The sequence below is a fragment of the Castanea sativa genome, chromosome 9, assembly GCF_040712315.1.
Source record: "Castanea sativa cultivar Marrone di Chiusa Pesio chromosome 9, ASM4071231v1".
Lineage (NCBI taxonomy): Eukaryota > Viridiplantae > Streptophyta > Magnoliopsida > Fagales > Fagaceae > Castanea > Castanea sativa.
In genome coordinates this window covers 1138314-1282492 of record NC_134021.1, presented here as the reverse complement: position 1 = coordinate 1282492, position 144179 = coordinate 1138314, and the positions used below count along the sequence as shown (strand labels likewise).

At 34.7% G+C, this 144179-nt stretch overlaps 8 protein-coding genes, 1 non-coding gene and 1 pseudogene across 14 annotated transcripts; 3 read left to right on the top strand and 7 right to left on the bottom strand.

Annotated features, from left to right (window-relative positions):
• Positions 1 to 46092: 46092 nt before the first annotated feature.
• Positions 46093 to 48322, bottom strand: LOC142609634 (molybdopterin synthase sulfur carrier subunit). Of its 2 annotated transcripts, none has more exons than XM_075781267.1 (2): positions 48104 to 48322; positions 46093 to 46710 (listed from the first exon to the last, which is right to left on the bottom strand). In XM_075781267.1, the coding sequence occupies exon 2, from the start codon at positions 46647 to 46649 to the stop codon at positions 46332 to 46334; it is 318 nt and encodes a 105-aa protein (XP_075637382.1). In that variant the 5' UTR covers positions 46650 to 46710; positions 48104 to 48322; the 3' UTR covers positions 46093 to 46331. The 2 variants fall into 2 exon arrangements, with proteins under 2 accessions (XP_075637382.1, XP_075637383.1); XM_075781268.1 differs by having other exon boundaries at positions 46093 to 46699.
• Positions 48323 to 51361: 3039 nt separating this feature from the next.
• LOC142609816 (kinetochore-associated protein KNL-2 homolog) lies at positions 51362 to 59102 on the bottom strand. Of its 4 annotated transcripts, none has more exons than XM_075781536.1 (12): positions 58814 to 59102; positions 58600 to 58685; positions 58138 to 58282; positions 57600 to 57711; positions 57345 to 57419; positions 56864 to 57172; positions 56252 to 56691; positions 54200 to 54282; positions 53672 to 53730; positions 53345 to 53377; positions 52239 to 52335; positions 51362 to 51575 (listed from the first exon to the last, which is right to left on the bottom strand). In XM_075781536.1, the coding sequence occupies exons 1-9, from the start codon at positions 58877 to 58879 to the stop codon at positions 53676 to 53678; spliced, it is 1371 nt and encodes a 456-aa protein (XP_075637651.1). In that variant the 5' UTR covers positions 58880 to 59102; the 3' UTR covers positions 51362 to 51575; positions 52239 to 52335; positions 53345 to 53377; positions 53672 to 53675. The 4 variants fall into 4 exon arrangements, with proteins under 4 accessions (XP_075637651.1, XP_075637648.1, XP_075637649.1 ...); XM_075781533.1 differs by having other exon boundaries at positions 53672 to 53726; XM_075781534.1 differs by having other exon boundaries at positions 51480 to 51578; positions 53672 to 53726.
• Positions 59103 to 60955: 1853 nt separating this feature from the next.
• On the top strand, positions 60956 to 63729 carry LOC142609611 (organelle RRM domain-containing protein 2, mitochondrial-like). Its single transcript, XM_075781238.1, has 4 exons — positions 60956 to 61212; positions 61882 to 61950; positions 62605 to 62711; positions 63357 to 63729. Exons 1-4 carry the CDS (start codon positions 61077 to 61079, stop codon positions 63450 to 63452), a joined length of 408 nt encoding a protein of 135 aa, XP_075637353.1. The 5' UTR covers positions 60956 to 61076; the 3' UTR covers positions 63453 to 63729.
• A 3634-nt stretch (positions 63730 to 67363) lies between these two features.
• Positions 67364 to 69844, bottom strand: LOC142609544 (uncharacterized). 2 transcript variants are annotated; one of them, XM_075781150.1, is made up of 6 exons: positions 69613 to 69743; positions 69234 to 69428; positions 68695 to 68860; positions 68364 to 68575; positions 68064 to 68240; positions 67364 to 67671 (listed from the first exon to the last, which is right to left on the bottom strand). In XM_075781150.1, the coding sequence occupies exons 2-6, from the start codon at positions 69399 to 69401 to the stop codon at positions 67585 to 67587; spliced, it is 810 nt and encodes a 269-aa protein (XP_075637265.1). In that variant the 5' UTR covers positions 69402 to 69428; positions 69613 to 69743; the 3' UTR covers positions 67364 to 67584. The 2 variants fall into 2 exon arrangements, with proteins under 2 accessions (XP_075637265.1, XP_075637264.1); XM_075781149.1 differs by having other exon boundaries at positions 69234 to 69844.
• Positions 69845 to 78320: 8476 nt separating this feature from the next.
• Positions 78321 to 86173, bottom strand: LOC142610451 (uncharacterized; annotated as a pseudogene).
• Positions 86174 to 90325: 4152 nt separating this feature from the next.
• Positions 90326 to 90397, top strand: TRNAH-GUG (transfer RNA histidin (anticodon GUG)). The gene has a single exon. It is a non-coding gene; the product is annotated as a tRNA-His (tRNA).
• Positions 90398 to 90560: 163 nt separating this feature from the next.
• Positions 90561 to 91375, top strand: LOC142610163 (dolichyl-diphosphooligosaccharide--protein glycosyltransferase subunit 4A). The gene is made up of 2 exons (XM_075781896.1): positions 90561 to 90667; positions 91042 to 91375. The coding sequence occupies exon 2, from the start codon at positions 91042 to 91044 to the stop codon at positions 91153 to 91155; it is 114 nt and encodes a 37-aa protein (XP_075638011.1). The 5' UTR covers positions 90561 to 90667; the 3' UTR covers positions 91156 to 91375.
• Positions 91376 to 91837: 462 nt separating this feature from the next.
• Positions 91838 to 97402, bottom strand: LOC142610450 (uncharacterized). Its single transcript, XM_075782261.1, has 3 exons — positions 96779 to 97402; positions 93729 to 93896; positions 91838 to 93565 (listed from the first exon to the last, which is right to left on the bottom strand). Exons 1-3 carry the CDS (start codon positions 97322 to 97324, stop codon positions 91838 to 91840), a joined length of 2442 nt encoding a protein of 813 aa, XP_075638376.1. The 5' UTR covers positions 97325 to 97402.
• Positions 97403 to 99609: 2207 nt separating this feature from the next.
• On the bottom strand, positions 99610 to 105300 carry LOC142610448 (uncharacterized). The gene is made up of 3 exons (XM_075782258.1): positions 104755 to 105300; positions 101562 to 101729; positions 99610 to 101373 (listed from the first exon to the last, which is right to left on the bottom strand). The coding sequence occupies exons 1-3, from the start codon at positions 105298 to 105300 to the stop codon at positions 99610 to 99612; spliced, it is 2478 nt and encodes an 825-aa protein (XP_075638373.1).
• Positions 105301 to 127739: 22439 nt separating this feature from the next.
• On the bottom strand, positions 127740 to 133055 carry LOC142611143 (uncharacterized). Its single transcript, XM_075783185.1, has 5 exons — positions 132856 to 133055; positions 131672 to 131879; positions 130887 to 131226; positions 129105 to 129983; positions 127740 to 128107 (listed from the first exon to the last, which is right to left on the bottom strand). Exons 1-5 carry the CDS (start codon positions 132945 to 132947, stop codon positions 127983 to 127985), a joined length of 1644 nt encoding a protein of 547 aa, XP_075639300.1. The 5' UTR covers positions 132948 to 133055; the 3' UTR covers positions 127740 to 127982.
• Positions 133056 to 144179: the final 11124 nt, after the last annotated feature.

Here is a 144179-nt window from a genome sequence, read left to right as displayed (position 1 = left end):
AATATCCAACAGAGTAAATTGTCTATATTAAAAGTTTAATCTTCCACATGGCCACACTATCTCTATCTCTTTCTCAATACTAAAGTCAAAATTAAAAATTAGATTAAAATTTTATTTAACCATGCATCGACTTATCCAAGATAAAGAAAAAATCATTCAAAAATATAACAGTAAATTTTCATTTCTTTTTGTTAAATTTCATACTTGAACAATATCTACATGAATTTAACTTTGGTTTAGTTATTATTAACTCGTCATTTGGTTTAGTTAGTATTAACTCATCATTAAATTAACCTTCAACTGGTTAGTATAGTATTAAATGAATATATTTAGGGTCTGTTTGGGATCCTCTTATTTTGTTGAAACTGAAAACTTTTTGTTGAAAGTACTCTGGATAAAGGTAAAAGCTAGCTGAAATAATATAGTGGAACCTATGAATAGTATCAAAAAGTATAGTGAGGCCCATGAATAATAGTAAAAATAAATAAAATATAAAAATAAGCTGACCTTTTAATTTAGAGTCAAACGCACACTTAATTGATATTTAAATATAAGCGAAAACCACATTCTCGTCCCTACATTTTCACGTGATTCTCACTTTGGTCCCTATATTTTATTTTCACTGTTTTTAGTCCCTATTTAGAAAAACATCATCTATTTTAGTCCTTTCCGTTAGTGCCCTAATGATAAAGTCCTACGTGGCAGATGGAACTATTAAAATAATAATAAAATCTGCATCTAAATTTAAAAAAAATTAATTTATTAATTTTGACTAAATTAAAAACAAAAATAAAAACAAAAAATCACATTAATTGAAATCTAAGTGTGTCTTGAACAAGAACACAAACCCAGATCTAAGAACACAAAATTAAAATCCAAAAATCATAAACCTAGAAAATAAGAACAAATTTCCAGCAAGAACAAAAATACGAACACAAACACAACAACGATTTGTTACAACAGCAAAGGAGGAAGAGTATTCTCTAGCTTTGGATCCGAATCTGGGTCTGGCTCTTCCGGGTCGAGTCTCGCCGTAGATATAGGTGCAAAGAACAAAGACAACAATGATTTGTTACAACAACAACAACAACAATAGCATCATACTTCGAAATTGCTCACGTTGCCTACTATCTTAACGCTCGGTCGTGTCGCCGTTGTGCCACTTCTTATAAGTAGTTTGTGCATTTTTCTTTTTTTGTTGTGGAAAAGTGTTTGCTTTTGAAATTGGAGCTGGTTTGAGAAATGGGGTTGTGTTGTGCTGGGCTTAAATGATTCTATCGGAGTTAGATTGAAAAAAAGTTCGGAACTTTTGCTATTTTTGGATTTGATCTATGTGGGAAAATTTGGTGTTTTGAGATAGTAACAAGTATGGATTGCATTTTGATTTATGATAATGTTTGAGTACAATTATGTATCTTATAGAGCTGAGTTTTGGATTGTATGTTCTTCGTTTTGTGAACTTTTATATGGTGGTGTAAGCGCACAATTGTCCCTGGACCCAAAAATTAGTGTTGGGCTCAGGCCCAATGAGCCTTATACAATATAATTTGTAGAGAATGAGTTTGAAATCTAGGTTCGAGATGTTGGAAGTTCGATTAGCAGGTTAGAGTGCTTCAATCTATGCAATTGATAAACAAATATGACGAAAGGACCTCCTCGGACATAAGCCGAGGACGATTTGTATATATATTCTCTTTCGATGCCCAAGTTTACAATTCTTAGTCCTTTTTTAGTACAAGAGCCGATCCCCTTTTCTTTCCTCTCTCGTCTCCTTATATACTTCTTGCTCTTCACTGTTCATCCACGTGTCATACAAATCTTTCCCTTAGATACTTTTTTCATCCACCACCTTCTTGAAGTCTTTAAATAATAGCAGGAAGGTTGAATTCTATTGTTCAGAGGTCATTTCCCCATTAATGTGGCTAGGGAGGTAGATGCAGGGTCTTTAATGTGGAAGTAGCAGCATTTTCCTTAGATATTTCTCTCACATCCTTTCGTCTAGAGGGTGCTTGGATCGCCCTCTTACCCATTAGTTATTTCCAGAATTCTGCCTTTAACCCGTTTAGCAAGCCCCAGGATTATCGCCAGGCATGCCCGAGGATGCACTCCTCCTTGGAAAGCTCCTCGGACCTTTACAGTGCAGACAGACTTGTGGGCCTGGAGGCCATGATCAAAAACAAACTGGTACCAGCCAATCAGGTCCAAAGCCCAAATGTTTATTCAGGAGCTTTCACCCCCCACAGGTGGGATTTTTTTGCACTTGAATTTGGTTCATCTTTGGTTAGGTTGTGGGTTGAATTAATTTAGATCATTTAATCCAGTAGACCTTTGAATTTTGGATTTTTGTTTGTGTGATTCATGTGTTTGAGGTAAGTTGGCTAGTTGATTTGCTTGATTGAAATTAGTTTTGCGTTTATGTTGATCAGAGCCACGAGATGGTCCTTTGTGTTTGTGTTTTTGTTCTTGCTGGAAATCTATTCTTATTTTTTCTGGGTTTGTGATTTTTGGATTTTAATTTTGTATTCTTAGATCTGGGTTTGTGTTCTTATTGTTCTTGTTCAAGACACACTTAGATCTCAATTAATGTGATTTTTTGTTTTTATTTCTATTTTTAATTTTTTTATTTAGTTAAAATTAATATATTAATTTTTTAAATTTAGATGCTAACGTAGCATTTTTTAAATGCCAAAATATAATAATAATTATTATTATTTTAATAGTTCCATTTGCCACGTAAGACTTTGCTATTAGGGCACTTACGGAAAGGACTAAAATGGATGGCATTTTTCTAAATAGGGACTAAAAGTGGTTAAAATAAAATATATGACCAAAGTGAAAATTGCGCAAAAATGTAGAGACAAAAATGTGATTTTCATCTTAAATATAAAATTCCTCAATTAAATTTAGGCGTAAATCCATTTTTAGTCCCTACATTGTGGCTTTTTTCCATTTTAGTCCCTACCTTTTAATTTTACCACTTTTAGTTCCTAAATCAATTAAAGCGGTCCATTTTGGTCCTTTCCGTTAGCCCACTAACGAAAATTGCTTAGGTGGCAAACTGAGTGCATTGCTGGCACATTAAATGCTAACATGGCCAATTAAAAAATAATAATAATAATAATTAATTAGCATTTAAAAATTGTCATGTCAGCTTCTAAATATAAAAAAAATTATTAATCAATTTTAACAAAATTAAAAAAGAAAAAAGAAAATTAAAAACAATAAAATACATCAATTTAGATCTAATTCACTTTGAACATGAACACACAAGAACACAATCACATATTTAAATATCAACACAAGAACATAAAGCACAAATCCAAAACCAAACACAAAAAACACAAACTCAAATTTAAACATTAACACAAGACAAACACAAAGTACACAATAACAGCAGATCTAAAAAATTTCCTTTCACAAACTCATATTATTCCTTTTCAAATTTATCAAAAATTCAAAAGAAATACAGCAGACTCAACCCAGATAAAGAGAGAGTGAGATGAGAAAGTGAGGAGGGAGAGAGGTTTCGGATCTACCTAGAAACCCACATGATGGCGCTGGCGTCTTGCCACCTCACCACGCTCCTTTACCTCACCCTCACACTCACGCCTACCCTCACTATCAGCACCAGCAAATGATTCTCGGTGATAGCAGTGGCAACAACACGACCATGAAGTTGAAGTCGAAGTTGAGTTTGAGTTTGTGTTTGAGTTTCAAATTTGAGAAAAATCAGAACTCAAAAAAAGAAATACGATGTCGTTTGCACCAGGGAAACCCGAAAACCCTAGCTCAAAAAAACAACCACTAAGTTGGTTAGACATGTGGCTCAAAAACACTAAGCCTCTCAAGCATGTTATCTTCACCATGCAACTCTAATCTCTCTCTTCTCCTATCACTCCCACCACTAACAACAACAACAACAAAAACACAAAATCTCCCAAAATCCCCATTTCTAATTTCCCTAAATTCCCAAACCCTAATTTCAATTACCCAAAATCCGAGTCCAACCCGACCCGAAAACTCTCTTACCAAACCCTGCTCCAAATTCTCTCCAAACTCCCAGATTCCAATCACAACTCGATCTCCCTTGTTTGCAAGCGCTGGCTTAACCTCCAAGGCCGTTTAGTTCGGACTCTAAAGCTCTTGTCTTGGCACTTTCTCGAATTGGGTCGGTTGATTTTTTAGTTCCCAAATCTGACCTATGTGGGTTTGGTATTTGGGTGTTTCTTCTCTCCTCTAAATTCTGGGATTTTGTTAACGAATAGGGTGTTTTCGATGCATTTGGGATCTGGGTTTTCGATGAAATGGAATGAGCTTTGTGAGGATAGTTTGTTTCTTGTGGATGATAGATTGTTTGTGACCTTGTGTTAATGTTTAAATTTGAGTGTCTTTTTTGTGTTTGGTTATGGGTTTGTGCTTTATGTTCTTGTGTTGATGTTTAAATCTGTGATTCAAAATGAATTAGATCTAAATTGATGTATTTTATTGTTTTTAATTTTGTTTTTTGTTTTTTAATTTTGTTAAAATTGATTAATAAATTTTTTTATATTTAGAAGCTGACATGGCATTTTTTTAATGCTAATTAAAATTTATTATTATTTTTTAATTGGCCACGTCAACATTTAATGTGCCAGCAATGCACTCAGTTTTCCACCTAAGCAATTTTCGTTAGTGGGCTAATAGAAAGGACCAAAATGGAATGCAATAATTAATTTAGGAATAAAAGTGATAAAATTAAAATATAAAGACTAAAATAAAATAAAATCAAAATCAAAATCAAAATATAAAGACTAAAAGTACATTTACACCTTAAATTTATCGTTATCTACCTCCCGCTATATGGAGTTATGCAACCCTCCATCATAGATGATAAAAAAAGAGCCCGTAACTCTCCACCACACAATTTTTTATCTTTTTTTTTTTTTTGGTTTTTTTTTGATAAATCTCCACCACACAATCCTATTTCCACATAGAGTAGATAAAATTATGTTGTGTCAAAGCCAAATCCAACCAGATTTCCCAACACTGGAATCAAACTTTTCGCTTTGTCGATCTATATTGACATGACCCTGGAAAAGAAAAAGAAGGTGTTCATAGTAAATAGCACCTTTAATAACAGTTTATTTGCCTAATATTTATTAAAAATATATAGTTTTTAATTATATCTTTTAATTATCTACAAAGATAAAGACTCGTTTAGTATATGTGTTTAAACACAAGTTTTTAATTTTTAAACAATATTACATGTATTTTTATATACTTTTTCACCCAAACATATTTTCAAAAAGTACAAACAACGTTATTAACAGACGCTAAGGGTATGTTTGGTTGGGGTAAAAACAAGGAATATGAAAAATAGTAAGAGGAAAATAAGGTGAAAAATGGTATTTTTCACTGTTTGGTTCAGGAAAGAAAACAAAAGAGACAAAAAATAGGGAGGAAAATAATTCCTCCAGGTCCACATTTTTTTATCCTCCCAATTTGGGAGGAAAATGGGAAGGACAAGACGTTGAATGATGTGATTTACACAAATACCCTCATTTTATTGCACTTATCTACCTCCTCTCACTTTTATAAGGACATAATAGTTAATTTATATAAAGTACATTTTTCATCCTCTATTTTTTCTCTCCAACCAAATAAAAAAATTTTCCACCTCCCACTTTTCCATCCGTCCAACCAAACAGACCCTAAGATTCACTACCATACTTCAAAAATCATCGTTGCACGAAATTATCTACCATGAAATTCCACATCCATCAAGATCCGCCGACACACCAATCAAACTTTCTGCTTTGTCTATCAATCTCATGACCCTTGAATTTTTAAATTTCTTACTTTATTTTTTCCTTAGGTAAAATATTATTCATTTACCCAAGAGGAATCAAGGAGTCTGTTTGTCATTTTTTTTTTTCTTTATCCTATTTGGTTATGTATAATTGTTTAAAGTTTTATTTTGGTCTGAGGTCCAATTATACGGTGAAAACAGTCAAATATCACATCTTGCCAAAATTTATGGTAAATTGACACTGTTTCGAAAATATTTAATAATTTATCACTTTCTTTTAGTACTCGAGTTCCTAAGTAAGTCGCCAGTATGACACTGCTGATCTGTAATTTGTACCATTAAAAAAGTAATATAAATATTCAATATTATGAAAATCGTGTACTTTATAGTACTCAATCTTACTGAAGTCGACTTTTTGTTTTGTACAAAACTTTTTTGATTGAAGAAGGTAGAATTGATATAATGATAGTATTGACTTAATTGAAGAAGGTAGTATTGACAATTTTTTCAATTTTCGAGAAAATTTTACCATAAATAGATGACTTAATGTGTACCCTAAAGGCAAATATTATCTGGACCCAAAATGAATTTTAAAATTGGCAAAAGTAACAAAGTATAAGAAGAGGGTCCTGAGCCACAACAGGCCTACCAGCCTAGGCTACAGGACAAGAAACAAGCTAAACACTGCCGCAAACAGGAGTCCAAATCTTCTGTACCACTTTTCCTGCTCCACTCTATACTCCACCAATAAAAACTTGCCACGTGTTCACCTAATTAATTAAATATTATCGTTATTAACTTATTAATGCTACCGTTATTAATTAATAGTAGTATTTAATTAATTAAGTGAACACGTGGCAAGTTTTTATTAGTGGAGTATAGAGTGGAGTAGAAAAAATAGGACAGAAGATTTGGACTCCGCAAACAGAAGACATGACTAAAGAAAATGAATAAAAAATTAAAAAAAAGTTGCTTTGGAAGTTGGAATAAGAGTGTTTGAATTGATGGATAAGTTATGGGAATGAACATAAACACTCCAGTTGTTTAGGCCCAAAACAAAACTTTTAGATTCAGTATTTGAAGCCGCACCACATTTTGTACTTTTAAAAGTTTTGTATAAAACAAAAAGTAGAAAAAAAAAGTTCTCGAGTTCAGTAAGATCGAGTACTATACAGAAGTACTCGATTTCCATAATATTGAGTACCATATTACTTTTTTAATTGCACAAATTCCAGATCAGCAGTGTCACACTGGCGACTCACCTAAGAACTTGAATTCACTGAACTTGAGTACTATTTAGAACTCGATTTTATGAAACTCGAATATTAAAAAAGTTATAGATTGCTAAATATTTCCGAAACAGTGCTAGTTTGCCACAAATTTTGCCAAAACGTGGTATTTGGCTATTTTCGCCCAAGTATACTTTAACTAACTTCCAATAAATATGTTATCAACAATTAAAAAAAAAAGGATAGTTACATCCAATTCCAAATGCACAAAAAATAGGTCCATTCTAGTTCAATCCTGATATCATAGCTAGGGTATATAGTAGCCTAACAATTTTTCGCATATTTTAGATTACATTAATTTCCACATTTTGTTTTGTCAAACTCTAAACGCCTTTTGAGTAAATAAATCTCGTTAAAAAAATTCTACATATACTAATACAAATGCATGCTCTCCAATATGAAAAGAACTTTCAGACTGAGTTTTGTTTTTTTTTTTCTTTACTTTGCACTTAATAACAAATAATCAAAGGTATTTTGTGTAAATGTTACGTAGAACATCTCTCTCAAATATGGATGTGTCTTATATTTGTAAGTTTCCTTTTCATATGGGTGGAATATTATATGCAACCGAAATAAAAAGTAAGGCAAATTACAAGCTACACACTTGTGGTTTAGCTGAATTTTAAGTTGTCTACCTGTAATTTAAAATTTGATACCCTACCCACCTAAAATTTAACCAAAATTTAAGTTTCCTACTTGTGGTTTGAAATTCTATTATGCAAGTGTTTCGATGGATAGTTTTTTATCTTATTTGATTTTGTATTTTTATGTTTTTTGTGTTTTTGGAGAAAAGAGACATAAAAGTGGAGTAAAATAACATATTTAGCTCTGTTTTTAACAGATGTGAGTTATAGAAATCTAACTGAGCTAATCTAATGTGGGTAAAGTGTCAAATTTTAAACCACAGGTAGGCAACTTAAATTTCGACCAAACCACAGGTAGGTAAATTGTAATTTTCCCTAAAAAGTAATATACCTAGACCGAAGAAAATGGAATATATTTTTAGATATCGTGTTATAGACTTTAGGGTTCATATGGTTGGAGGTGGAATAGGGAAGATAGAAAAGAAATGAGAGAAAAGTGGAGAGGAAATATGTTTAGTGAGTGTTTGGTTTGAAGGAGGAAATACTTTAGGGTCCATACATATATTTTTTGTTACTCAATTTTGCCTTTTTTCTTTACTTTTTTGCCATTTTCTATACTTTTCATTTAGTTGGTATTTTTTAGAAGTTGGTATTTTTTATTTTTTATTTTTGGTTGTACTTCACTTGTTTTGTTTTTCTGCTTCATTTTTTTTAATTTGTTCCTTTTTTATCTTTTAAGGGCATAAAAGTAAATTTATACAAACTACATTTTCTATCTCTCTACTTTTCCACTCCCAAACCAAACATCATGAGAGAAAACTAAAAGGTTTTCTCTCCTGTCACTTTTCTATCATCTCCCTATTTTCTATCCTCCCACTTTTAACCATTCCAACCAAATGAGTCCTTATAGAATGCATTTAGTTGGGGTGAAAACACTAGGGATAGAAAATGTGGGAGAAAAAATAGGAGAGAGGTGTGTTTATTTGGATGGAAAAAATGGGAAAGAAATTGGTGTAGCCTAGCAGTTTTCACCTCGAGCTCACCAAAACTCTATCTCTCCAATTTAGGGAGAAATATAATGGAAAAGCAAAAGCTCCTTGCTATTCCACACAATATTACCCTTGCACCATGTTCAATTTTTTTTGAATTTTTCCTTCTTTCTTTATTTTTATCGTTTTTATCCTTTTCTTTTTCTTATGTTGTCTCATTCGTTTTTCTCTTCTCTCTTTTCTTCTTAATCTTCACTTTTTGGAACTTATATGTTATTTTTCTCATCAATTTTGGTTTTGTTTTTTAAACCATTTTTGGTTCTTGAATTTTTATGGTTTTTTTAAATAAAAAAAATGAAGTGCCCATTCATAGAATTTCATAAATAGTTTTTTAATAAAAATATAATTGGTTGCTTTTTCTTTTATCTAATAGGGATATAATGGTAAAATTAATACAAATTTTTATTTTCTATTCTTTCTCAACAAAATAAAAAGAGTTTTCCTTTCCCTCGATTTTCTACCCCAACTAAATATCATAAAACTAAAATCTTTTATATCCTTCAACTTCTCTATTTTTTGCCCATTTTTAATCCTTTCACTTTTTTTAATTCTCCAACCAAATCACACCATAGGGTGTGTTTGCTTGGAAGTGAAATAGAATGGATGGAAAATTTTGGAGAGAAAATAGAAAGGAGAACTTTTTTGAAGTGTATTTGGTTGGGTATAGATGGTGAGTCCTAGTTATTTTCTCCTTAGGCCAACCAAAAAATTTTCTCCTCAAAATAGAGAAAAAATAGAGATAAGAAAGCTCACGAAATGGGCTCCTAAAAATATCCCTTACATTGGATTTTACCTCCAACGTGTTGACTTTTTTTTTTTCTTTGATTTTTTCTTTCTCTGTTAACATGTTGGCTTGTCTATTCTTTGATTTTTTTTTTTTTTCTCTCTGTTAACGTGTTGGCTTGTCTATTCTTTGATTTTTTTTCTTTCTCTGTTATCACCGTGTTGGCTTTTTTTTTTTTTTTTTTTTTGTGTTGGCTTCTTTTCTTTTGTTTTTTAGAAAATACTTTTGGTTAATTTCTTTTTTTTTTTTTAAAAATTTAATGAAGTGTCCATCAATACACAATTTTTTTTAAAAGTATAGTGTGTTACTTTTTGTTTCATTTAATAGAATATAATGATAAATTTATACAAACTTTATTTTTAATAAAAAAAAAAAAAAAAACTTCATTTCTTTACTTTTCACCCTCCCAATCAAACACAAATAAAAAAAAATTAAAATTTTTTCTATTCTTCTAATTTTCCATCCCTCAATCTCCATTTAATATCCTCTCATTATTCCTTCCTAAGCAAACTGACTCTTAGGGAAAGTGAACATGGGATGATGAGTAACTTCAAATGCAAAATTTGACCAGAATTGCATTGTCAACCAGAAAGAAATCAATGATTCTCCACCTCGGGCTAATAAAGAACTGTAATAATAGAAGCTACATTCTCTCCTGTCTCTCTTGCTAGAGAAAATGATATTTCACTTGCTTTCCTTTCCATTGTACTTTAACAAAGGTCACCAAGATGCACATGCATTTCTTTCTTTACGCGTACAAAAATATCAAATATGTGCTTCTGTGATGCATATTTCATTGTACGTTCAGTTGCTTTGATTCTTTACGCGTACAAAAATATCAAATATGTGCTTCTGTGATGCATATTTCATTGTACGTTCAGTTGCTCTATTATTGTCTTCTTATCGTTAGTCAAGTAGTCATAGAAAAAAATCCCAGAAATCTCAAATTGTATAATTTTATGAATTATTAGATTCTTCACAAATGAGTCGGTATACCAACCATGACCAAAAATCCAAGAAATGGCTCCCTAAACTAGCAAAGAGAAATAGGAGTCATTGTCTTCCCAGTGAATACTTGAAAAATGCCTTCACTTAGGACAAATATTAATTATTCATTTTTTAAAACATTTTATGAAGAATTGAAAAGATTTTCAAAAAGATTTATAATTTTTTTATTTTTTTATAAATTTTTTGAAAATAATTTATTAATATATAATCTAAAGCACACGTCAATAAAAAAAAATTTATTTGATGTCACGATAATATATCAAATCTCTCTCATAATATTTGATATATTACTTTATAAGAGAGATTTGATATATTTGAGTGATACCAAATATCTTCTCGTGGTGCCTGGGTGACCAGAACTTTCAAGTTGGCACTGAGAAGGAGTCATGCGAGGTATCCGAGTGATAATTTTTGACTAAAGAAAAGAAAAGGTATAAGTGACCTGTGTGAACAGAACTAATTCTCTTTTTGTAAGTTATTTCCTTTTGTTTTTTTCAAAGTCGGACGATGTGACCTTTAATCATAATTTTTTGAAAAGGAAAACCAGACAAGAATTAGTCAGACCGTGTGACAAGATAATGCTTCTTTACTCATGTGAAAGTGAAACGTGGAAAGTGGAAAACACGGTCACCCAAAATAAATTAAAAAAAGAAGAAGCGGGAAACACAATTACCTATAAAAAAACGAAAGGGTAGACTGAAGACATAAGCACGTGAGAACTGAGAATGGCCCAAGCTTTTTGAAATCAGATTCTAATGGTTATTTGGTTTGCGTTTTTAAATAATAATTTTTAGTTTTTAAATAATATTATATATATTTTTATATATTTTTTATTTATATATATTTTTTCATAAATATTTTTAAATAATAATTTTCAATTTTTAAACACATGTACTGAACAGGTCTTAAATCTTTTGATCCACTCTTCTTACTTACTAAATACTTCATAAATAAAAATATGTCACATATTTATCTATTTTATTAAATATTAAATTTAAACTTTCTATTATTTCAATTACTTAAATATGGTCGGTTATTTATTTATTTATTTTAGAAACTTAAAATAATAGAAGACATAAATTTAGTATTTAATAAAATAGTTGGACATATGGCATATTTTTATTTGTGGAGTATATAGTGAAACAGGAAGAATGAAATAAAAGATTTAGACTCACGTTATTAGATATCTTTAGAAAAATTGTTAATAAACTATATTAGGAAAGTTCTAATATTATTTTAAAAAAATATATAAAAAAATTGTCAGGAATATTAATTATTTTATCATTTTTCAATAAAATGTTTTTAAAAATAGTTTTTAAATCTATGTCCTTATGGCATTTTTAAAAAATTTTTATGGGTTTTTGTACATAATTTTGTTGTTTTTTCTCTTTTTTTAATTATAGAAGAATGAGATTTGAATTATATACTTCTCAATTTAAAATACCAGAACTTGTCAATTCAGCTAGAAAATTGACATAGTTCTTACCATTTTAGAATCACATATATATACATGGGTATAATTTAATAATAAAATAAAATATAAACATATACTAGATATATAAATTTATATCTAATAAATAATGATTGTTCATTGCGTTATCAATTGTGGAAATTTTTAATAAATTTAAATTATTTTTAGCTAAACAAATAAATGGTATTGAAAATCATAATCTTTCAAATCTTGTGGGGAGTAAGAGGACCCGAGCAGACATTTGGGCCTTTGGGCTCTGACAAGAAGGACCAACTCGTTCTTGATTAAAAGGCCGTTAGGATTACAAATCGGCCTATACGCTGAGGGTCTGAGGATGCGTCCGAGGATAAATTTCTCCTCGGATAGACCCGGGAGGACTTGGAGATTCGCTAGAAAGATCTAGGCAGGGTTCCAGAAAGACTGTTGGTTAAAAAGGGGATCCCCGTATCCTCTAGAGGCACCAGTGTTAGAGAAATATCTTAAGAAAAGGCTGTCACCTTCACATTAAAGACCCTGCACCTACCTCCCTGACCGCATTAATGGGAAAGTGACCCCTGAACAGTAGAGTTGAACCTTCTGGTTACTATTTAAAACACTTGAAGAAGGTGGTGTGAAAGAGGGAGATTTGGGCAACACGTGGATAAAGCACCAAGAGAAGAAGTATTTAAGGGGGGTAGAGGCCAAAGAAAAGAGAGAGATCGATCAATTGCCAAGAAAGAAGCTAAGAATTGTAACTTTCAAGAAAGAAAGAGAAATAATACAGAAATCATCCTCGGCTTATGTCCGAGGAAGCTCCTTTGCAATAATCATTTACTATTCGCAAGTATTTTTACATCTTAGACTGTTTATTAAGTTTCCAGTGTCCCTAACTAGATTTCAGATCCACACTCTATAAATTTCATTGTTTAAGGCTCATTGGGCCTGAGCCCACAGTTGCCTTTGGGTCCAGGTGCAATTGTGCGCTTACAATTGGCGCCGTCTGTGGGAAATTCTAGTTTGGAAGGAGCTGGAATATTATGGTAGGCTTAGGTTCACAGCATGCAGAGTCTCAAGGATCACAACCTGAGGATCTTTTCGAGCATCTTGACCGTCGAAGGGATCGAGAGGGAAGCGTTCACACGGAATACCCTAGAGCGAGCCATACTCATGGCGGAGGCAGCACCACCCACGAGGATGGCGCTAAGGCCATGCAGAATGAGATTAATTATCTTAAAAGGAAACTGCGCCATGTCAGACGGAAGCATTCACCATCCTCATCTAATCCTTCTTCAAGGGAGGCTCGGGGAAGTAGCTACAGCTCGAGGTCATGGTCGCCCCCCAGCGCAACGTCCTCTTGTGAGGAGGACGACCTACCAGCTCGTAGGCGCAAGAAACTCCCTTCCAAGGGCTTGGGGAACGATGCTATGAGCCGAGCGTTGCACCAGCTCTCTAAATCGCCATTCTCACGGAGGATTGAGAAGGGGAGGCTCCCTACCTTCACCATCTATAATGGCCGGACTGATCCGGTGCAGCATGTGAGTCACTTTAACCAGAGGATGGCGGTGCATTCTCATAATGAGACCCTGATGTGTAAAGTCTTCCCCTCTAGCTTGGGACCCATCGCTATGAGGTGGTTCAATGGCCTTAAATCGGGGTCTGTAGGTTCGTTTGGGGAGCTTACTAGAACATTTGCGTCGCGGTTTATCACATGTAGCAGAGTTCCTCGACCATTGGACTCACTGTTATCGATGGCCATGAGGGAGGGTGAAACGTTGAAGGCATACTCCAACCGGTATTGGGAGATGTTTAACGAGATAGATGGGGACTTTGATGAGGTGGCAATTAATACCTTTAAGGTAGGCCTTCCTACTGATCACGACTTGAGGAAGTCCCTGACCAAAAAGCCCATCCGCAGCCTACGTCGCCTCATGGATCGCATTGATGAATACAAAAGGGTAGAGGAAGACCAACAGCAAAGAAAGGGTAAGGTGAAGGTTATCCCGCAGGAGAGAAGGGATTTCAAGTCGGACAGATATCACAACAACAAGCCGAGAAGAGATTACACCAGGCGGTCTGGTTCGGCAGCACCTCAGACCGTAAATACTATGTTCTGAGAACCAGTACACCAGCTACTGGAGAAAGTCCGTAAGGAGCCCTACTTCAAGTGGCCTAGTAAGATGGCGGGGGACCCTACGAAGAGGAATCAGAATCTCTTTTGTTAGTACCATCAGGACGTGGGCCATACTACTGAAAACTGTCGGACCCTCTGGAACCACTTGGAGCAGCTTGTCAGTGAAGGAAAACTGAAGCAGCAACTTTATCAACCTAACGGGTAGGGCAGTTAGTCCGGCTCAAATAATCAGAAGAATAATCCATCTCGGCCGACATTGGGAACAATTAATGTTATCTTCGCTGCACCTGGCAGGACCGGCTCATGTCCCACCAGGGTGATGGCAGTTTCGTATCCTCAAGTCGAAGAGGCAGGCTGCAAGCCGAAGAGGTTGAAGGTGAATTTGCCCGTCTTGGGATTTTCAGAGGAGGATAAGGTTGGGACCATCCAACCCCATGACGATGCTCTTGTGGTCACTCTTAGGATAGGGAATTATGACGTAAAAAGGGTGATGATTGATCAGGGCAGCGGTGTGGATATCATGTACCCTGATTTATTCAAAGGGCTAAGGTTGAAGTTGGAGGATCTTACTCCTTATGACTCGCCACTTATAAGCTTTGAAGGTAAAGCCGTTGTACCGAAGGGACAGATTCGTTTGCCCGTTCAATCTGGCTCAGAAACGGTTGAGGTGGATTTCATTGTGGTTGACGCGTATTCCCCATATACAACCATCCTCGCCAGGCCATGACTGCACACTTTGGGTGCTGTCTCCTCTACCTTGCATGTTAAGGTTAAATTCCCATCGGGGGAATATGTTGAAGAGATCCTCGGCAGCCAATCGGTGGCCAAGCAATGCATATCGGCTGCAGTGTTGCATCAGATAGAAGCCGAATCCTCGGCTTTGATCATCAAAGACTTATAGCAATTAACAGCTCCGAATGCACCTGGTGCGGTGACAGGAAAGGAAGCCCTCTGTGAGGGTTTGGAGAAGTTTTTGATAGCGGATGACCCTGAAAGATTCTTTCAAGTTGGTATACGTTTGCCACACCAGGAGAAGATGGATTTGTTGGAAGTTCTGAAAGACAACATTGATGTTTTTGCGTGGGATCCTTATGAGGCTCCGAGCATAGACCCAAGCTTCATTTGTCATCATTTGAATGTCAACCCCGCCTTTGTTCCGAAAAGGCAGCCACCTTGGCGTTCCTCCAAGGAACACTCCGAGGCTGTCAAAGAGGAAGTGCTCAAGCTCAAGAGGGCTGGGGCTATTAAAGAAGTTTTCTACCCCGAATGGTTAGCGCATACGGTTGTGGTCAAAAAGAAGAATGGAATGTGGAGGGTATGTGTGGACTTCACGGATTTAAACAAGGCCTGCCCAAAGGATTCGTTCCCAATGCCACGTATTGATCAGCTGGTGAACGCCACTGTCGGACATCCTCGGATGAGTTTTCTAGATGCCTTCCAGGGTTACCACTAGATTCCATTGGCATTGGAGGATCAAGAGAAGACTGCTTTCATTACTCCAACAAGGAACTATCACTATAAGGTCATGCCGTTTGGGTTGAAGAACGCTGGGGCTACCTATCAAAGAATGATGACCAGAATGTTTGAACTACAACTTAGGAAGACCATTGAGGTATACGTGGATGATATGGTGGTGAAGAGTAAAACAATACCTTCGCACGTTAAAGATTTGGTCGACACCTTTCAGGTGCTTAGGAAGTACAAGCTGCGCCTTAACGCCTCAAAGTGTTCTTTTGGTGTGGGTTCTGAAAAGTTCCTGGGTTATATGGTTACTCATAGAGGTATAGAGGTAAACCCGGCACAGGTCAAAGCTATTCAGGAATTACAGCTGCCTCGGAAGCCAAAAGAGGTCCAGAAGTTGACCGGAATGATCGCTGCACTTAGCAGATTTATCTCTCGGTCAGCTGACCGGTGCCGTCCTTTCTTCCAATTGTTGAATAAATGGAAAGGGTTTCAATGGACCGAGGATTTCGTGTTAGCCTTCCAACAGCTTAAGCAATATCTTTCTCAGCCACCCATTTTGTCTTGCCCCGAAGTGGACGAGGTCCTATTTGCGTATCTGGCAGTGGCCGTTCACGTAGTCAGCCTGGTCCTCATAAGGGACGGAAGTTGGGTGTAGAGACCGGTCTACTACGTCAGTAAGTCCTTGAATGAGGCCGAGGTGCGCTATCTACTTTTGGAGAAAGCACTGCTGGCCGTAGTTCATGCCATGCGGAAGCTTCCTCACTATTTCCAGTCCCACACCGTGGTGGTTCTAACCCAACTGCCCCTCAAGTCAGTATTACGTAGTGCTGATTACTCTGGCAGGGTGGCTAAATGGGGCACCATTTTAGGAGCCTTTGACATTAAATACATGTCGCGCACCTCAGTGAAAGGCCAGGTCCTTGCTGATTTGGTGTCAGAGTTTGCCGAACCATTGCTAGAAGAAACTTTGAAGGAATCACACATGGATGAAAAATCAGTTGGTGTGATCACAGGCGCAGCATCTCCGACTTGGAAAGTGTCTGTTGATGGGGCAGCCAATCAAAGAGGGTCTGGTGTTGGACTTGTCCTGATCTCCCCTGAGGGAATATTCTTCAAAAAATCTCTGAGATTGGCGTTCTCGGCTACTAATAATGAGGCCGAGTACGAAGCAATCTTGGTGGGCATGAGCATGGTACATAGGATGGGCGGAAAGGAAGTTCATATGTTCTCGGATTCTCAGTTAGTGGTCGGCCAGGTCACGGGGACCATGGAGGCTAGGGATCCAAGAATGCAAGAGTACTTGGTCTAGGTCAAATGTCAGCAAGCTAAATTTGATTCTTTCATCTTATCTCATGTTTCTAGAAGTGGAAACACTCATGCAGATTCTTTGGCCACATTAGCAACGTCCTCGGCTCAGTGTTTGCCCAGGATTATCCTTGTAGAGGATTTGCTAGAGCCAACTCTTACCACTGTCAATGCAGCCCGTATCCATCTGATAAGGCCTGGACCTAGTTGGATTGACCCGGTGATATCTTTTCTGAAAAATGACATCCTTCCTAAGGACAAGTCTGAAGCAGATAAGATTCGTTGAAAGGCGCCGCGTTTCTGGTTGTCCGAGGATCAGAAACTGTATAAACGATCCTTTTCAGGACCATACTTGTTATGTGTGCACCCTGAATCAACGGAGATGCTTCTAGAAGAACTGCATGAAGGGATTTGTGGGAACCACACTAGGGGGAGGTCCTTAGCCCACAGAGCCCTGACTTAGGGATATTGGTGGCCCAATATGCAGAGGGAAGCTCAGGACTATGTAAGAAAATGCGACCAGTGCCAGAGGTTCGCCCCTAACATTCATCAACCTGGAGGGGTTCTCAATCTTCTCTCCAATCCTTGGCCTTTCGCGCAATGGGGATTGGACATAGTGGGGCCATTTTTGAAGGCTGCAGGAAACAAAAGATGGCTGCTCATGGGGACCGACTACTTCACTAAATGGGTCGAGGCTGAGCCCTTAGAAAATATTAGGGACGTCGATTCCAAGAAGTTTATCTGGAAAAACATCGTTACCAGATTTGGTGTACCATACACACTTATTTCGGATAATGTGTTCAATTCGACAGCAAGGCTTTTAGGAAATATTGTGGTGACATGGGCATCATAAATAGATACTCCACTCCAGCTTATCCTCAGGGAAATGGGCAAGCTGAGGCCGTTAATAAGGTCATAGTCAGTGGGCTCAAGAAAAGGTTGAACGATGCGAAAGGCAGGTGGGTAGAAGAACTACCTCATGTTTTGTGGACGAATCGAACTACGTCGCGCAGGTCCACAGGAGAAACTCCATTCTCTATGACTTATGTAGCCGAGGCTGTGATCCCTTTCGAATCTGGTTTCCCTATGCTAAGGACGAGTTCTTTTAGCCCAGAAAACAACAACGGCCTCCTGGAGAAAGGCCTGGATTTAGTTGAGGAACGGCGAGAGGCAGTTATGGTCCAAATGGCTTATTATCAATAGAAACTTAAGCGGGGGTATGACGCCCATGTGAAGCTAAGGCCACTCGCGCCTGGGGATCTTGTACTAAGAAAGGTCGTGGGCACTGCTAAGAACCCAGCTTGGGGTAAGCTAGGACCAAACTGGGAAGGGCCCTATCACATTGTTTCAGTAGCAGGCATAGGGTTGTATCGGCTAGCTGACCTAGATGAAAAAATTGTACAACGCCCATGGAATGTAAATAACCTTCGAAAGTATTATTATTAATAAAAGGTGCTTTTGTTGATTAGCAGTTCAAAGTTATGAATACATTAGGGGCTTACAAGTACTGTTCCTAAATATCAAACAGAAACTTGGTTTTGTATGGTCATCGGACCACAAACCTTGTGGAAATTGATATCTTATCATTTGTTAAACAGAACCTTAGTTATGCCGGGTCCTCGGGCCTTCTACTTTGGGAAAATTAACATTTGAAGTTATTATTCCTAAGTATCAAACAGAAACTTGGTTTTGTATGGTCCTCGAACCACAAACCTTGTGGAAATTGATATCTTATCATTTGTTAAACAGAACCTTAGTTATGCCGGGTCCTCGGGCCTTCTACTTTGGAGAAATTAACATCGGAAGTTATTATTCCTAAGTATCAAACAGAAACTTGGTTTTGTATGGTCCTCGGACCACAAACCTTGTGAAAATTGATATCTTATCATTTGTTAAACAGAATCTTAGTTATGCCGGGTCCTCGGGCCTTCTACTTTGGGGAAATTATTAACATCTGAAGTTATTATTCCTAAGTATCAAACAGAAACTTGGTTTTGTATGGTCCTCGGACCACAAACCTTGTGGAAATTGATATCTTATCATTTGTTAAACAGAACCTTAGTTATGCCGGGTCCTTAGGCCTTCTACTTTGGGGAAATTAACATCTGAAGTTATTATTCCTAAGTATTAAACAGAAACTTGGTTTTGTATGGTCCTCGGACCACAAACCTTGTGGAAATTGATATCTTATCATTTGTTAAACAGAACCTTAGTTATGCCGGGTCCTCGGGCCTTCGACTTTGGGGAAATTAACATCTGAAGTTATTATTCCTAAGTATCAAACAGAAACTTGGTTTTGTATGGTCCTCGGACCACAAACCTTGTGGAAATTGATATCATATCATTTGTTAAACAGAACCTTAGTTATGCCGGGTCCTCGGGCCTTCTACTTTGGGAAAATTAACATCTGAAGTTATTATTCCTAAGTATCAAACAGAAACTTGGTTTTGTATGGTCCTCGAACCACAAACCTTGTGGAAATTGATATCTTATCATTTGTTAAACAGAACCTTAGTTATGTCGGGTCATTGGGCCTTCTACTTTGGGGAAATTAACATCTGAAGTTATTATTCCTAAGTATCAAACAGAAACTTGGTTTTGTATGGTCCTCGGACCACAAACCTTGTGAAAATTGATATCTTATCATTTGTTAAACAGAACCTTAGTTATGCCGGGTCCTCGGGCCTTCCACTTTGGGGAAATTAACATCTGAAGTTATTATTCCTAAGTATCAAACAGAAACTTGGTTTTGTATGGTCCTCGGACCACAAACCTTGTGGAAATTGATATCTTATCATTTGTTAAACAGAACCTTAGTTATGCCGGGTCCTCGGGCCTTCTACTTTGGGGAAATTAACATCTGAAGTTATTATTCCTAAGTATCAAATAGAAACTTGGTTTTGTATGGTCCTCGGACCACAAACCTTGTGGAAATTGATATCTTATCATTTGTTAAACAGAACCTTAGTTATGCCGGGTCCTCGGGCCTTCTACTTTAAGGAAATTAACATCTGAAGTTATTATTCCTAAATATCAAACAGAAACTTGGTTTTGTATGGTCCTCGGATCACAAACCTTGTGGAAATTGACATCTTATCATTTGTTAAACAGAACCTTAGTTATGCCGGGTCCTCGGGCCTTCTACTTTGGGAAAATTAACATCTGAAGTTATTATTCCTAACTATCAAACAGAAACTTGGTTTTGTATGGTTCTCGGACCACAAACCTTGTGGAAATTGATATCTTATCATTTGTTAATCAGAACCTTAGTTATGCCGGGTCCTCGGGCCTTCTACTTTGGGGAAATTAACATTTGAAGTTATCATTCCTAAGTGTCAAACAGAAACTTGGTTAAGTATGATCCTCGGACCACACACTTTGTGGAAATAGATATCTTACCATCTGTTAAATTGAATCTTAAGTTGTACATCTTTAAGTGTTAAGCAAAAATTTTGTAAGGTATGGTCCTCGGACCTTACACTTTACTAAAATTAGTGTCTCAGGTTACAAAGTTTACCTACCATGGGGGTTTCCAAAGTAAGGCACCGCATACCATCTAAACTAAGTTAGTTTTTGTCTGGTTCTTGAATGTTTTACTTTGCACAGCAAGTATGTGCATGGCTGTTTAAAGTTGTAATTGTTCAACTGTTGAAGTTAGACTTATTTATTTCGTTCTTTCTTTAGCTATGTGCTAGTGAGAACCTTCATGGCAAGCATAAAAAATGACAAGGTAAAATAAACACAACTCAGATGAAAATCGAATAAAGCTGTTTTTCATTAATTGTCATGGAATACATCATTACATAGAAAATTGGGAATACAGAGGAAAAGAAGTCCTAAGCTAGGCCCTAAGCTTGTGGAGGGGGGTCTTGATGGGAAGTATTGCCAGCCTCGGTGCTTTTCAGCTCTAACTCAAAGACAGAAAAGACTTGTTTCCCTTTGTCTGTTGTAGTCGTTGAAGGAATGATGGGCTCCACACTTTGGCTTTGTTCCTTCTCGGCACCTTCATACCCATCCTTTTCTTTATGGGAACCTTCAGGTTTTGTAGGATTAGGAATGAGTTCTGGCACCACGGGAGGAAGAGCAGGAAGAGCTGCCTCAGGAGGAGAAGCAACACCAGGAGTCTCCTCTATCTCCTGTATGTCGAGGGGAAGCCAAACGTTCTCGGACTTCCTTAGCTCGGAAGCTAAAGGAACCCCGGTTGCGTTTAGAGCCTCCCCCCAGACCTGTTGACAGTATTCTCGGCACAAGGCCGCGAAAGCTTCTGTCAGCTGGTCTTGTGTTGCGGCTACCCTTTCCTTATAGCTCGCCTGCTTCGTAGCCTCCAGTGAATGCTTGAAGTTGTGCGCTTCCTCCTTCATCCGCGCAAGCTCCTTCTCCAAGTCAGAGCGTTCCCTTTGGGCTTGGGAAAGCTCATCATCCTTTTAGTGAAGAAGCTTACGTTGCCCCTCCACTTGGTTCCTCATCGTTCTCAGGCTGGTTTCGGCACCGTCCTTTTCTCTTTTTAGATCGGTCAGCTGAGAGTTGAGTTTCCCATTTTCTGCTAGGGCCTGGCATAGGGACTTTTCTGTCTCTTGCCGTATCTCCTGTTCCATTCCAGCTCGCTTCTGAGAATCCTCCGCGAACTTCTCGGTAGCGAAAACTTCTTGGATGGCCTGTGATAAAGTGTCAGGGGGTTAAACACAGTAAAGTATTTACAAATAACCCTAGATTATAAGTACGAAGTGAAACTTACCAGAGCTAAGTCCCTTTTCAAAGAAAGGAACAGCTGAGGCTGGCTCATCTTTTCCAAGGCTTCCATATCCTTGGGCAGCAGAAGAGGACGCTCCAACGCATCGGCCAGGTGGAGGGCATGGCCTTGTTGGAACGCCCTGATGTTAGACTGGAGGGGAATTAGTGCTCCATCCAGTTTCAGTTCAGGGGACCACATAGCCGGTGCTCGGCGCACCTCGGCCATGTCTCTGATTTCCCTACTTTCAATTGAACGGGCGCGCCCTTTGCCCTTGTCCAGCTTCTGCTACTGAGCCTGTTGTGGCTGCTGTTTCAGCTTTTTCTGTTTGTCACCACCAGCCCCCTCGGCCTCCACCTTCCTTTTCTTCTTAGTCTCTTCAACGGGAGGCTTGGGGTCGGCTGAAGGAGGGGGTGGTGGCAAGAACGGGGGAGCTTGAGATCCCCTCGCTCCTTTCTTGGCGACTCTCTCACCTCTCACGGTGAGAAGGCCCTTAAGCACGTCCATATCTTCTTCAATGGAGCTGTCGTCTGGATGTGCAATCACTAGGCCGGCAATCCCAGAGGTCTCGACAGGCTCTTCTTCCTCTTCGGAAAGGACGACAAACTGGCTTCCTCGAGGTCTTTGGACATCCTCAAGCTGAAACTGGTTTATCTCCTCGTCCAACGTGTTTGACGAGGACACTTGCTCCTCTAGGACAACGGTTGCCTGAGAGTGCGTTGCGAGAGGGACCGCCGCGATGGGTTGCGTGTACAGGATGGTGTGGGGGTCGTCGGGAATATCGTGATCGGCTAGAAAATGTGGTCTGGCTACGTTGATTCTCCTACGCCTCCGGTCACCCGCGACAATTGCGTTCTCTATCTCCTGGAAGTCCGAGGATATAGGGTCGTACCCAAGTATCAAGTGAGCCGCTCTGAGCTGCAGGTCTTCACTCACGAAAACTTCTGAGTGTAGCACTCGGTTTAAGTCAGCGACGTTGCAGTGGCTCAGGCGTGGGCACACGTGTTGTTTATCTGCAAGAAAAGACACCAAAAACAGACAAACATGGTCAAATCTGTAAGGCATATGACAAACCAAAGTTATTTAGTTTGTAAAGGTAAATGAACATTTCAAGATGTTTAGATGGGGTTACGGGGTTAGGAAGTTAGATCCTAAGGAGTCACACCTGGATCTCCCCATTCGACTGGGCAGTGGGGGCCGTCGTGCCAATTGCCTGAGGCGATGAGGTAGTTGTCCTTCATGCCTTTATTGGACTTGGGCAGACAGGAAATTAACCTAACTATACTAGATCGGGATTTAATATAATATCCTACGCTTGTAAGCTTATGGCATTCGTACATAAAGACGACGTCATGCCAGGTAAGGTTTAAGCCCATCTGCTCATTTAGAGCGTCGACGCTTCCTAAGACCCTAAAGACATTGGGTGCGCACTGGTCAGGACACAACCGGTGGTTGCGAAGGTATTCCCTGGTTACACTTCTCATAGGGAGGGTCATCCCACTTTCTATGAAGGCAATCATGGGGATAATGACCTCTCCCATTTTCCTAGACCCACCCACAGCTTCCGACGGACAGTATCTTAAACCTACGTCGCTAGGAATGTGGTATTTGGCCCTAAAACCTTTCATCCCAGCAGCGGTGTCAACTAAACACTTAAATCTACCCATCAGTAAGAAACGAAAGGGCAAGTTTTAAGAAGGAAAGTGGTTAAGATAGGAGCCGAGGATGGAACCCGAGGAGAAAGGAGTAAAAGAAAAAAAATAGGAACTTACGAGTTTGAAGTTGTGCGAGTTTCCACGGTTTTCTGCAGAGAAAAGGCAACGACTGATGTTTTGATGTGATTAGGCTCTGAAGAAATAAATGAAGGCGCATGTTTCCAAAGCGTTATGACGTACGGGAAGCGGCCTCGAAATTGCATCCGTCCCGCCCAAATTTTCGGGGGGCGACAAGAGCCGTTGGATGCTCATCTCACTGTTGAACGTGGGGAACAAGGTATAACTTACGGTCATAAATGCGCGCATTTTTGAAATTCAAAGCACCAAATGGCATCTTCTGGAACACAAAACGATCTTCGCACGCGTGGTGACTTACAAAACGTGTGGGGGAAGTTCTCGTCGGATCAAAACCCTATTTTTCTCCTAGGATGCTGAAAAATAGAGTTTTGAGGGGCTATTGTGGGGAGTAAGAGGACCTGAGCAGGCATTTGGGCCTTTGGGCTCTGACAAGAAGGACAAACTCGTTCTTGATTAAAAGGCCGTTAGGATTACAAATCGGCCCATACGCTGAGGGTCCGAGGATGCGTCCGAGGATAAATTTCTCTTCGGATAGACCCGGGAGGACTTGGAGATTCGCTAGAAAGATCCAAGCAGGGTTCCAGAAAGACTGTTGGTTAAAAAGGGGATCCCCGTATCCTCTAGAGGCACCGGTGTTAGAGAAATAACTTAAGAAAAGGCTGCCACTTCCACATTAAAGACCCTGCACCTACCTCCCTGGCCGCATTAATGGGGAAGTGACCCCTGAACAGTAGAGTTGAACCTTCTGGTTACTATTTAAAACACTTGAAGAAGGTGGTGTGAAGGAGGGAGATTTGGGCAACACGTGGATAAAGCACCAAGAGAAGAAGTATTTAAGGGGGGTAAAGGCCAAAGAAAAGAGAGAGATCGATCAATTGCCAAGAAAGAAACTAAGAATTGTAACTTTCAAGAAAGAAAGAGAAATAATACAGAAATTGTCCTCGGTTTATGTTCGAGGAAGCTCCTTTGTAATAATCATTTACTATTCGCAAGTATTTTTACATCTTAGCCTGTTTATTAAGTTTCTAGTGTCCCTAACTAGATTTCAGATCCACACTCTATAAATTTCATTGTTTAAGGCTCATTGGGCCTGAGCCCACAGTTGCCTTTGGGTCTAGGTGCAATTGTGCGCTTACAAATCTCTTCTTCTCATTTTAGATTTTTCATAATTAGATGTATGATTGAGTTTTTTTATGGTTCATTTATATTATTCTCCTCGTATATTACATCGAATTAGCCCACTTGACACAAAAATTAAAAAGTTCAGTTAAGACACATAGCACAAAATTATAACTCAATTTTAATTGGATTTTATCTCAATTTTGGCTTTAAATATATATATATATATATTCTGTTTATATATATTAGTGAATATTTTACAAATATTACAAATTTTATTATATAAATATTTTACAAACTGACATGTCACCAATTATATAAAAAAAATGCTAAAATTTACTACAAAAAGTTCATAAAGAACATAACAATAAATATGATTGATACTATTTTAACATCATTTATGACAAATGGACTTCTAAATTATTTGTGAAGTTATGGGATAAAAATGGGGGAGGATGTGGAAGTTTTTGTTACAGAAAAAAGCAGTCTTTGTTGGGTAAAATATGAGGACTATCTAATTAAGGTAGTGGTTGAGGAGGACTTGGCTTTTTTAATCCAAGGACTTACTTCTTTCAAACTTAGACAACTCACAGCTAGATGATATCTTTGAAGCAACCAGGATGATTGCTGCATTTGTTTTTTAGGAATTCAGTTTATTCATCATATGCTTAGAGAGTGGCACACTATCTAGCTAGAAGAACCAATTAGCTTCATAGTTTTGTAATTTGGTGGGTGGGAGGGATTCCATATTTTTTACATAGTAAACTAGCATATGATGTACTCCATTTTTAGCAGTGAAATGAAATTATTTCTGATTATAATTTTTTTTTAAAGAAGAAGAAGATATGACAATATAAGTTGGCTAAAATTTTGGGTGAAATTTTCATCTTGGTTCTAACGTACATTGGCGTTTTTCACTGTTATCCTTGCACTTAAAATATTGAGATGATGATTAATTGATTCTTTAAAAAATGATGATTAAGTACAAATAGTCCAAGCCAAGAGCCTCGAAGCTTTATTGGCACACCTCTTAATGTTTCTAACGAAAACTTCTAGAGTTCAAAATCTCCTTCGCTATTGTAACTTTCAAATTATCAACCAAAACAAAAACATAACAGATTGTCGGGGTTCGACTCAGCTTGTCTTTTAATTGCAGTATATGACAAGCTTGGTTGATTATTCCAGTTTGTAAAGAAATTTAAAGATGCTTCATATTTTATGTAGGATTAGGCTGAGCAGTCTCAACTTTATAATCTTTGGCCTTTGAGAAGAATACACACACACACACATAGAAGCTACTTACTAGTGTGCTGTTTAAATTATGTCAATTTGATTCAGAAATGCAGCATTGAATTTGGTTTACTGTGATGTTATATTACATTGTAATATTACAATATTGTAATTTTACATTAATATAATTCAATACAAAAATATAACATTACGTTGTTAGGAAATGTGATGAGATTAAGGTGAGATTTGATATATTTTATAATTTTAAATTATGGTAATGTTTTAAAAAATAAAATAAACCAAAAATTTTAATGTCACATCATATTTATGTGCATCACATTAAGGACACATCACTCATAAGTGTTTATTTTCCTCCATCACTATAAAAACATTATCACTAAGAACCATACCTTGGGGATGATTTCCATTTCTATTCTTCACTTAGGTGTACCCATTATTGCTTTTATTAGGTAAAGTTTAGAGAAAATCCAATTAGATTTTACAACTAAAATTCAATTTTGCGTCATGTGTTCTAAATTATTTATTTTTAGAGAGAATTTTATTTCTTAATTTTGGAGTCAAATGTGGGATCACATTATAAATATCCATCCAAGTGAGTTATTACGTACAAAAATTAAAGAGTATAGAATTAATGAACATAAAAAAAATAGAAAATTAACATTTTCTATCTAATAATATTTTTACAAGACTTTTTAAAAAGTTAAAAAATATATATAAGAATAATTATCAATAATATTTAAATTATATATATGAGAATTATATTATGCATCTTTATATATATCTTTAAATATTTCCATGCATATGTATGAGCTTATCTCTCTCTCTCTCTCTCTCTCTCTCTCTCTCTCTCTCTCTCTCTCTCTCTCTCTCTCTCTCTCTATATATATATATATATATATATATATATATATATATATATAACCAAAACTTCTGAAACTCCTTTAATTTTTCACTTCAGCACAATATTTAAATAAAAATGTCAGCACAATATTTAAATAAAAACATCATTTTATTTAAATAAAATAATTTTTTTAGTCCAAATTTAACAATGAGTGAAACTCTATCTCTCTAACAAGTCCAACTTAAACTCAAACTCATCATTTTTTTTAAATAAAATTATTTTTGTTTAGTCCAAATTTAACAAGTAGTGAAACACTATCTCTCTAACAAGTCCAACTTAAACTCAAACTCATTATTATTAATTAAAAAAAATTATTTTTGTTTAGTTCAAACTTAACAAGAAGTGAAACTCTATCTCTCTAACAAGTCTATCTTAAATTCAAACTCAAACTCAAACATTGATAAAATAAAAAAATAAAAAAATCATATATTAAGATTATCCTAAACATGGATTTATTTATATAAATATAAAAATCATCAACTATTGATAAAGTTTAACTTCTTTGGATAACAGAACAATTCTACTGCAACTCCTTTAAAAATTAATTTTCGTACATAAACTACCAAACTCTTTATAGTTATTTTTTACAAGATAAAAAAAAAATTGCAGTAATTGATATTATTTTTTTGCAATATTTGAAATTTTCTGACATATTTTTTGTAAGTCATTGCACGTTTAAGCAATGATGTCTTCATTAAATTGTAACATAAATTGAAGTCATACAAGAGTAAATCCTGCAACGGTGTAGTTGCTTAATCAATTTAAGAATATATAAAATTATTTTAATTTACCTCACAAATATGTAGGTTTCTATGTATAGCACGGATTAGCTACTAGAATGCTAATAAAATTATAGATAAGAAATCATTCATGTCAATGTTATTAATTACAACGTGGACTGAATCAGGAATATAGGTTTTTTAGTTTCACGATTAGAACGATGGAACACATCTTCTGACATAACAATGATTATAGCCGAATACAGATGTTACATCAGTGATTCTGCCGAAGAAGAAATTATTCAACAGGCACTACAGAGGATAAACAAGCTGAGGGATCTTTCTGCGTGTATATTGAGAATTTAAGAGATAAGAGATTCATTGGAGTCATTTACAGTTAAAGATAACGAAATCTTTTGAATATCACAATGAATGTGTTAAGATTTTCATCATTTGTTTCTTGATATGGAATAATTTTAGTGGCGACAATATAAATCAAAGAAGGAACTTTTTTTTTTCTTTTTTTCTAAATCAAAGTATCAAACAAGAAAGGGATAGATTGTTTCTTTCACCAATAGGAATTGCATTTCTTTTTATCTGAACATGAAAACGGTTATATTGGATTCATATAAGCACGCATGATCCAAAAAAACAAAAACAAAAGCAAAAGAATTTTTAAGCAGAAGATGAAGTGGCCATCATTGATTGAAGAATGTTGGGAAATTTAAACCTAAATTAATAGAATTAACAAATTTTAAACTCAAGTTGTTAATTAGATCTATTATGAATAATCATTGTTCAAATAACCAAACATTAATACCATATCAATATCGTGCACAACGGAATAGTAAATAAGACAATATATGATGATTCAAGAAAATTAATGAAACAAACTTATTTTGCAGTAAAAAATTTGAGGGAGAAACCTTCCCAAAAAAGCAATCCACTATAGTAAAGAGAAGTTTCAGATCTAGTACAAAACATTTGTCCCTAAACTCTACAAACCCAATAGATAAACTTACAATAAAAACCTTCTACCGCTTCAGAGTCTTTGAACTCTCTAATATATGAACGTTCTACCCACAATCACAATTGAAACCTTTAACTAACTTCAAGACCCTCTTGAAGGTTTTCCTCACAGTAGCAAATCAATGGTGGTTGCTATGACTTCAGCTTCTTCACCAATGAAATCTTCAGATCTACTTTAAAACTTTTTGGTTTGGTAAAATAGAGAAAACTTGGTCACAAAACCCTAGCCACATAAACGAAGTGTTTCTTTCTCTAAAAAGCCTTCTAATAGATAGCTTATAATGTCCTTTAAATACCGGTTTAAATGAATCTTAATTCGGATTTCAAACGAATAAGTTATGACCTTTTTCACGTTGCTAATTTTTGCTAATCTGTGATGCTTGATCAACTAAGCTTGTGTCAAGACTTCTATCGAGGAGACAGTAAGTTTCAAGCTTTTATCGAGAGGTATTGAGTTGCTAACGAGATACATGCTGAAAATGTGCTGAAAAATGTTTTTCTTGACCTTATCTTAAGCAAACTTTGTATCTTCAACTTGGTCTTCAATTACAACTTTAAGACACATCAAAACTCAATAAAAGATGCATAATTTGGCATGACTTGACAATACTAAAACACATGATCCTAACAATCTCCCTTTTTATCAATCCATGACAAAACCTCAAATACAAAAGTAAGCCTAATACAATAATAACCCAAATACAATGAATAAACCCATATTCAAACAAACTAGTCTATCTAAAAACAACTAGTCCTGAGAAATCATAGCACGAATTAGGATTGACTATTTTGATTGGCTCCATACTTGTCTTTCCTAAAAGCATTTAACAAACATGTTATGCTCACTGTGTGGAATATAATGACAGATACTAAACAAGTAAAATGTGTTTTGTCATAAGATGTGCCAATTACATAAAAATATGGTCCTAAAAAAGAATACAAGAAGTTTGAAACAAGAATCAATAAATATTTTGTACAAATGTTTATGATGGTGCTTCAGTCAGTAGAGTTGGATTATATTAATGTTGATAAAATTCCAAGCCAAAAGTTTCAACTATAATTACAAAAATTTATTGTATTCAATTTATTTCAATTGTAATTGGGTTTTGAGTAAATCTGGGAGATGCCAAAAGTTTCTATTTCAGTGTGCTATTCTGGAGAATCTAGGCCGAGCGAGATTTAGTTAGAGGGGTTCAACAGTCCCTTGCCAGTCATCTTAGTCAAGCGAGATCATCAGTATGGACTTCTAGAGAAGCTCACAGAACACCTCAATTGAGTGAGTTTTGCGGAACGACACTGACCTAAGTTTTTTAATGGAACAAAGTTTCTCTCCAAACCATACATATATTTAAAAAAAAAAAAAAGTTTTGTAATCCTAATTTAGAGAAGAGGAAGACAACTACAGAGCAAAGAGAGACTAGAACTAAGAATGTCTAACCTCTTCCAACCATCTTCCATTAAATATTTTTGAGAGGAGATTTAATCCATCACCTTGATTAAATATTGAGTGCTTTGGAGTGTTGGAAAACACAAGACCATCAGAAATTTTTAAGAGGCCTTAAAGTAACCATGAGATTGGTTTGGCAGTCATCATCTCAAGTTACATTTGAAGACCGCGAAGAGAAACAATTGATGCGGTCCGTTGCTAGCAAGAGCTAGATGCTCAAGTACATGTATATTACAAAACTGAAGGTTTTGTAAGTCATTATGTATTGCGACTATTTGTATAGTTGCAATAACTATATTCATATCTGTTTTATTGGCTAGGATCAGAAAGTTTGTCCCTTAAGAGTTTCTCTCTGCAATCACAATTACCCTAAAAAAAAGATAATGGGTAATTGTTATATCAAATTTTTTAATTATATATATATATATGAAAAAAAAATGATTAGATCTGTTCTCTTTATTTGCTCGATTAGGAAAATTTTCTCTGATCATAAAAACAAAGGTTTCGAGAATTTGTTTGGGCCAAAATTTCAGAAAACTCAACTCAAAATCTTAAAAAATAAATAAAAAGTAAAACAGACCTAAATTTTCTCATGGCTAAAGGATGAACCAATCCTAGGAAAATTTAATCTTTCTCGACGTACAAATTGCGGTAGCTAGAGTCACCAATTTATAATTTGATTAGCTTTATATATATTAAATCTCACTTTTAGTAGGATTCACTATTAGATATTTGAGCTTATTAGTTATGTACAATTTTTTAAATTTCACTTTTTCTTTAAACATAATTATTTCTCTTAATATGTTTGTGAGAAATTGTTTTAATCAACTTTCATGGACTCTGGCTCACGTGATTTATTATGAATATTTCAAATTATTAACCAGAATGCCAAGAGTCTTATATCTCAAGACTCAAATGGTTGGTACGTAGTTGATAGTCAGTAGTGGCATCTTTTGGTTTTTCTAAGAGATCTAGGTACATTTGTTTATGACATGGTTGAAATTCTTGGCCTCAACTTCTCAAGCATCTTTTCAAAACCATGCGCACAGAAAAAAGCATGTTTTCCACTCACTGTAAAGAATAAGTGGTAAACGTGTTTCATAAATAAAAAAATAAGAAAATTTTTAAAAAGCCATGCGCAAAGAACAAAGCATGTTTTCCACTTAGGTAAGTTTGCATAGCAACCCGTTTGCGTTTTTTTCTATGGGTCTCGTGCACTATTTACAAGACCCACAAATACGGAATTTAATAAAAGTAACTTTAAAATTGGGTCTCACGATATTATTTACATATTTAAAAATTATTTTGCTATAATATTTTCAGTTTTCAGTAATAAGCGGTATCTAAAAAGATCCAACTGTAAAGAATAAGTGGTCAACATGTTTCAACAAAAAAAAATGTGTATATATAATTTAAGAAAAAAGAAACATATTGTTCACATAATAGTGCATCCAAAACTCCTAACCAATCTCAGTTATATATTTTCTTCATAGCTTAATATGTAAGGACTAGAGTTGTGAAAATGTTCTTAAAACTTGAACAAAGTACCCTTTAAACTCCTCATATATATTTTTATTGAATGTGAATTATAAAAATTTAATTGTTGAATTGCATGTTCTTTATGTTTTTAATATGCATATCAAATTTCGTTCAAATTTGGTATTATTAATTATTCGAATAATATACTTATTTTTTATACACAATTTTAAATCACAAAAACTTAAAATTTAAACTAGGGGTGGCAAAATTTGACACGACCCGTGAACTCGACACAACACGACACGAAATTAGCAGGTTATGGGTTGAGGCTTAACGGGTTCGTGTCATATTCGGGTTGACACGGCTAACCCGTTTAATAAATGGGTTGGGTTAGTGTTGAACACATAGAACCCGTTTGACCCGTCTGACCCGTTTAATTAAATGATATTTTGTCAATATACCCTTCAAACTCTTGGTATATAAACTTATTAGTTGTTGTGATTTATTTTCTTTGACATATTGTGATTAATTATTTGTGATATTGTGATATGTTTTAATTTTGAATGATTCTTTGTGATGCAGTTACTCGTTAGTTCTGAATTTTATATTAAAAATATTTATTTGTTTGTTTTTTTTATTAATTATTATTTTTCATTTTGATAAAAGCTGATAAACAGGTCGACACGACTGACCCGTTTAATAAATGGGTCGTGTTAGGGTTGAGGAATCTTGACCCGTTTAATAAACATGTCGGGTTAGTGTTGACCTATGTAATCGAATACTCATGACTTGACACGACACGAACCCGACACGTGAACTCGAATTGCCACCCCTAATTTAAACAACTAATTGATGACATGGCAATTGATCTTTCTTCTTGAAATTTTGCAAGCATGAAAGATATAATAACAACATGCAATCCATTGTTAAGATTTTCAAAATTCACACTTAATATAAAAATATATGAAGAGTTTGAAGGGTTTCTCTCTCAAAATTAGTTTGGAGAGATGAAGATGGGAGGGATAGAAAAGTGAAAAAGGAAAATAGGGAAGAAAATGTTGTTTTCCCTTGTTTGGTTCAAGGGAGAAAACAAGAGGGAAATAAAACAAAGTGGAAAAAAATCACTTCGGGCTCACAAATTTTTATTCTCTTGATTAATTTGGGAAGAAAACTGAGGAGGGAGGAAGAGAAAAGAGACTCCAAATATTGAATTACACACTTATCCTTTAAAGTTGTAATCCAAGTCAAGTGAGTCAAAATTACTTGATTTGCTATTGGGTGGAAGACATCCCATTATGCATGCTAGTCTTGGATCAATGTGTAGAGGTTGAATCCTAGTCAACGTATTTTTTTTTTTTTTTTTAAATTTTGTTTTTGTTTTTGTTTTTTATTTTATTTTATAAAACCTAGTCAACGTATTTTCTTTTTTAATTTGTGTTTGGGTATTTTTATGAGAAATAATTTGTGTAATTAAAAAAAGTAGAGTGATATACTTAAAAATGTATTTAATATATTTGTGGGAAATTTAATAAAAAATTATAATGTTTTAATAGTTTTATATATTAGGGGCATGAGAGTAAATTTATTTGAATTACATTTTTCATCCTCTCATTTTAATAGGGGCATGAGAGATTTAATATATTACCATGATATCAAATACCTTCTCACACCAACGGTCATCATAAAATTTGATATATTAAAGCACTTGGAGTAGTGGAGCTAAATAGCTATATAGCTATTTTAGCTCTACAACTATTTTAGTTTTACCAAAACACAAAAAATCACTTTGCAGCAGTGGAGCCATACCTAAAAAATAATAATATTTTATTAAATTTCTCTCTCATCTCTCATTAAATTATTCTCTTTTTCTTTCTTTCTCTCTCTCTCCAGCTTCTCTCCTTTCTTCTGTTTTTTCCTTCTCATTTTTTTCCTCTAGCGCCGCTGTGGTGCTCGGGTCAATCAGCCTTCAGTTTTGGCGGCCGCGGGTCGAGCGGTTTTGGCGGGCGCAAGTTGAGCAGTTCTGGCGGGCCGAGACCCCATCTCCCCAAGTCCCATCGCCGATCTGTTACCCGAGCCCCATCGCCGCCGAGTTTGTGCTAGATTTGTGTATGTGTGCTGAGTTTGTGTTTGTGTTTGTGTTTGTGTTTGTGTTTGTGTTGGGTTTGTGCCGTGGGTGTGGTCTGATTGGATTGTGGCCTATGAATCAGTGGGTTTCGTAGATGTGGATCGGTGGTGGTGGGTTGTTGATCCGTGGGTTGTTGTGGTGTGTTGGTGTGATTTTTGCCGTGGTGTGCTATGGTGTGATTGTTGCTGTGGTGTGGTGGTTTGCTTGCTCTGTATTAGAGAAGAGAGAGGTGAAGAGGAAGAGAGAGAAAAAGATAGAGATGATATGCTAAATATTTTATTGGGAGGATTATATTATTTTATTGCATTGAAACTTAAAATAGATTCACTATTATAAGATATCTTATAAAATATATATGTAAAATAGATAAATTAACTTTTTATCGTGTAAAATAACTATAAATAAAAATAATACTACCGCTGTGGATGTGATACCAAATACCTACTCAGTGCCAATGGTCGCCACCGGAGCTTTCAGTTTGGCACTGAGAAGGAGTCATGCGAGGCATCCGTGTGATACTCTGCTACCTTTTGACTAAAGAAAAGAGAAAGTAAGCCAGTGAAAGGGATGTTGGTAAGACGATGTGACAGAGAGAATGCAACTTTATTCATAATTTTTTTGAAAATGAAAACAAGACAAAAAATTTAGTCAGACCGTGTAAATTTAGTCAGACCGTGTGACAAGATAATGCATCTTTTCCACACTTTTTTTTGTTGGGTAACTGTGTCTTCCACTTGTCTGACAAGCGTAAAACACGGTTACCCAAAAAAAGTGTGGAGAACACACTCATCAGAAAAACGAAAGGTGAAGACTGAAGAGATGAGCACTTGAGAACTAAGAGCATCCACAATAGTGGAGCTAAAAAATTAGCTTTTTAGCTCTATCAAAAGTTACTTTATTTATTTTACCTATATATATCTACACACATGCTGTAGCAGTGAATCTATTTTAGCTTTCAAAATAATAAAATAATATAAACATCACAATAAAATAATATATCTTATACAATAAAATAATATATCTCACAACTCAAAAAACATTCACAACACCAACTACAATAAAATAAGTTTTTTTTGTTTAGCTCTCATGAACAGTGCACATCTATCTATAGATGTGCACTGTTCATTAGAGCTAAAAAAAAATAGATTTAGCTCCACTACTGGAGTATGCTTTTTGGTGTTTGAAGAGCTAAAAAATACCGATATACCAATATACCACCACTGCTGTGAGTGCTCTAAGAACAGCCCAAGCTTTTGAAGTTTGAGTTGTTTTTCTCGCGACTAAAATATTTGTTTTTAGTTTGTAAATAATATTACACGTAATTTTATATATTTATATATTTATTTATACATATTTTTAAACAACAAAATATATATTTTTAAACCAGAACATTTGTTAACATTTTCTTTTTCGTGATGGGTTTTTGTACATAATTTTCTTTTTTTCCTTTTTTTTTAATTATAGAAGAATGAGATTTGAATTATATACTTCTAAATTGAAAATATCAGAATTTGTCAATTCAACTAGAAAATTGACAAAGTTCTTATAGTTTAAATTCATATATTTATATATATATGGGTATAATTTAATAATAAAATAAAATCGCGTACCAACTATATAAATTTATATCTAATAAATAATGATTGTTCATTGTATTATCAATTATGGAAATTTTTGATAAATTTGAATTATTTTTAGCTAAACAAACAAATGGTATCGAAAATCATAATCTTTCAAATCTCTTCTTTTCATGTTAGATATTACATAATAGATATATGATTGAGTTTTTTATGGTTCATTTATATTATATTTCTCGTTTTTTGCACCAAATTAACTCACTTGACATAAAAATTTAAAATTTTAGTTAGGACAAATTGCACAAAATTATACTTCAATTCTAATTGGATTTTATCTCAATTTTTGGCTCTAAATAAATAAATAAATATATATATATATATATATATATATATATATATATATATATATATATATAAGTGAAAATGAACTAAATTAGCTCCTATTGATGAACTAAATTATAACAAATTACAAAAAATTTAGTTATTATTCAAAATATGATTTTATTGCTTGGATTGAAGAGAGTCTTTATTTCTTAGAATAAGCTCTTCTATACAATGTAATTGTTGTTTTTCTTTAGGAATGAAGCTCATAGTCTTCCTATCCAAAAATAAATATAAATTTCATGTATCATTTATAGAAATTTATAAACAGCATTTGTTATTATTTTTGTTCTATAAATACAATTTTTATCATAATTAAAATTAAAGAAATCCTACCTAAAACTGACTGTCACAATAAAATTTTAATTATTAAGCATACTATCAATTTTTTAGTAAAAAGAAAATACTCACTTAAAATTATCACTTTACAACTCAAATTGAATTAGTCGAATATTACAAATTTTATTATAATTTTTTTTTACAAACTGACATGTCACCAATTATATAAAAAAAATGCTAAAATTTACTACAAAAATTTCATAAAGAACATAACAATAAATATGATTGATACTATTTTAACTTCATTTATGATAAAATGGACTTCTAAATTATTTGTGAAGTTATGGGATAAAAATGGGGGAGGATGTTGAAACTATTGTTACAGAAAAAAGCAGTCTTGTTGGGTAAAATATGAGGGACTATCTAATTAAGGTAGTGGTTGAGGAGGACTTGGCTTTTTTAATCAAAGGACTTAATATCTCTCTAAATTCGAAAATCCAGGATTTGAATTGATGTCCAATCATTGAGTCTTCCTAAATTGCATTGATTTATCCTAAGGATTTCATTTCAATTGAAATTTGGTTATTCACCTTTCAACTCCCCGAAGCATTTTGTCGCTTACTACACCCTTCCTCGTCTTTTGGTGCTTATGTATCCATCGTAAACCTTTCCTTGTTTGAACCCCGCCCTTAACTTTAAGGCTATGCCATCCTAAGGTGCTACTAAATGGAAGGATCTTATCAACGTCCATGAATGAACCTTTCAACCAATCGATATGACCCCGGAGAGCGGCTTTTGCTAAAACTTGAGCAATTTTCTTGAAAACTTGCTTCGAATATAAAACTTTGAGTATTTAGAGACGCTTTCATTATTCCCAATAAGATAGCTTGGTAATAGATCGCTTCTTCCAAAGCGCACCCTGTTCGTTTTGCCTCCCGTGGGTTCCCTTAACCAAGCCACTGCCGATGAGCTCCTTGGTTCACTGATAGTTTGGTTAAGGAGTTAAGCTCCTAACTCTTTACTGGCTTGCTTTCCTTCCCGGGCCTTGTACACACCATCTGTCACACTATGGGAGCTGGCCATGCTTGAAGTAGTTACCTTAACCATAAGGAGGGGGATGCCAAAGGCAGAACTAGTGACTGGAGTGAGGTTGTAACACCATATTCTAGGAGCCTAAACTATGTGATTGAATAAATCCTCCTCTATTTGTTGCGGGTCAAGGACTCATTCTCGTTCCCCTTCTTCTTCAGACTCTGATTCATATTGTTCATAGAGAATTCTACCAATTGGGGCCCTCCCTTCACCACCCCATGGGGATAGTCTACAGTGTTCATAACTACTCCTCTTACTACAGGACGCTTACCTAGCCAACATTTGTTTCCGAAAAGTCGAAAACTAAGTGATAGGGGTTTTGTGAAATTTTCTAAAATATTAATAGGTAAAAGGATTGGAGTTGGTTGAATGTATTTACCAAAATAACCTAATCCTTTTTAACTTAAACCCGCATAGAAATATGCTACTGATGTGAGTAAAGCGAAAGCAACAGTAGTATTTATATCATTTGTAGGCGCGGCTAATTCCCCTGATTGGATTAGTCTTTTTGGTGGGTATCCTTAATTCTCTCATCTCTTGAACCTATTTTTTCTACTTAGATCCAAAAATGAAATGATCCCGTGTCAACAACAATTCAAAATGCCTTGACTTTTTTAGTAGCCATACTTGGCATTTAGGTATCCACTTCAAAAGAAACTTGTCTAAAACTACCCATAGGTGGTAGGGGTCGAGTTATTGATGTGAGGTGGGTCCAGAAAAAGGGAGTTTCCAGTTATAATCCAGAAAAAATTCATGTATATATTTCACAGAAACGTTAAGCTACTAATACGTTTTTTCCTAAAGCAAGTTTGCCGCCAACTGTAGCAGCACCATCCGCTAAAATTTGTCCCTTTTTGATGCATTTACCTCGTGGAACACTCGGTTTTTGATGCATACAAGTAATTTTGAAAAGCAACTAACTGAGAATGCCAGTTGATATAGGACTACCCTTGCTTGTTTGGCGCAATCCCATAATCTTTTTTTTTTTTTTTTGTAAAAGAGACCCCCCTTCCCTTTCCAGTGCATAGTATCATAAATAGCTACACCGAGTATTACCCACCCCCCGAGAGAGTTTATAAACAAATACAGATCTTTGCTATCATCCTCAAGATTGAGATATACCATAAGACCAATAATTTGATTCGAGAGATCGCCATCAGCCTCTTGGCCTAAAGTAAATATTTGCCTGCTCGGCAAGAGGATAGGAAGTTACAAATTCTGTCTTGGTAGGACATTTATTTCTATTATTATGAAATTCATAAATGAAGTAGTTAATGGTGGGATTACCATTATCCTTTTTGTAGTACTTCTTTCAAACTTAGACAACTCACAGCTAGATGATATCTTTGAAGGAACCAGCATGATTGCTGCATTCTTTTTAGGAATTCAGTTTATTCATCATATGCGTACAGAGTGGCACACTATCTAGCAAGAAGAACCAATTAGCTTCATAGTATTGTAATTTTGGTGGGTGAGAGGGATCCCACATTTTTTACATAGTAAACTAGCATATATGATGTACTCCATTTTTAGCAATGAAATGAAATTATTCCTGATTATAATTTTTTTATTTTTTTTTAAAGAAGATATGACAATATAAGTTGGCTAAAATATACTTTTGGGTGAAATTTTCATCTTGGTTCTTACGTAACATTGGCGTGTTTCATTGTTATCCTTGCACTTAAAATATTAAGATGATGATTAACTGATAATTCTTTAAAAAGAATGATGATTAAGTACAAATAGTTTGGGCCAAGAGCCTTGAAGCTTTATTGGTGCACCTCTTAATGTTTCTAATGAAAATTTATATAGTTCAAAATCCTCCTTCGCTATTGTAACTGCCATATTATCAACCAAAAGAAAAACACTACAACTCCGCTTGTCTTTTAATTGTAGTATATAACAAGCTTTGTTGATTATTTTAGTTTGCAAAGAAATTTAAAGATGCTTCGTATTTTACGTAGGATTAGGCTAAGCGTTCTCAACTTTATACGCTTTGGCCTTTGAGAAGCATTTCTGAATCAAATTAGCATAATTTAAACAGCACACTAGTAAGTAGCATCTGTGTGTGTGTCTATATTTATGCCGATTTGATTTAGAAATGCAACATTGACTTTGGTTCACCGTAATGTTACATTACACCGTAATATTATATTATCGTAATCTTACATTAATATAATCTCAATACAAGAATATAACATTACATTGTTTAAGAAAGTGATAAGATTAAGGTGAGATGTGATATATTTTGTAATTTTAGATGGTAATGTTTAAAAAATAAAATAGACCAAAAACTTTAATGTCACATCATAGTAATGTGTATCACATTAAAAATACATCACAACAAACCAAACACTCCCTAAGTGTTTGTTTTCCTCCGTCACTATAAAAACATTATCACTAAGAACCATACCATAGGGATGATTTCCAATTTTATTCTTCACTTAGGTGTACCCATTATGCAGCCTCTTCAAAAGAGTCATTCCACCAATAATCAGACAACTACTAGTGAATGGTTATATACTTTAATCATGGGCTATAACTAGTTTAGATGGTAACGTTTTCCTTAAGACTCAGTTTAGTTGGGGTGAAAATGGGAGTGATGGAGGAGGAGAGAAAAATGGGGGAGAAAATGTTGTTTTATCTTGTTTGGATCAAGAGAGAAAATAAGAGGGAAAGAAAACAAAGTGGAAAAACATCACTCTGCCCACCACCACCCCCACCCCCACCCCCACCCCCAAATTATTATCCTCCCGATTTGGGAGGAAAACTTACACATTTACCCATTAAAGTTGTTATCCAATTCAACTGAGTCAAAATTACTTGATTAGCTTTTGGGTAGAGGGCATCCTACTATACGTGCTAGTCTTGGATCAATGGGCAGAGGATGAAACCTAGTCACGTGTTTTTTTTTTCTTTTTAAATTTTTATGAAACCCAGTCAATGTATTTCCTTTTTTAGTTTGTGTTTGGGTTTTTTTTTATGAGAAATAATTTGTGTAATTAAAAAAAAAAGTAGAGTGACATACTTATAAATGTATTTAATATATTTGTAGGAAATATAATTAAAAACAAAAGTTATAATGTTTTAATACTGTTATATAATAGGGATATGAAAGTAAATTTATCTGAATTACATTTTCTATTGTCTCATTTTTCTTCTCAAACAAAAAAAAAAGTTTTTTATCTCTCTACTTTTCCATCCTCCAAATTGAACACATATGAGAAAAAACTAAAATTTTCTGTCCTCCTATTTTTCTATTTTTTTCTCATCTTCTATCCTCTCACTTTTCCATCAATCCAACCAAATAAACTTAAAACTTCACAAACCAAATACATATCCATTTTTCATTAGCATTTCATGAACATGAAAAGTGCAGAACATGTTTCGCATTGAAGTGCACAAAAGTAGGTAAATAATGTTAATTTGTTGAGTAATGCTATAGACACAACAATTTTCATAATACATTTTAAATATGCTGAATTGACAGGTAATTATTAATTCTCATAAGAATTTATCACCTAAAACTTCCCCAAACCAAACACATATCCATTTTTCATTAGCATTTCATGAGCAAGAAAAAGTGCAAAACATGTTTCACATTGAAGTGCACCAAAGCAGGTAAAGAATGTTAATTTGTTGAGTAATGGGCCAAAGTAGGAAGTGCACCTATGGGCCTTCCGTATTATGCAGCCTCCACGAAAGGGCCATTCCACCCGTAATCAGACAACTACTGGTGAGTGGTGATTTACTTTAATCATGGGCTATAACTATTCGTCAAACAACCACGTTACCCACCTACTTTGTCTGTCATGAATCATGTTCTCCAAACTTTTTTTTTTCTTACCAAGATAATCGAGTATTGATTTGAAATGGCTCGAGAAAAAGTACTTCAATAATGTAATGATAAGTCATAACAATGATAATGCAAATAATATTAAGAAGACGGGAATTGATAGTAGACTCACTTGCATTGATTCGAGAACATGATGCAATGCACTTTACGAGTAATCTCAATTAAGTTCTTATTTTAGTACGAGAGTTAAAACTAAGTTGCACATTTCTAAGAGTGATGAAGCCGAAAATATCACCAGTGAGTTGCAAGCGCTCCACAAACGAAAGCAACACCTGCAAAAAAAAAAATAAATGACCTAAAAGAGAGCACCGGTGTGGTGCCGGCCAAAAACCCTCCGAAGGTCAAGTTAGAATCTTGTGTCTTTTACCCTAGAGTGCCAAAGTAAAGAATATTGTGCGTACCTTCATATTTAGGGTTTCTGGGGTATTTATATTGAGTGGAGTCACCTTTCTTTTAGGATACAACTTCCTTCTCAAGTTCCTTTCCATATAGGAGTCTTTTCAAACGTGTGTCGCAAGAAGCCCAAGTATGCACGTTTGTGTGGGGATAAAGAAAAAGCCCATTTGAAACATATCAAATGACACGCAATCCGAAATCTGCAATTAACTCATGCATGACGGATACTCAGCAAATTTAACCGTCACAATAGAGTCACCTACGGTGTCAATCCGTCTTCATTATTTCCGTCCCTTCAATTTTTATAAGAGTACCCGTCTCCTATTTTTATCACCTTCAAAGAGTAAATGAAAGATAGACTACCACCCCCAACGAACAAACAAAAATTATGGAAAACGAGGTACTTTTTCCTAGCCATGTACTTACTCCACAACCACAAGACAAGGAACTAGCTAGTTTTCAACTTTTTGATAACTTCTTCTCTTTATTTTTATTTTTATTTTAAATTTTCACTTAATTAACTATTAGATTTCACCCAAAAAAAAATCGCAATTGTTGAGGTGGCAAAATGAGAGCTAATGAAAATTTATTTTTTTGGATCATTACTCTTCCAAAATATATAATTTTATTTTTTTTTGGAGCTTTTGATTGATATTTTTTTAAGTGGTCTATATTATTTTAACGATTATTAGTATGCATTATATTTTCTTAATTTCTTTTGGTTCAACTAAAATTTTTAAGTTTCAAGTTTATTATTCAAATTTCTTAATTGATAGGCACATTCAAATACATATTCATGTAGATTGTATTTTTATATAAACTCAAAATTTTCACTTCCAAACTAACTAAGGATTAACTCCAAAATCTATAATAATAAGAAAAGATTAACTCAAACAAAAATTAAACCAAGTTATAAGAAAGAGAGAGAGATGAGTTATGATAAGGAACTCAAAAAACACACCACCAAAATATATTAACCCAAAGTAGAGATATTTAAAAAAAAAATCATCAACATAAAGGCATAGAGAGAGAGAGAGAGAGAGAGAGAGAGAGAGAGAGAGAGAGAGAGAGAGAGAGAGAGAGAGATAATAATATATTTATAATAAAAAAGATGGGGGATAAAAAAAAAAATCAAAATAATATGGAGGAACATTACCGGTACACATTTGTCCATTCGGTCTATTTTGGTCCACTTCTGTCTATTCGGTCCAATTTGATCCAATTTGGGCCATTTTATTTATTCGGTCCACTTTAGTCCATTCGTTCCACATCTGATCATTTAGGTTTACTTTGGTTCATTTGGTCTTCTTGAGTCTATTTTCTCTATTTCGGTCTGTTCGTTCTAGTTCAGTCCATTTGAGTCCACTATGTCTATTTCAGTCTACTTTGGTCATTTCAGTCCATTTAGGCCATTCGGTCCATTTAGTTGTCCATTCGAAAAGGGAATTATGCAGTGTGGCCGATACCGTACCGGTACCGGCCGTACCGACCGGTACATACCGTACCGGCCAGTGCACCGATACCGGTACACTTTTATATTATACCGGAAAAAATACCGGCCGTACCAGCCGCGTACCGGCCATACCGGCCAATTTCGGGCAATACCGGCCGGTACAGAAAAAATCTTTTTTTTTTTTTTTAGTTTTATAATTTTTGAATTTTTGTAAAGGTGTAATGATAACTTATTTACATTAACTTCTTAGTATTATTTGTTTTCTTAGTATGCAATGAACAACTAAGCTTTCTATTTTTTATATTGTGTTTTTTTTTTCTTTTATTTGATACTAAAGTCTAAAATTATGAATAATTTGTTCTGAATTGAGGTAATGTTTTATAATAAACTTTTATATTTACTATAATATAAGTGAAATATTATATGTTTATAAACATGGTTCTAGATATTTTGGTGTGTGTGTGTATATATATAAAATAGCGGTAAACCCGAAACGGTACACCGGTATCCGAAATATATCGTACCGGTGACCAAACCGGTACAGCCTCCGGTACGGTATTGACTTCCTTGGAATTATGATGTTTTGTTGGGACGGAATAGGTGCTACCGTTGGGATAAAGTTTTCTTTGTCGGGGTGCGATGTTGTCAGCTTTTCATTTGGACTGGTATTTGGTTGGATAGGTTATAGGTTTTTTTTTTTTTTTTTTTTTTTTTTTTTTTCCAAATATGCAAATTCCTCAAACAATTTCATTAGTTAGCAAAATTTTGAAACTATTTAGCAATCTAACAAATTGAGTTTTTGTTACGCTAAATCGAGTGTGAAGAGGTCGAGTTCCAAGGAACTCAAGTCTCTGCGACTTGATTTCCCTACCAAGCTACGAACTCCATTAGACCAAAGAACAAGAAAACAAAAAGATGGAGGATTCACCTGGGTTTGGGTTTGCTGTTGTAGCTTCGCCTGGGTTTCAGACCAAAGAACCAGAAAACATAGAGATGGAGGATTCGCCTGGGTTTGGGTTTGCTACTATAGGTGGATTTGTCTGGGTTTGAGTTTGTTGTTTTTGTGAAGATCAGAGGTCGTGGGTTTGCTGCTGTAGGGAGATTTGGGAAGTTTCTGCTATGGAACTTGAGTGTGAGACACTCAATTTCCAACTGCAACTCGATTTCAAAGAGCAAAATCGAGCCTAACAGACTCGATTTGTTAGATAGCTGAATAGTTTCAAAACCTTGTTAACTAATGAAATTGTTTGAGAGATTTGATTATTTTGAAAAAAAAAAATCCTAGGTTATAAGTAAATTCCTGATTAAATTTTATGATGAAAATATGCTGGATTATAATTTAATGTGTATTCATATATATTTATATTATAATAGGAGTATTGGACCGAAAGTCATATATGGGTGTTTGAGGCGGTGTCGCCAAGAAGTTGTTTTAAATGTTGCAATTTGCGTATGAATGAATATGTTGGTTACTGGTTAGGAGCTAAATGGGCATGTTTAATATAACACATGGCGTAACTTCTATGAGAGGATTTGAGGTATGCCATCCAACAATTGTTTTCTAACCTTCACGTTGTATTTCAATTTAGTTCTTAATCTTTTAAATGTGTCAATTTAGTTCCTAACCTTTTGGTATTGTATCAAAATGATCTCTACCATTAACTGATTGATGGAAAATACTAATATGGCCAATAGACAAAATAAAATATAATTTCCTTGCTACATGGATTGCCACTTGGACTGCCACATGGCCTAAACTAAAAAAAAAAAAAAAAAGTCCACATGTAAACACATTATTCAAATTTTTTTTTTTTGTTGCACTTTCTCATCTTTCGAATAAATTTTCCTTGAAAACAAAAACAAGCATGCTCGTAAATCTCATTGTTGAATAATTTTTTGTCATTCATTTTTTTTTTTTTAAATTGAATTTCTTTATCCTAGACTAATGTTTGAATTTTTTTTTTCCCCATATTCCTTGCTCTTTCCCTTTAATTTTTTTAATTTGGTGGTTTTATTTGAGGAGGGGAGAGCCATTGGCAAGTGGAGGAGGAGGATGGCGAGGAAGGAGGAGTCTTTGTAGAGAGAGGGTGAGGTGGTCGTCTTTGATTGGATCTTCTTTGGGTGATGAGACTTAGGGCCCGTTTGGTTTGTAATTTGTCAATACTCAATTTTCATCACTCATAACTCATCATTCATTACTTAAAATATCCCAATTTCTCAAATCCCACCCATTTGGCACTCATCACTCACTTCTACCGTTACTTTGTTAAAAAAAAAAAAAAACCCAAAAGTCAAACATTGCGGCTGAAACTTGGGTTTAATTACAAAAATGCCATTAGAAAGTTTTGAAAACTGAAAGCACCTAAATTGTGTTTTCAGTTTCCATAATTCATCACTAAAAAATCAGAGAATTAAGTGATGGAAACAAGGGTTGAAAACCAAGCCAAACAAAAAAAAAATTGTGGGACCCGCGTGTTTTGAGAACTCAGTAATGGAAACTGAGTGATATAATCCAAAAACACTCTCATCCAAACAGGCTCTTAATCTTTGGTTTTGAAATTTTTGTGTGTTTGTTTCCAAGGAAAGTGTAAAAAAATAAAAATAGATCTCAAGGTTATGTTTACTCATGCACTTTGGTTTTTTTAGTCCATGCGGGTAGTTCAAGTGTCAAAACAATTTATGTGGCAAGAAAATTAAATTTTATTTTGGCCATTTATCATATCAGCATTTTTCATTCATCAGTTAACGGTAGAAATTATTTTGACACAAATTACACAACAACAAAAGAGTAAAGACCAAATTAATGCATTTAAAAGGCGAAGCACTAAATTGAAATACAATGTAAAGGTTAGAGATCAAATATCTATTTCTTCTATAAAAAAAATAAATAAATAAAAAAAAGAGATCAAATATCTATTTACCCCATTTCTTTTTTTTCTTTTGACTCTCAAGGCATCATATGTTTCTTTTGACTCTCGAGGCATTATAATTACATAAAAGATTGCACTGACCATGTTGTTTCATCGATTGTTTCTATTAGGATTGTGTTGCTCTTGAAGAACTAAACTTGAGCCATAATGGTATTGCAAAGATGGAAGGCCTGTCATCTTTAGTCAACCTCCGGGTTTTGGATGTATCATCAAATAAGCTAACACAAGTAAAAAACATTCAAAACCTTTTGCTGGTTCAAAAGAGAATCATTTGAAGACCTTGCTGAAGCTGTTGCTGGTTCAAAAGAGAAGCCCACCATTATCCACTTAGAAAACAATTTATGTGTGACATTCACATCTTGGAGAACTTAAATTTTTAAACTTCACTTTTCTATTGCATTTGCCAGTATGCTTGGCCATCTTTTTTGACTGTTCATGTATCTTGACTCTCATGTTTCCTTCCCTCTGGTTCTGCTTCGTGTTCTAGCTGTTCATTTGTAAATCAGAAAACGCTCTTGTCCTAAGTGTTTTTACCTTTGAGCTCTTGTTGGGGGCATAAAAGGTATCACCTGTTGGCCATCGTGACTTGATCCACGATCTCTCAACTGTCCTCTTGTCCTAGAATGGCTTTTAATCAACACACTCCCAACTGGTGTACTAATTTTTTTTTTATTTGATGAGTGAAAAAAAAAAGATACATACATTTCTATTATTAATTATTATTCGGAATACAAAGAAGCACAAAGGCTATAAGTCGTAAGCAGGAATTTCTAATCATGCTGCAGACAAAGTTAAACCCAAATTTTTTCCCATGAAACCTCAGGTTTCTAGGACAAATGTATCGCCACTGATGAGACAGTCTCACAATCAGAGCAGAATGTTGAATACACACATATCAAGTTATAGTTACAAAAGAAAAATAACTAGCCACCACTAATAGGAGGTATAATAGCCAACTCGTCTTCGTCTTTGACGATTGCTGACTCAGTAGTGTATTCCTCATTTAGAGCAAGAACGATACACCCACGGATTTCTTCCAAGCTTGGAAACCTGGCAACAAGATTATTTAAACAATCATTGGCAGAACTACCAGATGACACCTCCAATGGCATCTCATTCAAGCCAGTAAGATCTCGAGCTCTTGCAAAAAACAGAACTTTTATCGTAACAGATGAACCTTTGTTCCCCTCAAGTGTATTGTCCACAGTTTCAGTTTTAATATTTGCTTCCATTGTATCCATCAGAGAACACCCAACCCAATTGATTATTGGAGATTAAACATATTTTCTGGCTACAGTAACACTGCAATTTCAAATTTAGTACCACGACAAAGATTAATGCTCATAAAAAATTAAATGCTACATTCAAATTACAATTAATAAAACAATATACTAGACTAGACCTTTTTTTTTTTTTTTTTTACATGCTGAATAAATATCATTTGCGAAATAACACTTTGAACATTTCCCATAGTGGCCCTACAGCTTGAAGAATGAATTGCAAATTCAAGCCGGTAAGTAACCCCTAAACACATTGATTATTAGATAATAAACTCATCTTGGATAAATGAATTCTCAAGACTCTCGGTGCTAAAATAAAATCCATGCAAAAGGTGGGTGAAAAAAACAGTTTCCCATCACGGAGATGGCTTACTACCTCAGAAGGAAAAATCTGTGCAAAATGCTTGCTTGGGATACATGACAGAATTTCTTTCTGACAAGCATATTACTTGTCATGCCTGTATTTTCACCCCCAAGAACAGGTAATGTAACCAAGAACCATAAATTGGCTACATGTAAATAACCTCAGTCAACATTATCAAGGCCAAAATCGGCAAAATGGTCTACCACTTTGATTAGGACAAAGCTACATCTTTTGATGACCCCCACACAGGCAAACAGCCTACATCTTTATCAAAAACTCATTCTCTAAGAATACCTATCTCTCCAGTATTAACTATTAACAAATGAAGAAGCAGTATCAACATAATAGATTGTAATTTTTTGGATAGGTAACATGAAAAATTGTAATATTTGAAAGACGAATATGGACTCTACCAACAAGTGGGATTTCTACAAACTTCTCAGTATCAGGCAGTTGAAGGGGGAACAATTGAAGAAACAGCCTTGTTAGGCATAAAATCAAAGTCAAATCTGTTAGGTGTTGCAGACAAGTTATCTCAAAGAAGAACCAAGAACCCCTTCTTGTGGATTTTTAAGAAGTTCCATGTGACAAAACACTCAAATTTTACAGTGTACTGATTAAATAAGAGCCTCAAAACACCATGTTTTTCTGATAAGAAAAAGCTGTAATTCATATTCAACATGTTTCATTGGATTTATCAAAAAAAAAAAAATTCATTGGACAAACTAATTCCTTGTGGTTTTATATTCCATTCAAAGTGAAACCCACACTAGAAAAACCAAGAGGGGAAACCTAAACAGAAAAAATTAGCCCAATCCATAACTACCACCCAAAACAAAATACCCGCAACAATTTCTTGGTTCTTAATACAAATCACAATAATGGAAATGAAAAAAAAAAAATCAAATAAAAAACACAACTTTACAACAATACAAAGGCCCAGATGAAAACAACCTGTAAATCCCACAAAACAGAGTTTATTTTCCTTCGTTTTCTCAGCAACGAAACATATGTTATAAATTATAAATAAAAAAAAAATGAGAGAACTTACTGGGCAGTGCAGTCGGCGCAATAATAGATTCGGGATATAATTCACCGAACATGCAGAGTTCACCGAAGATGTACAGTTCGAGCGGAGAGAGAGAAAGAACGAGAAGATACGAATGGTTTGACTTTTTGCTAGGCCGATTGGGGTTTTTCAGATTTGCTAGGCCGAAGATGTACAGTTCAGATTTGTTTTTTTGCTAGGCCGATTGGGGTTTGACTTTTTTTTTTTTTTTTAAGCGTAGACAGCAAGCGGTATATATACTCAAGTTAGATTAAAATATATTAATTTTTATCTGGTATAAAAAAAATTAAAAATAAAATAAAATAACTAAAGTTCTTACTTACAATTTTTAAGACAATCATCTACCTTTATAAGAGATAAATGGCCAATTTTTTTTTTTTTTTTGAGTACACAATGGCCAGTTTATACTTTATAGTTTATATCTAATAATTTTCATAAAATGTGAAATGGCTAGTTTACCCTTCAATTTTAGTTAGACCCATTATAAAGTTTTTTTTTTTTGATACAAAAGATTTTTTTTAATGGTTGCAAAATTGAGTATTTACATTTACTAAAAGGAAAAAAAATTTGAGAATTTATGAACTTTATACTATATATAGTTAGTAAAATAAGGTACGTGTTTGTTACCATAAGAATATGGGTGGGTATGATTCAAAATCTTTTTAAAAAGTATGTTTCAGTATCTTACTTGTTTAATATAGTAAGTAATGAGTATACAGACGGTATAATTTGACCGCTTCTGTTAGATATGAATCTTGGTGTTGATAGGATTCTTTTCTTTTTTATAAGAAACACACAAACTTTATTAATAATTAAAAGTAGTAGATATATCATGGTGAAAAGCCTGTACAAGAAAATAGGGACTCTCTTCAATCTAAACAGAAAAATCAAAGATGTCTAAAGGATGTTTAGCTAACTAGTAAGCAGGTATATTGCCGTTCCTACGAACATGAAAAAATAAGACATTTCAAAACTCAAAAGAAGTAACCTGCAGCCCATAAATCAGAGCAGCAATTGTTGAAACAGCATGAGAATTTCCACTAAGAGCATGATCAACATTAAGTGAATCCCCTTCTAAAACAAAGTCCCGAATACCCATATTCTTAGCAAATTCCAAACCAGATTCAAAGACCTTTGCCTCAATCTCAATAGCTCCTAGAGGATACCGAAACTTCTTGCTAAGACGTCAATAAAATTTCCAAAATGGTCTCAAATTACAACCCCACTCCAGCTTCCTTTTTTGTTTCTTAAAAACAGCTCCATCTACACTAACCTTATAAAAAGGAAAAGCCGGAGGCTCCCATTTTGAAACATGAACTTAAGATTTTTTTTTAATATTTAATATTCCTATTTAATGCCTAGAGCCAAGTCAGCCAACATATTTGTTTTACTATAGATTTTTTCTTTAAGAAACCGTATTTAACAATATGATAGTTACGTCCTTCCCTTAATCATCGTGTCAATACTTTTAGATGAAAATAACGCATTTAGTTCTATGCACTTGAGAACTAATAGTAAGAAACGAGTTTATTTCAGTTTTACATACATTAATACATATGTGTAATATATGTGTATATTGCATGTCCTTTTTTTTTTTTTTTTTTGAAAAAAAGGTAAGGTCATATAATAAAGAAAATTAAGATACATCATTTTGGAAAACACACTCCAAATCAAAGGGTAGTTCTTCTACCCAAACATTAAAATCTGCTAGTGTGTGAGCTAACTTATTCCCACCTTGGCCCTCATGCATAAACTTGCAAGCTTGAAACTTTACTTACTAACTAGAGTATGTACTATATAATCAAATATTTATATTTTTCAAACAAAAAATCTGTATTTCCCAATATATTTTTCCATCAAACCCTAGGCACCCTAAAATATATATAAACCCATAATTATACTTGCTTGCTACCAAGAAAGCCATAAATCCCTTTTTCTTCTCAACATTGTCATCATTGGAAAATGGCAAATTTTCGTCCAAAATTTTAAAGAAAATTACACTTTATTACTTTAAACTATACCACATATTAAATTTTGCACCCTAAACTTTTCGAGTGCACATTTTGCACCCTAAACTATGATCCTTGTTACATTTTGCACCCAACGTTAAGTTTGGTATTAACTTGGATGGAAATTCAAAGTTTAGAGTGCAAAGTGTAATAAGAAATATAGTTTAGGGTGGTAAAATGTAAATTTTCAGTATGTTTTTAATGGATTGAATCGAGAGGCAATTAGGTATTTTCACATAGTATCATACTCTTTTCCATCAAAATTAACATCAAACTTAATACCAGTTGCAAAGTATAACAAAAGTCATAACGTAAGGTGCAAAACGTACATTCAAAAAGTTTATGGTGCAAAGTCTAACATAAGGTATAGTTTTTTGAGGTAAAGTGTAATTTCTCCGAAATTTTATTTAGTAACCAAATCCCGTAAACAAAACCTCTTTATACTAGAAAATTACTTTATGTTACATAGCCAAAGGACGTTAAGACCAAATTTTCATAAAAGTCCAAATTTAAAATAGGTTATGAAATGTTATATACTATATGATGTGAATCTCCTTTGAATTTTGAACAAATACTAATATTGGGCTCAGTGAAAATTACAATACCAATATTGGGCTTACGTACAACCACATTATCTACAAGTTACAGGTTAAGAACTTTTTTTTTTCTCTGTCTGGTGGAACAGGCTTAAAAGGTGCACCCCGTGCAGAAGACTGAAAATTGTCCAATTTTTCATTCATGAATCAGTAAAATAGAAAATATTGTTTGACAATTATGATCCAGTACAATGACAACTAAAGGCGCTGAGCTGAAAAAAAAAATTAAAAAAAATAGCAAGGCAAGTAATTGAAATCCATTTGCCCGCACCATCCACAAGGCAGAGTAAGAATGGCAATAATTCTATTTGCACAAGGGAATGTTTCAAGTCACTTCTCCATTGTGAGGAGTGTAGAAGATACAAATACAATTAGAAACACCAAAAAGCCAGGCATTTCTATGAAAGATGTCGGAAAATAACAAGAGCCAAGTTGATTTGGATTCAATAAAAAAGGCTTGATGCATAGACAACTCAACTGATAGAACCAGCATTTCATGTTCCAATTCAAAACATGTAGTTCAGAATTAACTTTTCTTTTGCGCAATATCCATTAGATGTATCATACTCAAAGCAGCAACCTCAGATTGGTTAAATAGAACTATTACACATATGACAGAGAGGAGATTTTTTGACAGCTAGGAGATAAATTCACAATTACGGGTTAACATGTAATAGGTGCGTTGGTTAAATTACAATTCCTAGTTCCTACACAGTATAGGCCATGGGTTTCAAATCCCTATCACATGACAAAACAAATAAGGGTTAGCATTTACAAATAAACCAAGGAAGTCCATGGCTTGATTCTCGCTCCTATACATCTTGCTCCATCAGATGTGATTTTCAAAACCTGCTAAGTATCAAACTATTTTAGAATGAATATAATCAAGTAACTGAAATAAACAGCATTATTCCTTTTCTTTTCAGCTACCACAGCACAAACAATTTTCTAAAAATGGCATGACTTCTGCTAACTTGGTAAGCTACACACAAACCCAACGAGCTTTAAACTCACAAATCACAATCACCCTCCCAACTATTCTTGTGGGAAGCAGAAGAGCTATTTGAGCTAGATCTCATTGAGCTGTGCTAACCTGTTCCTATATTCTATAACAGGGAAAATAAATTAATGTTAATCTCAATTTATATGATGATAATGATAATGATTATAAATATCATTCCTATATGTACATTTAATACTATATGCCTACACTAGGTAAAGGTCTCTCAGAAGACATCCTAACATGTCAAAGAAACATATTTCAGAGACATGTTCTCATCAGTTGAAGATTTTTCCCCTTTTATAACCTGATGCACGCCAAAAGTTCTTGGAATTTACTGCATGTTCTGTAGGTCTCCATTGTGCAGGTCAGACAGATAAACCCTTGAGTCTATCCTCTGATTTCCAAAGAGACCACAAATTTCAATAGTTGTCCATTTGCATTTTTATATTCCCAGACAGAACATAGTTGTAATTATTTATAATACTAAAAATCAAATTTGTAATATCTACCTTTTTAAGTCCCATTAAATTCAACAGCAAGCGCTAAAGCTGCTCCTTAAAGTCAACCCCACTTCCTTTTCCCTTTCTGAGGCACAGATCTATCATCCTACCAACATAGTGAAACAAACCATCAGCTGCAGGTATGTACAGCTTAAACAGCAAAAAATGGCATCTGGTAACTGTAAACTTATTAAGAGGGTAGAAGAATACTACATTTTTTTGGATAAGTAGAGGAATACTAAATGTACATGTTAATAATTCATTAAGATAAAACTAAAACTAGTGTTGGTAAAAGCGTGAGGCACACTTAAGTGCAAAGCCTCTTGAAGCCTAAGCGCAAGCGTGCGCCTGCTTGAAATGAAGCACACATTTTTTTTTGAATAAAAATAAATATAAAAATAATTATCAATGAGAAATACAAAAATCAAATTATCATATAAATCGATAAACATTTTATATAATTCAAATAACATTTATACAAGCCCTACTTTTGCAATTTTAACACAAAAATTGTAAGTCAAGTCATTTTACTTTTTTGGATCAGCTACATATGAGTACTTCCATGTCATAATACCCTTTCTTAAATCTCCAATAGCTATAATGCCCTAGGACTAATTACTAATACTTGTTAACAAGTTACACTCAAACTTATATGTTTTTTTGATAAGTTACACTAAAAATATGACAAATCAGTGATTTATATCAATAATGTCAAGATTGTGAACTTTTAATTCAATTTTGGTTTTTTTTTTTTTTTTGAGTGTCTCACTTTAGAGGCAAAAAGCACTAGAGCTTTGGGGCTTTGCACTTTTACCTCCACTAACTAGAACATACAAATCAATGGGTTTTACTCTTTAACCAGGTGAATTTAATAGCAGGATTCATGTTACTGAACTAAAATAGTAAGGGGGATGAGTCATTGTGCATTCATGGTGATTCACCCACAATCAAAAGCCCAGGAACTCAACAACACCAATGGTTAATCTTTTTTGCACCAAAAATATATAAACAAGTATTGCTTTCAATCTCAACCACCAACCACCCCTCCTCCCCCCCCCCCCCCAAACAAAAAGAAAAAGGAAAAAGAGTGTTTGGTAGTTAACAGGGCGACAAACCTTCTCAGTCATAATTCCGGTGATTTTACGATCCTGAAATACACAAACAAAACATAAGGAAGAAACAAACATAACATGTACACAAGCATACACATACAATTTGAAATGAGGATTTTCTCGGAGATAGTGGAAGCACTTAGAGAGAGAGAGAGAGAGAGAGAGAGAGAGAGTTGAAATTTAAGTTTGAAGTTCTGATCAGTCGTAATAATGTCAACAAATTCAAAGCGGAAATTTGACAGATTTCCACCAATGAGTGTGCTAAATGTGCAGAGCCACGTGCAATTCAAGGCTAAGCAATGATGTATAAGCCAAAAGAAATTTACAAACCGCATCATAAACCGGCAATTGATTGCGCCAGAATTCCATGGTGGGTAAAAGTAGTCTCCCTGCAACATATGGAAATAAAAATTAACCAGGAGAAGCACAACCTGGAAATATGATATTTTTAACCATTTCAGTGCAATTCAACTAATTTCGGGGAAAAAATATTGATTCTGTCATCTGTGTTTGTCATGATACAAGGTTGACACCATGCTAAGATTTCAGTCAATGCAAAATATTGAAGTTCCGCCAAAGAGGGAGTGGGGGGCTCAAAGAAAATCCATAAATGATTTCATTTCCTCATATAAATTCCTTTACATGATATGATACATGGGTACAGAAACCCATTTCATATGCTACAAAAAATTTACTGGAAAAAGTTCATGTGTCAAATCCCGATGGTTTGAGACATTAAAAAATACAGCTAATACAGAAGTAATGATTTATAGTCAATTGCAATTATATAAGCTTTAATTACTGGTTAAAAAAAAGGTACCAAGGGAAAGAGAAAGAGAAGGAAAGTAAGTGGCATACTTGCCTGATCTCGATCGTCCATAACTCAATGATTCTGGAGAAACAATAAATTTTTTATTTTTCCATTCCTGAGAACGACTTACCTAAAAAATCATGGGAAAATTTGTTTAGTAGTAGAGATTAGAGAATAATATACACAAACAAATATAATTTTTTTTTTATGACATAGGATAACTTCACTTAAATTAGTTGCACGTTGTAAAACATACTGTACAACAATCCTCATTGTTAATTAAACTCCCACGAGCAACTGACCCCACCTGCCATAACCAGTTACTAAGTAACACAAGGGTTTTTCACCCCTGACAGGCTAAGCAATGTATCCTCATGCCCAGTAGGACACATAAACAAATATAAAATAGAATCAATTTGGCAAATGCTTGCAAAGTTGCAAACAAAAGGAGCTAGACATGATACGAGGGTTCTACCCTAAGAAGCACAAACATGGCAAAATCCCCAATGTGTCCATGTCATACAAAAACATGTCAGGGACATAGATGCCCAATTACAGGCAGAGCTATAATATTGGACATAAAAATATACCTAAAAAGAAAGTATCAGGCCCAAACATAAAAAGTCCTTCCTCTAGCCTCCCCTAAAATAGACTTATAATATGTCCAAAATATATACACACTTTTATATATAAAATATATTAATTAATTAATCTCATGTCCCCGCCATGCCATCCCTATTATTTCAAGAATTTCCAAGTCACCATGTAATGTGTCATATCCCCATCCACGCCTCTTTTGTTCTTCCTACATAAAGCTCATAATAGAAGTGCTCAGTGGCGTGCATAAACTTACACCAAGTAAAGGTAAGGGTTTTTTTTTTGCGTGTGTGTGTGTGGGGGTGGGGGGAATAAAGATACTTTGATTCAATAAAGAGGAAGAAAAGGAGCCTTCCCATCTGGCAGATCAGGAAGTAGCACCTATGCTGGGATCGTGGAAAGCATCCGATCGGTCATTTCTAGGATATTATAGTCTACAACTCAAAGGTTAACAATTCCTAGGGGTGTAGTGTTTGTATTTGACTACCCCATCAAGTGAGGAAAATGATAGTATAACTTAAGCGATTTGGTTCTCATAGGAAAGAAATAGCATAAAGTTGAACAATTTGGTTATGAGAAATAGCATCAGACCGACATATACAAAAAAGAGGTCTTCCTTCTTATCAAAAAGTTGAACAATAATCAGTATACTCAGCCAGTCCAAAACTAGGACAAAAGAGGGATCATCTGTGGTATGTTGATGGTCATCAAAAAACAGTAGTCACTTCCTATGAACAAGAATCCTCTAAGGAATAAATCAATGTTCTAATGAAAGTTTTACTCTGAACACTATAAATTACACAAAAAAATAAACCATCAAACAGTATCCTATTGATCACTAGTGAGGATGATGGATGCAAAATATAGCCCCCTCAAAAAGATGGAAACCTATGCAAAAAAATCCTTAGGCACAAGACAACAAATGAAATTTATACGGCAACTGCCTATAATAATAAAAACTACAAGCAGGCTGCTTCATGTATTCAAGACATTTCATTCAACATCTTCCTTAGAATTTTTTTTTTAATAGGATACTTCTTTAGAATTTTTGTTTCCTCTAAGCCCTGAAATGCAACCTGTCAAATGAAATTTTGAGCTACAATGAACATTTGGAAGTTATTAATGCTACATTACATATAATTATTTGCATACCATGCAGAAAAAATAGTTATTATATAACTAGTATTAGTCTGCAATCTATTTATAAAAAAAAATAAAAAATAATAATAAAAGAGTGCAAAAACAGTGTTCATCTATAACGGCAAAGATAAATTATGACTTCACCTAAAGAGCAGTACACAAAATCTGTTGGAGGATAAACTTATCGTGCTTTCATGATAAACATTTCAGTTAGTTGATGTAAGGCAGTAAGGCACCTTTATAAGACACTCATTATAGTCATTAGCATAAAAAATTAACAGTGGTGAAAAAAATGTTAAATTACCAATAGTTCTAACAAGGAAAATACCAATTTCATAAAATAAAAAAATTAAAAAACTTACATTTTGGTCAAAGATTAAATTCCTCTTAGTTTTCTTCCTGTCAGCACCTTCTTCAGCATCGCTTTTTTCTTCATAAGTAGATGAACTAGAAATACTATTGTCCTCAAATTCAAACTTATGATTTTGTAAGATTTCGCTCACGTTACCCGAGGCCACCGGAACAGAATTCATCTTAATACTTTCACTTTTCAACCCACTGACTGTCCTCTCATCCTTCCCTTTGCTTCTTACATTCTCTGACAAATTTCCCAATATTTGGTCCACGGAGTGGTCTGGAACATTATCTGATATGTCCATTATCCCCTCAGATTGAACGGTGGCACCCGATGAACTGTTCAGTTTTGCTCCATCTGGGTTTTCAAATGTCTTTGGTTTGGGACTCAACATTTTGTTTTTATGCTTCATTGAACATCCAGATCCTGGGCTATTCTTCAGACCACCTGTCAGATTTCTCAAGTTTCATTATATTTATTGAAATTAATTGATATACCATTTACTGAATATGTTTGCACCTCAGAAGCATTGCAAATCAGAACCAATTGAGGCATCAACAGTGATAGTTTCAAGACACATTATGAGAACAACCGTTTAAAGCTTCCACATCAAGCTTACCTCTATGAATGACCTGCTTGTGATTATTTGGAATTTGTTCTGAAGTTGGACATTTCAACCCACTGACTGTCCATTTCTCATCCTCCCTTTTGCTTCTTACATTCTCTGACAAATTTCCCGATATTTGGCCCACGGAGTGGTCTGGAACATTATCTGATATGTCCATTATCCCGTCAGATTGAATGGTGACACCAGATGAACTGTTCAATTTTGCTCCATCTGGGTTTTTAAATGTCTCTGGTTTGGTACTCAACATTTCCTTTTTAAGCTTCATTGAACATCCAGATCCTGTGTTATTCTTCAGATTGCCTGTCAGATTCCTCAAACTTCATTACATGTATTAAAATTAGTTGATATACCATTCAATGCATATGCTTGCACCTCATAAGCATTGCAAATCAGAACCAATTAATGTATCAGAAGAGATAGTTTCAAGACACATTATGAGAACAACCTTTTAAAGCTTCCATATCAAGCTTACCTCTGTGATTGACCTGCTCGTGATTATTCGGAGTTTGTTCTGAAGTTAGACAAGATTTTTCCTTGCCTTCAATGGCTGCATATTCCAAGCACATAAAAAGACATGAGAAAAAAGATCCAAAAGGAAAATTCATTCAAGATTTTAACAGAATTATTGGGTATGTAAGAAGAAAAATCACACATATTTTACTAACTAAACATGATCTAAACAAACTAGTAGTGCATATGCTACTTGCTAGATGACTGGCAAACTTACCAGAATCAGAAATAGTTCCTGAATAAATACCATCGGTAGAATCTCCTTCCAAGAACTTTTCAGCATATTCTTCCCAGTCAGTAGGAAAGCCCAGCACAAAATGACTACCAACCTGTTAGAGTGAAAAGTAGAGTGTAAACTCTATGACAGGTGCAAACATGTTAATTTAGCAAATGTAATGTCATGTGCAACTCTGCACTGGTTGAAATGCGTTCAGCCAATAACAATCCTAGTTTGGGCTTTGTTACCCATACAAGCACAGCTATGACTTGATCTTATGTCAATGCCAGTTCAATCAGCTCGCAAGCATAGATACAGTGTTCTCAGAGTGGTATTCATTGGTCTTAAAACCTCTAGCTGACAACCACACTAACTCATTGGTTTTTTTTTTCGCCCCCAACAATTCCAACCACCACTACCAACATCATCGGAAACTGCCATTGCTAGTTGCCATGATATTCAACAAATAAATACTTAAAGCCGCAACAACTTGATAGTCATTTCCCCCAAACCATAAAAAAGAAAAGAATTACAATACCATGGCAGGAAACCCGTTCTCTTGAGTGCGCGGCTTGTTAATGAGCCCTCTAATAACAACACATATTCCATCAGCTGTCTCCATAGTACTAAAATCATATCTTTTCACTATCGGCGCAGAGCAAAACAGTCGCACTGCCTGTTTCCTGAAACCCAAAAGCAAAAGCAAAAGCAAATTGCTCCTTAAAAGGACCAAAACTAAAACAAATAAATTAATATTTTACTCACATTAATAGATATTTGACAGTCCCACACAATGTAGAAGACTATAACTAAAATCAACCCTAAAAACTAATACATCATTGGCTTAGCCATTTAAGGTTTTCACTACTTTCAGAGTTTCAGTCTGCAATTCAAAATTTATAGTTTTTTTTTCTATCTATAAATAAAAATACAGGTTCTTGAAAATCTGGAAATCAAAAACAAAACCCTAACACCAAAGAGAGAGAGAGAGAGATCTTACTCTCTGGCAGTAGAGCCCGCAACGGCTAGTCGTTTCCCTTCGAATTCTCTATCGGACTTAACTAACCACCAATCGTGCAAACATACCTTTTGAAAACAAAGAAGAAGAAGAAAAAAAAAGCATATTTGTTATTGGTTAGAAAGTAGAGAAGTAGTAGTGTAGCTAAGAATGAGGGGGGGGTGTTTGTTGTGAGAAAATAGAGAAAACACTTAACTGTTTTCTGGAAGTAAGATAATGCTGAAACGTCGTCGATTTGGTCCAGTCCGGCAGTGGAAGCCATGAGAGTAATAGAACGCGAGCAGCGTACTGCTGGAGAGGATGAACAAAATGAAGGAAGCCCGCCAAGTGCCAGTGTCTTTGGTATTAAGAGGGAGATACGGACCTACTTCATCAAAATCCTAATACTATTTGGTGGGAAAAAAAATTAAGATTTTTATTCATAAACTTAAAAGGATTGTGTAGGAGTTGGTGACACCTGTAAGTCTAGAAGTGCGAATTTGAGTCACCCCTCACAAAAATGTTGTATCATAATGCGGATAGCCCTAACCTGCCTAGGGGTGTCCATGCCATCAATAGCGGGTTTAAATGAGGCAGGTCAATGATCACTCGGGTGAGACTCTTTTTTGTTAATCTAAAAAAAATGGCAAAAATTCAAAACTAATCATCTAACTTTCAATCTTTTTCATTTTGGTCTTTTAACTTTCAGTTTTGTCATTTTAGTTCTCTAACTTTTAATTGTTGTCAATTCGGTATTTCGTTAAACCTCAATTACTTGCTGCCATTAAATAAGCCAAAACGATGTCACATTTAACGGCAACAAGTAACTGAGGTTTAACGGAATATCAAATTGACAACAATTAAAAGTTAGAGAACTAAAATGACAAAACTGAAAGTTAGAGGATTGAAATGAAAAATTTTGAAAGTTAGAAGATTAGTTTTAAATTTTTTCCAAAAAAACCTATCATGTGAGACCATCAAGTCAACCTAATCACTCTATCCCCATTTCTATAAAGTAAACTCAATTTGAAAATTACTTATTTTTAATAATTTATTTGGCATAATTTAAGACAAATGTTTCTTTAACCAAGTGACCATATGGCTTGGGTAGTGGCCATATTACATAACTCAAACAAACTCTCTTTTTTTTTTTTTTAAATTAGAGATCTTAATTTTCTAAGATTGACAAAAAAATAGTTGATGATGTGGAATATTGTTAGTGGTAAGTAAAAAACAAATGATGCCAGGTTGTTAGTAGTGAGCCAAGAGAAAGCCTATAAAAACTTGCTAACTTTTTTTTTTTCCCCCTTTTTGAGAGATGCTTGCTAACTCAATTGATATGAAAAATATTGTCAAATTTTTTGTGTATGTAATATTACTCTAATCTTCTAGTACGGAAAAGAAGAGGAGTCATATCCAACTAAGTGTCTGTTTTGTATCCGCTTATAAACTCAATTTTTAGCTTTTATCTTTTATATATAATTTTTTAAAATCTCACACTTTTTTTTTTGTAATTTCTCACTTTTTCAAAAAATTTCAAGGAACAAATATATTTTTCACACTTTTATTAATAAGTTTTCACTAAAAAGTTGTATGTTGAATCGAACCAAACCCATTAGGCTCCGCTTGGGAGTTCATAAGGAAAGGGAATGGAATGATCATAAGGGAATGGAAAGGAATAGAATGGAATGAAATGTATTTAAGTAAGGAAAATGAATAAAAAAGAACGGAATGGAATATAATTAAGTAACCTTGATTGAATGTTTTAAAATAAAGGAATAGAAATTAATGAAAATGAATGAGATGTAAGTGATCTTGTTTGGGAGTAACATAGAGGAAATGGAATGGAATCATTTTATGACAATATTACTATTAAACCCCCATTTTAAAATAAATAGTTGAATATATAGGAGTATTTTGGAAATTTTAGAAAAAAATTAATTAAATCTAATTTCATTCCCTCCAATTCCTCCCAATTTTGGGAGAATAAAAATTTGAGGTTTTAAGAGAATAGAGAGGAATGAGTGTTCCCTTCTATCCATTTCATTCCCTCCCACTTAAACTCCCAAACAAATGAATGAATTTTCCATTCCCTCTATTAAAACTCCCAAATATATTCTAAAATTATTATTTTTATTTTATTTCATTCCATTCCCTCCTCCCAAACGAGGAGGAATTGATTTAATTCTATGCATTTATTATTTCAAATTTCCAAAAAAAAAATTAAATCTCTTTTTTCACATTTATTTATATGGTGGACATTTTTTAAATGCGAAGTTGCGAACATGTGATGTGAAACAGTGAAGATAAAAGAGTGGAAGAATATTTAGCCATTAAATATGAATAATATAAAAGTGAAAATAGAAGTGAGAGGGTTTAGGGTTTTGGTTCTTACTCTTTTCCTTTCCCATCACAATACACAACACAGCTGCTTTCTTTGCTCAATTGCTCTACAATCTGATACAGAAAGCCAATTAGAAATGGCGCTGAGGCCCGGACTCGTGAAACGCTTTCTATCTACTTCAATATTCCCTTCACAATCCTCCCCAGCAGCCATTGCTTCTGCCTCTGCTTCTGCTTCAGCCTCGCCTCCCTCAACGACCCTTTTTGTCTCTGGTAATACTTGCCCCATATAAATTACAATCACACTCAATTATCGCGATTTGATTAACACCCATGAATTATTTTTTATTTTTATCTCTGTACTAGAGAGATTTTAAGCCTGCCAAGTTCATTTCTTTATCGTTTATATTTCTGGGGTTTTCTTCTTCATGAGGGTCAATATTTTGTTTCAAGCTTTTGATTTAGAATGGGTTTTGGGATTTTTGAATTATTAAAGATGGTTAATTTTCTTAGTGAGGAAAATCCAGGTGCAAAGAAATAATAATTTTTCACCAAAACAAGAGCTTCCCAACCTTCACTATGAAACTATCATACAGAAATTGGGCAAAATAAGTGAATCAAGAAATATTGTCCATGTAATTATGCTCTCCAACAGGTTGGTCAGTTAAGTAATTGGTGGTTTCGAAAAGAGGTTCCCTGCTTGGTGTCTATTCTCTTTAAGTTAAAACTTACATACATTTCTCCTTATTGTGTTATTCTAATTCAATTATTGTTACTCAAGGCGGAGTCCACCAATTTGTAATCTTCGGGGTTCTGCCAATTTTTATTGGTGTCCTGGTAGCTACTAGTATTAGCAGGAGATTTCCTTGCGGTGCTGGAGTTGCTTTAATGTTATATGCATGTGTATGGTCATTTGGAATCTATGAACACTTTGGCTTGCAGGGCTTAACAAGAGAACAACGTCAGAGAAACTTCAAGAAGCATTCTCTAAGTTTGGTGAAGTTGTTCATGGTAATATTATATTTCTTAAATGATGTTACCTTTCATTCCCTCTCTCTCTCTCTCTACACACACACACAAATGTGTGCAACTTCGGAGAATGTGCTTTAAAGATTTTAGCAATGTGAAGATATTTTGGTGTTCATGTAACCCTTTGATGCTCAGTTTATATCATGATCTGAAATTTGTCACCTTGAAGAATCTTTCTCAGTTTCACTTTCGTTTTGTGCATTCATGATTTTGGCATGTGTTTTGATTGGAACAATCCTTTTCTGTCTCTCAAATATTTTCTCATATGTAGCATGTAAATTTCCAAGTATGTAATTCCAAGAAGGGTTTTCAAGCAAATGGACCAATGTCCTGGTTAATTGAGTCTCATCACGTGTTATGATTTAACAAAAGATAACTTAGCTGATGAGCTTTAACTCAAATAGCGCTTCCTTCCCCTACAAAAATGGTGTTGAGGGTGTGTTCATCAAGACCCCAAAGATTTTTGTGTAAATTACCCATTGGGGAAAAATGAAGAATTCTGTTACATTCTTATCTTATGTTTTAAATCTTGTGTTAGGTTAGATCATAGCCCTTGTGATAATTGATCTTGGCCCTTTGTGGAGAATATTTGGCTATGCCATTGATAACCTTTCTTTTTTTGGGCCTTTGTTTCAGCAAGGGTGGTGACAGACCGTGCTTCAGGATACTCAAAGGGATTTGGGTTTGTGAATTATGCCACCTTAGAAGATGCAGAGAAAGGAATGAAAGGGATGGATGCACAGGTCTGTCTACCTTGAAATTTCTGTCAATTTTACATACTGCAATTAGATAAAATGTTACCATAGTGTGAACCATTTTGAATGGAATGATGAAACCATTTATGTACTGACCATTGTTTGTTTTTCTGACCATTGTCAAGGGCCTCGCAGCTCAACTGGCACCTCTTGGTGTTTTCAATAGAGACATATAGGATTCAAATCCCCCTTCCCCCATTATAACTATTCAATTGTTAAAAAAAAAAAAGTAGTTTTGAAGTTGGAAGGATTAAAAATATATTTATTCTCCTAGGATTGTCAATACTAAATATCGGCGGACTTTAAAGTTATTAAAGCCTAGGTTTTAACTTCATTTTTTTTCTTCTTATAACTGTATTAAAAATTACAATTAAATGAGATTTGGAGTTTTCCTTTAGGAGTCCTGATGACATTACAGATTTTAGTCACTAATAAGCTTTGTATGGAATTTGTTGGACGTCTTTGGCAGAACCCCAATGTGCATGTGGTCCCTTGGACTAAACCATGTGATTTTGCCAAATAGTAGAGGACCAAACTACGTGTTTGGCCTTTGGTTTGTTGCTGCAATTTCACTCAATTTCTTAATCGTTACAAAATAGTTTACTCAATGCTTATCATTCTGTGGTGTTGCAGTTTCTCGACGGATGGGTAATTTTTGCTGAATACGCTAGACCAAGAACTCCTCCAGGACAGTCAGCATATCCAGAAACAAACCAACATATTGGCTGATAGTCAATTAAAACAATTATTAGATGGGGAGGTATACCAGCATTTGAAAGGTGAATTTGCTGTTTATGATATCTGGTTTTGGCATAGGACATGTGGGTGGAAAAGTGTGAACAACTACTTCCATTGGCGGAGTGATTGATGACCGCCATTAAGATTTTTTTATTTTTCTATGCATACCATGTCATTAGTCATTAGACACTCATATGTATGGATTACTATACAATCTTCTGTAAAAAATACTTGGGAAAATTATATTATAAGCCCACGTTTTATCCTATCTTGTAAGGTCAATTGGTTAAGTCTCTTGTTGTCAAATAAGAGATCTAATATTCAAACGTTGCCTACACTAAAAATCAACTAGTGTCTTAGTAATAATAAGAGCAATCACCATATAGGGGACGTCATAAGTTCAAATTCTACTATATCTATCTTATAATTATAAAGAGGGAGGAGAGGATAGGAAAAGAACATTATAAAGACAATAAAAGGCAGTCACTCCTCAGAGCCTTTTGAATAGGCTGGCATAGGGCCTGAGGGTGCATAAAACCTTAAAAAGAGGAAATACATGCCCATTGGCCTTATACATGAGCTTGACATTTCCTAAAGCAACGCACCCACCTAAAAGTGCATGCAGGAAGGGCGCTAGCCATGCAGCGGATGTCTTGTACAAGAGGCTTGATATGCCAACTTGGGATGGAAGTAGAATGTATTAAGGGGTCTAAACTCTAAACAACTTATAGTAAACTTGGCTAGAGCATGGGCAACCAATTAAGTTTGCTTTCCTTTTGACCCAAATGAAAAAAACTTGCAAAACAATGACTAGACAATTTTGCATCATTACAAAGGATGCAAGAGTAAAGGAAAGAGCTCATCCCTTAGCAGAAGCTTTAGCTTAGCTATGGCTAGGGAAGTGGTAGTTTCCATTTTTGTTATTGCCAAGATTGCTTGTCCAGTTGTCCTTTCGAGTCTTTGAAGATCAGCAACAAGGTGTATTGGGAACTAACCGTTACGTCACAGTTTAGTTTTAGAGTACTTGGTCAGGGGGTAACCGAATATCCTTAAGCATGGGCATCGAAAATATACTCATCGTCTTAAAATAGAAGTCCTTACTAAACTTCCTCAAAAAAGAATAAGTCCTTGCTAAATGTTAGCTTGAGGTCCCTTTCTCAACTTTACGTGAACAGAAGAAAATCTTAAGCAAAACTTGTACGTAAACAGAAGAACATCTTTCAATTCATGGATTTTTTAATTATTATTTATATATATATATAATTAAAATTAAAACAATAAAATACATAGTGAGAAAATTATAGTAAAGTTGCATGATAAGAGTCTTTGGGTAACCGTAAAACCGATAAAAATTATTGTAAATAATTTACTTTCAATTCCGTGAAAACTTTTGGAAATTGAATTTTAATTGGAATAATATTTTAAATTTCTTGAAACATTTATTTGTAGAGTTCCACTCAGAACAATCCGTGCTAATAACCTTTATGTACGATATATTGTACAGCATGATGAAAGCACTTCATTTAAATGAAATACTTACATTGAGTTATACAGGACAAATACAGCATGCAAGACAACTTTTATTAAAAATGATCATTGAAAATATTTATATATATAAGAGACTTATTTTACATTCCTAAAAACTTATGGCTGTAAATTTTAATTTGAGCAAATATTTTAACTTTTTTGAAATTTTGGCAATATAATTCCACTTTAGAAAAAAATTAATCAACCTGTAATATACCACAAAACAAAAACACATAATTCAATTTGAAATTTATATTTTGATTTACATGGCACTATGAACTGAGAGAGAGTGATTATCTCATTCATCCCATCTTTGTTGCCGGCTAATGCTCCCACAACGGTGGCATCTCTACCATCCCAACAAGCCGGCTCAACAACTTTGAGAGCTTTAAGCTAAAATTTTAAGTGGGATCTTTTTAATATTTAAATATTTATTAAAAAAATTATTTAAAATATACTTTTCTTGCTTTTTGAGATGCAAAATTACTAATTGGTTATTGCAAATTTTTTAAAGCCATGACCACTTTATACTTTAAAGTCTAAACCTGCACAAATAAAAATTAATATATTACATGGTTCAATAAATTAGTATCACTATAATACAATTGAGTTAATATGATATATATCAAATTATTAGTTAGTGTGATAATTTATAATAATCCATAAAGTAAAAGCTTGCATAAGAAAAATATATTAATTTGAGTGGGTATACATTGGGCGAGGGTGTGAGTGTGTGTGTGTGTGTGTGGGTGGGTGTGGGTGTGACCCTTCTGGGTGGGTTACTGGGTTAGTGAATGTGTAGGCAATGTAGCTGTGTGGGTGAGGGCTAGCTAATAGCTATATGCAGAGATCTCTTGCATTTGTGCGGTAGTTATGAATTTTTTTTCAACTTTTTTAGATTATAAAATATTATATACTCAACAGTTAAGTACTATCAGGCTATTATTCTATCAAGTTGTGTGCAATATACACTATCTCTATGGAGTATGACAATGAGCAAATTGTGCATTATTTTTTCCCCTTTTAATCTTCTGCAATTTAGGATAGAATGAGACATTTTTAATGCATTTTATTGACCAATAAAAGGATTATAATTTTTTATTTTTTTAATTAAAATATATAAATAAATATATTATATACATACATAGTTTTTTTTTTTATAAGTAGGGGCTTTCTTTTATTTCAAGGTCTTAGACGATTACATCAATTGCATCCATTGTTTAGGCGGCCGGCATCCAAAGCACTAGCCTTGTCCCAACACATTGTCATTTGTCATTACGAACAAATTCACCATCTTTGGGTCTTGGTTGTGGGTCTCCTCAATCTCAAAATTTTTTCCATTTTGTCAAAAAGATTGGCATTGGCAAGAATGAAACATCATGGTGTAGCTTTGCTCCACTTTCACAAAGTCATTCTCTCTTTCAATTTCGATATTTGTTTGGTTTGGCTAGTTTAAATTTGCTAAGTCTTTTTGGTTTGTGTGTAAACTTCTGGGAAAATCCAGTTTGGCGTTAAAAAAATTTAATTTAACAAAAAGTTTAATGGTAAACGGTGATTTGCACATTTCCAATAAACCAAAGAGAACATTTCTCAGTCTTAAAGTTTTGGGGGGAGGGGGGAATTATTTTTTTTTTAATTTTTTTTGTGAATAGTGTTCCTCATAATTAAGGGAAGAATAGTGCATTTGACCCAGGTTGATATATATTATTTGAGTTAATCATATATATATTTTTTTAAAATTAGATTTTGTAGTTCAGGAACGTAGTTGAATTCCTATGTAATTTCACCTACTTATCAAAATTAGAAAAAATGATTTTCGTTCAAGAACTAATAAAAATTAGATTCACCATCCTTGTGATTTCATCTACCATGAAACGGATTATTTATATTATAAATAAACACATTATTGTTGATGTATAGTTTGCTTAATAATCAAGTCTAAACCCAGACTTGAATTTGGCTTATTTTCCATGTAAACAAACAGAAACAAACTTTTTCTCAAGCCAATCTTGACTATTCATTTACAACCCTACTCAGAGTCTTTTCTATTAAGGGGAAAAAAAGTTGTGGCCTAAATCTCATACCAAATATGGCTTATCCATTTTAAGGAAAAGAAATTACACAATCCATCCATGAATGGCGCTAGATGGGCTTAGGCCAACTTCGAGACTCATATAAAGGTGCATGCATAGGCATTCACATGGTTTTGTTTTTGAACCAACAACTTTACCCTTCACTCACACATGAGAAGAAGAAGTGCCATTTGAGCTATGGCTCATTGCCCCCCAAAAACAACAATAGTTTTATCAGTACAGGCAACTAGGATGAACTATGAACCAAAAATTGCAACGGAAATTGTAAAGAGAACTTTTCCATTTCGAAAATGCAGAACACTTGCATTATAAGAAACAATTGGCTATACTACAACTTCCACACAAACTGCCAACGTGTACTTGGCTTGGATTCAGGTAATGGTTAAACTCAGTACAATACTGTGTAAATCTTAACAATCATCATTACCCCTGTGTGATATAAATAGATAATCTAAATCATGTATTAGGAAACATTACATTAAGTGATGGAACACCAAAGAAACTTAATATAGGTCTGGATGAAATCGCCCAGGAATTGAGCTACTTTCTTGTGCCCTCTGCAGATGGAGCTTCAAGCTGTAGTTGGTCAGCTGTATCAAAACAAGAAATTACAGTCAGGCCAAAACAGATGATAAAGACCTTCCAACATGCTATTTGTACCAAAATCTCACAGTTGTCAATCATGAAACAAGACTTGACAATGATACTGAGCCAAATTGGTCAAGTTTTGGAACCTTCTGATTATATTTCCATAGTCGTGACCCAAGCAAACAAAATTACATGCTATAAAGTTATTTAAACTAAAAGGAATAGAAGTAGAATACTGCTTTGAAATTACACATGTAAGGAGGATACCAAAAACAACATGTAGGTTGATTGCCTGCCTAGAAGTCAAAGATCTTCATACTTAATTCTATATGATTAGTGCTCAAGATGAACTAACCAAAATGTTGCAGAAAGAAGGAAAAAGTCCAAAGGTTACCTCTAAACTTCGAATTTGTTCTTGATATTGGCTTAACAGATGTTTTAGCTGTTCAACCCCCTTTATCCTCTCTTCTTGCTCCAAATTGCGTTCATGCTGGATGGCAACCGCTCTCTTTAAAATCTGATTATCATTTAACAAGCTCTGCAGATGCTGCTTTAGAGACACATGGTCCAGCTGCTCCGTAGAGACAATAGCAAGGATGTAAACATATGTATATTAAACATCAGGGGGTTGGGTAGCATTCTAATTTGGCATTCCCGCTAAAGACAAGAATGAATAAGAAAAGTTTTTAATTACCTCCTCTGATGCCCTAGATGGGGCAGTTATACTTTGTTCAAAAGCCTCCAGGATCCTTGTAGCGCGTCCCCTAGCATCATCAATGTCGGTTGCATTCATCATCTCATGCACAAACAAATCGACCCACTTGGAACCATCCATTGTATTTCCATAATCAACAGTTGTTCTCATGCCCTTTACATCTTCAACTCTCTGCTCCATCATTTGACTGCCTGGTTAATACAATTCCAAAAGAAAGAAAAACAGTCTAAGCCCAACGCAGATACATTCCGAACATTAAACATCTTATAGCTAAAATAACTAATTAAGAGAAGCATAACCAGCAACTTACATGTCGCGGAGCTTTGACTAGGAACATCACCACAATTTGCAATATTTGTGCAATCAGAGCTCTGTGATCTATTTCTTGCATTAACATCAGCAAAAGAAATTGCTCGTAGACTCACAACAGCATCATCAATCTTATTATTGTGATTCCTACAAACTCTTTCCACCAACTAACAAAAACAAAAACAAAATAATCAGACCAATACGTCTGAACGTTAAAGACATTTTACAAACAAAGCAATGTTTATCTCTTGTAACATCAGAGTTATGACTAGAATCTAGAAATACACGAAATGGATAGAATGGTACCGACATAACTAACATTTGCTAACTAAATATATATACATGTAAAACAATTACATTGTAAAAAAAATCCGCATATTTGAATTGATTAAAAAAAAAAAGAGACCCATTAAAAAAAAAAAAAACTTTTCAATGCCCATTTATTTATTTACAAAATTCTAGCTGGGAATTTTATTATAGGAAAAGAAATGACATAGTAATATGAAATCAATTACAGTCACTGAAAAACTTGAAACGCACCTGTGGATCCAAGTCGGGGAACATTTGGAGCAAAACAGATACAGAGTCATCGGATCCGGATCCGAAACTGGACGACCTGGGTCTCTTAGCAGAAGGGCACGACGTCGGAGACGAAGGTCCGAAAATTTCTTCGAACCCGACCCGTTTTCCGCAAACCCCAGCAGACATCGTCAACTAAACCCTTCAGTTATTTACCTTAAATTTTACAAACCCAGAAAAAAAAAAAAAAAAAAAAATCAAACAAGATCTGAAACTAAAACCTCGAACTTTCTGGTCTTATTATGTTATACAATTTTTTACGTGTTTTTTTATTTATTTATTTTTTTGCTTAAGGTAGATATTAGTTTTTGTGTGAGATTTTTTGGGTTTATAGAATTACCAAAAGGGTTTTGTTTTTGATGGAGAAGACGTGATAAAGATGAGAAAATGGTGGTCTGGTGGGGTTTACTTTTGATGGGATTTTCGGGAATCTGAGGATTTTAAACCTTTCACGTTTACAGTTTACGGTAGATGCAAGAAAAGTACTATTCTACTATTTATTGTATCTGCAAATTGCAAATTGCAAATTGCAAATTGCAAAAAGAGAGAGAGGGAGAGGGAGAGAGAGAGAGAGAGAGCGAGAGCGAGAGGTCTACTGGTCTTGAAAGCTTTTATTTTGTTTTTTGAAGTTTTATGATTGGATTCGGTGTGTCTCACACTAGTGTTTGAGAAATGAAGAGGGTGGGACCGTTGGACTGGGAATTGTGGGTCCTTTGTAATGACTGCAGTAATGTGACTAATGTCATCTTGCCCTAAAAATCCGTGTTGAGACTTTTAGATTAGAGAGAATTGCCCTAAAAGTTTTGTAGTGGACACGTCATGCAGGGGAAATATTTTCCTATTTTAGAAATAAAGGCAAAATATTTCATAAGATTCCACATATCCGTGAGTTTAATTAAAAAAAATATCCCTTAACCACTCTAAGAGCATCTCTAATAACTTAGATAAAAGTAAAATAATCTCTATAATAGAGAATGAAACTAAAAAATGATCTCAAGTGAATTCTCTAAATCATGATTCTTTTTTTAGCTCATAAACAGTAGCTCATTAAGTCTGATAGGCTACTATACATTAGCAAAAGAATAAAACTAAATAAAAAGTTAGCAAAGAAATGAGTGGGGATGGAGGTACGAGGATATGTGTGTTAAAAAATGAATAAATAAGAAATGAAGAAATAATATTTAAATGAGATAGAGGAAATAGTAGAGAATCTATTGAAATATGTATTTGAAAAATTAAGTAGGTAAATAAAAGGTAAATGTTATTGATTACTATCTAAATAGTACAAAAATATAGAGAAACTGCTGGAGATGCTCTAAGACGTCCACAAAAAGAAAATATCCATTAGTTGTAATTAGTGAGTACAACTTTCACTAACAAAATTAACATTATTACATATTTTGAAATTTTAATTATTGAATTACATATTTTTTATGTTCTTAATGCATATGTCAAATTTCATGGCAATCAGATATTATTTTCTATTTGATCTATTAACTTATTTTTTATACACAATATTAAATTACAAAAACTATAAAATTAAATATTTGATGGGTGATATAACTATTAATCTTTAATCTTCTGCAAATTTTACAAGTATAAATGATATAAGAAGAAAATGTAATTCAACAGTAGATTTGAAAAAATTTATATTTAATGAAAAGATATTGAGTGAAATTGTAATCAAACTTTGTTATGTATACATCCATCAAGTAGACATAGGGGTGTTATTTTATGTTTTCTTCCTAGGTATGTTAGCACGTACAACCTTACTAAAATTGAATTCGTTTGGGTCTAGTCCTGTTTTTTTTTTTTTTTTTGGTGAACAAGTCTAGTACTGTTTTTGTTTAGCTTTTAGCTTCTTCTTTTTTATGTACTGTTTTTTCTAAATTTTTTTTTAAAGTATTAGTATACTTTAACCTATTATTAGTAAAATGACAAATAAACTGATGTGAAAGGCACACTAGTAAGTGTTATTTGGGTCAACTTTTGCGAGCATCGCTCCATGTGAATGCCTCTACTTACATCATGGGTTTCTCTAACTTGTATGTGGTCAAATCTCAACAAGCAATCAGCAAAAAGTTAAATAAGCAAATGTAGCTATTTTTTTTTTCTAAGAGCTTGGTTAGCACTGTGCGTTGTGGTCGAAATTCTCTTGGCGGTTCTCACATGCCGGCCTTGGGAACTCCTTGCATTCTCTCCTCTTGACGTTTGCCTCAATGGATCCGTTAATCGGTGTTAATCAAATTTCTTGCCAGTAAAAGAATCTTGGTGAGTATTGCTCTCCTTTTTTGGGATATTCTCTGCCCACAAATTGATTGTTCGTGTTTCTGCACAACCAAATTAATCTAATACAAGTAGAGCTAACAAGACCTCTACGTAAATACTAAATAGTCTTTTAGATATATAGAAGTAGAACCTTTAAGGAAGCTTTCGACAAGCTAGCACAAATAGAGTAGAAGAGCCCATTCGCATCCTGGGGTTTTAGTAAGAGCTGTGGGTTGGGCTTGCCATGTAAGATTAAAGCCTTATTTGAAGAGCAAACACTGAAAAAATATGCTCCAACAGTCTCTCTATCTCTATTTTTTTTAGATTTGCTATAGTAGCTCTCTTGAAGTAGAGAGCATTGTAGCAAGTAGCAACTTCAAATCAATTTTCTCTCTTAAAAAAAATATCTGGCTGAATAAAAAATAAAAATGTTCTCTCTCATCCCTTTATCTCAACGGCTAGAAAGTACAACAAAATACATTTTGAACAATCACAAAATAGAAAATGCAATGAAATTAAATATACAATCTTTCTCATAATTTCAGAACCAAAAAAATTATTGGGTTCACAATCTTTCACTTACTCCCACAAAGGAACCCAATAATGAAATCAGAACCAAAAAATAAAAATAAAAATAACGATTTGACCCATTTCTACCACATGTCATTGGTAGTGGGGAAGAGATCAAGCAGCGGTGGAGAGGAAGATAGGCGGCGGTGAAGGTAGAGCAGATCAGCAGATGACGGAGACGATTTTCCTCCATTGGCAATTTCCTCCTCTCTCTATCTTCGTTTGATGAGAATCATATGGTGCGGTAGTGTGTGAGCTTTAAGTTTATGTGTTTTGATTGGATAGAGGGAAAGAAACTTGTGGACGAAGTGGTAAGAGAACAAAGAGAAAGGAAGAAAGAAAATTAAAGAAAGTAAAAAAAAAATAGAAAGAAAGAGAGCTATGTGGAATGTCCTGGAGGAAATGATAGGGAAAAAAAGAAAAGAGCAAGGGTACCTGTGTGGAGGAGAAGGATGACAAAAATTAAAGAAATAACGGAAAAATAAAATTAAAAATTAAAAATTAAAATTGAGAAATACTACCACAATATTTTCATAATATTTTACAATAAATCTTAAGTAGTAAGTTATTATTGGTGAGAAAAAAATAATTTTTAGAAAAAAAAAAATAATTTTAATAGTATGTTCAAATTAAAATCAATATCAACTCATCACAAATGATTTTTTTGTGAAAGTGTTGTAAAAATATTATGAAGGTAGTTTTTAGGAATGAATAAATGAAAATTGAAAGGAGAATAAAGAAATATTAAAGAAATAATGAAGAAATAATATTTAAATAGGATAGATAAAAGATAGAGAGTTTGTTGGAAAATGTATTTGAAAAAGTAGGTAGCTGAAAGATAAAAAGAACTATTTACTCTCCAAACAGTACAAAAATTTGGAGAGTGAGATGCTCTAAAGATATTGGTTAAGAGTTATTTATTGGAGAGTCTGTCAAAACATCAATTGCTTTTTTTTTTTTTTTCTTTTCCTATAAAAACTTTCTTTAAATGGATTGTTAACCAATACCCTAAGGGCATTCATTAGCATTTTCCTTATAAGAATAGGAACATTTATCAATGATAATGTGCTTGGAGCCTGTTGACATCCCCTCACACCTAAATGCAGCGATACAAGATATTTTGAAGATTCATGAGGAAGCTCTAGATCAAAAATTGAATAATAATAATAAAATAAATTATAAAAAAACACTCTTTATTTTAATTGGAATGCTTCATAAAGGGCTAAGGAATATATCACTGTAGCTTTAGGAGCCTCTTACAATGCTCAATTTAAGAAATGTTGGTGCCTACATCTTTTGATTGGATGATCTTGAGGACAAGCTTATTTTCTAATTTTTACTAAGATCAAATCAAGAATATGGAAGTAGCTTTAAGGTTGTAAGAAGCAACTTTTTTTCTCAATCTAGTGAGATTTTGATAAAGATGTAGTGCAATCGATTCCTATGTGTTGAATGTGTTGTTGTATTTACCCATTATTTTGTGGACTGTCATTGTCATTTTAAGTATTTGAGAATGTGTGGGTTCTCTATTTTCTTTATTTGCTTTTTGGGACCATAATGGTATGGACCAATATTTTGAACACAAGAGGAAGCCCCAACTCTCACCCTTTATAAGATGGCAATTGGCTCATTAATTTGCTATCTCCCTTCTCTCTCTTCATCAGGTGTTAGAACAGAGAGTAGTTCTTCTCCTCTCTCACACACAGGCACACTCTTACCTCTTGCAGCCACCATTAATTGACAAATCTAGGGATTTTCTTACTTCTTAGGATATTCATGAGGATTCATCATCTATCTGAAGAGGTATGTGTTTTCTTCCCATTAACATCCTACATGTTGTGATTTCATTTCAAAAAGTGTATTTGGGTAAATTTCTAACATGTGTTGCTTCAAAAGTTCAAATAAGGTGTGATTCAAAATACATGTAAATTATGGTGGGAACAACATGATCACAGGAGGAAGACATACTGGATGAGTTGGTATAAGCTATGTAGATAAAAAAACGGAAGGTGAGATGGGATTTAAAGGTGTTTAACTTGGCATTTTTGGCAAGAGCAAGGATGGAGGTTGATTCATGATACTCAATACTAGTTATAAAAAGTCTTCAAATATCAAGGTATTTCTCACTTGGTTCTTTCATGGCATCAACTAACTACTTCCCCATATACAACTTATGCTTGATGTAGTGCTATGGAGAGAGACTAAAAGAGTAATAGAGTTGGGATTGGTCGATAGACAGATTCCTGCTAATGACAGCTTTTAAAGCAATTTCCCCTAAATGTGTGCTCCATGTTGATGCACCCAGGGCTGGCCCTAGACATTTTGGGGCCTAAGGCGAGAATTAAAAATGTGGTCTTTTTTATACCTGTATATTAATTAAATTAATGTTTATTTAATATTTTATATTATAATATATTTCATTTAAAATCTATTTTTCTTGCATTTTGAGATACAAATTGACTAATTAAATTTTTGTATTCAAGTTCTTCTAACATCTCATTTTCAATTGATAATATAGCTAATCCAACGGTCGAGGAACTCTGCTGCATCTAATAAACCGTGATGCAAATGCTCTAGTCAGTTCCCTGAACGAACCTACAGACCCAGATTTCAGACCGTTGAACCACCTCATAGCAACATGTCCCAAGCTAGAAGGGAAGACTTTGCACATCAGGGTCTCATTGTGAGAATGCACTGCCATTCTCTGGTTAAAGTGGCTCACATGTTCCACCGGGTCAGTCCGGCCGTTATAAATGGTAAAGGTGGGCTCTGGGGAGTCTTCCATTTTCAATCCTGCGTGAGAATGGTGATTTGGAGAGTTGGTGCAACGCCCGGCTCATAGCATCGTTCCCCAAGCCCCTAGAGGGGAGCTTCCTGTGCCTATGACCTGGCATGCCATTCTCTTCACAAGAGGATGTTTTGCTGGGGGACGACCATGACCTTGAACTGTAGCTACTTCCCCGGGATCTCCCTAAAGAAAGACTAGATGAGGATGGCGAATGCCTCCGTCTGACGCGGCGTAACTTCCTCTTAAGATGATTGATCTCCTTCTGCATGGCTTTGGCACCATCTTCATGGGTGGTACTATCTCCTCCACCGTGAGTATGACTCGCTCTAGGATACTCAGTGTGAACGCTACCCTCTCGATCCCTCCAGTGCTCAAGACGCTCGAAAAGATCCTCAGGTTGCGATCCCTAAGATTCTGCATGGTGTGAGCCTAAGCCTGCCATGGTGTTCCAGTTCCTTTTACACTAGATCCCCATAGACGGTGCCAATTGTAAGCGCACAATTGCGCCTGGACCCAAAAACACACGTGGGCTCAGGCCCAATGAGCCTTAAACAATGAAATTTGTAGAGTGTGGGCTCGCAATCTAGTTTAGTGATATTTGAAACTTGATGAACAAGCTAAAATATTACAGTATTTGCAAATAATAGACAAACGGGGCAAAATAAACCTCATCGGACGTAAGCCGATGACAACTTATATATTATTTCTCATTTTTCTCTCAAATGTCACAGTTCTTAATATTTGTCCCCCCCTTTCTTTACTCTCTTTCCTCCTTAAATACTTCTTCTTCTTCCCTCTTTATCCATGTGTAACACAAATCACCCTATTAGACACCTGTCCCATCCACCACCCTCTGGAAGTCTTTAAATGATAGCAAGAAGGCTAACTTCTACTATTCAGGAGTCACTCCCCCATTAATGCGGCCAGAGAGGTAGGTGCAGGGTCTTTAATGTAGAGGTAGCAGCTTTTTTCTAAGATATTTCTCTCACACCGTTGCGTCTGGAGGGTGCTTAAATCCCCCTCTTAACCAACGGTTTTTCCAAAACTCTGCCTTGATCTTTTTGGCGAATCCCAGGATCATCGTGGGTCTGTCCGAGGAGATATTCGTCCTCGGACGAATCCTCGGACTCTCGACTCATGGGCCGACCTACAGTTCTAGGAGGCTTTTAGTTTAAAACAAACTAGCGTCCATCAACAAAGCCCGAGGCCCAAATACTTACCTAGGTCCTTTTAGTCCCCACAGATTTTATTCATTTTAATTTTGAAAAACTTCGAGTGTAATGAATAGTAGAAAAATGTCTAGTGTCATCACCTACAGGAAAAATTATATCATTGTCTCTAATTGGACCTCTTTCTACTAATAAATCTCTTAATTTTGTGTCAATATTTTTCCAATTACCTGGATCATAAATATTTGGAGGAATATTATTCAACATGTCATTATTATTTTCATTTTCTTCTAGTTGAAGATCATTATGTTGAACTTGTTCATTTGTGACATTTTCATGATTATTTTCATTTTCTTCTAAATTATTTTTAAGTTCATTATCAAAATTTGTTGTATTGCAAAATTGAACATTATTGTTATCTTGCAATTGTATCATTTCATTATTTTCTAACTCTTTTTGGTGAATTTCTTGCTCATTTTTTATATTTTCATCTAAATTTTGTGTTATATTTTGTTTATTACTAATAACAAATTTATCCATTGATCCTTTTTGAGACTCAATTAATTAATTTTTTCTTTTTTTAAGTTTTCCATATCCAAATGCATATTTTCTAGTAGGCATTTCTAATCAAATAATATATTTATAAAGACTAAAATAAAAAATAACTTTCAAGTGTAGAGCAAATGAGAAATTGAACCTGATTTATATAGAAAGTATTGTTGTAGTTTCACCGAACAATAACAAGTTTTTAGCAATCTCAACCTGCATAAATAAAGACTTATTTAATATATTACCACTAACTAAAATATATATATATATATAAAACACGAGATTAAAATTAAAAAAAATAAGCACAAGCATAACAAAAATTTAAGCACAACTATAATACAAGGCTTATTAATTTATAATACCCACCCACAAAAAAACACAAAACAAATCCTATCTATAACCCAAAAAAAAAGGGGTTGAATCATTAAAAAAAAAACAAAAACTTGAAGACCCAAAACTGTTACAAAACCAGGGACCAATCTCAATCTTATTACAAGAATACAAGTCAAAGTGAAAGCGCCCAAACTGGACCCCAAATATTTATAATTTATACCTGAAGATGAAGTGGACGGTTGGTGAGTGGTGAGCAGTTGACTAATGAGGGAGGCAGAGAGCAGATTCAGAGAAAGAATGAGAGAGGTGACTAGGCGCCGAGGCGGACTGATGAGGGAGGCGTCGAGGCGGTCCAGGCTTGCTGCCTTGCTTCAGTTGCTTGAGCTATTGTCTGTTGAGCAGATGAGAAGTGATTTAAGTGAACAATGGAGTGGAGAGAATCAGAGAGAATGAGAGACAAAGAGAGGCGGAAAGCAGAGAGAAATGTAAAATTTTTAGGGTTTGAATTGTTTTATTTGTTTTGATTTGTGATTGTTTTGTGGTTAATCTCTTAGACTGGATTTGTAGTTTATCTGGATGATTTTTGGTTTATCCAGAGGATAACAATGTTTAACCAGATTTACCAAAAAATTTGTTTTTTGGTTAAAAAGATGTACCAGATTTTTGTAATTCATCTGATACTATTTTTTTTTTTTTTTGGTTTAAATCTGATACTAATTTTTTTTCTACTACCCCTTATTTTTTAAAATTTGGGAGCCTCCCTTCTGCTTGGGGGCCTTAGGCAATTGCCTAACTCGCCTAAAGGAAGGGCCGGCCCTGGATGCACCATGCATGAATCAGTGATGCCATTGAAACTAGTTGCCACAAATGGAATGTTTACACCATTGATGGGATTTTCCTTCCTTCTGTGGCTGATATTATTAACGAAATTTCTTTGAGTGATAGGCAACTGAATAATGTTATTTTTGTGGACAGTGATCACATCCTAAGGCCCATATTCTATAAGTAGTACTTACCATCTTCTAATGGAGGAGTTGCACAATAATTTTTAGGGAAAATCTTCTTGGTGCTACAAAAAAAAAAAAATCTTTGGATGCAAGTGTGATACAGGATGCAAAAGCGTTAAGAAGCACACGTTTACTTCTAGAAAACAAGAAACAAAACACGTTTGTTTCTAAAAATAATCTCGAATCCATGAGGGTTCCTTGAATCCATAAGGAGAAAGGATTCTAGAATCTACCAGACAAAATTTGAATTTTTATTAATATCAATAATACTATAAAAACGTTTACAGACTTAAGGGCCTATTTCAGAGTTCTGTAAAACTTGACAGACAAGAAAATATATTCCAAAATAACTCCTAATTAATATCTAACCATAATAGGAACCAAATTTGACCTAAAAAACATTAAAAGCGATTAAAAACAATGAAGTAAATCACCTAAACCTAAAATAACGTTTTTTACATGAAAATACCAAATTTAACAAATTACAAAAATTAATTTGAAGATTCCGTCCTACATCAAATACCTCCACTTGAAACAAATTTGTCCTCGAGTTGATAGTTGAAATCTAAAATATTCCATGCCAAGAGAACAAATACATTGAATACTTCATCTTCTTTGTATTCTTACCTATTGAAGCATTTTAATATTAATTAATTAAAATGGATTTATATGATAACATAAATGTAAAGATGTGGGAGTTGATATGGAAGATAAAGAGTTAGTGGAATGTTTATTCCCACATTAAAAAGAGAGAGACTATTTTACTTTTTAATTGTGGTGATTGGTAGGCTGATATATTTGTATAGATAGAGGGTTGGAAAATACTTTTAGAAAAAGTTCAATTTTTGAAGTGAACATATTATCTTCAATAAATTTTAGAAAATAAATTATAAATTTTAGCATATTACAAAATAATTATATATTTCTACGCATTGCGTGGATTTGCGACTGGTGGAAAATAAATCTAATCCAAACACACAGTAGGTGTAACCAATGTTATTCGAGAATAAAAGCACGGATTGTCCTCACAAAATAGTGTTTGAGCGTGTGGAGAAACGTGAGAACAGTGAGAGGGATTTTCAAATTCCATGGTATGTGAGGGAATTTGAAATCAATAGATTTGGACTCCTGAAATCCATGATGGATTTGGGCCAAATCCAAATTCTCTCATTTTAAGTTATCCAAACAAAGAATTTGGATTTGGGCCCCTCAAATCCAAATCCAAATCCAAATCCATGGTATCCAAACAGACCATAAAGGGTTTAATAAGACTTGTTTCCATGTCAAACACTCCTACACCCAAGCCTCCATATACCACTTCTAGGTGCATATGCCAGTCCCAATTGTCATCCTTGAATAAGATGCAATTACTTCTGCTAGGGATAGTGCTTGTAGGATAGCACCAGGAGTTGCCACCACCAACAAAAACAGCATGATCTTCCAAGTCTGTCGCTTCCTCCCATGATGCATTCAAGTTGCACTTGTAGACGAAAAAGGATGTAGTCTTGTGACCCATTAAAGGATCATCATGTTGATAACAAAAAACTGCAAAAAGATTTTCTAATGACCCCACCAAAAATAGTTTTTGGAGTTCCCAGTCCCACATATTTTCTGGACGAGGATAAATAACTTGTACCTCAGCTGACATAGAAGCATCAAATTCAAAGCGCACCAGCTTGCTGTGATCACAAAGTGCATATATCTGATCATTAAAACATGCAACATCTTTGAACTTTAAATTGTGTGAATTGACAACAATAACCCACTCACCTTCTTCTCTTCTGTGCGAAGCCGCTCCTCCTTCCACTCAAGTAAAAGCCAAGCTATTCATGGGGCCAAAAATTGCAATGACAAGTGTTAGGGACATATTTGTATGTAATTGGCATATCTTTTGACAAAACGCACTTTACTTGTATTTGGGTAAATCTAAGTTGGTTCAAGATGATCATTACAAGTGGTAAAATTGAATACATAAAGATTACTCAAAAACTGCTCAAGAAAAGTGCAATCTACAGGTCTCGATAGCTCCTCAACAAGAGCTCGATCTGTCGAGATTCATTAAAACTCGACATATGTCTCGATCTATCGAGCTTACGGGATTCAAACTATAGTCAGCAACGTTTTTATTTTTAAAGGCTATTTGTTTGTAGGTTTATATAATCCTTATTGGACTAGGAAAGCCCAAGGTTTGTGTAAACCTATTTGGAATAGGAGAGTCCATTAAGCTCCTATTTAAAGGAGGTGGAAAAAGGAAAATCTAACCCTAGAAATCTTCATAAGGTTTTCTTTTTGAAACCCTAGCCTCCCCCCACAGAAGAAAAAGTTATTGCTGTGTTTCTTGTATGCCTTTGGGTTCTGTAACCAAGCAAAGTCTCTTGCACCAACATTGAAGATCTTATTGGTGTTTCTATGTGAAGCTGCTGCAAATCAACTACAAAAATCAAAGGGTTGCTATGGTGTTAGTTACGTACTGGGATTCGTACAAAGGAGTAAGTCGCGTACTGGGATCCGCGCATAGATTGGTTAGTCATGTACTGGGAGCCGTGCATTGAAAATGAGAAATTGTCACTACAGAACAAGTCCAATTGTGTATTGGGGTAAGGGTTCAACTGGAAGTTGGTATAAGATACTGGGATTCGTTTACTTGTAACTGCTTGTTGTGATAATAGTGAATTCTCGAGAGTGGTGACCTTAAAATCACCCGGTAGGGTTTTGCCTCGGTGGTTTTTCCCATTCCGTGTTAACTTTATTTTTCGCTGCATATTAACTTAGTTAGTGATTTGTTTAATTAATTAACTTGGCTAGTTAATCAATTAATTTATTATAAGAGGTCAATACATTTTTTGGTCTATCAACAAGGAAGGATAAATTATGAGAAGGGTCCTTCAAAACGATGAATTTGTGTACAGGGCAAAACTACACTAGATCTATACCAGCCAGTCCTCGAATTGTGTCTAGTGGTGGAAGGTCAATTAGTTTTCCTTTCATAAGGTGCACAAGGTGGGATACATAATTAGCACTCAAGGTTACAACCCAACCGTGTGGAGATCACCAACAACGTTTTTTGTGAATTGTAGGTAGTTTTAACAAGTAACATTTGTTGTTGTAGAGATTAATGATACATCGCAGATCAGAATCTAGTTTTTCGGAAAGCATCAGTCATGGAAACAAAGACCAGCTTGTAGCTTCCAAACAAGCAGAACTACAGGGGTTGCAAAATGTTAAAATCGCTTTCATATCTTTGAAATTAGGTATTCGATTTCCATTTTCACCGATCATATCTGCGGGGAGTTTAGACCAGATGGGAGCTTGTGGTCCATTGGATTCTAACCCAATGTTGGAGGTCACGAGAGAAGTGGAAGAAGAAGAAGAACAATTAACTAGAAATTTTTCCAACCGAGGCTTGATATTAGTATAAGTGATGGATCAATCAAGATAAGAATCGCAATCACTGGGGATTCACTAATAACAAAAGATGATGCACTAGTTAAGATCGTTAAGAAAAACTCAAAGAAATACAAGTCTTTTTTAGCATGAGTAGGAGATAGAAATGTAAAGACCAACATCGTTACAAACAGAGTTAATCAAAAAATTGAAGTAGAAATGACATAATTGCGAATGAGAGTGATGGAAAAGGCAATTTGAAAATAGGCAGAGACTTTAAAGACGTATGGCAAAGCACCGAGTGACCTCGTCATGGAGCTAGGTGAGCTGTATATATGAAGAAGCTGTAACAGATATAAAAGTGGAAACCTTAAAATGATTCTGAGTAGGGGTATGCAAAAAACTGATGAACCGAAAAAACCAGCCAAACCGAGTTCAATTTTTCGGTTCAATTTTGGTGCGGTTCGATTTGAATTTTTTGAAACCGAAATAGGTTCGATTTGAATTTTTTGAAACCGAAATATTTCGGTTTCAGTGTTGGATTTTTTCACCTCAAAACCAACCGAACCGACCGATATATATATATATATATATATATATATATATATATATATATATATATATATATTTAAGTAAGTTTAAAATATATCAGAGAAAGTAGCTTAGTGGAAAATCTCACTCGTGTCAGGCACCAGTTCGCTAGTTCAAGCCTTCACCTCTCCAACTAGTCTAGTAAGAGAGAAAAAAAGAGTTGGAAGGCCGCGTTGTTTCAAGCTGCTTTTGATCATTACAGCCACTGCTGCAATTCCTTGAATCTGTAAGTTTTCACTTTTCAAACACATCTATCTTTCTTATTTTCTTCTTCCCTAGTTATTTTACTTTCCACACACATCCTTCAAATTGTTTTTTTACTATTTTTTTATTTTATCCGTATTGTGGTTCAAGATTTACCAACAAATTTCCATTGGCTTCAATGAGTACTCAAGGAACCTCACTGTTGACATCATTATCTTCTTCTTCTTCAAGACGGTGGAGATATGATGTTTTCCTTAGTTTTAGAGGCTTGGGTATTTTCACCTTTAGAGATAATGAAAGGCTTGAGAGAAGAAAATCTATTTCACCGGAGCTCTTGAAAGCAATAGAAGAATCAAGAATTTCTATTATTGTTCTCTCAAAAAACTATGCATCTTCGACATGGTGCTTAGATGAACTTGCAAAGATCATTTAGTGGATGAAAATGATGGGAATGACAGTTTTGCCTATATTTTATGATGTGGACCCATCTGATGTACGCAAACAGATGGGAACTTTTGTACAAGCCTTTGCTAAGCATGAAGAACGTTTAAAGAACAACACGGAAAAGGTGCAAACTTGGAGGGCTACTTTGAGTGAAGTGGCCAATCTCTCTGGATGGCATTCACAAGATAGGCAATGGAATTTAAAATTTTTATAATGTTTTAAACGACTCTTTCTATATATACCATGAATAACATCATTTACGATACAATATTTTGACTATAATATATGTTGTGTTAAATCCACCCATACAATATGTTGGAGCATTTTAATATTAAATAATTAAAATGAATAAATGTTATAACATAAATGTAAAGATATGGAAGATGAGGAGTTAGTGAAAATGTTTAATCCCACATTAAAAAGGAGAGAGACTATTTTGTTCGTTTTAATTGTGGTGATTAATGGGCTAACATGAATTGTCTCAAATATTGGGCCAGATACGTGCGCAAGGGAAATGTGAAGGGTGGAGGTACTCGCTCTCTTTAAAATGCTTATTTCATCCAATAATAATATGCCCAAAAATCATTTTCCTAGAAATGGTCAATTGAAGCCTAAAAAGAGAGCCTTTAAAAATAATAATAGACCTCAAGGAAGGGGAAACTCGAATAAAAATTACAATAAGAACCAAGAACCCCCTTCACAAGATCAATTTAATAGATCCTGTTTTGTCTGTGGCAAGAGTGGGCATATTGCTCGATTTTGCAAATTTCAGAAACGTGAATCTATCCCACAGGCTAATGTAACCGAAGAACCTTTAGTGGCTATGATTACAGACATCAATATGGTGCAATATGTTGAAGGGTGGTGGGCAGATTTTGGTGCTAATAAGCACGTCTGCTATGACAAAAATTGGTTCAAGTTGTACACTCCTTTTGAAGAAGAAAAAACTGTTATGCTTGGTGACTCTAGCAAAAAAGATGTACTTTACACTCCGTCCATGAGGAAGAATTTGATGTCAAGTTTTTTGCTTAACAAGCCTGGCTTCAAGCAAACTATGGAATCTGATAATTATGTAATCACTAAAAAGGGATTATTTGTGGGCAAGGGTTATGCTTGTGATAGAATGTTTAAATTGAATGTTGAGAATAATAAAGCATCTACTAGTTCAATTTATATGCTTTCTTCTGTTAATTTTTGGCATGCTCGTTTGTGTCATATAAATAGTAGATATGTGGGAATCATGAGTAGTTTAGGATTAATTCCAAAACTGTCAAAAGATTTTGAAAAATGTGAAACTTGTAGTCAAGCTAAGATTACAAAAAGACCTCATAAAAGTGTTGTAAGAAATACCGAATTGCTTGAGTTAATCCACTCCGATTTATGTGAATTTGAGGGAATTTTAACTTGTGGAAGAAATAGATATATTATCACATTTATTGATGATTTCTCAAAATATACAACTATTTATTTGTTGAAAAATAAAAGTGATGCTTTTGAAAAATTTCAAGATTTTTTAAAAGAAGTTGAAAATCAATTTGGTAGAAAAATAAAAAGAATAAGAAGTGATAGAGGCCGTGAAAATGAATCAAGTGCATTCAACTTATTTGTTCAGTCTTTGGGAATTATCCATGAAACTATTGCACCATATTCACCTGCTTCTAATGGTGTGGCTGAAAGAAAAAATAGAACTTTAATTGAGTTAACAAATTCCATGTTAATTGAATCTGGTGCACCTTTACATTTTTGGAGTGAAGCTATTTTAACTGCACGTCATGTTTTGAATAGGGTGTCACATAAAAAGTTACACACCACACATTTTGAGATGTGGAAAGGACATAAGCCAAATTTGGGATATTTAAGAGTATGGGATTGTCTTACTTATGTAAGGCTTACTGGCCCTAAAATACCTAAATTAGGTATAAGAGCTATTACCTATGCTTTTCTTGGTTATGCATTTAATAGTGCAGCCTATAGATTTTTTTATTTTGAAAACAAAATAATTTTTGAATCTGGTGATGCAATTTTTCATGAAGAAAAATTTCCTTTTAGATTGAAAAATAGTGGGGGTGAAGAAAATATTTTGTTACAACCTAGTTCTTCTACTTCACATTTACAAAATCAAGAAAATTTTGAAATGGAACCTAGAAGGAGTAAAAGAGCTAGAGTTGAAAAGGATTTTGGTCCTGATTATTATGTTTTTAACATTGAGGAAAATCCCCAAAATTTAAAAGAGGCTTTAACATCACCTAATGCTATATTTTGGAAAGAGACTGTAAATGATGAGATGGAATCTCTAATTTCTAATAAAATTTGGAAATTAGGTTGTAAATGGGTCCTTAGAAAAAACTTGAAACCGAATAGATCAATAGATAAGTTTAAAGCTAGACTTGTTGCAAAAGGCTTTAAACAAAAAGTTGATCTTGATTTCTTTGATACATTTTCTCCGGTAACAAGAATTACATTTATTAGATTGTTAATTGTTGTTGCTGCAATTTTTGATTTGAAAATTCATCAAATGGATGTAAAAACTGCTTTTCTAAATGGGGACCTAGAGGAAGAGATTTATATGGATCAACTTGAAGGCTTTGTAGAGCCTGGACAAGAAAACAAAGTATGTAAGCTAACTAAATCCTTATATGGCTTAAAACAAGCACTGAAACAGTGGCATGAAAAGTTTGATTTTTGCATGACTGAGAATGGTTATAAATCAAATGAATGTGATAAATGTATTTATTCTAAATCATGGAATAATTTACATGTTATTATTAGCCTCTATGTGGATGATATGTTGATTTTTGACTCAGATATGCATGTTATAAATGAGACAAAAAATATGCTTAAAAGCCATTTTGATATGAAAGATCTTGGTGAGGCTAATTTTATTTTGGGCATGAAAATTACAAAAACATGTGATGGAATATATCTTGATCAATCACATTATGTTGATAAAATATTGAGAAATATAATTTCCATGATCACAAAAGTGTAGCTACTCCTTTTGATTTTAGTGTTCATTTATTTCCTATGAATAATGATGATGAGATTTATAATCAAAAGGATTATGCTAGCATCATTGGTAGTTTGCGTTATGCTACTGATTGTACTAGACCTGACATTGCATATGCAGTAGGAGTGATAAAAAGATTTACTAGTCGAACGCGTAGGCTCATTCCATGCAAGCTTTGATGCTCGTGTAAAACCCGGAGCCTAGAGATGAAATCGTTCATGACTCCACCCCTTCCAAGTAAATATGTCTCCCGGGCAGCCAGAACTCAGGTGCCCGGCACCACTTAAGGGAACACCTTTGCCGGGCAACAAACCTAACGGTGAAGCTGGTTCCAATGCCATTATTACCTTCCATCCACCACCCAACACCCACTCAGGGATAACGGTATTGGACCTCCTTTCCATTACCTAGGGAACACCTCTGCCGAGCAACAGACCTAACGGTGGAGCTGGTTCCAATACTACTATTACCTTTTGCCCACCACCAAACATCCACTCAGGAATAACGGTATTGGACCTCCTTTCCATCACCAAGGGAACACCTCTGCCGGGCAACAAACCTAACGGTGGAACTAGTTCCAATGCCATTGTCATCTTCCCCCACTCGCATTTAAAGCACCCACTTAGAAGAGACAACACTGGACCTCTCCTTCCACTGACTAGGAAATTGATCGTAGCATTCCCCCTAACTTGGTCTATAAATAGGCAATGGAAATTCAGGTGTGGGGGTGGGCAACTCTGGAGTGAAAAGATTAGAGCGAAATAGAGACTATCCTGGGAAAAGAAAGGAAGGTGTTAGAGAGAATAAGGAAAACTTAGGAGCTGGGCTTGCCGAGCATAGCATCACCCATTGTAGGAAATTCGAAAGTCCACCATACAAGTACATTGTGAGCCCAAATACCTCCTAGGCCCAATAGTCGTATCTGGGTGCCCATAGATACAATTCGAGATTTATGTGTTTACCAATTATTGAAATAGATGGATCTGAGCGTGATTAAATCTTTGTATAGAAAAATGAACACACTTGAACCAACATTCATATTAAATCTTGTACAGAAAAATGAACACACCTGAGCCTACAGTCACACGTAGACATTTTCCCATCCAATTAAACATGTAAAATCCTTATGTAAAGCTTACCCACCTAAAAGGGTCCAATTCTACAAAAGTCCACGACTACAGAATAACATTTCACATGAATTTGTGGTCTCGTTTAACCAAGTGATTGCTTTGCATTTAGACTATTGGATCCGAGTAAAACTTGGAAGCATAAATTATCCATTAATTTAACCAAATTTCCAAACCATAAATAATTAGTGATGATGAATAATTCCAAATCCAGAATTTGTACCGAATTGATTACATAGTGTTAATGTGTAACAACAGATAATGTCATCAAGCAATTTTAAACTCTCTACATCCTTTTGATTGAGACCTCAGATTACTGTGTTTGCCAAATATTAAAAAAAAAAAAAAAACCATTTAAGTAAGGATGAAAATTACATTTGTACATCAGAAATGACAACTTGCATAAATTGAGCAAACGAATCTTCCAACCAATTATAATCATCATTAATAAAAACAGCCTACTTTGCTAACACTATGCAACACTATTTATTTGGATGGAAGAAAGCAATGAAGAAACAAAATGTATATTAATCTATAATTTGGTATTACAGAACTTCAAAGCTTGAACAGCAGGCAACACATTTGTTTCAAAGATGCCAATACCAATAGCAAACTGAGCAACATAGTATGCAGCCTAAAATGAAGTGTTCACATCCCACAATGCTTTGAACTGCAAAGCAACTCTACGGGAGGACCTACAATGATCTTAAACCACATAGGATGTGGAGGAGTCCATTGAGTTGAATCCAACACATTAATTGAATCATTGTCAAATCCCCACCTAGTCCCACGCAATCCATACCAAAATAGAGGCTTAGGTAGCGTTTCGATAGCTGATTGCTAATTGCGTTTGGCGTTTTTGCCTTTTTTTTTTTTTTACTAGCGCCTCTTGCAGTATTTTTATGGGTGAACAGTAACCTAGAAATTATTTTTTTATTGTTTTCAGCAATAAGTTTTCAGTTTTCAACAAAGTAAACGGTATCTAAACACACACTTAGGCAGTTTGGATACAGCGTTTTGTGGCCACGTCCAGCGATTCTGCGTTTTTTTTTTTTTTCAACGTGCATGAACAGTAACCGGTACTGTTTATGCACGGTATTTTACTGTGCGGGAGACCAATTTCACTGTTCACGTACTGTTTACGCACTGTTCATGGGACCCGCAAGCACTTTATTCAGAAAAAAAATATTAAAAATGGGTCCCACAACACTATTCACACATTTAAAAATTATTTTGCTACAGTGTTTTCAGTTTACAGTTTTCAGCAATAAGATCTATCCAAACGGACCCTTAAAGAAAGTTAAGCAAATTATTTCTGAAGCCAATGTCTACGAAGCTTTTGTTCTTGCACCTTTACCTTATATAAAATTGGTTATATACATAAATTATAGTGAAAGGCAGTCCCCTTCTAATTAAATATCTCTCTTTTTCTTCTTTTTTTTTTTTTTTCTTTTTTTGAGAAGAAGGACTAAACCATTTTATTAAACCGGATTCAAAAAATCAAACAATACAAATGAAAAAATATTTAGTGGAAAAGACTCCATCCAGACCCCTAAAGGAAAATATAATCTTGCTCTCTGGGCTAAGGCATATGCAACTGCATTGTCTTGTCTAACAACATAAGAGAAAGAACATTTCTGAAAAGAGTTAGAGTGAGACCCAATGTCTTTTATGATATGACATCTCTATATAAACTAATTGGAAATATCAAAAGATATAAATGAAAGTTATATTGCATCATGGTAAAAAAATTTAATAAAATTTTAATATATACAAAAACTTAATAGATTTGTAAAGATGGTTACAATACCATTTATTTCATTTTGTTGAAAAAAAAAAGAATTTATCACTACAAATTTCAACATCTAAAATTACATCCAATTGGCACAAGTGCTAAACTACTAATAACAAAGAACATTGATTAACACCCTCCCGTTGAAAAAACACTTATTAATGCCTACCTGTGATTAATGCATATCCATTCAAGCAAAAAATCATACAGAAGATTTTTGTGCTATGACTTACAGCAATTGAAGCTTCATCTCCTTCATAGGAGGCTCTAACCTCCTTCAAGGGAGGCTTTAACTTCAGTTTTTTTAGTAAAGTAGTTATGCAAAACTTCCTTCAATTATTTTAGTAATAATTATCTGAAACTCTTGTAAAAAATAACGTAGTTTACTTTCTTTTCTTTTTTTTTAAAGCATTTGAACGTGGGTTGGGTTTTGACGTACTATTTGAAATTTTTTGGATTTGTTTTTAACTTTTAGTTGTTTTTGTAGTAGTTATCTGAAACTTTTGTTATAGATTTGAATTTTTTTTTTTTTTGTGGATAAATTTAAACGCGGGTTTTTTTTAGGGAAAATCTGAATGTGGTTTTTTTTTTTTGGAGAAACATTAATTTGAACATGGATTTGAATGTGGTTTTTTTTTTTTTACATGTCTAACCCTATCATTTAAGTTTTACAAACTGATAAATTTAAAGGTATTTTAGGCATCAAAATTGAGGATTCTGTAGTATAGATAAGGGTAAAATACTATGACACTTCTTAAATTTTGGGGTAGTTGCACTTACACAGTTACACTCCATAACTTTAATTTTAGCCAATTTAGTACGTAATTTTTTGGTAATGTAACAAATAGACCCCTAATTAAACTTTTATGTTGTTGGTGAAAGAAATAGTTAAGATGTCTATTTGCAACAATAACAAAGTTTATGTAGTAAATTGAGTAAAATAAAATTTAAGGGGTGTACATAACTACTCAAAAGTTCAAAAAGTGTGAGAGTATTTTTCTCATGATATAAAAAATAAAATTAGGAATTTTAGAAATTAAAATTTCGAACTACTCCAAAGGTTTCTAATAGAGCTGCATATGCCATTGCCATAGCTCAAGAAGCCCAAACTTGGGAAAGTTCTTGAAATTTGGTAAAGGAATGTTGAGTTTTTATTAGAAGAAATTATACTTTTTCCCTTTTTAACTAAATCTCATTTTACACTTTGCCCTATAAAATATCGAAATGAATGATCAAGCTCTCAAATTTATAACTCTATGATACTTTTTAGTTTTTACTACAAAAAAATTAATTAAAAAAAACTCAATAACACTTAACCCCTTGCTATCTGTTTTGATATTAAGGGTGAGTTTGGCATTAACTTGTGTGTGTATACATGTAACGTTAAAACATGTTAAGAGTCTGTAGCTTAGTGGCATAACATGTGTGCTGGCCAGGAGTTCTTTTTTTTTTTTTTTTTTTCACCGTTTTTTCTCTCTCACACTATAGCAACTTATTCTTATCTCTTCTACTCAACACCGACCCCCTCCCCCAATTCTCTCTCTCTTCAAGTTCAAGTAATGCTGCTATTATGATTTGATTCTGCTACTGGTATGTTTTCTTCTATTTTGTTTCTCTCATTCCAAAACCACTCTTCTTAAGATCTTCTTCTCTTTCTCTTATTGCCCTATTGGGTGGGCAGAAAAAGAGAAGCGGAAGTCAACGAAGTTTGATATGCCCATTTCCTAAAAAGTAAAAAATAAAAAAGTCTGATAAGGTCAAGTAATTTTTTTATGTTGTTTTTGTACTAATTAGATTAATATCTTGAAAGTCATCAACAAGTGGCTGTAGTTTAGTGGTAAGAATTCCACGTTGTGGCCGTGGAGACCTGGGCTCGAATCCCAGCAGCCACATTAAATAAATATCCATTTTAATTTTTTAAACTTAGTATTTCTATTAAGCTGGGCCCAATTGGGCCTGCCCATACTGCCTTTGTGTATCAATCACAACACAAATACAATCCTCTTCCAATTAGCCCAATTTAAATACTCCTTTTTCGACGTTGTTCTTTGTAGTCTCGAGATACAAAATACAAAGAACAAAGAGAAAGGGAGCTCCCCTCGCTTCTGCGTCTTCGTCGTCGTCGTCAACCAGATCGTCGCAACAAATATCAGCCTCACATCGTAAGCTTCTTCACACCTCTTCTTCTTTTTAATTTCGACATTTCATCATATTTCGTCTTTACTCTGTTTTACTTGATCTCAATATTTCGATCTCATTGTTCGTTTTTCGATCCCTCTTTTCTCTCTTTTACAACAACAACAACAACAATAATAAAATTAGGGTTTTAACTTATCAATTTTGGGGTAAGATTTTTGATCTGGAACTGGTTATCTGAGCTGAAATTGGTAAATCTGATCTTGTTTTACTTCTAGGATTGTTAGTAAGCAAGAATTGAGAAAAAAAAAAGTGATATTGTGATGTTTTGGATTGGGGGTAATAATGGTTGCTAAGTTGCTTGCTATATTTGCGTGTTATGTTGCGAATTGTGTTACAGATGATCGACGATCAGGACCTCGGCTTCTTTGCCAATTTCCTTGGAGTGTTCATTTTCGTACTGGTGATTGCATATCATTACGTGGTGGCTGACCCCAAATATGAAGGCAACTAACTAAGGTTTTCCGTCTGCTGCTGCTTTTTTTTTTCTTTTATGACGTGTTTGCAATAGAGATGTGTTGTTGTTCTAGTTTTGTAGACTTTGAGCCGTTTCACGAAATGGGCGAAACTTGATGTAACCCAAAATGTTCGCTTTGCTACATTGAATTTCACTTTACTGCTTTATTTTCATGGAAACTTAATCCATCCAGTAATAGATTCTTGCTTTGCTTGCACATTTTGTTTGGCTGTGTTTTAAATTTTGGTGATGCTGTTAATGTCTCGGGGATCATGGTGGCGGTGGTGTGGTTCTATGAATGTCGCATGAAATTGTCAAGTATCAATTCTAGTGTGGGTTTTCTTATTCTTGCAACATGGATTAGGCTCTCTGGTTGAGAGCTTAATCTGACCAAATCACATGAGGTGTCGAGGAGAGGTAAAGCATTTGTAGTTTTGTGGTTTGTGATTTGGTTGAATGCCTAGAGATGCGTGTTGTAACCTGACAGCCTTTCCATGTGGGACTCGTGAAATCTATTAACGGTTAGCCAAGAGTTTAGGTTTCTATCTCTCTTCTCTTTCAGGCACCCACTAGTGTTACTAGGTTGTGGTGGTGGTGCTGGTGCTGGTGCTGGTGGTGCTGGATTTATGAAAAGCAAGCACACTCCTAAATGTAACTGGGTGTCTGTAGTGCCAGTATATTATGTATGCAGGGCTTTAACTTTACAAGAAATTTCATACAAGTCTATGTGGCTTGAAGGATTTTCCCATATGACTAGCTCTTTTACTTCATTCTTGATCTTCATTGTTTCTTTCATCAAAGTATTGATGCTGAACCCCAGCCCACCTAGACAAAGAATTGTTTCACTTTTAAGCTTGTCCTCACCATCACTGGTATAAATTTTGTCAGCCACTTTTCTTGAATGTTGGAAAAAAGAGGCTGCAATGTTCTCAACCTCTTCTTCTGAACTTGGAACCCTGAATGCATTCACATTTGTTGAAAAAAGAGGCTGTGATATGTTTTTCTTTTGCAACTCTTTTTCAAGTACTGCTAGAGACTTGATTGAAGTCACCTCTTCCAAGCATTTCAATGTAGAGCCAACTTCTTTCTTGAAATGCTCTAAAACATCATTGATTTGTTCTTGGAACTCTTCCAATGGAACTCCAACTCTCGGTGATTCTCGTGAGAGAAATTCAATTGTATGAGTTGCAATGAGTAATAGATCTACCATTTTTGTTAAAGATCCTAGGAGGTTATTGTAACAAGCACCATGGAATGGCAAGAACCAGAAATTTGGTTCCAACTTTGCTTCTGCAATCAACTTTTCTAATTCCTTGACTTGGGATCGTAGCTTTTTATGCCTTTCCTTCAATGTGGGAAAATTTGAAGAGCGAATGTTCTGTTTAGCAAAAACTATGTCTTTGAAGCATTCTTGAAGTGCACCTAAGCTTGTGGACAGTTCAGTTTTGGCCAGAGTTGCTGCTCGAACCGGGTTCACAAGCATTTCCACTATGATGAAACAAATTAACCCGATTGTAGCCTCAGCGATTCTGCCAATTGCAAACTCGCTAGGAGGGCCATAATCTTTCCTACCCAAGATTAATAATGCTCCTACATTTGCTGAAACCCCACCAGCTTGACCATACATCTGGCTATGTCGTAGTAAACTGCCAAAAATAATCCAAGGAAGAAGAGGTAAAAGCCGTAAAACCACATGCTTATGGAATATAAAGCTACACAGGACTCCGTACACTGATCCCATTGCTGTCCCTTGTGCCCGAGCATTAGCAACCGCAAATGTTGCCTGTCGTCTTGTTACAAAACTAATGGCAATTGTGAGACCTGACCAGTATCCATTTTCTTTGTTATATATCAAACCAAATAACACGGCGAGACCCAAAGAAACTGAGCACTTGAATGCAAAAAGCACTTGCTGGCTAGTTGGTCTTAATTTCATAATGTTCCAGGTCTTTTGGAAGGGACACTTTGCTTGTTTTTCTGAATAACTTGATAACTCCATAGAGTCAATTTCTATAATGCAATTAGGATTTTGAGCAATGAGTAAGTTATATAGGAGTACTATGCAATAGAAGAAGAATGAAGCTGGAAAATCTTCAGGGGTTACCAAAGTGGTCTTAAGGTTCTGCTTGAATTTGTCTGAAAAATTTCCTGTGTTTTCTGGAGCTGTTGTCGCACCAAAACACACAGGCCACTTGCCTTGCTCTAGGTTTAAGCCTATTTGTTCTTTTAAACTTTGTAAGACACTTCTGAGCTCCTCATCTACCGTGCCAATAGGGAAGGAATGGCAAGAAGTTACTGCAATTTCCATCCCTCTTATTGGTATTTCCATTTCTGTCAATTTTTCTCCAAGGTCCATGGAATTGGCTGTTACAAAACGCAACTGAAGTCTCTCCCACAGCAGGCCGTCCTGTTTGCAAGGAAATGACATTAGCTACTTGAAGTTTTGAACTCCCAAAAGCTCCTAAGTAGAAAAGAAGCTAGGAAAGCTTCAGCTATCAATAATAAGCAATAACATGCATCAGTAGAACAATTCCTTATATTTGAACCACAGCACATGAATATTAGCTTACCAGATTATATTTGATGCTTTCAATAAACTTAGCTCCTGCTTTAGAAAGGGACTTTACTTGGGAGACTAACTCGGGTGCACTTGAGTTGTCTTGAGCAGGGAAGGCCTCCGCTAAGAGATCTAATCTTTTTGAAGCAGTTGCAGCATATAACTGACACGTTTTCCTCACCTGTACTATAGAACCCCTTGTCAACTTATTACCATCTATAAGAGCATGCATTTGCATCAGTTCCTCCATTTTTAAAAAAATCTATTTTAGTATATGAACTTAACTTTTTTTAGTTTACATACTCACATTTCAAAACACCCCACATTAGATTATCTATTTTACACTACATTTCATTTAAATATCAATTTTTTTTTTTTTTAATTTTGTTTAATTGATTCTCTTACAACAACCATAATTCACTCTCTTCTTTCATCCTCGAGATATGTAAAGAAATAATAAATAATTAAATGCAAAATAAATAATGTGAGTGTAAATTTATACTAACTGTAACAAACTTGTAAATTTACACAATTATACACAGATTGAAGTGATTCATTTTTAAACTAAACTGTATAAATTTTACAATTTTTTTTTATTGTACACGAACAGGCCAAATCATGTTCGGCACTCATTATTACGAATCCTCGCTAGTGTAGGAGAAAAAACTGGTGGGTCAAGTGAAGGAATCTAATGTTAAACATCTAATGTTAGTACCATTGGACAAATTAATAAAATTTCATGATAATGTCGTGAGGGTAAGTGAAGGCATCTAATGGGCTGTCTTTGGCAAGTTAGGAGTACTTTGATTTTTTTTTTGATGTGGAAAAAATTGTTAGGAGTACTTTGATGTTGTAATTTTTAGGCGTGTCAGTAATTTGCAGTGAGTGAAGTTATTGGAAGTATAGTTATTAAGCCTTGTAATATTGCTTAGAATTAGGTGTAATTTAAACCCAATCATATATATAAAAAGAGGATTTTTTTTTTTTTTTAATAGGCAAATAGGGTTCAGAATTCTGTTTATCAACTTATTAAGCATGGGTTAGATGTATGTCTACCTATGAGGCTTCCATAGAGCTTGCACAGGACACCAATGTGGTCTCTGGCTAGCCCTGTGGCTAGTTGAGTTCAAGAGAGTCCTGACCCATGACCAAAACAGTGAAGATAGGAACAAAATCGATAACACTTAAAAACAGTCAAGAGAGTTCTGTTTCGATACCGCTTGTTACTGAAAACTAAAAATATTGTAGCAAGATAATTTTAATGTGTGAATAGTGCCGTAGGATCCAGTTTTAAAGAAAAATTTGCTGAAATTCGTATTTGTGAGTCCCATGAATAATGCACAGGACCCACACAAAAAAACGCAGCCGCACAAATGCGTTTGTATCCAAACTAACACTAATTGGAGTCAACTTGGAACAATTATGCTAAACCTTTCCCTACGATTCTATGAATCGCATTATTAATTCCTTCCTCAACAAGTTTGAAGCTGAACAAGTCAAGAAAATTCTCTCCCTATCTGGCTATCTCCCTCCGGTTGGAGACTTGGAGTGGCAGACATCGACACGTGGCAGTTTGGAACTTGCGTCTTTAAGCATGCATGCATATATACTTTAGAAAATTGAAGATGCTTTGAGCATAAAGAGCCTTCGATAATCGAGAAGCAAATATAATTCCGATTTATACAAAGCTATGACTAAAGTTAGGTTCTATCGGTTCATTAGAAATTAACTTTAATGTTTTAATAAAAATTATTACTGTGTTTTTTCATCCAAAAAAAAAAATTATTACTATGTTTTAACATTTTATTTGAATTTTTAAAAAGTTCTACAAAATCTTACAAATGAATTTTATGGGTTTATAGAGTTGCAAGCTTTTTCGCCATTTTTAATTGTGTACTGCATACAAAATACATGGAGTTAAAGGTTTTGCTATATATATTATTAACACATAAATTATTTATATTGTCACCTTATAGATTGTTTTTCCACAAAATTTTGAAGATCATAATAGAAAATCTTCTTTTTGAACTCGAGTTTGTTTGAAAGGTCATGTTATACTTCCAAGTTCCAAGTTTCATGCACCCATTTCAACTATGGAATTGAACCAACCCTAAATCTAAGTAAAATTTAATAAAGTGAGCAGTGCCGGCTCAAGGCCTAGGCAACTTAGGCCTAGGCCTAAGGCCCCACAGCCTAAAAAAAATTCCCTACTAAGAAAAAGGCCCCACTTTTATTCATGAGGGTCCAAAATTTTATAAAAATATAACATTTTTTAAATAATTAGTACTTTTTTTTTTAAGTGATGTTAAAGATACCACAAATTTTACTATAAGTTTAAATTTAAATTTAACTAACATGTCACCAATCACATAAAAAATTAATTCAAATACAAATAAATTAAGTTGTTGAATTTCATCAATTACAATCATTATCACATTATATTGTGAACATTTTGCAGTATTTTTAGTATTTTTCTTTTTCATTTCTAACAAGGCTTCCAACATAGGAGACCAATAGAAATTAAAATCAATTGAAACCTAAAATGTTTCAAAACAAATGCTGCAAATATGATATATCATCAATGATGACTAATCTCCTCTAATAGTTTGAGATCTTAATTTTTGTAAACAAATATCCTACAAAGTCACGCACCAAATAATATTTATCTATCTCTTTCTCTTAAAGAGAATATATAAATTAAAATTTAGGTTACAACTGTACTTAACTATGCATAGTTATATATCCAAATTAAAGTAAGTTTAAAAAAAAAAAATTTCTAGTTCTTTTTGTTTAAATTTATAGTTCAACTATGATATTTAATTCTCTGTATGAAATTAACCTTAGTCTAATTATTATTATTCATCAATTTTTGTATTTACATCAAATTAATCTTTATTTAATTAGTGTTATATATGTTTATTTAATTAATGTTTATATATAAAAAGGCCTTACATAAAATTTCCCCCTTAAATTTAGGGCCGGCCCTGAAAGTGAGGGGCACTGAAAGAAGCAAAACTAAACTAAATCCAGAAGTAATAAAGCTTATACGGTTATACCAGTTACCTCATTATAGGCTAGCCGAGGATATGGAAAGAGCATAGCTAGAACAGAAGCAACAACTCCAAGGGCCGTACTTGATGCCACATGAATTAGGTGCTTAATGATTCCAGTTTGTGCACCATGAATCACAACCCCAACATACACAATCACAATCTGCCCAAACGCAATTCGTTTAGACATTAAGTGTGTAGACTCCGGCAACGCCACCACAAACGTACAAAGAGCCACTCCCACTGCTGCCAAGATATTAGTGAACCGAGCAGGGCCAACTAGCCACAAGGTTGGTAGAGAAAGAATCGTAACCTGAATTGTAGCAGAGATAGCATGCCAAAAACTTCTTAGGGTGTCACCAAGTGTCGCGTCTGATACTATTAAGATAGTTGTCAAATAAGAGAAAGCTGGATATGCTAGTAAGCGTTGGAGAGTTGCTGGACCGTAGAGGGTGGTGCAGCCAACTATGGAGCAAGCTAGAATGGTCCTTAACGCTGAGCAAAGACGCACACGCCACAGTAAATGGGTTGGGTTCATTGAGGTTGTTACTCTTTGCATAAATAGGTGACAACAATCGTGTGATGTCCAGAGCTGGGAAAAGGGTTTGTAGTAGAGAAATGACGTTTTGGTCTTTTATGGGAGAAAGAAACCTTGCCAGAAAGTTAGCAGTAATTAATAGTTTCATGGAAGATTGAAATTAAATATGGAATCTATAGAAGGAATATAATCCGAGCTAGTTACTGGATTTTTCAAAGTTTTTAAAGAATGGTGGATCTGCTGTCATGCGAGCTACTATATATAGAAGGTAGACATACGTTTTTGCGACTTGGCTGAGTAAAAGTGGAGTGACCCTTGCGTATCAAGCTATTAACGATTTATATACATAATAGTCAGACAGTATAAAATGGCCAATGAAGCGCTAGATTGGCAGTTCAAAGCATATAAATTATACATTTTATTTGATAGATCAGTTAGCATATATTATAAAAATTAAGTACGCATTATTCTCCATTATTAATTTGAATAAAGTCTATTCCACCGAATATTTATTACTTTACTCGGATTTATTAGCCATTGATTAAAGTCATGCTGAATTGAATCAATTGATCCTTAAAAAAATAATAAAATAAAATTCAGTGTTTTTTTTTTTAATATAAGATAGAATTCTACTCTAACCTAATCTAAGTGTATATGTGTTTGAAACTCTCTCCTGGAGACTTGAACCCCGACCCTTGTGGAGTGAACATCGCACCAAGGGTGTACGATGGTAAAATAAAATTCAGTATTAATAGTTAATACTTGTGTCCTCATACGGAGGGTAGGCAATTGGCCTTTATATTTGAGCTTTACAAATATGCCACCATTATGGGGAAATGTTTGTTCATGTTTTAGATTCTGTGATTTCCAAAATTGTAAGAGTTAACAAAAACTCTAAATGAGTGAGATGAGTAAACACATGGTGGAGTCCGCAGATCAAACTATTCTTCTGGAGACTTGAACCCCGATCCTTGTGGAGTGACCATCGCACTAAGGGTGTACAGTAGTAAAATAAAATTCAGTGTTAATAGTTAATACTTGTGTCCTCATACGGAAGGTAGGCAATTGGCCTTTATATTTGAGCTTTACAAAAATGCCACCATTATGGGGGAATGTTTGTTCATGTTTTAGATTCTGTGATTTCCAAAATTGTAAGAGTTAACAAAAACTCTAAATGAGTGAGATGAGTAAACACATGGTGGAATCCGCAGATCAAACTATTCCGCCTCAAATCCTATTATCATCAATCATCAATGATTTAGAATGCTTTTTTGACAGCGTGACTTGTGGTGCCTAGCCTCTGGGAAAATTCCAATGAACTTGTAAGAGGAATCAGTTCTACCTCCTTTCTTTGCAAATGGCACACTGCTTGGACAACAAAACATCAGAAGAACATTAAAAGTTGAACCATATACCCTGGACAATGCTAACCCTCTAATTTTGGTAAAGAATATTCTTTATTTTAAATGAGTTCATCTTACGGTTCATAATAAATATTACAAATTTTAAAACATAAAGGTTGTTGCGTCATTCTAATCTTATGAGGTGATGACAAAGATCCTATAAGGACTCTATGTCTGCAATCGGTCAAAAAAGTCATTTGAAATGAAAACAAAAAGGTAACGAAGTAAAAAGGTTACAGTTGTTATAACATGGCTGTATGCATTAAGCTAGGGCTGGGGATAATCAAAGTCATAGAATTCGGGAATAACATTGAAATTCGAACTATACAAGTCATGAAAGTGGACCGAATGAAACAACTCATTTCCTTCATTCTCGTCCAATCTGAGAATATATTTTCTTACCTTACCTTTAGATAAAGAACAAAAAATTCATGGACTTAAAATCAATCACCTGTAGAGAGAGGAAATTCCCTCTCCCAAAGAGAACAAGCCTTTGTAAAAGAAAGTTATTTGGGACAAGTGCACCTTTCATAGTTTATTATGGCTGATCAATTTGACTAGGCCTGTGTGATATAATAGTTCCCCACGTTAGACTAAAGAAATTTGATATTTATTTATCAAAAGCAGACGGTCAGTAACGGTCTGCCACATAAGGTAATCATAAGAAAATGTGTGGTAAATATTGTGGTCCTAGAATAACTGGTTTGTATTTGGGCTGAATAGTATACCTTGTCCATGAATGATTGAAGGATAGAACAATTCTGCATAAGCTAACAGTTGGCCAAGTTATAAGATATGTTGCAGCCCTCATCTCATACACGCGGCTTCATGATTGTAGTCATAGGAATAACAAACCCACTCAAAGAGTTGCCCGCGGTGGTGGTTCTATCAATATATAATATATCATGTATGCAAAGTATTAACTTTACAGGAAATTTCATTCAAATTTACATGGTTTGTGGGATTTTCCCATTTGACTAGTTCTTTTACTTCTTTCTCGATTTCCATCGTTTCTCTTATCAAACAACCGATGCAGAAGCTCAGGCCAGTCAAACATAGAACTATTTGGCTCTTAAGCTTCTCCTCAATTGCCTTAGCATAAATCTTGTCAGCTTCTTCATTCAAGTGTCGAAGAAAAGAACTCATAATGTTTTCAACCTCCTCTTCATTTGTACCAAAGAGCCGAAACGCATTTACATTTGGTGAATTTCCCAACTCAATGTCTTGAAACATGACTTTCTTTTGCAACTCTTTCTCCAATGCTGCAAGGGACTTGATTGAAGTCACCTTTTCAAGGTGTTTCAATGAAGAGCCAACTCTTTCCTTGAATAGCTCAAGATCATCATTCATGTGTTCATGGAGTTCATTAAAATCAAGTGCAAATCTTTTTGATACTTGTGAGAGGAACTCTATTTTATAAGTCACGAAACTTATAAGGTCCGACATCTTTGACAAAGATTCTAGGAGCTTACCATAGCAAGGACCATGAAAAGGCAAGAACCAGAAATTAGGCTCCAAACCTGCCTCTGAAATGAACTTTTCCAAATCATTGAAATGAGTTTTCAGTTTGTTCTGCTTTTCTCTCAATGCCTGCAAAGTGGAAGCTGGCATGTTCTTCTGGTTAGAACAAAGAACTATGCTGTTGATCCAATCTTGAAGTGCACCCAAGGTCCTTGAAAGTTCAGTTTTGGCCAGAGTTGCTGCTCTTGCAGGATTCAAAAGAGTCTCTACTATGAGGAAACAAATCAATCCAATGCATGCCTCTGAAATTCTTGCAATTGCAAACGCACTTGGACTGGTATAATTTGTCCTACCCAAGATTAATAATGCCCCAATAACTGCTGAAATCCCACCAGCTTGGCCATACATTCTGCTATGCATTAGAAAATTGGTGAAAATAATCCAAGGTAGCATTGCTAAGAACCTTAAATCCTCAAATCTTTGGAAAATATAGCAACATATTATTCCATAGACTGATCCCATTGCTGTGCCTTGTGCTCGAGCATTTGCAACTGTAAACGTGGCTTCTTGTCCTGTTACAAAACTGATGGCAATCGTGAGTCCCGACCAATATCCATTTTCCTTACTGTACATCAAACCGAATAGCACAGCAAGACCTAGAGAAAGTGAACACTTAAAAGCAAAAACCAAACTCTGGCTTGTAGGAAATATGTCAAGAGTGCTCCAGGTCCTATTGAAGCTACCCATTGCTTGATTTTGTGAATCGCTAGATTCTTCAGTGTCAATATTCTGAGTGTATTCCAAAGCACACTGAGGGTCTTGAGCAATTGGTGAGTCATCCAAGAGTTTTAGAGAGTACAAGAAGAAGAATGCTGACAAATTTTCTTGGGTTATGGATATGTTTCGGAACTTCCAAAGGTACATGTCTAAAAATTGTTCCTTTGTCTCTAATAGAGTCATTGTTGCATCAAAGGGCATAGAGCACTTAGCTCGCACAAATTTTTGGCCTATTTGTACTTTCATACTTCTCAAAAATTCTCTGAGCTCTTCATCCATCATGCTGCCAATACAGGAGGAAGCTGTGCTACAATTTAAGGCCATTTCCATCCCTCTTATTGGTAATTCCATGTGTAGCAATTTTTCTCCAGGGTTAATGTAGCGGGTTTTTGAGAATTTCGTCGGAGGTCTTTCCCACTGCATGACGTCCTGCTCACAAAGAATTTAATGACTTCAGTTAATTTGATAGCAAGGGGAGGAAGAATTTGAGTCCTGGATGTCTTCGTTCGAAATATTAAAAAGTGCTAGTTGAGTTATAAGGCTGTTGACAATGATTTCAGCTTATTGGATTAGCTAAGCTCAGCTGAGCAATAGTATATATGTGAATGTTAGCTTACCATATTTTTTTTGATACTTTGAAGAAGTTTGGCTCCTGCTTTGGAAAGGGACATAGCTTGGGAGATCAGGTCACGTGCAGTTGTGTTGTCCTGGGCAGAAATGGCATCGATGAAGTAATTTAATCTCTCAAAAGCATTTTCCGCGTATAATTGGCATGTTTTTTGTAACTACAAAACGTACGAGTCATTAGTTATAATTGGTGAAGTATATGGTAGAACCGTAGAACGCAAAAAGTGAGATAGAGAATTTGTATTTATATTTCATTTTTACAATCCACAAATGAACTCACAAAATGTCACATAACTTGCCCTATTGCCCATGGCCATGGATATACTTCTCTCTAGGCAGTCCCGTAGCATAATAGATTGTAGAAGTCATATGACCTAATAATGGAGGACGAATAAAAAGATATATATATATATATATATATATATATATATATATAACATAATATAGTAGGACGAATAAAAATATATATATATATATATATATATATATATATATATATATATATATATATATATATATATGGTGGGTTGGAATTTAGATCTTCCCAATCCCAGCAAGCATAATGCATATTCGTGCTCTCCTTTTTTATTTTAGATGCGCTAAAAATAAAATATGTCTAGATAGTGTACAATATGCCTTCTAGGCAATATAGTCGATATGGTACCGGCCGGTATGTACCGTACCGGTACGTATACCAGTATCGAAACACTAATGTTTCGTATTGGTTTAAATACCGGCCATACCGGTTATGTACCGGCTATACCGGCCTATTTTGGGCAATACTGAGCGTACCGGTTAGTACCAAAAAAAGCTTTTTTTTTTTTTTAGTTTTGTAATTTTTGAATTTTTGTAAGGGCAAAATGATAACTTACTTTCATTAACTTATTAGTATTATTTGTTTTTTTAGTATGCAATGAATAATTAAGCTTTCTATTTTTTATATTGTGTTTTTTTTTTTCCTTTTAATTAATGCTAAGGTTTGAAACTATGAATAATTTGTTCTGAATTGAGGTAATGTTTTATGGTAAATTTTTATATTTTTTATTATAACACACACACACACACACACACACATTTATAAATATAAAAAATAACGGTAAACCCGAAACGGTACACCGGTATTAATCAATACCGAAATATATCGTTCTACTAGTTAAATCGGTACAGCTTCCAGTATGAGATTGACTCTCTTGCTTCTAGGATTTTTTTTTCTTGTTCTCATACTTTGTTCTTTTAAGTTTTAACTAAGCTTGTTGAAAAAAAAAACAAAAAACAAAAAACTAAGCTTTTTTGGGTAAAGAGGATAAAGGAACAAATTGAAAGAAATTTTTAAGGAATGTTCCACACACACACACACACACACACACACATATATATATATATATATATATATATATATATATATATATATATCTTAATGTATTATGCCCTTCTAAGTTCTAAGATTCGGATTTCTCATGCTCTTATCTTGTTCTTTTAGCTTAACTCATTTGGAAGTTTAGCTGGAATGAATTAAATGAATAGGAAAGAATACTCATTGAATTTCATTCTCATAATTTCCTTGTAAACATTCCGAAATACTCTTCCTTCATACATACAATTTTAATTTTATTCATATTCTAAAAAAAAAACTAATAAAAAGGCGTTTTTTAAGATGAAAAACAAAGATAAGCAAAAAGTGAAGGGCATAATTGTAAAGTTATAATTTTTTTCCCATTTTTCATTCCTTGTTTTATAAACTCTAAAAATAATTGAAAAACTACTTACCTACTTTTTTCTTTTTAATTCCATTCCATTATTATATGATTTATCAATTTTATTATATTATCTTTTTAAGACTTGGAAGCATAATACTGACCAAGATCTGCATTTAAAGAGACCAAAAATCTTCATAAATAAATTTTTTTTTTTTTTTTTAAATCACTTATGGCAGCATGCAGCCAGAGAATGAATAATGCACAATGCATCAGAACCTAATGGTCATGGCCAACTTGCATGGTTATTAAACTGATGCTTCAAGACAAATCTAAAAAGATATTTGTTTGTTCTATTTGGGTAAATGCAATAAATAAATAAATAATTGTTGAATAAGAGGCAAAAGCACTTTTTCTTTTTCTTTTTTTCTTTTTTTATGGTACTCTAACTTTGGTGCCAAATTAGCCAGTTATGTGGCTAGGACCCACTTAATTGGGAAAGTATCAAATCTTCATGGGCTCTACTGAGTGTTTTAATTAGGGGTGCGCTTTCAACCCATCAACTTAATGAAACTAACTCAATTGAACATGACATTTCAGTTTAATTTTTTGTGAGTTGAGTCGGTTTGAAAAGAAACTCTTAACTCAACCTGACATGCGCACAAATATATATATATATAAGTTTATTTTATTACACTTATTTTAATAGTTTATTTCGATTTATATTGATATTTTGAAAATTAGTTTTAATTAATTTAGAAATTTGGAATGCAATTTAAGCAAACTATATGAATTATAATAATTTAATGAAAAACAATTGGCTTAAATAGTTGATGAATTTTATTTTTATAAGAGATGAAATATTTAAGTCCAATCCAACCTGACCCAACTGGTTAAGTTGGTTTCTACATTTATGATGGATTAGGTTAAAAAATTCTTACAACTCAATTCAACCTGATGATGCACACCCAAATAATAACTAATTTACCTAAAGAAGCAAAGAAATCAAAACTCAACTCCAACTCTTTTACAAAGTAGAAAATAATTAATTCCCTCTTTCTTGACCATTGGACTGGTTGAAAGGGGTAGACTTGACAACCCAGTTAGTTTGATGGGGTTCGGGTAAAAACTTTATTGGACTAAAATATGATATTATTCCTATGATCTACGTCCCATTTTTTCATTTAAGTTCAATTTCATTACGTCTAACTAGGGAAGACCTTAATAGGATTCCCATTAGTTCAATTGGTAAAGTTTCTTATAATTGATTAAAAGATCTGGGGTTTAATCACCGCTTACACCAAAAACCAATTAGTATTTTGATCTAATGATAAAGAGTTATCTTCTAAAGCAAATGTCATAGGTTGAAACTCTCTAGTCTCTAAGAAAAACAAAAACAAAAGCAAAACTAGGAAGACATTGAGTCTCAATAGTTACTTTTCATGTGCTCATTAAAGTGCAAGAGTGTAGAAGAAAGCTAATTAATTACCTCATAAATGGCCAAGTGCGGGTAGGGTAACAACATAGTCAGGAGAGAAGCCAGAACTCCAAGGGCCGTGCTTGATGCCACATGAATTGGGTGTGTGATAGCTCTATCTTTTGCACCATCAATGGCAGCACCCACATACACTATCACAATCTGCCCAAATGCAATCCTTTTACACATCAATTGTGTTGAATCAGGCAAAGCAACCAAAAATGCATTGGTTGCCACTGCCAAAGCTGCTAGCTCGTTGGTGAACCTGGCTGGCCCAATCAGCCACAGGCATAGCATGGATGGAAGCAAAGCCTGAATGGTAGCAAACAAGGCATGCAAACAACCTCTTAGAGCATCACCTAGTGTCGCATCAGACACAATTAGGATTGTTGTCACGTAAGAAAAAGCTGGATATCTTAGAAAGTGCTTGACAGAGGCTGGGCTATACAGAGTGGTGCAGCCAACTATGGTGCATGCTAGTATGGTCCGTAACGCAGAGCCTAAGCGCACACGCCACACGGCTCGTGTTCGACCTGTTCTTGGCTCTGTGGATGACATTTCAAGTGTTGTAGGGCTATGTATGCAAGCTTAATTGCTCCAAAGAGCTGCAAAGGCAGAAGGGGTTTTTACTTTTGCTTTTGCACACACGTTGATCTCAAATGTATTTGTTTTAGGTACCTCAAAAGATTAGAGTTCTACAGAAAATGAACATGATGTCTTGCTCTTTTTGTGTATAGATGGAAGCCCATGTTAAATATAGTAAAATCTAAGGGTGATTAATGGCTCTATTTGCATAATTGGTCCTATCAAAGAAAACATTTTTCTTGCATAAGAGCATTGAGAGAGGATTTTTTCCCGTTTCTTTATAGGTGTCCGACACAAGCTTATAATTGAGAGAGAGAGAGAGAGTCATAGCTAAGTGACAGGAGTTTCAATTGAACTCTAGATTTTGTCGGACCACAAACCTTTCTTTCCAGTCGTTTATTTTAAATTTAATTTTTTAAAACTTTAATGGTTTATTTATATTCATAAAAGAATGGTGGAAATTAAAACGTACACTTTAAAATAATTGTTCTATTCTAGTACAGTATGATCAATAAAGCAATAAACTACACTAAGCATGAGGGAGAATATGGGTTTTTGCCCTTATGTTTTAAAATATCTAGCTGTGGGGAGTAAAGGACCCAAGCAGGCATTTGGGCCTTTGGGCTCTAGCAAGGAGAGCCGAACTGCTCTTGAGTTAAGAATTTGTTAGTACTGCGAATCGGCCCATACGCCGAGGGTCCGAAGATACAGCCGAGGGTGAGTTTCTCCTTGGACAGATCCAAGAGAATTCGGAGATTCACTACGAATGTCAAGGTAGAATTCTGGAAAGACTGTTAGTTAAAAGGGAGAAACCCTGAACCTTCTAGATAAACCGGTGTTAGAAAAATACCAAGAGCAAAGGCTGCCACCTCCACATTAAAGACTCTGCACCTACCTCCCTGACCGCATTAATGGGGAAGTGACCCCTGAATAGTAGAACTGAAACTTCTGGTCACTATTCAAAAGCACTAAGAAAAGAAATATCTAGAGGGGGTTTGACCAACACGTGGATAAAGTATCAGGAAAGGAAGTATTTAAGGGGAGTGAAGGCCAAAGAAGAGGGGGCTGGAAAAAAAGAAAGAAGTTAAGAATTGTAATCTTTAAGAAAGAAAGAGAAATAATACGGAGTTAGTCCTCGGCTTACGTCCGAGGAGGACTTTTTGCAATTATCATTTGTTATTTACAAGTGTTTGCACGCCAAAACCTGTTATCAAGTTCTCAGTACCCTTAGTCTAGATTTCAAGCCCACACTCTACAAATTTTATTATTTAAGGCTCATTGGGCCTGAGCCCATAATTTTCTTTGGGTCCAGGTGTAATTGTGCACTTACACTAGCAATATGTCCCTGTTTTGAAACTATATAGGCATATGTTCCTATTTTGAAACTCGATTTTCTCAAAATCAAAATCAAGTTTCAATGTAAAACTCGATTTGTAGAAAATCGAGTTATAGGCAATCAAATTAAAAAAAAAAATTTAAAAATTTATGGAACTCAAATTCTTGAATTGAACTCGAGTTCCATTCAAGGAACTCGAGTTCTACACGATTTTAAGAAAATCGAGTTTCAAAACTATCGCTATATAGTTTCAAAACAGGGACATATCGTTAGATATTTTAAAAAATAAGGACAAAAACCCATTTTCTCCAAGCATGAGCATATCCTGATGTTGGCCCTTCATTTGATTATTTGTTAAATTACAGCTTTAATTATTTTTATTTGAATTTAGTCGTTGACCTTTTCTAATGTTTGCCATTTAGTTTCTGTACCTTGTGAGGGAGTTCTAAAATTTTAAATTGCTCGTTCCAGTTGTCTTTTAATAAAATCCAACATTTCAGGAACCTTTTTTATTTTATTTTTTTTTTGAGAAGAACAACATTTCAGGAACTGCTTATTTATATCCCAAGAAAATAATTTTAAAAATGGTGGTAAGTAATTTCAGAAAACAAAAGGAATGAGTTTAAAAGGCCATTTTGAACCATGAGCGTCGGATGAACGATCAACGTTTATAAATTGATAAAATTACTTTCTTTCTTTTTTCATTCTAATTTATCACCCCGATTACAATATCCCCAAAACGAAAAATTGTAATTTGCCCATGTTAAAAATTCATTCGTTTATGTGACTACAAGAACCTTAGTTTTACCAATAAATAAGAATATGTCATCAATGGGTAACGTGTTATGTTTGTGTCATGTTCAATGAAATATTAGCCGCAAACCAAACCCCTCTACTAAAAAATTGCCACGCATAACACGCCAATGTTCTTGTAAGTTGCCAGGAGAATACAGAAACAATTATTTCAAGAATAAGTTCCACTTCTTTTTCATTTTAACACCTGCTTGCGATTTGTGGAGAACAGACAACCGAAGAAAATTATTGAACAAGATCCATTGCAAGATGCTTACCATAAATACTCGGCAACTATTCTCACATTGACAGGTCTCTTAGCCGTGTATCCTTATTCCTTTAATGTGAAGAGCAAGAGAGTGGTACCAACTAGCAAGTGTTTGTCCTATTTACTCGATTGAGATGCATGACAAGTGTGTTTTGTCGGCCGAGAAGTGTTATTTACATAAAATTTTCACAATACTTTCTTAACAAATCTCATGTGATAAGTTTTTATTAGTTATAATTTAAATTTTTTTTTCCCTCAATAACAGTTAATAATAATTTGCCACTTATAATTTGTTATGAAAATAATTTCAACATATATATAGCATTTCTATTTCGTACCAAAAAAGCACACGGTATTAAAATAGAGATGTAATCTGCCGACCAAAAGAAATAAGTGGTTCCTATAAAAATAAAAGAAATAAGAAATAAATGGTATCCTCGATGCGATCCACTGATTCGTAATTAATATTACAAATAAAAATATTTTATTAAATAGAATTAATTGATAATAATATTATTTAGAATAAATGTTATAAAAGTTTTCAGCCTTCTAATTCAATTGACTCTAAATTGACACCTTTCAAATTCTCCTCTCTCAACTATCAAATAATTAAAAAAATTATATAATTTGAAATGAAAATAATATCATTTCATTCCATATTGCTTCATTATTTCAAGATACTCAAAGCATATAAAATTTATGGGTTCCCACTTCCAAGTACATGCATCTCGTGATAACATTTTAAGAAGAGCTTTAATATAATATATAAAATTACCACTTCATTCTTTAATGTTTTGACCCAATTATGCCGTATTAATTTGTCAACCTTTTTACGAATCTTTTCTTATACGACTACCCCACACATATGTACATAAGAATAATCAATATGCGCTTACAAATAATTTTGTTTTTTTCTTTTGCACCGAAATCTGTAAACAAATATAATCATGAAAAATCAAAGAATGACAAGCACTGGAATACCTTTATCTTCAGCTAAATGATAATCTCTCAACTTCACAAAATTATAGCATTGACAGGACAGAAAATGCACTTCCCTTTAGGACTAAACACCAAAGCAAATCTACCTGTAAATCAAAAAAAAAAAAAGCAAATCTACCTATTATGCTCTGAAAATAAGAAAAAACTTAAGTGCTCTAAAAGCAATGCTTCATCTTCTCACATGAGAGGTGCGCCCTACGCATGGGTCTCACCATGGAGCCCACCCTTCATGTGAGAGGAGGGAGCATTATTCCTGAAGCATGTAAGAATTACCCGTTATTTTGAGCCAATAGAGCCACTAACTCTGGAATCAATTACTAGGTACCCTCACACTCACCGTCTTCAATTAATGCATATAAAATTGTATCAAGCTGATTTGTAAAAACCATCCATGGTGGATGGAACTCTCTGCCCTAGCCCCAAGGGTATGGGATTCGCTAGGTGTAGTGGATTGGGGTTAAATGTATCTGATGTTTTGGAGGTTTGCGACTTAGTTCCTAGCCATTCATTTTTTTAACGTCAATTACCAAACCACGATACAAGCAAGAATGCCAATCCCAAACAAGAGGCTTATATTAGTTAATGGCCTGATAATTCAAATTATTGGGCTTATAACAAGTATTTTAAACTTTAAAATTATAAACAAAATATATGTGATTATTGATAATAAAAATAATAACATTAAATTGACACAAAATTTGAAATACTTGTTAAAAACATATAAATCATATAACTATAGATTTTTGAAATATTAATTTAGTAAAATTATTTTTTAACATTAAAGAAGAAATACACCATTTGTAATTTGAACCGCATAATTTATTTCGTACCAAAAAAGCACACGATATTAAAATAGAGATGTACTCAGCCGACCAAAAGAAATAAGTGGTTCCTATAAAAATAAAAGAAATAAGAAATAAATGGTATCCTCAATGCGATCCACTGATTCGAAATTAATATTGCAAATAAAAATATTTTATTAAATAGAATTAATTGATAATAATATTATTTAGAATAAATACTGTAAGTGCACAATTGCGCCTGGACCCAAAGACAAACGTGGGCTCAGGCCCAATGAGCCTTAAACAATTAAATTTGTAGAGTGTGGATTTGAAATCTAGTTCAGGGATGTTGGAAGTTTGACAAGCAGACTAAAGTGCTACAATATTTGCAAATAATAAACAAAAGTGACAAAGGAAACTTCTCGGACGTAAGCCGAGGATGATCTATGTATTATTTCTCTTTTTTCTCCAAAGATTACAGATCTAGTTCCACTTTTTCTAAAAAAAACCCCCCTTTCTTTACTCTCTTCCCTCTTTAAATACTTCTCCTTTCCCTTTTGTCCACGTGTCACCTAAACCTTCTCCTTCTCTAGTTCCTAGGATATATGGTTACTCATAGAGGAATAGAGGTGAATCTGGTGCAGGTCAGGGCTATTCAAACCTTACAGCCACCTCGGACTTCAAAGGAAGTTCAGAAATTGACTGGAATGATTGCTGCTCTCAGCAGGTTTATCTCTCAGTCAGCTTACAGATGCCGGCCTTTCTTCCAACTGTTGAATAAGTGGAGGGGGTTCCAATGGTCCGAGGAGTGCGTTGTGGCCTTCCAACAACTTAAGGAATATCTTTCCCGGCCACCCATCATGTCCCGGCCTGAAGTAGATGAAGTTCTGTTTGCATATCTAGCGGTCGCCGTTCATGCGGTCAGCCTGGTACCCATAAGAGATGACGGTGGGGTGCAAAGACCGGTCTACTGCGTCAGTAAATCCTTAAATGAAGCTGAGGTGCATTACCTACTTCTGGAGAAAGCACTTTTGGCCATAGTTCATGCCACCCGAAAGTTTCCTCACTATTTCTAGTCCCAAACCGTCATAGTTCTGATCCAACTGCCTCTCAAGTCAGTGTTGCGCAGTGTGGACTACTCTGGAAGGGTAGCTAAATGGGGAACCATTTTGAGAGCTTTTGATATTAAATACATGTCACACACCTCGGTGAAGGGCTAAGTTCTTGCAGATTTGACGATGGAGTTCGCAGAACCATTGTTGGAAGAAATTGTGATGGACATATGGATGAAAAATCAGTTGGCGTGATCACGCGCACAAGACCTCCCACTTGGAAAGTATTCGTTGATGGGGCAGCTAACCAAAAAGGGTCTGGTATCGGACTTGTCCTGGTATTGGACTTGTCCTGGTATCTCCCGAGGGAATCATCTTCGAAAAATCTATAAGGTTGGCATTCTCAGCTACTAATAACGAGGCTGAGTACGAGGCAGTCTTGATTGGAATGAATATGGTGCATAGGATGGGCGGAAAGAGAGTACATATGCTTTCAGATTCTCAGTTAGTGGTCGGCCAGGTGACGGGGACCATGGAGGCCAGGGATTCAAGAATGCAATAATACTTGACCCGGGTCAAAAATTTGCAATCTAAGTTCGATTCCTTCACCCTGTCTCACGTTTCGAGGAGTGGAAATACACATGCAGATTCTTTGGCTACCTTAGTGATATCCTCGGCTCACGGTTTGCCTAGAATTATCCTTGTTGAAGATTTACTAGAGCCAGCTCTTGCCACCGTTGGTGCACCCCGCATCCATTTGATAAGGTCTGGACCTAGTTGGATCGACCCTGTGATATCCTTTCTGAAAAAAGACATTCTTCCCGATGACAAGTCAGAGGCAGACAAGATCCGACGAAAGGCACCGTGTTTCTGGTTGTCCGAGGACCAGAAGCTGTATAAACGATCCTTCTCTAGACCGTATCTGTTATACGTGCACCCTGAGTCAACGAAGGCACTTTTGGAAGAACTACATAAGAAAATTTGTGGAAGTCACACTGGGGGAAGATCACTAGCTCATAGGGCTTTGACTCAGGGATATTGGTGGCCGAATATGCAGAGGGAAGCTCAGGACTATGCAAGAAAATGTGACCAATGTCAGAGGTTCGCTCCTAACATTCATCAGCCTGAAAGAGTCCTCAATCCTCTCTCCAGTCCTTGGCCCTTCGCTCAATGGGGATTGGACATAGTAGGGCCATTCCCTAGGGCTATAGGAAACAAAAGGTGGCTACTCGTGGGAACCGACTACTTCACCAAGTGGGTCAAGGCCGAGCCCTTGGCAAATATTAGGGACGTCGATTCCAAAAAGTTTATTTGGAAGAACATCATCACTAGGTTTGGGGTACCGCACACACTCATTTCGGACAATGGCGTTCAATTTGATAGTAGAGCTTTTAGGAAATATTGTGGTGACATGGACATCATAAATAGATACTCTACTCCAGCTTACCCTCAAGGAAATGGGCAAGCCGAGGCCGTTAACAAGGTCATAGTCAGTGGACTCAAGAAAAGGCTGGACGATGCGAAGGGCAGTGGGTAGAAGAACTACCACATGTCTTATGGACATATCGAACTACGCCGCGAAGATCCACTGGAGAGACACCATTCTCTATGACTTATGGGGCCGAGGCAATGATACCTTTAGAGTATGGTTTCCCCACACTAAGGACGAGTTCTTTTAGTACAAAAAATAACAACGGCCTCTTGGAGAGGAGCCTAGATTTAGTTGAGGAACGGCGAGAGGCAGCTATGGTCCAAATGGCTTATTATCAGCAGAAGCTTAAACGAAGATATGATGCCCATGTGAAGCTGAGGCCCCTTGCGCCTAGGGATTTGGTGCTGAGGAAAGTCATGGGCACTGCTAAGAACCTAGTTTAGGGTAAGCTAGGACCAAACTGGGAAGGGCCTTATCACATTGTTTCTGTAGCAGGCATAGGGTCGTATCGGCTAGCTAATCTAGATGAAAAAATTGTACAACACCCATGGAATGTAAACAACCTTCAAAAGTATTATTATTAATAAAAGGTACTTTTGTCGATTCACAGTTTAAATTATGAATGTATATGGGCTTACAAATTATGATCCCCGAAATATCAAACAGAAACTTGGTTAAGTGTGGTCCTCAGACCCCATTCCTAGTAGAAATTGATATCTTATTATTTGTTAAACAGAACATTAGTTATGCCAGGTCTTCGGACCTTCTACTTTGGAGAAATTAACATCTTAAGTTACTGTTCCTAAATATCAAATAGAAACTTAGTTAAGTGTGGTCCTCAGACCCTATTCCTAGTGGAAATTGATATCTTATTATTCGTTAAACAGAACCTTAGTTATGCCGGGTCCTCGGACCTTCTACTTTGGGAAAATTAACATCTTAAGTTACTGTTCCTAAATATCAAACAGAAACTTGGTTAAGTGTGGTCCTCGGACCCCATTCCTAGTGGAAATTGATATCTTATTATTTGTTAAACAGAACCTTAATTATGCCGGGTTCTCGGACCTTCTACTTTGGAAAAATTAACATCTTAAGTTACTGTTTCTAAATATCAAATAGAAACTTGGTTAAGTGTGGTCCTCGGACCACATTCCTAGTGGAAATTGATATCTTATTATTTGTTAAACAGAACCTTAGTTATGCCGGGTCCTCGGACCTTCTACTTTGGAGAAATTAACATCTTAAGTTACTATTCCTAAATATCAAACAGAAACTTGGTTAAGTGTGGTCCTCGAACCCCATTCCTAGTGGAAATTGATATCTTATTATTTGTTAAACAGAACCTTAGTTATGCCGAGTCCTCGGACCTTCTACTTTGGGAAAATTAACATCTTAAGTTACTGTTCCTAAATATCAAACAGAAACTTGGTTAAGTATGGTCCTCGGACCCCATTCCTAGTGGAAATTGATATCTTATTATTTGTTAAACGGAACCATGGTTAAATAGAATCTTAAGTTGTACATTTTTAAGTATCAAGCAGAAATTTGGTAAGGTAGGGTCCTCGGATCCTACACTTTACTAAAATAGTGTTTCAAGATACAAATTTAGAGTATCACATCGGTTTGCAAGGTGAGGCACTACTTATCACCTAAACCAAGTTTGTTTTTGACAGGTTCTTGAACGCTTTACTTTACAAGGCAAGTATGTGTATTGTTGTTTAAATTTTAAATTTCTCAACTGCTGAAAGTGGACTTAGTTATTTCATTCTTTCTTTCGTTGTATGCTAATAAGAACTCTTATGGTAAACACAAAGATGAAATAAATACAAGTCAGATGAAAATCAAACAAAACTGTCTTTCATTAATTGTGTTGATATACATCATTACATGGAAATTTTCAATTACAGAGAAAAAGAAGCCCTAGGCTCAGCCCTAAGCTTTTGGAAGGGGGTCTTGTTGAGAAGTGCTGGTAGCCTCAGTGTCTTTTAACTCCAGCTCAAAGGAAGACAGAAATTGTTTCCCTTTGTCTGCGGTAGTTGTTGGGGGGATGATAGACTCCACACTTTGGTTTAAGTCCTTCTTGGCACCTCCACTCCCTTCCTTTTCTTTGTTAGAACCTAAAGGTTCTGTAGGATTTAGAACGAGCTTTGGGATTACACAAGGAAGGGTAGGAGGAGCTGCTTCAAGGGCAGGTGCAACAACAGGAGCCTCTTCTATCTCCTGTATGTCAAGGGGAAGCCAGACGTTCTCAGGCTTTCTCAGCTTTGAAGCTGAAGGAACCCCTGCTACGTTTAAGGCTTCCCCCCAGACCTACTGATAGTATTCTTGGCATAAGGCTGCGAACGCCTCTGTCAACTGGTCTTCTATTGTGGACACCCCTTCCTTGTAACTCGCCTGCTTCGCAGCCTCTAGTGAATGCTTGAAGGTGCGCAGCTTCCTTCTTCATTTGCGCAAGTTCCTTCTCCAAGTCCGAGCGTTCCTTCTGAGCTTGAGAGAGCTCATCATCCTTTTGATGAAAAAGCTTGCGTTGCCCCTCCACTTGAGTCCTCATCGTTCTCAGATTAGCCTAGGTGCCATCTCTTTCTCTTTTTAAGTTGGTCAGCTGAGAGGAAAGTCTCTCGTTTTCTGCTAGGGCCTGGCCTAGGGACTTCTCAATCTCCAGACGAATCTCCTACTCCATTTCGGCCTTCTTCCGAGAATCCTCCACGAACTTCTCGGTAGCAAAGACCTCTTGAACGGCCTGTGACAAAGTATCAGAGGGTTAAACGCAGGAAAATATTTACTAATAGTCAGAAATCATGAAAAACAAAGTGTACACACGGAGTGAAACTTACTAGGGCTAAGTCCCTTTTCAAAGAAAGGAACAGCTGAAGCTGGCTCATTTTTTTCAAGGCTTCCATATCCTTAGGTAGTAGAAGGGGACGTTCCAACGCATCAGCTAGGTGGAGGGCATGACCTTGTTGGAACGCCCTAATGTTGGACTAGAGGGGGATTAGTGCTCCATCCAGTCTCAACTGGGGAGACCAGGTAGCCGGCGCTCGACGCACTTCGGTCATGTCCCTAATCTCCCCACTTTCAACTGAACGAGCACGTCCTTTGCCCTTGTCCAGCTTCTGCTACTGAGCTTGTTGTGGCTGCTGTTTCAATTTTTTCTGTTTTTCGCCATCAGCATCCTCAACCTCTCCCTTTCTTTTCTTCTTGGGCTCCTCAGCGGGAGGCTTAGGATCGGCTGGAGGAGGGGGTGGTGGCAAGGACGGGGGAACTTAAGATCCCCCCGCTCCTTTCTTGGCGACTCTCTTGCCTCTCTTATTTAGAAGGCCTTTGAGCACGTCCATGTCTTCGTCCTCGAAACTGTCGTCAGGACGAGAAACTATTAGGCCTGCAATCCTTGAGGCCTCGGCAGGCTCTTCTTCCTCATCAGAGAGGACGACAAACTAGCTTCCCCTGGGTCTTTCAACGTCCTCGAGCTGAAACTGGTCTATCTCCTCGTCCAACGTGTGCAACGAGGACACTTGCTCCTCCGGGACGGCGGTTGCCTAAGAGTGCGCCGAAAGAGGGATCGCTGCGATGGGTCGCGTGTACAAGATGGTGTTGAGATCGTCAGGAATATCGTGGTCGGCAAGAAAGTTAAGCCTCGCTACATTTATCCTCCTGCGCCTCCTATCCCCCATGACGATCGCGTTCTCTATCTCCTAGAAATTCAAGGATATGGGGTCGTATCCTAGTATTAAGTGAGCCGTTCTAACTTGCAGGTCTTCACTTACAAAAACTTCTGAGTGGAGTACGTGGTTTAGATCAGCAACGTTGCAGTAGCTCAGGCGTGGGCGCACGTGCTGTTTATTTGCAAGGAGGGACACCAGAGAAGGCAAATATGGTCAGATCTGTAATGCATATGACAAATCGGAATTGACAGTTTGCAAAAGGAAGTAAACATTTAAAGATTTTAAGATTGAATCGCGTGGTAGGAGAAAAAGATAATTCCTAAGGAGTCACACTTGGGTCTCCCCATACAACTGGGCAGTGAGGGCCGTCGTGCCAGTTGCCTGAGGCGATGAGGTAGTCGTCCTTCATGCCTTTATTAGACTTGGGCAGACAAGAAATTAACCTAACTACACTAGACCGAGCTTTGATGTAATAACCTACGCTTTTAAGTTTGTGGCATTCATACATGAAGACAACATCATGCCAAGTAAGGTTCAAGCCCATCTGCTCATTTAGAGCGTCGACACTTCCTAAGACCCTAAATACATTGGGTGCACATTGGTCAGGGCATAACCTGTAGTTGCGAAGGTATTTCCTAGTTACGCTTCTCATAGGAAGGGTCATCCCACCTTTTATGAAGGCAATCATAGGGATGATAACCTCTCCCGTCTTCCTAGAACCGCCTACGGCTTCTACCAGACAGTACTTCAAACCTACATTGCTGAGAATCTGATATTTGGCCCTGAATCCTTCCATCCCAGCGGCGATGTCAACTAAACACTTGAATCTACCCATCTATAAGAAAGGAAAGGGCAAGTTTCAAGAAGGAAAGTGGTTAAGAAGGGAGCCGAGGATAGAATCCGAGGAGAAAGGAGTAGAAAAAATGAGAACTTACAAGTTTGTAGTTATGCGAGTTTCCACGGGTTTCTGGAGAGAAAAGGCAACGACTGATGTTTTGATGTGATTAAGTTCTGAAGAAATGAATGAAGGCGCAGATTTCCAAGCGTTATGACTTGCGGGAGGCGGCCTTGAAATTGTATTCGTCCCACCCAAATTTTCAGGAGGCGACAAGGATCGTTGGATGTTTATCTCACCGTTGAACGTGGGGAACAAGGTGTAACTTGCAGTCATAAATGCACGCGTTTTGAAATTTGAAGCGTCAGACGGCATTTTCTGGGAGATAGAAGGATTTAAACACGCGCGCAGATATACGAAACGTGTGGAGGGAACTTTGGTTGGGTCAAAACTCCATTTTTCTCCTCAGATGGGGAAAAATAAAGTTTTGAGGGGCTATTGTGGGGAGTGAAAGGACCTAAGCGAGTATTTAGGCCTTGGGCTTTATTAATGGGCGTTAGTTTGTTTTTGGCTAAAAGCCTTTATGGCTTCAGGTTGGCTCACAGGTTAAAGGTCCGAGGATTCGTCTGAAGACTAATTTCTCCTCGGACCGACCCGTGATGACCCTGGGATTCGCCAAAAAGATCAAGGTAGAGTTCTGGAAAAACTATTGGTTAAAAGGGGGATCCAAGTATCCTCTAGACACAACGGTGTGAGAGAAATATCTTAGGAAAAGGTTGGTACCTCCACATTAAAGATCCTGCACCTACCTCCCTGACCACATTAATGGGGAAATGACCCCTGAACAGTGGAGTTCCCCCTTGCTATTATTATTTAAGGACTTTAGGAAGGTGGTGGAAGAGAGGGAGAAGGTTTAGGTGACACGTGAACAAAAGGGAAAGAAGAAGTATTTAAAGAGGGAAGAGAGTAAAGAAAGGGGGGGTTTTTTTTAGAAAAAGTGGAACTAGATCTGTAATCTTTGGAGAAAAAAGAGAAATAATACATAGATCATCCTCGGCTTACGTCCGAGGAGTTTCCTTTGTCACTTTTGTTTATTATTTGCAAATATTGTAGCACTTTAGTCTGCTTGTCAAACTTCCAACATCCCTGAACTAGATTTCAAATCCACACTCTACAAATTTAGTTGTTTAAGGCTCATTAGGCCTGAGCCCACGTTTGTCTTTGGGTCCAGGTGCAATTGTGCACTTACAAATACTATAAAAGTTTTCAGCCTTCTAATTCAATTAACTCTAAATTGACACCTTTCAAATTCTCCTCTCTCAACTACCAAATAATTAAAAAAATTATATAATTTGAAATGAAAATAATATCATTTCATTCCATATTGCTTCATTATTTCAAGATACTCAAAGCATATAAAATTTATGGGCTCCCACTTCCAAGTACATGCATCTCGTGATAACATTTTAAGAAGAGCTTTAATATAATATATAAAATTACCACTTCATTCTTTAATGTTTTGACCCAATTATGCCGTATTAATTTGTCAACCTTTTTACGAATCTTTTCTTATACGACTACCCCACACATATGTACATAAGAATAATCAATATGCGCTTACAAATAATTTTGTCTTTTTCTTTTGCTCCGAAATCTACAAAAAAATATAATCATGAAAAATCAAAGAATGACAAGCACTGGAATACCTTTATCTTCAACTAAATGACAATCTCTCAACTTCACAAAATTATAGCATTGACAGGACAGAAAATGCACTTCCCTTTAGGACTAAACACCAAAGCAAATCTACCTGTAAATATAAAAAAAAAAAAAAAAAAAAGCAAATCTACCTATTATGCTTTGAAAATAAGAAAAAACTTAAGTGCTCTGAAACCAATGCTTCATCCTCTCACATGAGAGGTGCGCCCTACACGTGGGTCTCACCATGGAGCCCACCCTTCATGTGAGAGGAGGAAGCATTAATCCCGAAGCATGTAAGAATTACCCGTTATTTTAAGCCAATAGAGCCACTAACTCTGGAATCAATTACTAGGTACCCTCATACTCACCGTCTTCAATTAATGCATATAAAATTGTATCAAGCTGATTTGTAAAAACCATCCATGGTGGATGGAACTCTTTGCCCTAGCTCCTAGGGTATGGGATTCGCTAGGTGTAGTGGATTGGGGTTAAATGTATCTAATGTTTTGGAGGTTTGCAATTAGTTCCTAGCCATTCATTTTTTTAACGTCAATTACCAAACCACGATACAAGCAAGAATGCCAATCCCAAACAAGAGGCTTATATTAGTTAATGGCCTGATAATTCAAATTATTGGGCTTATAATAAGTATTTCAAACTTTAAAATTATAAACAAAATATATGTGATTATTGATAATAAAAATAATAACATTAAATTGACACAAAATTTGAAATACTTGTTAAAAACATATAAATCATATAACTATAGATTTTTGAAATATTAATTCAGTAAAATTATTTTTTGACATTAAAGAAGAAATACACCATTTGTAATTTGAACCGCATAATTTATTACGTACCAAAAAAGCACATGGTATTAAAATAGAGATGTACTCAGCCGACCAAAAGAAATAAGTGGTTCCTATAAAAGTAAAAGAAATAAGAAATAAATGGTATCCTCAATGCGATCCATTGATTCGTAATTAATATTTCAAATAAAAATATTTTATTAAATAGAATTAATTGATAATAATATTATTTAGAATAAATATTATAAAAGTTTTCAGCCTTCTAATTCAATTGACTCTAAATTGACACCTTTCAAATTGTCCTCTCTCAACTATCAAATAATTAAAAAAATTATATAATTTGAAATGAAAATAATATCATTTCATTCCATATTGCTTCATTATTCAAGATACTCAAAGCATATAAAATTTATGGGTTCCTACTTCCAAGTACATGCATCTCGTGATAACATTTTAAGAAGAGCTTTAATATAATATATAAAAATACAACTTCATTCTTTAATGTTTTGACCCAATTATGCCGTATTAATTTGTCAACCTTTTTACGAATCTTTTCTATACGACTACCCCATACATATGTGCATAAGAATAATCAATATGCGCTTACAAATAATTTAGTCTTTTTCTTTTGCCCCGAAATCTACAAAAAAATATAATCATGAAAAATCAAAGAATGACAAGCACTGGAATACCTTTATCTTCAGCTAAATGACAATCTCTCAACTTCACAAAATTATTGCATTGACAGGACAGAAAATGCACTTCCCTTTAGGACTAAACACCAAAGCAAATCTACCTGTAAATCAAAAAAAAAAAAAAATAGCAAATCTACCTATTATGTTCTGAAAATAAGAAAAAACTTAAGTGCTCTTAAAGCAATGCTTCATCCTCTCACATGAGAGGTGCGCCCTACACATGGGTCTCACCATGGAGCCCACCCTTCATGTGAGAGGAGGAAGCATTATTCCCGAAGCATGTTAGAATTACCCGTTATTTTGAGCCAATAGAACCACTAACTCTGGAATCAATTACTAGGTACCCTCACACTCACCGTCTTCAATTAATGCATATAAAATTGTATCAAGCTGATTTGTAAAAACCATCCATGGTGGATGGAACTCTCTGCCCTAGCCCCTAGGGTATGGGATTCGTTAGGTGTTGTGGATTGGGGTTAAATGTATCTGATGTTTTGGAGGTTTGCACTTAGTTTGCCATTCATTTTTTTAACGTCAATTACCAAACCATACAAGCAAGAATGCCAATCCCAAACAAGAGGCTTATATTAGTTAATGGTCTGATAATTCAAATTATTGGGCTTATAACAAGTATTTTAAACTTTAAAATTATAAACAAAATATATGTGATTGTTGATAATAAAAATAATAACATTAAATTGACACAAAATTTGAAATACTTGTTAAAAACATATAAATCATATAACTATAGATTTTTGAAATATTAATTCAGTAAAATTATTTTTTAACATTAAAGAAGAAATACACCATTTGTAATTTGAACCGCATAATTTATTTCGTACCAAAAAAGCACACGGTATTAAAATAGAGATGTACTCAGCCGACCAAAAGAAATAAGTGGTTCCTATAAAAATATAAGAAATAAGAAATAAATGGTATCCTCAATGCGATCCACTGATTCGTAATTAATATTTCAAATAAAAATATTTTATTAAATAGAATTAATTGATAATAATATTATTTAGAATAAATATTATAAAAGTTTTCAGCCTTCTAATTCAATTGACTCTAAATTGAAACCTTTCAAATTCTCCTCTCTCAACTATCAAATAATTAAAAAAATTATATAATTTGAAATGAAAATAATATCATTTCATGCCATATTGCTTCATTATTTCAAGATACTCAAAGCATATAAAATTTATGGGTTCCCACTTCCAAGTACATGCATCTCGTGATAACATTTTAAGAAGAGCTTTAATATAATACATAAAAAATACCACTTCATTCTTTAATGTTTTGACCCAATTATGCCGTATTAATTTGTCAACCTTTTTACGAATCTTTTCTAAACGACTGCCCCACACATATGTACATAAGAATAATCAATATGCGCTTACAAATAATTTTGTCTTTTTCTTTTGCTCCGAAATCTGTAAACAAATATAATCGTGAAAAATCAAAGAATGGCAAGCACTGGAATACCTTTATCTTCAGCTAAATGACAATCTCTCAACTTCACAAAATTATAGCATTGACAGGATAGAAAATGCACTTCCCTTTAGGACTAAACACCAAAGCAAATCTACCTATAAATAAATAAATAAATAAATAAAAGCAAATCTACCTATTATGCTTTGAAAATAAGAAAAAACTTCAGTGCTCTGAAACCAATGCTTCATCCTCTCACATGAGAGGTGCGCCCTACACGTGGGTCTCACCATGGAGCCCACCCTTCATGTGAGAGGAGGAAGCATTAATCCCGAAGCATGTAAGAATTACCCGTTATTTTAAGCCAATAGAGCCACTAACTCTGGAATCAATTACTAGGTACCCTCATACTCACCGTCTTCAATTAATGCATATAAAATTGTATCAAGCTGATTTGTAAAAACCATCCATGGTGGATGGTACTCTCTGCCCTAGCCCCTAGGGTATGGGATTCGCTAGGTGTAGTGGATTGGGGTTAAATGTATATGATGTTTTGGAGGTTTGCACTTAGTTCCTAGCCATTCATTTTTTTAACGTCAATTACCAAACCACGATACAATCAAGAATGCCAATCCCAAAGAAGAGGCTTATATTAGTTAATGGCCTGATAATTCAAATTATTGGGCTTATAATAAGTATTTCAAACTTTAAAATTATAAACAAAATATATGTGATTATTGATAATAAAAATAATAACATTAAATTGACACAAAATTTGAAATACTTGTTAAAAACATATAAATCATATAACTATAGATTTTTGAAATATTAATTCAGTAAAATTATTTTTTGACATTAAAGAAGAAATACACCATTTGTAATTTGAACCGCATAATTTATTTCGTACCAAAAAAGCACACGGTATTAAAATAGAGATGTACTCAGCCGACCAAAAGAAATAAGTGGTTCCTATAAAAATAAAAGAAATAAGAAATAAATGGTATCCTCAATGTGATCCACTGATTCGTAATTAATATTTCAAATAAAAATATTTTATTAAATAGAATTAATTGATAATAATATTATTTAGAATAAATATTATAAAAGTTTTCAGCCTTCTAATTCAATTGACTCTAAATTGACACCTTTCAAATTCTCCTCTCTCAACCATCAAATAATTAAAAAAATTATATAATTTGAAATGAAAATAATATCATTTCATGCCATATTGCTTCATTATTTCAAGATACTCAAAGCATATAAAATTTATGGGTTCCCACTTCCAAGTACATGCATCTCGTGATAACATTTTAAGAAGAGCTTTAATATAATATATAAAAATACCACTTCATTCTTTAATGTTTTGACCCAATTATGCCGTATTAATTTGTCAACCTTTTTACGAATCTTTTCTATACGACTACCCCACACATATGTGCATAAGAATAATCAATATGCGCTTACAAATAATTTAGTCTTTTTCTTTTGCCCCGAAATCTACAAAAAAATATAATCATGAAAAATCAAAGAATGACAAGCACTGGAATACCTTTATCTTCAACTAAATGACAATCTCTCAACTTCACAAAATTATTGCATTGACAGGACAGAAAATGCACTTCCCTTTAGGACTAAACACCAAAGCAAATCTACCTGTAAATCAAAAAAAAAAAAAAAAAAAAGCAAATCTACCTATTATGTTCTGAAAATAAGAAAAAACTTAAGTGCTCTTAAAGCAATGCTTCATCCTCTCACATGAGAGGTGCGCCCTACACATGGGTCTCACCATGGAGCCCACCCTTCATGTGAGAGGAGGAAGCATTATTCCCGAAGCATGTTAGAATTACCCGTTATTTTGAGCCAATAGAGCCACTAACTCTGGAATCAATTACTAGGTACCCTCACACTCACCGTCTTCAATTAATGCATATAAAATTGTATCAAGCTGATTTGTAAAAACCATCCATGGTGGATGGAACTCTCTGCCCTAGCCCCTAGGGTATGGGATTCGCTAGGTGTAGTGGATTGGGGTTAAATGTATCTGATGTTTTGGAGGTTTGCACTTAGTTCCTAGCCATTCATTTTTTTAACGTCAATTACCAAACCACGATACAAGCAAGAATGCCAATCCCAAACAAGAGGCTTATATTAGTTAATGGCCTAATAATTCAAATTATTGGGCTTATAATAAGTATTTCAAACTTTAAAATTATAAACAAAATATATGTGATTATTGATAATAAAAATAATAACATTAAATTGACACAAAATTTGAAATACTTGTTAAAAACATATAAATCATATAACTATAGATTTTTGAAATATTAATTTAGTAAAATTATTTTTTGACATTAAAGAAGAAATACACCATTTGTAATTTGAACCGCATAATTTATTTCGTACCAAAAAAGCACACGGTATTAAAATAGAGATGTACTCAGCCGACCAAAAGAAATAAGTGGTTCCTATAAAAGTAAAAGAAATAAGAAATAAATGGTATCCTCAATGCGATCCATTGATTCGTAATTAATATTTCAAATAAAAATATTTTATTAAATAGAATTAATTGATAATAATATTATTTAGAATAAATATTATAAAAGTTTTCAGCCTTCTAATTCAATTGACTCTAAATTGACACCTTTCAAATTGTCCTCTCTCAACTATCAAATAATTAAAAAAATTATATAATTTGAAATGAAAATAATATCATTTCATTCCATATTGCTTCATTATTTCAAGATACTCAAAGCATATAAAATTTATGGGTTCCCACTTCCAAGTACATGCATCTCGTGGTAACATTTTAAGAAGAGCTTTAATATAATATATAAAAATACCACTTCATTCTTTAATGTTTTGACCCAATTATGCCATATTAATTTGTCAACCTTTTTACGAATCTTTTCTTATACGACTACCCCACACATATGTACATAAGAATAATCAATATGCGCTTACAAATAATTTTGTCTTTTTCTTTTGAACTGAAATCTGTAAACAAATATAATCATGAAAAATCAAAGAATGGCAAGCACTGAAATACCTTTATCTTCAGCTAAATGACAATCTCTCAACTTCACAAAATTATTGCATTGACAGGATAGAAAATGCACTTCCCTTTAGGACTAAACACCAAAGCAAATCTACCTATAAATAAAAAAAAATAATAATAAATAAATAAAAAAAGCAAATCTACCTATTATGCTCTGAAAATAAGAAAAAACTTAAGTGCTCTGAAAGCAATGCTTCATCTTCTCACATGAGAGGTGCGCCCTACGCATGGGTCTCACCATGGAGCCCATCCTTCATGTGAGAGGAGGAAGCATTATTCCCGAAGCATATAAGAATTACCCGTTATTTTAAGCTAATAGAGCCACTAACTCTGGAATCAATTTCTAGGTACCCTCACACTCACCATCTTCAATTAATGCATATAAAATTGTATCAAGCTGATTTGTAAAAACCATCCATGGTGGATGGAACTCTCTGCCTTAGCCCCTAGGGTATGGGATTCGCTAGGTGTAGTGGATTGGAGTTAAATGTATCTGATGTTTTGGAGGTTTGCGACTTAGTTCCTAGCCATTCATTTTTTTAACGTCAATTACCAAACCACGATACAAGCAAGATTACCAATCCCAAACAAGAGGCTTATATTAGTTAATGGCCTGATAATTCAAATTATTGGGCTTATAACAAGTATTTTAAACTTTAAAATTGTAAACAAAATATATGTGATTATTGATAATAAAAATAATAACATTAAATTGACACAAAATTTGAAATACTTGTTAAAAACATATAAATCATATAACTATAGATTTTTGAAATATTAATTCAGTAAAATTATTTTTTAACATTAAAGAAGAAATACACCATTTGTAATTTGAACTGCATAATTTATTATATATATTTTTTCTTTTTTTCTTTCTTTCTTTAACTTTGACCAATTTTCAAGTCAATCTTCTAATATTAAATTTTTTTACAATATTTTAACTTTTATTTTTGTCGATTCAAATTCAATCCTTTCGTCTACTTCCACTAGGTGTTTTCCGTTAACAATCCAAAAAATGAGACAATTTTGCTTTTATTTTTTTCTTGAATTTCGTACATTAAAATAATCCATAAAATTATTTTTTTTCCTCATAATTCGGAAGAAAAAAAAAAGGAAAAGAAACGAAAAAAGACTAAGCTCTTGCTTGTTCAGAATTTTTGCTTTACGATTAACAACTTTTTGGATTTTTTTTTTTAAAGAAAAAACCTTAAACCTATTTTTGAAAAGATCAACTTCTTCCCTCAAAAAAAGAAAAGATCAAATTCCATACACAAAATTTTACATCCGGATTCAAAATTTCTATAAACATATTCATCCAAACAAAAAGACCAATATATAGTTTCAACAAAAAAAAAAATTATATATAAATATATCACCAATAAAAAATTTTAAAAATTGAAATTTGATACCTAATTAAAAATGAAAATTTTTTCCTCTAAATTTTGTTAAAAGAAATCTTCTCTAATTTATTAAATGGGAGATTTTATTTATTTATTTATTTGAGATAAAATTCTACTCTAGAATAATCTAATTCTATGTGTGTGTGTGAAGTTCCCTCTTAGATACTTAAATCCCGACCATTCCCCCCACATCCACACCGCACAAATGTTTATACTTATAAAGTAATCTTCACACCTAGAGTGTGCAATGGTAAATGAGAGTTAAGACCATTGATTTGTATTTTAATCTCCCCTCCTGTCTAATTTAGAGGAAAATCCTGCTATTTAAGAATGTGAATAAAAATATCTGTATTTTCGTTTTCCCTTTTTACTTAATAAAAATATATGTAACATGATTAGCAGGCCAACCGGCATCCGACTAATAATAATAATAACAATAATGTGAATTGCCATCATAATTCAGATAATCTGTCCTAACTCCTATGGATGTCAAGTAGAAACTCTATCATCTGATTTAAAATAATCTAGTTTAACATGCACTATTAGGTGGCCAAAAATCAATAAACTGATCATGTTTTATTAAATTATGTTCTCCTTCCTCCCACTACAATGATTGGAGAACACTGCACTATCCTTCACGCATTATCACATAGCAACATATAGAACACGACATTAACTTGTTATAAAGAACAGATCATAATAGTTATATCTTGTTGGGTACAGAATCCACTCATGTTTCTTGCACCAAAGCAAGCTAAGTTAGCTTTGCATACTTGGAAATTTGATTGGCCAGAATAAGGCCAAGTTTAATATAAAATTAAATTTAAACCTCAGTGAATTGATCATGAGTCAGATCCAATCAAAAACTCTTATCAATTACACCTCCAAGATTGGATAAGGAAAAAATGTGAGCGGTTAAAATTTAGAAAATTATAGTGGATTAGTGTGAAAGTGACATGTAGGATCTGTTTGAATATCGCTTATTGCTGAAAATTGAAAATTAAAAATACTGTAGCAAAATAATTTTTAAATGTGTGAATAGTGCCGTGGGACCTAAATTTATATTGAAATCTGTTTTTGGATAACTTTTGTGGGTCCCGTGAACAGTGTCGTGGGACCCCAAAAAACGCAAAAGCAGCACTGAAATAATTTAAGTGCTAACGCAAACCCGTTCATAGTCTACCATATTAGATAGGATAATTGTGAAAATGGATATAGAATTTGTTGTAGTCCTAAAATAACTCAATAAGAAGATACTATTTTTTATGCGAATAGCCATGTAAAACATTCTTCTCACACTACATTGCCGTACACTAGTACTGGTAATGGAATTTTATGGTAATTTTTTTAACAAGAACCTAATTCCTTAGGTAATGGAATTTTATGGTAATTTTTTAACAAGAACCAAATTCCTTATGGGATACAACAGAGTCTTGGCAAATACCAGCCTCAAGAACACACTCGATTTATTGATTTGGATCCCTTTTATCTTTTTCCTCCATCTCCATATGTCTTTGGGTAAGCGTGTGAGAGTTTGGGCGTAATTACTAGGTTGGAACTCTCTGCTGTAAGTAGCGTGTTCAGTGTAATTCAGTTGGTCTTTTTGGGGGGTGGGGTGTTGGGGCGGGCTTTTCAACCAAACCACAACAGTCGATTTTTAAAAATCATGCACCTAGATTAACTGATCAAGCTGGAACCCCGCTCCAAATCGGCCTTGATCAGTTTGGTCAGTTTGGTTAATGGCGGCTCTAGGAATTTTTTTTAAGATAGCCATTAAGAAAGTTATATCATACCAAATCTAATAAAAAGAGAACTGGTTTTGTTTTTAAGTATTGGAAACACATTTTAAAAACCCTAACCTAACAATTTTCCAGTGGATTTTTAAGAGTGTGCGTGTGCACAATCTCTAAGGCTAAGGCCATGTGTGCAACTCTTGGTATTGTAAATTTGTAATGGAAAATAACTTTGCCCTTTTTGAGGCTACAAAACTAACCACAAATTAGAATCATACAGCCCCCAAGCAGTATTTTGTCTTCTTCTCTTTCCCCTTGTTTTTTCTGTAAGGAATAGTGTCGTTCAATTGTCTACTTCCGTTTAAAGCTCATTCCGCACAGCATAATAAAAGAAGAAGAAGAAGAAGAAGAAGAGGGAAAAGCATAAACAGATGGCTAGAAGAGTCCATGTATTAAAATTTTACTTGATATATTCACCTCAATCATCCACTTCACCCATACAAACAAGCCTAGCTTGTCAAAGTCCCATATAACATCCTGGTTCTCCCTTGCTTACTAGAGAATATGTAAAGCAAGACTGCATCAAAAGAAGACAACTATTACCCCACTAGCCAGTTCTGCTATTGCTGTATTGCTGGAACTTCTATTTTGCGCTATTCTGATGAAGGATCAGCTAATGCTTGCCTTGTGAACGAGTCCGAGGGAGATAGCGTAGTCTGGGAGAAAACCGTGGCGGCTCTTGCTTCTTTGAAGAAGTTGACTTCCTCTTCTGGCCTTGACTATTGCCTGAAACTTTGCCTGCAATATTGTACTACATGTGAAATCGTTGCAAAGTTTAAAACAAAAATATTCTTAAAGAGAGAAAAACTCAGTTTAGTATAGTTGCTATAAGCTGTTTCTAAGTTACACAAGCATTAAGACTGAATCTAGCTTGGGTGGAAAGCCTGGTGGCAGTGTATCCCACACCCCCAGGAAGCGCTCAAATTATCCCTTTTGGCACAATCAGACGTGCATCATCCAACCAGTTTTTACTTCTTTTTGGAAATTACACAGTAAAATTTTATCAAGGTTAAACACAGATTGGTTGAATTTCACTAGAAAGAAACTGTGACTTAGTGGATCCTAGACCACTTATCGTAAATCAGGAGTTGATATATATCACCCATGAAGCCAACTATTACTCAAGCTTGAATCAACAATAGCAATACACATAAAACTAGTAGGAAAATGCAGCAACATAAATCTGGTGCAGGGGAAATTTAAAGCATAAAATTGAATCAGATTTATGAACGGATGGGAGTGTATTACAAGTTTGGAAGCTACTTGTAACAAAAATGTGGTTAGAAGATCAGAAATAAGCAGGTAAATATTCAAGATTTGACTTGGGATACTGAGAAGAGGAAAAATGCATACTAGAGAACCAAGTCCAGTCGGCCACAAAATATTCTTATTCAAGATCATTGACCTGTAGTACTTTCCACAACAAAAATTGGGTTAATTGAAACTAAACTAAAAATTAGTATAATTGGTTAGTAATATTCAGAGTGTTCTAAAAATACTTCTTGGCCATGTCTTGAAGATACTAAAGGGGTATTGGAAGCCCAGAATGTAACTGAAGTAATGATGAGAATAAATTTGCAGATGTTTTTGCAAACTTTAGAAATATAAAAACAAAACTTGTATAGCAGATGTGTAGCAATTGGGATCAGGTTGGATAATTAGAATAGTCAAAGTTGGATGTGAAAAACAAAAACAATAATAGACCACACTTCGAGTTCGTTTACATAACCTTCACCTTGCTGAGTGGTTTTGACTTCACAGGAACTCTGCCTTTTATTTCTTTCCTCATCAGGGATATTAATCTCAGCATCAAGCAGTGAAGAGTTTGCTTTCTTCTCTTTTGATACAACACTGCTTTTTTTAGAAACATTGCTCTTAGGAACAGAGAGACTTCCTTCAGGGGAACTGGACCCTCTAATATGACTTGACTGTTTCTCTTCCAACACTTGTTTGACCTCCATAACCACGTTTTTCTTTTCTTCACTAACTGCAGAACGAGTAAATCTTCTCTTGTTGGTTGTAGCTGTTAACTTCAATTCTTCAGAACAAGTCTCTATGTGAAAATCCTCATTTTGCATTACTGTAACTTTCTGAACTGCTGAACGAGTTATTCTAGCAGCTTTAGTAGGCTGGCTAACATTCCTCTCTCTTTTTGAACATTTTAAAGTCACTTCAGAATTAGTGAGTTCTGATTCTTTTTTGCCACTCTTATTGACCTTGGTTGTTATTCCAGAAGATAAATCCACAAGTTGAGACATACTTTCAGTTGAGATGAGTGGATTTCCCACTTTATCCTTCATAGGCATGTCATTTAAGCCAGAGGAATTGAACATTTTAGTCCCATCCAGAGCAATACGCATGTGATTAGTTGACATTAATGAGGCCAGAGCTGCACGAGCAGCAAGGGGACTGAGATGGGACCTGTTTTCTGGAAGCTCTTCTTGGATGGAAGGAGCAGCTGATGGTTGATCCTTGACTTGCAAATCTATTGGCAGTTTACTTGAATTCTGTGTTGACCTATTCAACTGATTCTGACCATGAGGAGCTTGAGCATGTGAAATGCTTACTTCACATACTGAAACAGTGTTGGGTTGTATATGTCCCTTGTTATCAACTGCATTCACCAGAAGGAACATAAATGGCATTTGCAACATCTTAGAACATTAAATAGGATAAGGTAGAACTCTTTTATCATCTTATATTAGAAGGCATGCCTTGCAAGCACAGCTTAATACCTGAGCTTTTGTATTGCTGTTCGCTTAGTTAAGCCTTCAAAGCCTCATTGTTGATTTTAACATCATTTTCATCAGAAATGAAAAATAGAAAAAAAATCTAGGGTAGTCAAGGTGTAAATAAATATTTCTGACATATTGTGGCTAATAAGTAAAGGTAAAATGTGCGAAGGCAAGCTATATTAATATTTTTATACCCAGAAGAAAGAGCAACATCATTGAAAAACATGTTATAAATATAAATTTTATATACATACATATACATACATACATATATATATATATATATATATATATATATATATATCACATAGAAAACAGATAATAAAGACTCATTTGACCACCATTACTCTACGGTATGGACTATATACTTAGTGATGCCTATATGCTTGAAGGTCTAAAGGTGTGGCATTTCTGTTGCAATACTTCTTTTTTTTTAGGTAGATAGTGGGGGAGGTGGGGTTCGAACTAAAGACTTTAGACACCATAAAGGATGCCAATACCATTGAGCTATCACTTGAACCTCTCTGTTGCAATTCTTAAGAAGGGTGTTTTAGGTTTGGAGCTTTAGATGCAAGATAGTATTTTGAGCAAACGCACCAACAGAGTCTTCACCCAATACACCAACACCCTCCCACTGTCTCACAACCCCCCTCCCCCACCTCTTTAAAAATAAAAATAAAAATAACAATAAGAGAGAGAGAGAGAGAATGGAATTAGAAGGAAAACTGCAACAAGATGCTTGAATTGATCAAATTCTTAAAGTAGTCATGTAGCATGCCCACCTTTAATCTCTAATAAAATGTCTTTTGACATTTCCTCCTTGGATTCAGTAGCTGAATTGCTGATATCTTCTATTTGCTTTTCTAGCAATTTATTGATGTCCATTTCACCATCAGTTTCTTCGAGCACAGTCGGAAAAAGAGATGCACAGGATGAGCGCATCTGTTTTACTGATTTCAAGAAAAAGGCAACAGCTGGATGGTCATTTATGCTTTTAGTTGCTAGTTTCATGATTGAATTAGATGGGACAGTGAAGGCTTCTCCTTCCAGATCTTGGTGAAGCCATTTGATAGTGAAAGTGCATCTACAATAAATCTTCTTTGAGTGTCGTACTCTCACTACCTGATAATTATTAATTGTTGGGATGTGAACAGAATTAGAAAAAAGCATTTATAAAAATTGTGCATCTCACGTTAAAAAATAACAAAAACTTCAATACACACACACAGAAATCTGCACTGTATCTCACATTGACTCTTTCCTTTCTTCTTTGGTGAAATGGGTGATCTTCCATTATATACTACAGTATTTCCAAATCCCACTTGAAACTATGAACCCATTCTAGCCAATGAGCTCTAGCTAAAACAACATCTTTTAAGAGCAAAGTGGAGGGTGAGATCATAGGTCCAAGACCCAGCAGTTGCATGTTAATTTACCAATCAAAAAAGAAAAAGCTATCAACCAGTTCTTGTTGGTCCACTCCTTATGGATCCCACTCTCCTACTGTCAACAAAAGAGATCCTTACTATTTTTCCATGCAATAACCCTATAAGGAGAGGAAATGTACCTTTTCCACCTTGGCATCATATAAGCGGCTCTTAAATTGTGATTTATGGGTGGCAAGAACATGCTCTCCTTCTTCAATGTGCGTGCAGTCATCACCTTGAAGAGGAGTAGAACGGAAGCGGAGACACGTAAGAGCTTCCTCATCCTGCAATAGCATATCCTCCAACTCTTGGCTCCCAAACTCTATAAGAAGACCATCTTCAGCAGAGCTGAGCACACAATCAGGAAGCATACTCAAACATGTTGTCTTAAAATCTAAGTTGGTGAACTTTCGAAATTGATTTTAATAAAGGAAATGCAAATAACAGGCTTAAGGTAACTTTTGCACTAAAGCTTTTTATGGTGTCACAATTATTCTCCCCCCCAAATCTTTCCAGTTCTGCGAGGAACTCTAAACCATGTTAAATATTCATCAAGTCCTCCCTACATATTCTCATTAAATATCCCACTCCTTCCAAACAAAAAATGCACTCTTTTTCCAAGAGCCTTGTAGCTCAGGTTGAGCAGCTCAATTGGTGTTTTTGACGAAGACGCCAATGGTTCAAATCCCCCCACCCCCAACTATCGAATCATCCAAAAATAAAATAAAATGTACTCATTTTATTTTATTTCCTTTCTTTTGGTCCAATTCAAGGTTTGTTGTCATCAGAAAGTAAAGAAATTGAGGAAAACATAAACAGGAAAATAAATAGATCAAAACTCATTCTATTCACTTCAGATATGGTACAAAAATAAATGAAAATCTCATTAAAAAAAAGTTAAATAAATAGATAATATTGTCCATATTATAAAGAAGTAGAGATTTTTACTCTAGCATCTTTTAGATACACATTAACTCACAATGATCACACATTTTAGTCATAACAAAGTTTCCTTATATATATCTACTATCCTCTTTTGTTGATCAAAAACAAAATTTAAAAATGCAGTCATATATTTTACACCCAAAAAAATCATCAATGCAGAGAAAAACAAAACCCATAAACACCCACACACATAACTAAAAATATAATCACTTTGCTTACATAAAAAAAATAAAACCCACATAACTAAAATCAATTACTAACAATTATTTCTATTTTTGGGTATCCTAAAGTGATCAGCTTTTTTATTTTTGGGAGATGCCCATGACCACAAAACAAAGGAAATAAAATAATAAAAAGCGATTGAGTATTTTGGTCTCACCTAAAAGAGGCCTGGCAAGGGTGCCAAGATGAGTCTTCTTTGCTCATGGCCTCGAGTTCTAAGGCACACTCTGCCTCACTGATTGTACCCATTTTGAGTTTGGGCAGAAAGAGTTGGATTGGAGTGGCCTTGGGGATAGATGAAGTTATGTAGAAGAAGGGACACCAGTACTGGTGTTAATAGTCTTCCGAGTTCCGAGATGCTGCAGACCAAGTGAAAATAAATAAATAAATAAAAGGGTAAAATTATCAAATTAGAAGTTACCTATGGGATGGAATTTTGACCCATTATCTTTTACTATCTATTTTTTAGTTGAAGAGATTTGAAAATCTCTAAAGTCAACTACAATTTTATTTTAACAATATGATAAATAAACTAATAAATAAATGTCATAATTACTTCTTCTTTTTTTAATAAAAAGTTGCAATTACTTTTTTTATAATTAATGATAATACTTGTATAACAAAATTTGTATTATCTCTAATATCTATGATTACCACAAAGGTCAAATGAGTTTGGTGCGATGACTTAACCAACATATCTTAACTTTGGAGGAGTGTTTGGTAGCTTGTTTTATTAAGAAATAAAACACATTTTATACACAAATTTTGTAAGAAAAAAAAAATCACCAGGTCACAAAATAGTGTAACAAATTAGGGATGGCAATAGGGCGGGGCGGGGCCGAAGGATGGGATCTTCACCCCTGCCCCGTATAGATTTTTCTTACTCCATCCCTGCCCCGTCCAGCCCCACATGACAGAGAAAATTTCTTACCCCATTTCCGCCCCTTAAGGCCCTGCGAAGCCCCGCCCTACACCGTAAAACTTTATTTCTTATTAATTTTCCCTATAACTATTACCATTTTTTCAAATAAAATGACATATTTCAATATTAAAAATATACTTAAATTATAAATAAATTTATCCTATCAAATCAAACTAATTTTTAACAAAAACTAAATAATATTATCTAAATGTTTAACAAGATAATGTCACAACAAAAATCTCATAGAATGACACAAAAATCTCATATTATATTAATGATGAAAAGTAAGTTGAGAAAGACATATGAATCATGAATGAAAAGATTAAAAAAAAAGAGTTAAAATTGGTACCTTATTTTCAACTTTGCTTGAGAGAAAAGAGAGGTAGAACCACGTTAGGTAGAATAAAATAAGCTGATGATATTTTTGTTTAAATAATAGGATTTTAAAGTATGAAAAAATTACAACTTAATCCTTATCAACGCAAGGTGGGGTGGGGTGGGTCTAAAAAGTGTAAACCCATCCCCGCCCCGCCCCGTGGTGCAGATCTAAAATCTCATCTCATCCCCGCCCCATCACCTTGCGATGCGGAAAAAAACCTGCACGGAGCGAAGCGGGGAGGGGCAGGTAAAGCGAGGCAGGAAAAAATTGTCATCCCTATAACAAATTATTAATTTATATTGATTTATATGAAAGTGAATACAATCTGTGTATGACTCTTTATAATAAAATAATACAATAAATTATTTTCATTTGATCTCCAAGAAGATTTACGATCCAAAGGGTTTTGAAACTTGATCTTGAACTGTGCCTTGTTGTCACCAAGTTGGATTTTTTATTAGATGTATTTGATTTGAGGTCGAGAATTGTTAGCTTGATTTTGAATCAAATCAAATGAACTTGAAAGAAAATCCTTACTTTGATTTGAAGAAGTAGGAATGAGCCTTGATTTTGAGGGAGTAAGAATGGTCATTTGGACTTAGAGATGACTCTCTATTTTAGCCAAATGTCAATAGGGTTTTCTCTCTAAAGTTTATCACTTTATATTATATAAGAAGTCTCTATTTCTAGGCGACGCAATGGTCTTTGATTTGGAATTTTCTTTCTTCATTTATTGAGAGTTAATTCTAATTTTGAATTAAAATTTTATCTTGCATTTAATAAGAACTTTCTATGTGCATCTTTTTCTTTTAATGTTGCCACATGGCTTTATTTATTTGACATTGTCATGTAGCTTGGACACGTGTCATTTCAATGCGAGTCGAGGTAACTCAAAAACTTGACATATGGCTTGATTTTATTTGTTCATTTTTCATTGTTGACGCGTCATAAATTGAAAATTAATTTGATCATGATCAATCGAAAGGTTATAAATCCATCAAAAAAATTTTATGCCTACACACATCTTTATTATCTTAAAAATTCAAGTTACATGATAAAATGAAAAATACAAATTACAATATTTTATTTCCTTGTAACAATCTAAGGAAAAAAACACATGGCTATAATTCCGAGTTTAAAATGTAAAAATTACATTGGAAAAGCAACACTTGAAGCCTTGAACTATTAATCCAAGGGTAGATGCTAGGTTACAGGATGCAAATGTGTTAGGCACCTACCTCATTTGACCAAGGCCAACCCTTCCACTAGGCCAATTAGGCAATTGCCTAAGGCCCCCAAGTAGAAGGGAGACCCCAAAATTTTAGAAAAGAAGGGGTAGTAGGGGGAAAATTTTGGTTTCAGATGAATCAAAAAAAATTTTGCATATCCTTTTGACCAAAAGACAAAATTTCTATTATACCCAATTAAACATTGGTAGTACAAAAAAAAAATTGGTCCAAATAAAAAAAATTATCCCAAAAATAACATCATTATTCTCTAGACAAACCAAAATTCAACAAAATAAACTACAAATTCGGTCTAAGAAATTAACCACAAAACAATCAATAATCAAAACAAATAAAAAACCTCAAATCCCTAAAATTTTTACCTTTCTTTTTCTCATTCTTGCTCTGCTTTTTTCTCTCAACTCTTGCGCTCCGCCTCTCTCATTCTTTCTCTCCACTTGCACTGTCAGGGCCTGGGCCAGCCCTAGACCAAGCTTCCTCCGATCTCATCTTTTTTTTTTTTTCTTTTTTCCGCTGCTGCGTTTGGGTTTTGATTCTGCAGAACTAAAGAATGGTTGAATGAGTATTGAGTTTTGACTTTTAACTTTTGAGGTACTTGGATTTCTGATTTCTGTCTTTCTCTAGACTTTTCTTTAGATTTGTTAAATTTTTAAGTTTTCTCAGGGCAGTGGGCTAGACGTTTCACCACGTTTGGGCCTTCAAGCTTTTTTTTTTTTTTTTTTTTTTTTGGTTATAGGTGTAATAGGATTTGTTTTATGTTTTTTGTGGGTGCCATCTTGGCAGGCATCTTCTTGGCTGGGCTGGGCCGCTAGGCTTGTACAGTGTTGTGTTTTTTTTTTTTTTTTAATCTTGTGTTTATATATATTAGTTATTTGTAATATAATGAATAAATTTTTATTTATACAGGTTGGGATTGCTAAAAACTTGTTATTATTCAGTAAAACTACAATAATACTTTTTATATAAATCAGGTTCAATTTCTCATTTGCTCTACACTTGAAAGTTATTTTTTATTTTAGTTGTAAGGACACAAATTGCACCAGGACCCAATAATACAGAAGGAACCGGCCCAAGAAGCCCAAAACAACAAAATGCAAAGAGAGTGGGCTACGAATCTAGGTTTATGAATATTGGATAACGTAAATGTTAGGCTCAATTGCTACACTCATGCAACATAACACAAAACTTCTTTAGACAAATGCCGAAGACCATTTGTATTACTGTTCAGTGTTCAATACAAGGTAAGATAGTTTTTTCTTCTCCCCCTCTTTCTGTCCTTCCTCCCCCTTTTTATATCATCTTTCTCATTCTCTTCTTCTTTTTCCACGTGTGGATCAAAGTCTTCATTTGGATACTTGTCCCATCACCCTTTCCCCTGAAGTCTTTGGCGGTAGATGGAAGACTGAATTATGACGTTTAGGCATCACTTCCTCATTAATGCGGTCAGAAAAGTAGTTGCAGAGCTTTTAATGCGGTGGTAGCAGCTTTATCCTATATATTTCGCATCCTCCCTTCTCATCTCTTACCCTCACTATTTTCATCTTTATGCTCTGGATTTTCAGGGGTAACACCCTTGAACTGCCAGATCACCCTTTCCCACCTCGGCTATAGGTAGTCGAGAATATTTCCATCCTCGGCTATAGGTAGTCAAGAACATTTCCATCCTCGGACATCCTACTTTGGAATGTCTTATCCAACCATGACTTCTTCCTCTTCCGACATTGTCTCATAGACGGGCGTTCCTTATCCTCGGGCCAATTAACACTTTCGAGTTGGGCTTTTAGCTTTACGAGTACCCCTGGGCCAGCCCAACATAGATTACAGGCCCATTGACCCTACATTAGTCTTTATAAATATATTGCTTGATTAGAAATGTCTACTAGAAAATATGTATCTGGATATGAAAAACTTTTAAAAAAATTTAAAAAAAAAGAAGAAAAATTAATTGAGTCTCAAAAAGGATTAATAGATAAATTTGTTATTAGTAATAAACAAAATATAACACAAAATTTAGATGAAAATATCACAAATGAGCAAGAAATTCACCAAAAAGAGTTAGAAGATAATAAAATGTCCTAAGAAAGATTAAGTGGATTAGCTATATTATCGATCGAAAATGAGATGTTAGAAGAACTTGAATACAGAAATTTAATTAGTCAATTTGCATATCAAAAGGCAAGAAAAATATATTTTAAATGAAATATATTATAATATAAAATTATTAAATAAATATTAATTTAATTAATACATAAGTATAAAAAATGCCCTATTTTAGTTCTCGCCTTAGGCTCCAAAATGCCTAGGGCCGGCCCTGCATTCGACCTAAATCAGTCTATTAGGAACTAATGTACATCTTCATGTCATGCATTATGCAACTCGTCTAAATAGAAAATTAAACACAATAGATCATTTATGTTATCATTCTTCTTCTTCTTTTTGTTAGAATTATTTATGTGATCATTCAATTAGTCAATGACAAAATAGTTTTCCCATCATTTAAAACATAAAAATAAGATTTGATAATGTTTACCATTTTATGTCATTGTAATCAAATTCGGATTGCCACATCAATCTCACAAAGGTCTTTTGATCTTTCTTTGTTTTGCAACACACCATTAGGTTGAGTTCGTCCAAATCTTCTCGACACTGCAACAACTTTTTTGAATACAACACTGCAACAACTGATCCTTCAAATTACAAGCCAAAATTTTTTTGGTTTAAAGTCAATACAATAATGTAATAAAATGCATCAAATAAAATCCTGAAGATAATAATTGTTTTTCAGATTTTGATTAGCTATCTTGTAAAAAATGATAATTGGTTGGAATTTGAAAACTTTAAATATGTTAGATGATAATCTCATCATCAAATGGTTTGAAAAATGATTTATAACCTATAATTATCCTCAAATGGACTAAAATATTTAAGCAAAAATCAAGCAAATTTCAAAATTGGAAGTTAGAACCAAAATCAAACACCTAATCAAACTTCCACTCAAACATCCAATATAAGGGTAGGGTCTCAGAGTTCCACAACCAACGTTGATGGGTTGGGTGGCGGGTCTCCTTCTCCAAAACCCAAGCCGCCCGATCTAACTGATTAAGCCCTTGAAAGAGGCCAAATCTACCCAGATCTAGTGAAAACATAGTGGTTTTTCGCTCAGATTTGACGAAGATCTCATGATTTTCTGTGAAGATCTTCTTTTTTTCGTTCAAATCTGACTATGATCTAGTGGGTTTTGCTCAAATACTGCTCAAATCTGGTGGGTTTCGTATAGCATTTCCCTATTGGATATTCGTTGGATTTGTGCAAAACCCAAAGGATCTAAGCAAAAAAACTCCGGATCTTCCTTGGAGTTTTTTTTTGTATTCAATGCAAAATACAAATCGCCGTTGAAAGGAACCTCTAACTACATCTTCGTCAACTTCGACTGACCCGACCATCGAACAACCAAGTCCAATTCGACTTGACCCGTGGGTTTTTGTGGTTGGCAGCAAGTCTTCTTGCTAGAAACCTGATGTCATCAAGTTGGTTATGGGTACAGACCCATGGACACCCCTATATAGGGGGTGGGAGAGAAATTTAAACATTCTAATCCATATTCCTCCATAAAATCAATAAGAAACCATCAAAAAGGGAATCCTGTCTCAGCTTTAAGCATTCAACTTTGTGTTTGAGAGAAATTATCGTAGATAGAAATTAGGTTGCTTTTATGCAACACCACTCTTTGTGAAGGGCACAACTAGAGATTGAGGAGCTGTTTGGTAATGTTGCTCTAGTAACATTATTTGTATTTTTTAGAAATATGTGTAGATGAAAAAGTGTGTAGAAATACGTGTAAAGTTATTTAAAAACTAAAAACATGTGTTTAAGCACATGTATCAAATGGCCCCTAAGTGTCCCTTGTTTCCAACCTTCCAATCATAATTTTCACATCATATAGACCTCCATAATCACCCCCCCCCCCCCAAAACATTGTAGACTATTTAATGTCCTAAACACTTTCTTATTCAACTCCAAAAGTTTCAGGGACTAAAAGCACTCAATGAGTAAATTTTAGAGAAATAAAACAAATTAAAATAAAATAAAAATAAAGGTAGAGTAAAATAGTCATTGTAAAGAATATCTTAAAAACCAGTATGGTCAAAGAACGAGAAAAGCTCTCGATTTTTATTGGTTTTGGCCGAACCTAATTAAGGACCAATTTTCGATTGAACCAATTGGTCCAATTTGATTTTTAAAACTATGCTTAAACATATCTAACACCATACCCCGCATTTTATTCATTCATAGATATAACTACTAGAACATTCTAAACTCTTTTACATCTAACTAATTACTTATACCACTGCGCACGCTTGAGTCGATGGTTACTCTACAATTATAAGTACGTATGGGGTGTGGAGGGCAAGAGTCGGGGTTCAAGTCTCCAAGAGAAAGTTTCACACACATTTACTCTTAGATTACGCTAAAATAGAATTTCTATCTTATATAAAAAAAATCTAATCACTTATTTTGAACAAATTATTAGACAATAGAAAAAAAAAGGGGGTATAGCTCCTGCATGAGGTTAATTGTAATGACAATAATTAAAAGAGAAATGTTATATTTACTACATTTTTACAACAAATTATAGGTGACATGTTTTTACAGGTTATTATTGTTGAGGCAAAAAAGTAATATCAATGATAGGTTCAAATTTAAACTAATAACAACCAACCACTTATGATTTGGTGTGAAAATATTGTAAAAATATTGTAGACGTAGGAGTTCTCTAATTAAAATAAATAAATATATTATTGTTGGTATTAATATCTGTTTCTGTTTCAAGGTTGCAGGAAAAAGAATACTAATAATTGTTACTTGGGTCTTGGTTGAAATGGAATTACCTTTCTCTCAAAAATAAAGAAGAGTTTTGGTTGAAGTGGTACTGAAGTGGGCCTTTCGGAAAGGGTTGGGTTTTATGTTCTCCACCTTTCAAGAATATTGGGATATGCACTAGTTGTTTGTGGAATTATGGGCCTGTAGGGACAGAATTCGATAGGCCATACCTTTTGTGAATTAGCTCACTTAAGTTTGAACTTGGTGCCTCTGTTGTGTCTTGTGTGCGTGTTTTTTGTGTCCTTTAATGGAAAATCTGGACTCTCACAACCGTTTATGAAAGACAATCATTCATGGTTTGAGGCAGCAGTCAGTAGTTACAAAGGAAAATGATTGAACACTAGTTACCCTACTCTTTCCAAATCCACTTAGCCATTCAAGGAACCAATCAACCATAAGAAGATAAGATGCTCTTCTATTGAATTTTTCAATTTCCTCCAATTTTTATTTAGATATAAGACATGTGGTAATTAAAAATCATATAAATATCACATGTCCCGTGTCTCATGTCCCACTAAAAATGGGAGGGAATCAAAGGAGTCATTTTCTCAAGATTTTTTAATCCATCAACCATAAGACATGTAACAGTTAAAAATCAAATAAATATTACGTGTCACATATGCCATTAAAAATGAGAGGGAATCAAAGTAATGAATTGGAAGAAGTTTTTTTTCCTGGGATTTCTTAGCCCACCAACAACCACCTCTTGATTTAATTTTTCTTTTACTGCATTCTTAGTTCTATTGCATTTACATTTTTATTTAGCCAAAAAAAAATCCTTCTTTACCCCCAAATATGGGCCAGGATGAGCCCAATTCAATTGACCATATAAGGCTAAAACAAAGGCCGTTCGAGGTGAGAGAATAGAAGTCAAGTCGGCAACCCAGGCCAGAATGGTTTTGACATGGTCCCCACAATGTTCGTTGCGTGGCCTATGTGGCCAAATATTTAGCTAGCAATTAACCAATATATATAGAGAAATGATATGTCCACAATATTTTTATAACATTTTTACAACAAATCCTAAGTGGCAGGATGTTACTGGTTGTTATTGTTGGGGCAAAAAAGTAATCTTAGTGTTAGGTTCAAATTTGAACCAATAACAACTAACCACCTATGATTTGTTGTAAAAATGTTGTGGACGTAGCACTTCTCATATATATATATTTAGCTAGCAAGCCAGCAAAAGTAGCGAAGTCTTCGACGTCTATATGAAAGTGAATACAATCTGTGTATGACTCTTTACATTAAAACAATACAATAAATTATTTTCATTTAATCGCTAAGAAGCTTTATGATCCAAAGGGTTTTGAAACTTAATCTTGAACTGTGCCTTGTTGTCACCAAGTTGGATTTTTTATTAGATGTATTTGATTTGAAGTCGAGAATTGTTGGCTTGATTTTGAACCAAATCAAATGAACTTAAAAGAAAATTCTTACTTTGATTTGAAGAAGTAGGAATGAGTTTTGATTTTAAGTGAGTAAGAATGTTTATTTGGACTTAGAGATGAATCTCTATTTTAGTCAAATGTCAATAGGGTTTTCTCTGTAAAGTTTATCACTTTATCTTTTATAAGAAGTCTCTATTTCTAGGCACCTAATGGTTTTTGATTTGGAATTTTCTTTTATCATTTATTGAGGGTTAATTCTAATTTCGAATTAAGATTTTATCTTGCATTTAATAAGAACTTTCCATGTTGATCTTTTTCTTTTAACGTTGCCACATGGCTTTCTTTATTTGAGATTGTTATGTAGCTTGGACATGTGTCATTTCAATGTGAGCCATGATAACTCAAAAACTTGACATATAGCTTGATTTTATCTATTCATTTTTCATTGTTGATGCATTTTAAATTGAAAATTAATTTAATCATGATCAATTGAAAGGTTATAAATCCATCAAAAAAAAAAAATTTATGTCTACACACATCTTTATTCTCTTGAAAATTCAGGTTATATGATAAAATGAAAAATACAAATTACAATATTTTATTTCCTTGTACCAATCTAAGGAAAAAACACATAGCTATAATTCCGAGTTTAAAATGTAAAAATTACATTGGAAAAGCAAAGCCTTGAAGCCTTGAACTATTAATCCAAGGGCGGATGCTAGGTTACGAGATGCAAATGTATTGGGCACCTACCTCATCCGACCTAAATCAGTCTTTTAGGAACTAATGCACATCTTCATGTCATGCATTATGCAACTCATCTAAATAGAAAATTAAACACAGTAGATCATTTACGTTATCATTCTTCTTCTTCTTTTGTTAGAATTATTTATGTGATCATTCAATTAGTCAATGACAAAATAGTTTTGCCATCATTTAAAACATAAAAATAAGATTTGATAATGTTTACTATTTTATGTCATTGTAATCAAATTCGGATTGCACATCAGTGTCACAAAGGTCTTTTGATCTTTCTTTGTTTTGCAACATTCCATCAGGCTGAGTTCGTCCAAATCTTCTCGAAACTGCAATAACTTTTGTTGATACATACAACTGCAACAACTGGTCCTTCAAATTACATGCCAAAATTTTTTTGGTTTAAAGTCGATACAATAATGTAATAAAATGCATCAAATAAAATCCTGAAGATAATAATTGTTTTTGAGATTTTGATTAGCTATCTTGTAAAAAATGATAATTGGTTGGAATTTGAAAACTTTAGATATGTTAGATGATAATCCCATCATCAAATGGTTTGAAAAATGATTTAAAACCTATTATTATCCTCAAATGGACTAAAAAAAATAAGCAAAAATTGAGCGAATTTCAAAATTGGAAGTTAGAACCAAAATCAAACACCTAATGAAACATCCAATATAAGGGTAGGGTCTTAGAGTTCCACAACCAACGTTGATGGGTTGGGTGGCGGGTCTCCTTCTCCAAAACCCAAGCCACCCGATCCAACTAACTAAGCCCTTGAAAGAGGCTAAATCTACCTAGATCCGGTGAAAACATAATGGTTTTCGCTTAGATCCGGCGAAGATCTCGTGATTTTTGGTGAAGATCTTCTCATTTCCTTTCAAATCCGGCTAAGATCTAGTGGGTTTTACTCAAATACGGCTCAAATCCGATGGGTTTTACTCAACTCTGGCAAAGATCTGGTGTTTTTTTGCTCATATTTGGTGGGTTTTGCTCAAATCCAACAAAGATCCGATGTATTTTTGCTTAAATCCAATGGGTTTGCATAAATCCAATGAAGATCCAATGCAAAATACAAATCACCACTAAAAGGAACCTTTGGCAGCATCTTCGTCAACTTCGATTGACCCGACCACTGAATAACCGAGTCTGATTCGACTTGACTCGTGGGTTTTCACGGTCAGCAGCAGGTCTTCTTGCTAGAAGCCTTATGTCATCAAGTCGGTTGTCGATACTAACCTATGGGCACCCCTATACAAGGGGTGGGAAAGAAATTTAAATATTCTAATCCATATTCCTCCATAAAATCAATAAGGAACCATTAAAAAGGGGATCATGTCTTAGCTTTAAGCATTCAGTTTTGTGTTTAGGAGAAATTATCATAGATAGAAATTGGGTTGCTTTTATGCAATACCACTCTTTGTAAGGGCACAAGTAGAGATTGAGTGTTCCTTCTTAGTTCTTTCCAACCTTTCAATCACCATTTTCACATCATATAGACCTCCATAATCACCCCCCCTCCTCGAACATTGTAGACTATTTAATGTCCTAAACACTTTCTTATCCGACTCCAAAAGTTTCAGAGACTAAAAGAGCTCAATGAGTAAATTTTAGAGAAATAAAAAAAATTGAAATAAAATAAAAACAAAGGTAGGGTAAAATAGTCATTGTAAAGAATATTTTAAATCCATGATTTTAAAAACCAATATAGTCAAAGAACGGGAAAAGCTCTTGATTTTTATTGGTATTGGCTAAACCTAATTAAGGACCAATTTCTGATTGAACCAGTTGATCCAATTTAATTTCTAAAACTATGCTTAAATATATCTAATACCATACCCCATATTTTATTCATAGATATAACTACTAGAATATTTTAAACTCTTTTACATCTAACTAGTT

What these genes read in the sequence shown, in the direction of transcription:
- LOC142609634 (XM_075781267.1), bottom strand. Translation starts at nt 46,649, where the DNA reads ATGGATACAATGGAAGCAAATATTAAAACTGAAACTGTGGACAATACA.
- LOC142609816 (XM_075781533.1), bottom strand. Translation starts at nt 58,879, where the DNA reads ATGGCTTCCACTGCCGGACTGGACCAAATCGACGACGTTTCAGCATTA. An exon ending in AGGAACTATTTCTGATTCTG is followed by an intron (nt 57,420 to 57,599) that starts GTAAGTTTGCCA and finishes TGGAATATGCAG; the next exon opens with CCATTGAAGGCAAGGAAAAA. An exon ending in CAAGCAGGTCATTCATAGAG is followed by an intron (nt 56,692 to 56,863) that starts GTAAGCTTGATG and finishes GAAATCTGACAG; the next exon opens with GTGGTCTGAAGAATAGCCCA.
- LOC142609611 (XM_075781238.1), top strand. Translation starts at nt 61,077, where the DNA reads ATGGCGCTGAGGCCCGGACTCGTGAAACGCTTTCTATCTACTTCAATA. An exon ending in AACGACCCTTTTTGTCTCTG is followed by an intron (nt 61,213 to 61,881) that starts GTAATACTTGCC and finishes TTTGGCTTGCAG; the next exon opens with GGCTTAACAAGAGAACAACG. An exon ending in GTTTGGTGAAGTTGTTCATG is followed by an intron (nt 61,951 to 62,604) that starts GTAATATTATAT and finishes CCTTTGTTTCAG; the next exon opens with CAAGGGTGGTGACAGACCGT.
- LOC142609544 (XM_075781149.1), bottom strand. Translation starts at nt 69,401, where the DNA reads ATGTCTGCTGGGGTTTGCGGAAAACGGGTCGGGTTCGAAGAAATTTTC. An exon ending in TAGTCAAAGCTCCGCGACAT is followed by an intron (nt 68,576 to 68,694) that starts GTAAGTTGCTGG and finishes TGTATTAACCAG; the next exon opens with GCAGTCAAATGATGGAGCAG. An exon ending in AACAAATTCGAAGTTTAGAG is followed by an intron (nt 67,672 to 68,063) that starts GTAACCTTTGGA and finishes GTTTTGATACAG; the next exon opens with CTGACCAACTACAGCTTGAA.
- LOC142610163 (XM_075781896.1), top strand. Translation starts at nt 91,042, where the DNA reads ATGATCGACGATCAGGACCTCGGCTTCTTTGCCAATTTCCTTGGAGTG.
- LOC142610450 (XM_075782261.1), bottom strand. Translation starts at nt 97,324, where the DNA reads ATGCAAAGAGTAACAACCTCAATGAACCCAACCCATTTACTGTGGCGT. An exon ending in CTCGGCTAGCCTATAATGAG is followed by an intron (nt 93,897 to 96,778) that starts GTAACTGGTATA and finishes TCTATAGTACAG; the next exon opens with GTGAGGAAAACGTGTCAGTT. An exon ending in AAAGCATCAAATATAATCTG is followed by an intron (nt 93,566 to 93,728) that starts GTAAGCTAATAT and finishes CCTTGCAAACAG; the next exon opens with GACGGCCTGCTGTGGGAGAG.
- LOC142610448 (XM_075782258.1), bottom strand. Translation starts at nt 105,300, where the DNA reads ATGTCATCCACAGAGCCAAGAACAGGTCGAACACGAGCCGTGTGGCGT. An exon ending in CGCACTTGGCCATTTATGAG is followed by an intron (nt 101,730 to 104,754) that starts GTAATTAATTAG and finishes TACGTTTTGTAG; the next exon opens with TTACAAAAAACATGCCAATT. An exon ending in AAAGTATCAAAAAAAATATG is followed by an intron (nt 101,374 to 101,561) that starts GTAAGCTAACAT and finishes CTTTGTGAGCAG; the next exon opens with GACGTCATGCAGTGGGAAAG.
- LOC142611143 (XM_075783185.1), bottom strand. Translation starts at nt 132,947, where the DNA reads ATGGGTACAATCAGTGAGGCAGAGTGTGCCTTAGAACTCGAGGCCATG. An exon ending in ATGATGCCAAGGTGGAAAAG is followed by an intron (nt 131,227 to 131,671) that starts GTACATTTCCTC and finishes AATAATTATCAG; the next exon opens with GTAGTGAGAGTACGACACTC. An exon ending in CATTTTATTAGAGATTAAAG is followed by an intron (nt 129,984 to 130,886) that starts GTGGGCATGCTA and finishes TGGTGAATGCAG; the next exon opens with TTGATAACAAGGGACATATA.